Source organism: Monodelphis domestica, chromosome 2 (genome assembly GCF_027887165.1).
Source record: "Monodelphis domestica isolate mMonDom1 chromosome 2, mMonDom1.pri, whole genome shotgun sequence".
Lineage (NCBI taxonomy): Eukaryota > Metazoa > Chordata > Mammalia > Didelphimorphia > Didelphidae > Monodelphis > Monodelphis domestica.
Window position 1 is genome coordinate 213,601,271 of NC_077228.1, and position 144,179 is coordinate 213,745,449.

At 42.0% G+C, this 144,179-nt stretch overlaps 3 protein-coding genes and 1 pseudogene across 12 annotated transcripts in view; 3 read left to right on the forward strand and 1 right to left on the reverse strand.

The window, feature by feature from the left end:
- Positions 1–22,586: 22,586 nt before the first annotated feature.
- On the forward strand, positions 22,587–48,497 carry FADS6 (fatty acid desaturase 6). Its single transcript, XM_007482677.3, has 6 exons — positions 22,587–26,966; positions 28,719–28,885; positions 38,128–38,308; positions 40,844–41,031; positions 41,762–41,941; positions 44,782–48,497. Exons 1-6 carry the CDS (start codon positions 26,708–26,710, stop codon positions 44,929–44,931), a joined length of 1,125 nt encoding a protein of 374 aa, XP_007482739.1. The 5' UTR covers positions 22,587–26,707; the 3' UTR covers positions 44,932–48,497.
- Positions 48,498–79,590: 31,093 nt separating this feature from the next.
- LOC100617268 (E3 ubiquitin-protein ligase RING2-like) lies at positions 79,591–81,107 on the reverse strand (annotated as a pseudogene).
- A 37,850-nt stretch (positions 81,108–118,957) lies between these two features.
- FDXR (ferredoxin reductase) lies at positions 118,958–130,870 on the forward strand. The gene is made up of 12 exons (XM_007482678.3): positions 118,958–119,267; positions 120,162–120,259; positions 124,390–124,485; positions 124,734–124,856; positions 125,209–125,322; positions 125,911–126,012; positions 126,907–127,014; positions 127,190–127,274; positions 127,436–127,635; positions 127,895–128,066; positions 129,232–129,402; positions 130,283–130,870. Exons 1-12 carry the CDS (start codon positions 119,186–119,188, stop codon positions 130,411–130,413), a joined length of 1,482 nt encoding a protein of 493 aa, XP_007482740.3. The 5' UTR covers positions 118,958–119,185; the 3' UTR covers positions 130,414–130,870.
- Positions 130,871–130,896: 26 nt separating this feature from the next.
- The window catches only part of GRIN2C (glutamate ionotropic receptor NMDA type subunit 2C), a 35,337-nt gene continuing 22,054 nt past the window's right edge, over positions 130,897–144,179 (forward strand). For 2 of the 10 annotated variants that reach the window (XM_056817185.1, XM_056817189.1), the window contains exons 1-5: positions 130,897–132,178; positions 135,498–136,437; positions 138,271–138,869; positions 141,226–141,340; positions 141,991–142,211. In XM_056817185.1, the coding sequence (XP_056673163.1) occupies positions 136,024–136,437; positions 138,271–138,869; positions 141,226–141,340; positions 141,991–142,211 (1,349 nt within the window). In that variant the 5' untranslated portion in view covers positions 130,897–132,178; positions 135,498–136,023. Of the gene's footprint in view, positions 132,428–135,497; positions 136,438–138,270; positions 138,870–141,225; positions 141,341–141,990; positions 142,212–144,179 lie in introns of all 10 variants that reach the window. The other 8 variants (XM_056817192.1, XM_056817193.1, XM_056817195.1 and 5 more) reach the window with 7 other exon arrangements.

The following is a 144,179-nucleotide window of genomic DNA, read 5'->3' on the forward strand; positions in this document are numbered from 1 at the left end:
CAACTCAACATCATATGGTTCTATTCTAGGAGTCTTTTCCAGTGTTGTATTTCTTAAATCCTAGTATTCTAGAGATGGAAGGAACCTTGAAAGATCATCAGATTGGAGCTCCCATTTATTTAGCACTTTACAAATTGTTTTCTTTATGACTTTTTGAGGAAGGTAGTACTAGTGTTATTATCCTCATTTTCGACTCGAAGAAACTTAGGTTTAGGTAAAATGACTTGTCCAAGGATACATGGTCCTAGCAGGCAGGACCACAATTCAGATTTCTCAACTCCTGGCTCGTTGTTAATCACATTACCCAAATCCCTTTGCATGAGTCCATGTACTCTCCTATTGTGCTGGCCTCCTCCCTCGGCTCAGAGGCAGATGGGATGAAATCCTTCTGGTCATTCTTGCTCTCCAGGCCCTCCCAGAAGACTAGATTGCAGGTCCTCTCCTTCCCTCTCTCCATCTCATGTTCATGCTTACCCCACACTCACACCTTCTTCTTGGGAAATGTTCACCACAATGACCAGATTCTGACCAGCAGGGGGAGATGGAGAATCACAGCTGGCATCAGACCTCCATCTAAAGCTATGGATGGGGAGGGTGATGGTACCAGACAATTTTCCCACTGACAAATACTATAGACCAGAGGATAAGGTGAAGTAGAAGCGCCGAATGCTGGAGCAAAGAAACAGGTATAAGACTCTCATCGAACAGGAGGAAACTAGCCATTCTGAGAAGGAGGCACCTGTCTGACCTCAGTGGAACCATGCTGGGGATCTTTGGGGGCTTCCCACATGGCCTGAGGTAGGGAAGGTCAGAGATAGAGACTGGCTCAGCCCTGAAAAGGTCACATGACATCACAGCAAATTAGAGGAGTGAGAAATTCCCCTATGCCTAGGGAAAGAATTCTTGGCCAAACAAGGAATAAAAAGCATCCTAGAGATAAAATGATCAATTTGTGTTACATAAAATTAGAACATTTTTGCAAACAAAATCAAAGCAACTAAGATTAGAAAGGGAACAGTTCATTGGAAAAAATCTTCAAATCAAGTTTCTTAAGTAAAAGTCTTATATCTAAGAAAATTTAAAAGAAAGTAAACTATATCAAAATAAGCAAATTCACAATAGATAAATTTTTAAAGGCTATGTTTTAAACTCTTACCTTCTGTCCTTGAATTGATATTAAGTATCCATTCCAAGGCAGAAAAGTGGTAAGGGATAGGCAATTGAGGTTAAGTGACTTGCCCAAGGTCATACAGCTAGGAAGTGTCAGGCCACATTTGAATCCAGGTCCATTCCAACTTCAGGTCTGGCTCTCTATCCACTAAGCTACATAGTTGTCCCAGGGAAGTATTTCTCAAAAGAAGAAACACAAGCCCTGAATTTGGCAACTAAGAGATCAAGATAACATTATAGAAAACTATTTCAATGGAATGATGAGGTCCGAAAACAGATTGCAAGGGATTAAGAAGAGAGTAAGTGGAGAAAAAGTAAGGACATTTATTGTATCGCCTTTTCAAGTAGTTTAGCCACAAAGAACAAAAGAGCTATAAGAGTAGATTTTAGGGCAACAAGGTGGCATAGTGGATAAGGAGTCAGGTTTGGAGGTGAAGAATTGGGTTCAGATGTGACCTCAGATACTTCCTAGCTTTGTGACCCCAAGCAAACCGCTTAATCCTATTTAAAAAAAAGATTATAGTTAGTGGGAGATGATGGAAGGATCATGTGAGAGTTTTTGAAGACGGGGAGGCATAGGCATGTTTGTAGGCAGTAGGTAAAGAGCCAATAGATGGAGAGATTGAAGATATGCGAAAGGGTAGGGAGGACAGAGCGGGTAATATGTTGGAGGAGATGGGATGGAATGGGATCACTTGAGCTGGGAGAGGAATTTGCCTCAGCAAAGTCTCCTCTTCATGTGAGACAGGGGTAAAGGAGGAGAGGATGGAAGGAGGCAACTGAGGATATGAAATGAAGAAGAGGGGCAAAAAGAGAACTCATAGCAAATAGCCTTGACTTTTTCCAAAAAATAAGAGGCAAGTTGGGGGTGGGGTGGTGGAGGGTGGTGATGAAAACCATTGGAAGTTTGAGGAAAGGTGAGAAGCGTTGGAATAGATGCTGTGAAGAGGGGGACAATGGGTTGTTAAGGAAAGTGTAGGAGGACTGCCTAGCAGCAGTGAGGACCTACTTAAGGTTTGGTGAACCCATTCAGAAAAGGCACATGGTTTTCTTTGCCCTCATTCAGCAGAATGTATGTAGGAGTAAAGGCAATAAATGGGAGTGATCCAAGGTCAAGGTTTGACAAGGTACAATTGGCAAAGGGGCTAGGGACTCAAGAGAAGAGTACAGTATACAATTGAACTGGTTCACCAAGGGGTCAAGATTGAAGAAAGAGAAGACTAGCCTGGAAAAGAGCTGAGGGTTGAGAGATTAGAGATCACAGTGAGGATGGAGTAGGGTTTGGTAAAGGAAGGAGAGGGAGAAGTGGAAATTAAATAACTTATGGTCAGATAAGAGGATTTTAGAATTCTTGACAATGGAAGTGGTACATTTATGGGTAATAGAAAAATCATGCATGTGATTGTCTTTGCATGCAGCTGAGGTGGGCTAAAGGAATAAATCACATGATGTGAGCAGGTTGAGGAACCCTGTAGTTAAGATGTTTGAGGGAGAGTCAGGAAGTATATTGAAGCCACCAAGAGGAAAGAAAAATGGTGCTCCAAATATCAAGTTCATTGAGGAAAGAGGGAGTGATCTGGAGGTTTGTAGACAACAGTCACAAGGATTTTGATTGGGTAATAAATATGAATTGCATGAACCTGAAGGGAGAAGTTACTGAGTCATAAAAGCAGGGAGAGAGCCTGGAAGCTACAGCAGGGAGCAAGAGTATTCCAACCCCTCATCTCCACCAGTAAGTCCAGGGCTTGGGAAGGTATTGCTACATTATGACTATCGATGCAGATTCTGCCACATCTTACAATAGGCTAGAAGTAAGAAGGATAGATAACCATCACAGAAGCGCTAACTTCAAATTCTAGATTGGATTCTGAGATATTTGACTTTGGTATATGTCTAGTACAAGAAGAATGGAGGAGCAGCTAGGTGGCTTTATGTATAAAGAGCCAGGCCTAGACTTGGGAGGCCCAGGGTTCAAATGTGACCTCAGATGCTTCATAGCTAGGTAATCCTGGGCAAGTCACTTAACCTCTATTGCCTAGCCCATACAGGTCTTCTGCCTTGAAAATATACTTAGTACCAATTCTAAGACAGAAAGCAAGGGGAGGAAGAAGAAGAAGAAGAAGAAGAAGAAGAAGAAGAAGAAGAAGAAGAAGAAGAAGAAGAAGAAGAAGAAGAAGAAGAAGAAGAAGAAGAAGAAGAAGAAGAAGAAGAAGAAGAAGAAGAAGAAGAAGAAGAAGAAGAAGAAGAAGAAGAAGAAGGAGAAGGAGAAGGAGAAGGAGAAGGAGAAGGAGAAGGAGAAGGAGAAGGAGAAGGAGAAGGAGAAGGAGAAGGAGAAGGAGAAGGAGAAGGAGAAGGAGGAGAAGGAGAAGGAGAAGGAGAAGGAGAAGGAGAAGGAGAAGGAGAAGGAGAAGGAGAAGAAGAAGAAGAAGAAGAAGAAGAAGAAGAAGAAGAAGAAGAAGAAGAAGAAGAAGAAGGAGAAGAAGTGTTTGTTAGCATTAGCATAGGATGCTAATAAAATCCTGCATTCCTTATGCTTCCTCAAAGGTGGTAATGCCAAAGAAGACTACAAAGATACAGATGTGCATAGACAACTGGACTTTAAACAAAAGGACCAGAATGGGTAAGTATGCTATGCAACAGCTCCTCTAGGCAGTCAGTTCTGGTTTGGATCTACAAGATGGATATATCATATTCCTATGGAAAGATAAAGACTAAGGGAGAGAAGGAAGAGACTATTCATCTGTCTAATGGATTTTATTTTTATTTTTATCTATGTGTTCTTTACCAATGTGAGTGTATGCCCTGAAGAGTGATCTGCTAAATAGTACAGCAGATGGGTTTATGCCCCCAAAGAGATAATAAGTAAAAAGACTTGTACAAAAATATTTATAGCTGTGCTCTTCATGGTTGCAAAAAATTGGAAAATGAGGGGATGCTCTTTGATTGGGGAATGGCTGAACAAATTGTAGTATCTGTTGGTGATGGAATACTATTGTGCTAAAAGGAATAATGAACTAGAGCAATGCCATGTGAACTGGAATGACCTCCAGGAATTGATGCAGAACCAGGAGAACATCCTACACAGAGATGGATACACTGTGGCACAATCAAATGTAATGGACTTCTTTACTAGCAGCAATGCAATGATTCAGGACAATTCTGATGGACTTATGAGAAAGAAGTCTATCCACATCCAGAGAAAGAACTGTGGGAAAAGAAATGCAGAAGAAAACCAACTGCTTGATCACATGGTTCTATGGGGATATGATTGGGGATGTAGACTCTAAACGATCATCCTAGTGCAAATATCAATGGTATGGAAATAGGTCTTGATCAATGACACATGTAAAACCCAGTGGATTTGCACATTTGGCTACAGGAGGTAGGTAGGAGGAGAGGAGGGAAAGAACATGAATCATGTAACCATGGAAAATTGTTCTTAATTAATCAATTAAATGAAAATTTAAAAAAGGCAATAAATAAATGAATGAATGATTAAATAAATAAAGAGTGCAGCAGAAAATCAACCCAGTAGCTGAGACATTGAGTCCTCTTGGCAAGAGAGTAGCTCCATCCAATATTGTACATATAGAGGTAAACTTGGGGTAAAAGCTTTGTAGCAATTGCTTTAAGTTAGAAGCCATCCTCCCCAGGGGCCAAGATGATAGAAAGGGAAAAGAATTAGGATAAAGGCTTTTATTTTTAAAATTAAAAAAAATTGAAACCCTTACCTTCTGTCTTAGAATTGATATTAAGTATGCTTTGTAACTTCTGTTCTAGCTGTGTCTTCTCAGTAAATATCCTTTTGTAAAATCTAATTGGTTTCAATTGATTAAATTATATTGAAACACTAGTCAATCAATGACATAGGAAATATAATAACTAAAATTAGTGATTGATATCAGGAGGAATATACTAGAATTGGGGCTCACTATGGTAGGATTCAAAAGTCACCCTCAACCTCTCAAGTGTAGTCCTAAAACCTGGAGAAGGAAATGGAGCTTGCTTCCCATTTGAGGACCTGATTCTTCAGTGCGAGTAGGAGTTAAAATAAGGTGAGTCTTAGGGGCAGCTAGGAAGTTCAGTGAATTGAGAGCCAGGCCTAGAGATGGGAGGTCTTGGGCTAAAATCTGGGCTCAGACACTTCCTAGCTGTGTGACCCTGGGTAGGTCACTTGACCCTCATTGCCTAGCCCTTACCACTCTTCTGTCTTAGAACCAATACACAATACACAATATTGGTTCTAAGACAGAAGGTAAGGGTTTAAAAAAAAGTAAGAGTCATCTGTATTACAGGAGCAACTACTAATGGGGAAGGAGATTTTTCCAATTTATTAAGCAAATGGGGTCTAAGGGCTTAATTGATTGAGTTATGTTGAAATTTTATGAATTGAAGAAATGTATAAACATTCACCTTGATTATCCTAGAGCTCAGAAAGATAAGATTAAATAAAGGAATGGATCAAATAGCAGGTAAAGCAGTAGCATAAATGGGACCGGTCAACACCTGTAACATGTTGGGATCAGACCCCATGACCTTGATATGTACAGGGACTTATGTTCCAGATTTTCAGAATGTTTTTCCCTTTCCCACAGGTATTTTCTCCTGTAGTCATAAATGCAAAGTGACAGTTAGTACTACTACTACTAATTATCATTATTTTTAAACCCTTACCTTCTGCCTTAGAATCAATACTTAGAATTGGTTCCAAGGCAGAAGAGCACTCAAGGCTAGGCAATTGGGTTAAGTGACTTGCCCAGGTCACATAGCTAAGAAGTATCTGAGACAAGATCCGAACCCAGGACCTCCAATCTCCAGACCTGGCTCTCTATTCATTGAGCTACCTAGATGCTCCCTATTTCAAAAGCACTTTGCAGATGCTTATCTCATTTTATCCTCACGACTATGAGAGGTAGATGCTATTATTATTCCCAAATGAGGAAATTAAAGCAGACAGAAGTTAAGTGACTTGCCCAGAGTCCTACAGATGATAAGTATCTGAGGCAGAATTTGAACTCTGGACCTCCTGATTAGAAATCTAGTCTTTTATCTAGTACCCCATCTAGCTGTTTCAAGGAGCTCATCTCTTGGGCCTTCTATGACTCTTTAAGCTGCTGCCCATAGCACAGTATGGCCCTTCAAAACAAAATCCTCTTCTCATTTACAGTTCATTGATCAGGGGTTCACCCACTTGGGCTCTCTGGACTGACCTGTTTATAATCCCCTGCCAGCTCTCTGTCAGTTAGGAAGCTTTCTAATGGCTGATGGATTTTCAGGGTTCTGCCATCCTTTTAGGTAAATGATATTTAGGAGGGAGGGAGGGAGGCAACTCAGTGAAGAGAGTGCTGGACCTGGAGTCAGGAAGACCAGGGTTCAAATTCAGTCTCAGACACTTTCTAACTGTGTGATCCTGGGCACGTCACCTTTGCATGCCTGGCAAAAGGATCTGCTGGAGAAGAACATGGCAAACCACTTCAGTACCCTTTCTAGGAAAAGTCCATGGATAGCCATGGTCTGTGGGGTCACAAAGAGTCAGACATAACTGAATGGCTGAACAAGACCAACAAAGTGCTATCTTTAATCTTTTCTTCCTCCTCTCAAGAGGGAATGCAGAAGGAAATGTTCCCCTAAGATATTACCACAATGCCCTTCTCTCAAGATAAAAGAACTCAACCTGACACCAATTTGACCCTCAAAGATTGTAAAACCCCATCCCTTTTATTACAGCCATGAAAGGATGCTGGGGATCAGACACACCTAGCCTCCTTGACTAGTTTCAGGTTGTAAGTTCCTAGAAAGACCAGTCTTGGGCAAGTCTTTTTTGTACCTTATTAGCCACTTAATAGAGTATATTCCTTTGATGATCACAGGATGACAGATTTAAAGCTAGAAGAGACCTCTATTTTATAGGGAGGAAACTGGTGCTCTAAAAATGGGAAATGGCTTGCCTAAGGTCAACCCATCAGGCTTCCCTTCCAGTCATCACTGCCCCCTTCCAACAAACAACCCCCACTCCACCTTCCTGCGCTCTTGTATCTCTTCCTAATATAGATCAATAACATTTAGTCTCTGACTTCTTAGATCACCTTTCTCCCTCAAGATTGTAGGGCTAGATTGGCCTAGGTGAGCTTTAAGTTGCCAGATCCCTTCTAGTCCTAAATCTTACAGTTCTATGATGAGCACTTCTGGGTGAAAGCTGGGTGGTGATCCCTGATCTCCTCTCTCTTTTTTTTAAACCCTTACTTTCTGTCTTAGTGTCAACTCTAGGACAAAAGGGCAATGGCTAGGCAATTGGGGTTAAAGTGACTTGCCCAGGGTCACACAGCTAGGAAGTATCTGGGACCAGATATGAACCCAGGTCATCCTGACTCCAGGCTTGGTGCTCTATCCACTGGCCACCTAGCTGCCCCTGATCCCTTGTCTCTTATGAAGTCTAGCAGGGAGAAAATGCCCAAACTTTTCTCACTCTTTCTGTCAGTGATGCTCCTGCCACTCGTACTGAGAGAGTAGTACTCAAGAGGGATCTTAAAGTCCAGGATTCTAACAAGTCTAACAAGGTTTTTAGCTCCTGACATTTGCTGTTTCATCTTGAAGAAAACATGCAGCCCCTGCAGATCCCCATTTCCATGCCTGCACAACGAGAAGGGAACAGAAACAGCAAATTCAGAAGCATTGATAACTTCCTTGCTTTTGAACCAGCAAGGGCTGGGAGGAAATAAGGGCCTCTCCATCTGTCAGAGATCCGAATGTATGAACCTGCCCATATATTCGTCACTAACCTTGCTCCTCAATGGGGACCCATGTCAGACAAATGAGTTTCACTGTGCCAGGAGCTGAGACCGGAGAGTTTTTGACTGCCAAGGGTCCAAAGCCTTGAGATCCAGGGGTCTGGGAAGTCCTCCAAGATGCTAAAGAAAAGTATTGAATCTTCCAGGGGAACGATGCCCATCCAGGCACAACTGGGGAGTTCAGGATTGCCAGGCACTGCCAACTCCTCAAGGGACAAGATCTGACCTGGGCACTGCCAGGCCTCTTTGATCCCCAATCTCAACCTCAGCCCCAGCCCCGCCCTTTGTGAATAACGTCAGCTGCTTACAGGGTAGCTGGGGCCTGGCTTGGTTTCTTAGTGATTTTCTTGATGGCACTGGAGTGGGGAAATGGTTAAAGAATTGACCCAGGGATGGCGACAGAAGATTTAAAAATATGTATAACAAGTCCCTATCACCCAGCAGCCATCCTATTTTATTGGTTTTAGGGGGATCTCCAAACCCCCTCTTCCTCTTCAGAAGCTTTCAAATCACTAAATTCACTAGCCATCTCCAAATCATTGTCTTCCTGGTCTTATTTGCACATCCTTATTCCTGTGTCTGCCTCAGTATCTTTTTTCTTTTAACAGCCTTCTGTAATCTCTTTGGATTTCTGTATACCTATTCTAGCTCCCTGTCTCCTTCCTCATCCCTCAGTATCCTCTTCTATCCCTTTACAGTCTCCTCCATTTCATTATATTCTCTGCCATTTCCCTGCATTCTGACCCATCTTTTTGAATCTTCCATCAGCCCCTTAATTCTCAGTCTCCCTTGTATCTCCCCTCAAGTCTCGGTCTCTGTCTGTGTCTCTGAGTCTTTCTGTCTCTCTATTTCTCTGTCTCTGTCTATTTCTGTTCTCTGTCTCTGTTTCATTCTCTTCAATATCCTGTATTCTCTTTTAGTTCCTTGGAGGCTCTTCCAGGTTTTAATATTCTATCTTAGTCCTCTGAAATCCATCAGCATCTATCCCCTTAGGTTCTCTTCTAGCCTTCTGTATCTTTCTCCAGCCTCCTATATACTCAGTTGTTTCCCCAGCCTCCTATATTCTTCCCTTAGATCCTCCCTGATGTTGTTGTCTATCTCTCTCCATTTCCTTTAGATCCTCCCTCAACTCTCTGTGTCCTGTCCCAGTCCTGTACTTTCCTTCAAAAGCCCCTCTATTTTCTTCCATTCTCTCAGATCTTCCCCCTAGATCCCTCTGTCTTTTCACCTCCCAATGTCCCCTTCCATAGCTCCGACTATCCTCCTCCAGTTCCCTCTAGTCTCCCAATACTCCTGTATCCCTTTTCATCTCTTTGAGAGGCCCTATGGAACAATAGCTAGAGAAAGCATTGGACTCAAAGCCAGAAGGATCTGGGTTCAGGTCCTGCTCCTGAATCATAATGCCTATGTGACTTTGGACTGATGACAAGTTGCTGAGAAAGTGCTAACTTCTTTGGGAGTGGGAGTTTCCTCATCTGGGAGTTTCCTATCCCAATGAAGTCACAGGCTTGTGGCCTTTGTCTCTATCCCAAGAATCTTCCCAAAGGGCTGACTGAGCTCCCGCCACTCCTTCAACATAACAACAATTAACCACAACACATGAAGATCAGAATCAGCATCAGGGAGGAGATCTCTCACTTGCTGGAAGGTAGGGGTGGGGGGACTCCAGGTGGGGGACTTTGTGATGATGCAAGGCGAAAAATACACTTGACTTTGCCCACTGTCCTGCTTGTTCTCATCCCAATCCTTCATACTCAGCTAGATGGAGAGTGGATCAGAAACTCAAATGACCTAAGGTGGGGTGGGAGCCTGGGGGCTGGGCAGAGCACCCACGGGTCAAGCTCTGCCCAAGAGAGGTTGCTTCTCCTGGACGTAGGCCTCTGAGGGTAGAAACTGTATCTTGTTCTGGCAATCCTGATGTTCCTCAACTTCTAGCCAAGTTCATGCGTTTATAAGAATGGTAAGTGTATACAACATTTAACAGTAGAGTAAGTTTGTAAGTATGAAAAGTATACATGGCATATAACAATATCAGTTTAAAAGTGTACCAAGTATAGATGACATTTAGCAGTAGAGTAAGTTTGTAAGTAAAGTATAGATGACATATAACACTATCGTAGGTTTGTAAGTATATATAATATAACCATATAATAAGTTTATAAGTGTAGTGAGTATATATGACATTTAATAATATAAGTTTGTAAGTATTATAAATATATAACATATGATAGTATATAGTAAGTTTGTAAATTTAGTAAGTATATAATATATAACAGGATAAGTTTCTAAGGGGAGTAAATATATAACATACAACAGTTTATAGTCAGTTTGTAAGAGTAGTGAGTATATATAATATATAACAGTATAATAAGTTTAAAAGTTTAAGTACATATGACATTTAATACTATAACTTTATAAGTGTAGTAAATATATATAACAGTATATAGTAGGTTTATAAGTTTAGTATATATAATATAAATTACACATATAATATATAAAATAAGCTTAAAAGTATAAGTGTATATGACATTTATCAGTTTAGTCAGTTTGTAAGTAAAGTATCTATGATATATAACATACAAAAGTATAGTGAGTAAATGTGACATAGTACTATCAGAAGATTGTATGTATTTTTAACATAACTGCATAAGTTTAAAAGTGTAGTATTTATGACATTTAATACTATAACAAGTTTATAAGTGTAGTAAGCATATATGACACATAACTGTATAAGTTTGTAAGTGTAGTAAGTATAACAGCATAGTCAGTTTGTAAGTATATTTAAGTATACATAACATATAACAACACAACATTTGTAAGTATGTAAGTATATATAAATAAGTATATGTAGTATATTACAGGATAATGAGTAAATATATAAGTAGCTAATATTAAATGGTGATAGGAGGAAGTAAGATTGCAAAGGGGAATCCAAGAGTCATTCACAAACTGTCCCAAAGATCAAAGGGACGTAATTTATAAGTTGTATCATATAGTAACCAAAAACGATATCCCGCTAATATGTGCTTAATCAAGGGAAACCATCAAGGACTTATTGTCAGGGACTTTTGGTCTTATAATACACAAATCTCAGACAAGTTCCAAAAGACCAGAGAATACCAAATGGTACTGGTAGCTGAGATCATATGGACATGCTAACTTTAAAGTTTGACTGAAAACTTTGAAATGATTTGGCTATATTAATGAATTAACTCCAAGGTGGCACAGATAAAAAATTAGTATGTTCTCCCCCCCCAAAACTTACCCCCAGCATTCTTCCAACTCTGTCAGGGTCCATATTGCCCAATGCTTCCAAAACTAATCCATCGTTATATGAGCAATTACATGCTCCTCTTCCCCATGACATCTGCCTTCTTTTACCACCTCATCCCCTGTCCCTATGCTGTCTGCCTCTGTGACCTTTTCTCCACTTGTCTCTGTATTTATGTGCCTATTCATACTTATATCCTCTGTGCCTTATTAATGTGTGATTGCCATTTCACTTCCTGCTGCTATAATGGCCTTTCCTGGCAAGTACCCAAAGAACTGGACATGTTCTTCCCCATTTCATAATCTCATACATAAACTATCAATTCACCCTTACTGGTCCATTGTTTCACTCTTACCCTCCCTAGATGTGTACTTTAGTCATAATTGTGAGCATGCCACACTGAGGAGGCCACATATGCATGGCCATATGAAGATAAATCATGGTTATACCAATGTGATTGGATTGGGGAAATCTGAGCACATGGAAGGTGCCTAGTTGGAAACAATACGTCTACATTGTGGAAAGAGGGAAGGAAGGGAGAAAGAGAGGAAGGAAGGGAGGAAAGAAAGAAGGAAGGAAGGAAGGAAGGAAGGAAGGAAGGAAGGAAGGAAGGAAGGAAGGAAGGAAGGAAGGAAGGAAGGAAGGGAGGGAGGGAGGGAGGGAGGAAGGGAGGGAGGAAAGAAGGAAGGAAGGGAGGGAGGGAGGGAGGGAGGAAGGGAGGGAGGAAAGAAGGAAGGAAGGGAGGGAGGAAGGGAGGGAGGAAGGAAGGAAAGAAGGAAAGATGTGAGGGAAGGAGGAAAGGAGGAATGGAGGAAGAGAAGAGAGAAAGAGGGAGGAAAGAAAGAAAACAGGCATTTATTTTTTTTACAAGGTAATAACATTTTTTCTTTTTTTTAAAATATATTTTATTTGATCATTTCCAAGCATTATTCGTTAAAGACATAGATCATTTTCTTTTCCTCCCCCCCACCCCCCATAGCCGATGCGTAAGTCCACTGGGCATTAGATGTTTTCTTGATTTGAACCCATTGCTTTGTTGATAGTATTTGCATTAGAGTGTTCATTTAGAGTCTATCCTCTGTCATGTCCCCTCAACCTCTGTATTCAGGCAGTTGCTTTTTCTCAGTGTTTCCACTCCCATAGTTTATCCTTTGCTTATGAATGGTGTTTTTTTTCTCCTGGATCCCTGCAAGTTGTTCAGGGACATTACACCGCCACTAATGGAGAAGTCCATTACGTTCGATTATACCACAGTGTATTAGTCTCTGTGTACAATGTTCTCCTGGTTCTGCTCTTCTCGCTCTGCATCACTTCCTGGAGGTTGTTCCAGTCTCCATGGAACTCCTCCACTTTATTATTCCTTTTAGCACAATAGTATTCCATCACCAACATATACCACAGTTTGTTCAGCCATTCCCCAATTGATGGGCATCCCCTCGTTTTCCAGTTTTTGGCCACCACAAAGAGCACAACTATGAATATTTTTGTACAAGTCTTTTTGTCCATTATCTCTTTGGGATACAGACCCAGCAGTGCTATGGCTGGGTCAAAGGGTAGATATTCTTTTGTCGCCCTTTGGGCATAAAAACAGGCATTTATTATGCACCTATTTGAGCTAGGCACTATGCTAAGTCCTTTACAGACATTATCTCCTTTGATCCTTACAACCCTGGGAGAAAGGTGCTATTATTAGCCCCATTTTATAGCTGAGAAAACTGAAATAGTCCAGAATTAAACAATTAGGAAATGTCTAGGTCTAGATTTGAATTCAGATCTTCCTGACCCTTAAGTACAGTGCAGTACCCACTGCTAAGTATTGTACTAAGTGTTAAATTACAAATAGAAAAGCAAGACAATCCCTGCCTCCATCAAGTGATGGACTTGAAAGACCCAGCATGTGGAAACTCCCTAGCCTGAATCAATATGTCAGCATGTTGAATGAATGAACAAATGAATAAAACATTTAAGTACTTACTATATACAAAGCACTAAGGTAGACTGTAAGTAGAAAATTAAGGTTGTTCTTTTTCTGTTCCTTGTTCCTTTCATGATGCACATCCTCTCTCTATTGGTGGCATCTAGTGGGTACTCCAATGACTTTCCTCAAAATTCCCAGTTGGCATCCCTGGGTAGGATCAAGGAACCTTCTTGGAAAAGGAACTCTGACATTCTCCCTTCCCCTACCAACTTCAAAGAGGCATAATATGGAGCATGTTGAGAGCCCAGATCTCTAGGTCCCATTCCCAGTTCAGGTGGCTTAAAGCCTAGACAGCTCAGGTCCTATTGGCCCTGAGGTAGGATGAGCTAAGAGTCTTTGGGATGGGTCCCATGTGTGTTAGGCTGTGTCCAAGGAGATCCTGTGTGCCTCCCATGCTGGTGTTCCTGGTACCCTTTTTTTTTTTTTTCTAAGACAGGGTAGTTAGTATGTGGTGCAATGAGTGAAATTTGTAACATGGAATGAGACCCAAGTTAAGATCCCAGATCCAGAATTTAACAGCTGAGTCTCTGTGAAAAAGTTCCTTAAGCTCTTCATACCTCAGTTTCCTCACTTGTAGAATAGGGACAAAAAATACTTGTACTTCTCTCATAGAGTTCTTATGATGAAAGTGTTTTGAAAACTTTAAAGTGCTATGAAATTATAAATTATTATTTCCTGGAGCAAGGCACTTGTCTGTAGTTCCCCACATTAACAAAAACATGTGAGATGCCCTACTCAGGTCAGAGAAAATGCCTTATCATGAAGCAGTTAGGTGGCTTATTAGATAGAACTCCAGATCTGGAGTCCAGAGGACCTCGCTTCAAATGGCCTTAGACATTTCCTAGTAGGGTGACCATAGACAAGTCACTTAACCCCAATTGCCTAGTCATTGCTACTCTTCTTACTTAGAATTGACACTTAAGTGTGGTTCAATGGATTGCGAGCCAGATAAAGAGATGGGAGGTCCTGGATTCAAATGTGACCTCAGATACTTCCTAGCCGTGTGCCCCTGGGCAAGTCACTTAACCCCTGTTGCCTAACCCTTACCACTTTTCTGTCTTGAAATCAATACTTGAAACAATACAAAGAGTTCTAAGGCAGAAGGTAAGGATTTAAAAAAAGAAACAAATTTACACTAAGATAGAAGATAAGGTTTAAACCGCCCTCCCCCTTTTTAAATCTATAATAGTAAGTCAAAGAGGGAATCAGCCAGGGGAATGGAGGCAACAGCAGTAAAACCAAACAGGATCTGAACTAGATAATGCTTTCTCCGAGGTAACTAAGCTTCCTTCATTTGTAGTCTTATTTTCCTGGGTCACTGACTGTCTTCTAAAGAGAACTCAGCAGGTGAGGAGAGAAATATGACCAGTTGGAGAAGCTGCTGGAACAATGGCGAAGGAGCTTCTTCCTGCTTTCCCCTTTTTTCTTCTGCTTCATAGAGAACCACAAGGTACTATTTACCACTTGGTGTTTATTTGCTTTTAAATTTGCTTACTGATTATTGGTATTTTAATGATGGTTTTCTAGTTAAAGATAATTTTTATTGCATTCTGAATTATTGTCTTTACTATAGAGATCATGGATAAGGGGGAGAGCCAGTGGATAATTTGCTATATTGCATTTAACTGGTTGGAACCTCATTTCCAGGTTCGTAAATCAAAGGATTGCCTGAGGCCTTGGAGCTTTAATTATCTTTTTTTAAGTACTTTGTATTCTTAAGCTTTAAAATTTTCTGAGAAAAGAAACCATGTGGAACTTGGACCTTGACCCCAGACTAAAATTCTCATAAACTAATCTCTATTTCCCAACTGACAGCTCCCCTTGAAAAAGGAGCCTTAGGCTCTTTCTTCACTGCCCACAGTGGAAAGAAGAGAGGGAGTAGGAAATGGGACTTCCCAAGAACATCACATCCTCAGTCAGCTCCAGTGGTTGGCAGGGAATCAGTTCTAGCCACTCTCCTGAAAGGAAAAGAAGGGGAAAAAGCTCATCAGCCAAACTACGTTTCAAAGTAACATCTGCTGGACAGTTGGTAGAAATCCCAGTCTTTAAGACTGGTCATAAGTGGGCAAAAGAACCCTTTGGAGCTAATATATTCTTTATTTTTTTAACCCTTGCATTTTGTCTTAAAATCAGTACTAAGTATCGGTTCCAAGGCAGACGAGGGGTAAGAGCTAGGCAATTGGGCCACTGAGTGAACTAGTTGCCCCTTGACATACCCTTTTATTATCGTGTCTTTCTATTCTGAGGTCTATGGCAAGACAAATTTCCTTTTCTTGATGGTATTATCCCTTCCAACTCTAGAGGGTTATGATCCGATCCATGATCCCATGGATTATGGCCTAGTTATTCCCCCTTCTTCACCAGGAGGCATTGAGGGGTCACCATAGTGAACAGAGAGCTGAGCCCGGAACCAGCAAGACCTACGTTCAAATATGACCTCCAGTACTTACTGGATATGTTACCCTGGACAAGTCTTTTAACTTCTATCTGCCTCAACTGTAAAATGGGAATCATAAAGCACCTAACTCACAAGATTGTTGTACAGATCAAATGAGATGGTATTATTTTTATTATTTTATTCCAAAAACAAACTTACACATAGTTTTCCAAAGTTACATGATTCATATTGACTCCCTCCCCGCTCCCGAAGTTGACAAGCAATTCCACTGGGTCGTACATGTGTTATGAGCTAGTATTTTAAAGTGTTTAGTACAATGCCTGGCATATAATAGATGTTTAATAAGTGTTTATTCCTTTCCCCTCCCCCCATTCCTATTCCTTGTTTTGAAGATTAATTACTGAATGTTTGGGGTTAAAAGGCATCAGGTGAGGCTTATTATTGGCCCTTTGGGGACTCATCACCACATTAAAGCTCAGTTGTCTTTTTTTCTAAAATTAGTTGTTGTTCATTCTTAATTTTTTGAAGAGGATCAATGACACTACAGGGTGATGTCTCGATGTGCAAGTGAATTGTACCAAAGTGAGGCAGAGTTGCCCAAAGTTGGTGGCCTCACCCCCTCTTCTAGAGTTATCAAAGTCCATTGAAAGGAAGGAAGGAAGGAAGGAAGGAAGGAAGGAAGGAAGGAAGGAAGGAAGGAAGGAAGGAAGGAAGGAAGGAAGGAAGGAAGGAAGGAAGGAAAGAAGGAAGGAAGGAAGGAAGGAAGGAGGGAGGGAGGGAGGAAGGAAGGAAGGAAGAAAGGAAGGAAGGAGGGAGGGAGGGAGGGAGGGAGGGAGGGAGGAAGGAAGGGAGGAAGGAAGGAAGGAAGGAAAGGAGGGAGGGAGGGAGGAAGGAAGGAAGAAAGGAAGGAAGGAGGGAGGGAGGGAGGGAGGGAGGGAGGAAGGAAGGAAGGGAGGGAGGGAGGGAGGGAGGGAAGGAGGCAGGGAAGGAGGGAGGGAAGGAAAGGAAGGCGGTAACATATTTAGTAAGTATCTACTCTGTGCCAGGCATTGGGCTAAGTATTTTACAGATATTATCTTATTGGCAGAGGAGGTTCCATGCCAGAAGTTCCCAGAATTGTTAGAACCAGGTTCAGACAAAAACTCCCAAATTTCCATTTCACTCTAAGGTCTGAATCACACTTTACCCATTTTATCTTATTGGATCTCAAAAACCTTCGTGAAGCATATGCTATTATTATGATATCTAATACCATAAGCAAGGTCCAAGGATTTGAGATCCATGTATTTCAGTACAAACCTTGTGACTGACACAATATACATGATGATTACTCACTGAAAGCAGGAGCATTGTGTAACAAGCACCTACTAAACTGCATTATTATATCAGTATTCATTGAAATTGTGCCAAACCTTATCATTTTCAATATAATAAAAGTTATTTCAGCTGACATGAGGAAAGGAAATAAACATTTAAGTAACACCTACCAACATTCTCATAATAACCCAAGGAGATGGGTGCTATTATTACCCTCATTTGACATTTGAGGAAATTGAAGCAGATAGAAGGTAAGTGACTTGGCCAGGGTCACACAACTGGTAAGTGTCAGATTTGAACTAATCTTTCTGACTCAAAATCCAGATCACTATCAAGAATTAGAAGGGGGGGGGGCAGCTGGGTAGCTCAGTGGATTGAGAGCCAGGCCTAGAGATGGGAGGTCCCTAGGTTCAAATCTGACCTCAGACACTTCCTAGCTGTGTAACCCTGGGCAAGTCACTTAACTCCCATTGCTTAGCCCTTACCACTCTTCTGCCTTAGAACCAATACACAACATTGATTCTAAAACGGAAGGTAAGGGTTTAAAAAAAAAAGAAAGAATTAGAAAGGAACAACAAAGATGTCACTGTTCTCAACTTACTGCAGTGACACTGATTTCATGTCATGCATGCTACAATCAGATCACTCATATCGAATTTATTACACGTTTAACTCCCATTCAGTCTAGGAATAAATGTTGTACTTGATGGAGCATAAATGTATTTTAAGAAAATGTTAATGGAAATGCATTGGAGGAGTTAGCGTATATGGATATAATGGAATACAATTGTGTCATGGAAATAATGAAAGGGATTGTTTCAGTGAAATTTGGGAAGATTTCTAAGAATGGATGCAGGGAGGAATGAGAAGAGCTAGGAGAACAGTAACAATATCACAGATACAAATTATTTGAAATAATAATTTTGATTGATGCAAAAATCAGCTACAACTTCAACAAACTAATTAAAAAATATGATGCCCACTTCCTGATAGAGAGGGGACAGACTCATGTTGCAAAAGTAGATAGTCAAAATTGACCATTGCCTGAATAGAGGCATATCATCCAGCTTCTATAAACCTACTGCACCAAAAGCATGAGATTTTCACTAGACTGAATAGTGATGAAAAAATCTGATTATAAAATAGAGTAACTTTTTCCCCTCCACCCTAGGAAGTCAGCCAGAAGGTCAAGAATAATAGGAAATGTGTCTGCCAATAAAATAGGGATTAGTGCAGACAAACAAGCCAGCAGCCTCCAAATGGCACCAGAAATGGGTCAGAAGTACATAACACCTCCAGGGCTCTGTGCTTAGCAAAGGCCTCCCTTGAGAAAGCCCAATTTGGTCATAGAGTTCAAGGGTTTTTAGTAATTCTCAGGAAGGTAAAAAAAAATGGGGACCTTGGAAATCATCAGGAGCAGCAGTGACAAATGAGGCTTGGCAGCACTCAAACTTGGAGAGCCCAGGTGGCCAAAGGTTTGGAGATTTCAATTACTCTGTTCTGAAATGTGTACATAGTAACAACTGTTTCTCCACCACTAAAATTTTAATGTTTTCTTTTTTCTTTTTACCATCTCCCTTTTTGCCCTTTATGCTTATGCCCTCATATTTCCTCCCTGGGGTACTTCCCCCATTGGTCTCTTTTTTACTAGATAATGTTAGAACCTGGCACCATGTGGTATAAAGATTATTCCCTGCTACAACTTCTGAATAATGGGGTTTTGCTCCAGAAGCTATTTCTGCTTCCATGGATTTCAGGTCTGGGGTCTCCTGTCCTCTCAGTCTGCAGTGAGAGCAACACTGCTTGCTATTAGAGTCCTGCCTCCCATAGTTTTTGTTAGTATACTCTTTTCCTTGATAATAGCATTTTGATCTTTACCATATCTCTTATTTTGGATCTGTTCATAGTGATGTTTCATTGGGCAGTTTCTTACTATGTGTCCTTGATGAGAACATAAAAAGCAAGTTCTGGTGTCTCTTTGCACCTTCTGTTGACTTTGGGGTGTCTGTCTATACTGTGTGGTTTGTGTGTTAAATGTCTTAATTGTAGCCAGGTTCTTAACCTTCTGTTATTCTTTCTGCCTTAATATTTCACTGGTCTTGTTGAACTTTTTCTTTAGATAGTACTTTCCCCTTTCCTGATCTACTTTGTTATCATGTAGATAGGTGTCAATGTTCCTAAGTTTGTTAAGTGAGATGGTGTCAAACTTAGGGCAATAGTTCCTTAAGAAATCCCTCAAGTACTTATCAAAGCCCTTGAGAAATTGTCTCCTCATGTGTGCCTCTGATTCTTTTGAATCATGGTTAAAGCCCAATAGTCCCTCAGTTTTTTCAATAAGGTGATCAATAAATGCACTTGGGTGTTCATTTTTTTCTTGGGATGACCTGTCAAATTTTCCCCATGCATTGGGTCTTTCAGACAATTGCTTCATTCCCTGCAATAGATCCTTACAACATTTTCTTAGATAAGTCATTGACGCTCAATACCCTAAGAAGGCAGCAGTAGGACCTGGTCAGACATTCCCTTCAGAAGCGCATGGGCCCTGCCCAAGTCTGAAGTCAGGAAATAGGCCTGCCACAAGGAGCTTTTACAATGTTAGGGGATATCATGACACAAACACACACAAAAAAAAGTGAATGACTACAAAATATCTAGAAATAAAGCCTCAAAGAAAAACATGGCTTTGGGCACAAATTTCTTGGAAGAGATGAAACAAGAGTTTCAAAAAAGAGACAGTGGAAAGTAGTATTGTAAATGAAACTAGAAACCCATAAGGGAAAAAAAGTGAAAAGAAATCAAAGTTATGGGGAACAAAAGAATTGGAAAGGGATTTAACAATTTGGCACATGAGGTTCAACACCTTACCTAAGCAACAAACTTCCTGAAAATAATAATGGACCAAAGAGAAAAAGACTCCATGGGACAAGAAGAAATATCAAACAAAGTCTAAAGGTTAAGAAATAGATGAAAGTCAGAAACACCTGATCTGAAAAACAAAGCAAGGAGAAAATTTTTAAGAATCACTGGACTACGTTGATTCTATAAACATTTTTTTAAAGCCTAGACATCATATTCCAAGAAATCATAAAAATAAATTGATCCAATCTCTTCAAACCTGAGGACAAATGGAAATAAAAAGATCCACTGGTCATTTCCTAAAAGTAACCTCCAAACCCTTAGGAACATTATGATCAAAACCTAGAGATTCCAGTCAAAGAAAACATATAAGCATCGAGAAAAAAATTCAGGTACTAAAGAGCTACAGTCAGGGTCACACACAACTTAGTCAGCTACCACTATAAAGAAGTGGAGAGTTTGGGATATGTTATTCCAGAAAATAAAGAAGAAAGACTTATAGCCAAGAATAACTTACTCACAAAAAATGAGTAAAATTCTATGGGCAGGGTAGGGGATGAACCTTTAATGATAAAGGATCTCCAGGTATTAATGATAAAAAGACCAGAGTTTTGTGGAAACTTTGAGATTCAGACACAGAGAAACACAAAAAGATAAATATGAATAAATATTTATAAAGGACTAAAAAGAGACAGACTGCTTACATTCTAAAATAGAGAATGATATACATGTCTCTTTTGAAGTCTATCATCATCAGGAGTCATAGAGGGAGTCTTATTAGTCACAAAGTCTAGGAGCAGTTCTTTTAAGTTTTGATCTTTTAAAAAAGAATAAAAAGTGAAGGGAAGAAGAATACATTGGGGTCATGGAGGAATGGAAAGGACAGTTAGGGAAAATTATCTCACATAATTGGGATATATGAATAGACATCTATACAGACAAGGAGAAAGAGATAAAGAAATAGTTTATACTTGAACCTCATTTTCATCTAAACTGGCCAAGAGAGAAAAGAATACAGATACATACACGTCCATACACACAGTTGAATAGAGAAATACATTTATTTCATTCAACAGAGAAACAGAGTTGAAAGAGAAGAAGGGAGGGAGAGACTCTAAATGAACACTATAATGCAAATTCCAACAACAGGGAAATGGGTTCGAGTCAAGAACACATGTGATAACCAGTGGAATCGTGCGTTGGCTATGGGAGAGGGAAAGGGGGGGGGAAGGGGAGGAAAAGAAAATGATCTTTGTTTCCAATGAATAATGTATGGAAACGACCAAATAAAATAATGTTTAAAAATTAAAAAAAAAAGAGAGAGAAGAAGGGAGAAGGATGAATAAGAAAGTGGACAGATTAAAGGAGAAATGAATCCTAAGAAAACAAATTCAACCTAAGTATGTGGCAAAAAAATAAAAGTCTAGTAGTTCTTAAAAACAAAGAATTAGAAAATGAGAGGGTGCCCATCAATCAGGGTATATTTGAATAAACTCTGATATATAAATACAATGATGCTGTAAGAAAATAATGAAGAGATTGGTTTCAGGGAAAGCTGGGAAGACTTTATGAAATTGTTCATACAAGTGGGCAGAACCAATGACTGAAAAAAATTTTTTAATAAAATATGCAAAAATGAAGAGAAGGAAGTTCAAAAGGAAGCAAAAATAAGCAGAACATTAAAAAATGTGCAGAATTGATTATGTACTTAAAAAAAAGCATATGACAGATTCTAAATTTTACATTAAATCATTTTAGCATTTTGATGTATGTGTGAAAATGCTATTTTTCTATTGTTTTACCTAAATTTTTTAAATTTAAAAATATATTATCTCAAATATACAAAATATATATATACTCACTAATTTTACAGATGAAGAACTTGTGGCCCAGAAAAGTAAAATGACTTGCCCAAAGCCATTCAACTAGTCAAGTCAATCATTACTTAATTTGGTCCCTATGATAAACCTTGAGAGATAAGCATATTTGTCCATCTCAATTAAATTGTTAAATTCCTTGAGAAAATCTTTGCATCCTCAGTGCCTAGCAGGGGACCTATACATAGCAAGGACATAGTGAATGAGGATAATATTTGAAGTGATGGTAATTATGGAGTGGTGATGGTCATAAAAATAATGGTGTTGATGGTGATGGGGATGGTAGTAATGGGGGTTAAAATGATGGTATAGGAAATAGTGATAATGGTGGACATGACATGGTAATGATAATGGTAAGTTTATGTGGGTCTTTAAAGGCAAAGGATAAGAGAACAAAGAAATAGGTAGGAGCCTGGGACACCAGAAAAGCATTTATTATTCTTGTTAAATGCTTACTATGTGAAGATTGGCTAATATTATAGAAAGACAAGGACAAATGCTAGGGGACAAAATAGGGACACTAATGCACTGTTGTTGAAATTGTGAACTGGTCCAACCATTCTAGAGAACAATTTGGAATTGTGTCCAAAGGGTATAAAACTGTACATATCCTTTGACCCAGCAAGACCACTACTAGGTCTATATCCCAAAAGGATACAAAGAAAAAGGAAAAGGACCTATATGTACAAAAATATTTATAGCAGCTCTTTTTATGGTGGCAAAGGAAATCAATTGGGGAATGGCTAGAAGATTGTGATGGAATATTATTGTGCTATAAGTAGGATGGTTTCAGAAAAATCTGCCAAGACATATATAAAATGAAATGAGCAGGAATATTATTATTGTTCACAATGACCAGCTGTGAAAATTTTAGCTATTTTAATCAGTACAATGGTCTAAGGCAATGATGATAGTCGCTTTTAGAGATCACCTTTTAGAGATTATATACCCCCCAGAGATCTTATGCCATGCCCCAACCCTGATACCAAGTGCTGGGCATGAACTCTGAGGGGAGGGAGTAGCATACATTCCCACAGAGACCACTCTATGTGCCATCTTTGGCATGTATGCTATAGGTTTGCCATCACTGGTCTAAGGCAATTCCAAAGGAGCCATGATGGAAAATGCTACTCACTTCCAGAAAGAGACCATACGAACTCTCAAGAATGGATTGAAACATACTTTTAAAACTTTATTTTTCTTGCTTTTTGTTTTGTATTGTTTTGCAACATGGCTAATATGGAAATATGTTTTGCATGCCCTCACATTAATTTTATTTAACCCTTACCTTCTGTCTTAGAATTGATAGACATATCGGTTCCAAGGAAGAAGAGCAGTAAGGGCTTGGCAATTGGGATTAAGTGACTTACCCAGGGTGGCACAGTTAGGAAGTATCAGGTCATATTTGAGCTGAGGTCCTCCTGATTCTAGGCCTGGTGCTCCTAGCTCTATGCTACCTAGCTGCCCCTATGTATTCTTGATATCATATTTCTTTCCTTCCAATGAGAGGGAGAAGGGCTAGAGGGTGAGAATCTGGAACTCAAAATGTAAGAAAAAGAATTTTAAAAATAAATAAAGTTGTTAAATGTTTATTATGTGCTAAGCACTCAGAATACAGATACAAAAGAAGAGACAATACATGCCTTCAAAGTGTTCATACTCTCACAAAGAAAGACAAGAGCACAAAATGGGGAGGCAAGGACAGTTTTGAATGATAAAATGTATTGTTATTAATATTTGGTGATATGGTAATACTTGTAAACCTTAAAATTTCTTAGACTTATGAATGATGGAAATTTCCCCATTTCCGACATTAGGTAGGGAGGGTCCTTCCCCTCCCTACCTAAGACTACTTTAGGACAGAAACCTTTTGCTAAATAATGGAAAGGGCTTTGACCTATGCTTAAGCATAGAACAGGAAGTTCTTTGAGTCATGATTGATTTTAGAATTGATACAATAGAGATACTTGGAATGACAGAACCAGGTCTTGGAACTTCCAATCTCCACCCTACTCAGGGTAACAGGATTTAGGAAGGGCTGTAGCAAAGGATCAAGATTTAATTATTTGAGAATATGACCTTCAACAGACATGTGCAAATCCACAGACCTCTGGACGGTCCTGGGTTAAGCTAGAGCCACCATTGGCACAGGGAAGACATGGACAGTGATTGGTAGATGTGAGAACTGAGGGGAGGGAACTGGGATGGTTTCCTTAAAGATAGCGGGGTCTGAGGACTAGGGTGGTTCGAGAGGTTTTGCTCTGAGAGGTGATGCTCGGAGAAGCTTGCTCTGAAGGAAGCTGGAGGTGGAGGCCCCTGAGACTGTTTCTCCATTTTGGTCACGTGAGTGATAGGGACTGATCTCTTTTCTTTGCCTCAGCTATCTAAGGGCTTGGGCCTTTTGGCCCAGCCTAAACAGAGGGGGTATTTAAGCCCTATTCCCTTCTCTCCCCTTTCTCCCTCTCTCTCTCTCTTTCTCTCTTTTTTTCTTTCTCTCTCTCTCTCTGTCTCTCTCTCTCTAATACCTTTCTTCCTCCTGTTTGTAATTAAACTCCAAAAAAAGTTGACTGCTGACTTGAGTTTTCATTTAGGAATTACATAGCTGAATTCCTTGGCGACCTTAAATTAATATATATCAGTCTTTTAAAGTGATTTCCATGTCACATACTTTCATATATATGCCAAGAATTGAACTAGGACCTGGGGATACAGATATAAGAGTAGATGCAGTAATTGCAGCTTTCATTTTAATATGTCAGATTAAGAGTGGGAAAAAAAAAGGAGTCAGGGGCCTTAGAGACCAGCTTTGAATGAAAGCATTCATTATTATTAAATAGTTACTATGTTATAGCAAGGACTGTGCCAAGAATTGGAGATATAGCTTCAGAAGCAAAGAGAGGACCTTTCCTCTAATGGAGGAGATAATGCACTTGGGGAGCGGTGGCCAGGGAGGGGTATTTTGGTTTACAAGTTAAAAGGATGATGAGTGAGTGGAGTCATGGATTGACACACCCTTCCCAGGACTGAGTTGGTTTCAAAACCGGTAAGAGAACTGGTGGGGCTAGTGGAGAGTACCTAGCTTTACTTTATATTTACCTTTACACCCACCATTAATGTGGCTATTGAGAAATCACAAGGAGAAATGTGAAGCATCACTAGACCCATGTAGATATCATGACCTACTTGAGATACTCACCCTGTTTAGGGAAGGGCTCTGGAGCTGGAGTTCTAGAATTAAAATGGTTAAATCCACCAAGAGATGGTTAGTGGTTGAAGGGAGCATGAGGGCTGGGACTTTGTTTCCAATTTTGTTGATGGCAGGTCTCAGATATCTTATTTTATTTTGCTTTTAACTAGCATTTATATAGGATTTTAAGGTTTGCAAAATACTACGCAAATATTATTACTTTTGATCCTAATAGCAACTCTGGAAGGTTGCTATCATTATGTGAATTGCTCAGGGTCATACACAACAAGTGTATGAATCAGAGTTGAACTCAAGTCTTCTTGACCTCAAGTCCAACTATTCCAACTATTAATCCACTTCACTCTCAAACTGCCTCTGTTCATTAGTATCCTACATATGTGCCACAGGGTCTCTTCTGTTACAGAGAATTATTGCCTGGTAAATTCAATTTATATGCCATAGAATTTTCTCCTCTAGACCTGTACATTGAATACATGTTGGTTAGGCAATTTACTTAGGGAGAGTGAACACAAATATTGCTAGATACAGCTATTGTTTGGGCCAGGTATTATGCATGTAAACCATTGTGTCTACCTGCAAACTGGCTTTCCAGACTTTCTGCCTCCAATTAGGGAGGAGTTGCTTTAGGCCCAGTTCCAGGGTCCAGAAGCCTCCATTCTAAGTCTGTCTACCAAATAGAGACATGGTCCACATCATAATATCATGAGAAGACTGAAACCTGAGCCTCAGGCTGAGTAATGAATGATAATGCTAGCAAATCCCTCCCTGTTCCAAATGGCAATTGACTTTAGTTAACTTTCCTCTTTCTAGTTTCTTCTACCCTTCTCCAAAATGGCCCAAATGTTTGTCTCCCCCAAAGTTTATTCCAGATGGAAACTACTTAAACATATATTCAATGCCTAGGAATAGAGGACATGTACTCCTCAGCTGGAAGTGGACTCTATATTGTTCACATTTTGGGGAAGGTAGGTTTTGGTGGGAGAAAGAAGGAGTTGCTGTGCTTTGGTCCCTTGAACTGCCTGCCCAGTGGCATTGTGGAAACGTAAGGAGACCTTCCTTGCTCATTGGAGATACTACATTTTGTCCTTAGAGTTTTTGTTGTTGTTGTCGTTTTGGTCTTTGCCTCTCAGTTTACCTTTGGTCCCTATCTCTGACCCAGACCTTGCTGCTTCTAATCTTGCCAAACTCCTGAGAAGAGGAACTTTGAAAAGTTCCCGGAAGGTGAGTCTCTTTTGCTCAGGTTCCTCATCTCTCTTCTTGAAATATGGAGAGCCTCCAGGCTCCTGCCCACCTTATGGTAATTTCCTTGGGTACAGCTCTGTCTCTGACTGTCTCCCCAGCTTCGCATGTTCCCAGACTCTTGGAGGGTGGCTCCTCCGCGGTCCCAGGTGATGGATTCGCAAGATGGTCCCTTTCCACCTGTCCCCATCTCTCCCTCGACCAAATCAGTCTCTCCTAACCCAAGACAGAGATGAGAGGTTGGAGGGGTGGGTGGGCCAGAGAGAGGTTACTGAGCCTCGCAACCTGGGTACCGGACTCCGCCCCTCTCCTCCTCACACCTCCTTCAAGCGCCAATTCCTGGGGCTCCCGAGCAGCTGCTCCGCCCCTACTCCCGCCTCCCGCCCCATTTCAGACACCTCTCACTTGCCTCTTTCCCCCGCTCCTCTGCTCTCAGCCCTAATGCCAGTATCGGTGGCTCACTGGCCAGACACTGCACCTGGACTCCTTGCTCACCCTTTCTCTATTTTCAAGCAACGTCGGGCCTTGCCTTGTCCTTCCCACGGGCACCACTGTCCCTGCCCCAACTTCTCTTCGCGCTGGTGACCGCTGTCCGCATATGGGACATGGAACCTGAGGGAAGGAGAAGAGTTGCGGAGAACCCGGATTGCAGCCAACAGTCGGCGAAGGAAACCGAGACACCCGAGTCTCCAGCCTGCAGTGGTAACTGCAGCGATACTGGACCCGCCGGGGTCAGGGAGGAGGGGATGCTGATGCGAGAGCTGGAGGCATTGGTCCAGGACGTGGTGAAGACTAGTAGTTGGTGGGAGCAGTACGGCCTGGATTGCTTCATCATTGCTCTTAACTTCCTTGCTCTACCTTTAGGTGAGAAGTCTAGGGTACTATCTGCACTGGGACCCAGCGCCAGAACCCTGGCAGTATCAGATCGATCCTCCCGGCGCCGTGTGGGCAGGGAAGGTCACTGTGTTTTGCAGAGTCAGGCCCCAAAGGGATTAACGCAACCTGGACTTTTTTTGCGGGGTAGGCTGGCAGGCGGGGTATAGGAAGAGGAAGAAGAGATACGTGTAGGTTGTGTTGGACTGTGGTGGGTGCGGGGTGGGGGTGCAGCTTTGTTAGCGAGATGCCCCTTCCCCCAGAGATTACAGCGGGGCTCGTTCTCTGAAGCTCCAATCCCCTTTGGCCTGAGCGAGGCTGCCAGGCAGAGGAGCAAATAAAGCTGCAGTCGCTGCGGTTTTCGGACTGACTTGTGTGTGCGCAAGCCTTCCTGTCCTTGCTAGGGATTGGGGAAAGAATTGTCAGCCCTCGCTGAAACCTGGCTGGGAGGGAGTGGGAAGCATGGAAAAAGGTCTGGAATCAAAAGTTGAGCGTGTAGCCTGTCTTTCATTGGTCCCCAAATCTCCAGGCTTCAAATAGGGGTCATTGAGGATTACTCCTGAGAACAGGGACTAAGACTCAGTTCCCCTTTTCTGTTAAGCCTGAACGTGGCCCCACTAGGTCAGCTGCTCTAGAGGGGAAGCTGGTGGGTATGTTAGTAGGGCTGGCAGGCTTGGAATAAATCAGAGAGAAAGAGAGTGCATACTAGAGGAGGAAGGAGGTGAGTAATGGGTCGGGGAACCTTGTAGGATACAAAGGCATGGATGAAATTCAGAGGAAAGGGTGGAAAGGAAGGAGTTTTACCTGAGGACCTAGGTTGCTGCTAAGATCAGAGAAGCTAAAGGGCCCAGGGCCCAGTAGAATTATCTCTGGGTTTTTATCCCTCTCTGACATTCAGGATAGGAACTTATTTGTCTCCTTGGTAGAGATCCTTCAGAAGGATTTCCATCTCCACCTATGCTTACCTTTAGCCTCACTATGATCCTGGATGCATTTGGGGAGGGAGGAGGAGGGAAGGGAGCCAGAATACATATCCAAAGCTGGGAGGAGGAAGAGAAACCCAGGTTCTAATTCTGACAATGACACTATTGTGTTATATGACCATGGGCAATTCACTTTAGCTTTTTTGTGCCTCAGTTTCCTTTTATGTAAAATGAATGAGGTAGTTGGGCTAGGTGATAACTAAGATCTCTTCCAGTTCTAATGTAGGAGTCCTGGAAATGTATATCACTGCTCTTGGGTAAATCTGTTTCAAGACACCTCTCCCCACAAGAAGGTCTGTTCTTGAGAGGATGGTTGGAAAGTACACAGAAGTTAGAGTGAGGTTAGGGCTGGGAATTATTTAAAACAAACAAACAACTCTTGCCTTCTGTCTGACAATAAATACTAAATATCTGTTCCAAGGCAGAAGAACATTAAGGGCCAGGGGCAATTGGGGTTAAATGACTTGCCCAGAGTCACACAGCTAGGAAGTATCTGAGGTCATATTTGAACCTAAAACTTCCCATCTCTAGGTCTGGCTTTCTATCCTCCAAGTCACCCACCTACCCCTGTGAAACATTTTCCCCTCAGAAGTAGAGAACCCAATGGTTGGAAGAAGAGAGATTGCTTGAGTAGACATTGATAGCTGTGGTAGAATTTGAACCCTTCACTTCTAGGTGGCTGTTCTTGGGTCTTGAAGCCTCAAACTGATCATGGTCTCATGTTTTCTTCTCCACATTCATCTTTCATACTCTCATGCAGGATTCCTGTGTCTTCGATCTCAGAGTATCCTGGTCTTTGCCCTGGGGATCATCATCCTGGGAGTGGTGCACCATACATTCACAGTCAAGGGTAGCCACCTGGCCAGCCACGGTGCCCTCAGCAAATCCAAACCCTGGAGCAGATTTTGGGTGCTCTTCTTTGTGGAAGTAAGGAAGGGAGTGGGTTTCTGGGACTATGCACAGGACAGCTGATATAAATCCAAGAATGCAAGCAAATGTTTTTTATGGGCAATGCCAGTTGTATGTACATGGAACTAAGCATAGGATGAATATATAAGATGTGTATGTATTAATTGTGGTGTGTGGTGTGGATATACTCTGTCATGACTTGTATATGGAGATTCTTTGACCTTCTTTAACTCTGTGTGTGGTTAGTATTCTTGCTGTGACAATGGGTTGATAGCTACTTGGAGCTTCTTCCTCCCACCAGAGGTCCCAACTGGCATGTACAGGCCTATCACTGGTGCCATGGGGAAAGATGGGGAAGATTCAACTTGGTAGACTTCCTATTGTCCTTTGATGCCAACATCTGAAGATCTGAGATTCTTTCCAGGGACTTTAGCTTGGGTAGCATGGCATTCTCATCCCTTCTTTGTGGTGGCAAGGAAATCTTCTCAAGAGAGTTGTCTTAAATGAAGCAAAAAGCTACTTCTTCTTGGAACTGATGATTTTGGAAGTTATGAACCTTGTCCAGGGTGGAAATTACAACCACTGAAAAGAGATATCACCTGATTTCCAAGACCATATACACCTAGCTCACTTCTGGCTAAGATTCCAATTCTCTTAAATAAGTTCTTTCTGTGTTTTCAAGTTCTACTAAACTGACAATCTGTTCTCTTTATCTATCTCTTGTGGATAGTAAAAAAAGAATCATAGCTAACATTTATGTGCATTTTAAGGTATGCAAAGTACCTTACAAATATTATATCATTTGATCTTCAAAATACCCATGGGGCTTGGCTGCTATTGTTATTTCAATTTTACAGATGAGGAAACAAAGGGAGGCAAAGGTGAAGTAACCCAATTTTAACTCATGTCTTCCTGACTCCAGATCTAGCATCTACCTACTGTTCTCTTCCTTCCTTGTCAAATAAATATGAACTATTGATTATTTAAGTCAAAACCTAGAGACATACCATCTTTCTAAGAGGCCAGAGGAAGTATGGCATGAATCATGTTCAGAGTAGCAGACTAGGAATACATTAACCTAGATTCTAGTCAGGGCTCTATTATTTCCTAAGACCACAGGTAAGTGATATATCTTTGAGCCTTCCTTTCCTTATCTGTAAAATGGGACAGCTTGTCCACCTCAGGGAAAGGGTTATGCTGGTGCCAGATCAGACTAACTATTGTTGGGTTTTCAGTGTGATTATTGACACCCCAGAAATCAGAAATACTACAAATTAGAGCTTGATTTTTCATTAAAAAACAAAGAATGCCTTGATTTGAGAAAGAGATGGAGAAAATGTCTGTAATGCAGATTAAACTTAAACATGTGTTATAAAAAACTTTCCCCTCCCCTGGAGAGCAGATTGCTAAAGATTTATCAGTACATCACTGCTCAGAGAGTTGTTAGGTACAAGGACTAGATCTGCAAAATTCCATATAGGTATATGTATTTTTATATAGTCTGTATGTTGAAGAAATATCATATATATCTCTATATCTACACACATATGTTGTTATTTAGTTTTTTCAATCATATCTGACTTTTTGTGATCCCATCTGGGGTTTTCTTGGCAAAGAAACTCGAGTGGCTTGACATTTTCTTCTCTAACTCATTTTACAGTTGAGGAAAATAAAGCAAACAGGGTCAAGTGACTTGCCCAGGGTCACACAGCTGGAAAGTGTCTGAGGCCAGATTTGAACTCAGGAAGATGTCTTCCTGACTCCAGGCCACTGCACACCTAGTTGACTGTACACACACACACACACTCTCTCTCTCTCTCTCTCTCTCTCCCCCTCTCTCTCTCCACACACACTTTCCCCTTCTAAATATGTATGTATAGCATTATATCTATCTATCTATCTATCTATCTATCTATCTATCTATCTATCTATCTATCTATCCATCCATCTATCCATCATTTAGCACCTTATAGCTTTTAGAGTTACTTTGAGCATTGAGTGACTTGCCTAGTCACAAAGCTCACCTGTGTGAAAGGTAGGACTTGAATCTGAGTCTCCCTGGATCAAAGGCTACCTTTCTATCCACTATTCCATGCTACCTTTTAGAGTGTTGCAAATAAGATAATCTATAAAGCTGCAAAGTGTTATATAGACGTTTACCCATTACAGGTGAATTCTCAGCAGTGAACAATAATTGCAGACACAGCTTGAGTTGTTATTTTTCTAAAACCTGCAGTTGGATAAACTAGTGCAGACACATTCAATAGGAAAGAGGAGGTCCTCATATGCAGTTGTCTCTGTCCTCTCTTGTTTTGCCTTCCTCCCTGTATTTTTTGAGGCCAACCTCAGGGAGACAGGAGAGGTCCTTGGATCTTTGGGCCTCATAATCAATTTTAGTAAGTTTCCCATCTCTGGGACCCACGGGTGGGGGACTAAGTCTCTCACTCAATAGGCTAGAGACCAGCTACCACTCCAGAATGCCAGATTGGGCTTCTATTGTTAAATGATACAAGAGAATAAGCATTTATTAAGCATCCACTATGTTCCAAGCACTGGGATAAGTACTTTACAAATATTATCTCACTTGATCCTTTGGTCAGGGCTATTATTATCCCCATTTTACAACTAAGGAAACTGAGGTAGAGGTGAAATGACTTGCCCAAGAAGTCACACAATTTGTAAATGTCTGAGATTATTTGAGCTCAGATCTTCCTCACCACTGCTCTATACACCCTGGTGCCACCTAGCTGCCAATTGAAGAATGAGATATAAAATGATACACAGCTGGAAGTCTGCACATTATGGCTCTAGATTTTATCTTTCCAGACTTATTTCCTACCCCCTCTTCTTCACATATTCTGTGTTCCAGCTTAACTGGCCTATCTGCTGTCCCCAGAACTCAGCATCCTATCACTCCATCTCTCTGTCTTTGTACTAACTGTTCCCCATGCCTGGAATGCATTCCTCAGCCTCCTCTTCTTAACATTTCAGCTTCTTTAAAGACTCATGTACTACTGAAGCCTTTTCCTAATCCCTTAGTTCTTAGAGCTTTCTCCCTTCTCCTATTACCTTGTAATTGCTTATCTGTTTATCCATTGCATCCCCTAGAAGGGAATATAAATTCTGTGCAGGCTGGGACTATTTTTAGTTTAGTTTTTCGACAATTGTAGTGTCATGGACATAATAATTACTCAGTAGATTTGTCTTAAACCCTTACCTTGCATCTTCGAATCAATACTAAGTATTTGTTCCAAGGCAGAAGAACAAGGGTTAGGGAATTGGTGTTAAATGACTTGCCCAGGGTCACACAGCTAGGAAGTATTTGAGACCACATTTGAACCCAGGACCTCCTATCTCTAGACCAGAATCTCTATCCACTGTGCTACCCTGACCAATTAATTTTTAAAAATGTATTCAGCCCCTATTATGTTCCTGGGAAAGAAAGCCTCTAACCTGAAGTCCTTTGAGAACAATCCTAACTTGATATATATTCTCCACTTGCAAAATGAGATGGGAATAGAGGAATACTAAACAGTAAGAATCCTTTTAAGCTCCTTCCTATTAATTTTTAATCTATGTTTTCACAGCCCTTCATTGAATGTAAATTTTATTGCACTGTGAACTGAAAAGGATAAGCTCCTTTCTGATAGCAAGGTTCATCTTGTCCAAATCTCTCCTAGAGACTAGTTGACCCAAATGAGATTCTGGTAATATAAACAATACTCCTCTACAATATCTTGCTCTTCGAAATTTGAGATCATCTGAGAAATTTAAAATGAAGTTTAAGGAAAGAGTCCTTTCTTGACCTTCATGCCCTGGAGGATCTGAGGAAATTAGAAATCATTTATAAAATTATAAAATCTATGTAAGAACTGAAAAATGTGTTCTAGTGACTCTTTGGAACTATCTTTGTGCCTGGACTTAAGCAATCAAATCCAACAAATATTTATTAAGTATCTATCATTCTGCACCTACAAAAATGGTACCGTTCCTACCCTCATGGAGTTTACATTCTACTGGGGGACGTCACTATGACGTGTATACAGCTAACGATAATGCAGGGTTGGGAATGAAAAGGGCCAAGGAAAGATCCCAAAGCGTCTAGGAACATTTAAGGAAGAGAATGTTTTCATTTGGGTAGGAATCCATGGAAGAAGAGGAACTTGAGCTGAACCTTTAAGGCAATGAATCTTTAAGGGGAGTTTCAGGCATAGTCATTATAATTTGTTGTTGTTGTTCAGTCACATTCAACTTAGTGACCCCATTTGAGTTTTTCTTATCAAAGATCCTGGACTAGTTTGTCATTTCCTTCTCTAACTCATTTTACAGATGAGGGAACAGAGGCAAACAGGGTTAAGTGACTTGCCCAGGGTCATAACATAGCTAGTGAGTGTCTAAAGCTAGTTTTGAACTCAGAAAGATGAATCTTCCTGACTCCAGGCTTGGCACTCTACCCACTGCGTATTTATGTAATACCACCTAGCTTATAAAATAAGTTCACAAACTCCAGGTTAGGAACCCTTGTTCTAAAGCAGAACCAAGGCCAAGAGCCGCCTGAACCATATTAACTGGGAAATATTTAACAAAAGAAATCAATAACATTACATTTTAAAACTATGTCCATATGCAGCCTAGAGAGATCCACCCCTTTTAAAAAATAAACTTTTACCTCCTGTCTTAGAATCGATATTGAATATGGATCCTGAGGCAGATGAGTGGTAAGGGCCAGGCAACTGAGGTTAAGTGACTTGCCCAGAGTCATGCAGCTAGGAGGTGTCTGAGACCACATTTGAACCCAGAGCCTGCCAATTCCAGACATGGCACTCTTATCCACTGTGCCAACTAGTTGCCCCAGAGATCTTTACATACAGATTAGTGGCCTCCATTTCTAGTTGATTTTGGCACCACTAGTCTAAAGCAAACAGGCTGAGTCAGAGAGCTAGAACCCTTGGCATACTGAACTGCCCCCACCAAACTGCCTCGGATAAAAGGGCTGTGGGAGAAGGTTGTCAGCAGCATAGTGATTCCAGAGACTAGTTGGTAGTCCATTTCGATTCGATTCATGTAAGGTAAAACAACTGGTTACCCTGGGGGCAGCTGGGTAGCTCAGTGGATTGAGAACCAGTCCTAGAGACGGGAGGTCCTGGGTTCAAATCTGGCTTCAGCCACTTCCCAGCTGTGTGACCCTGGGCAAGTCACTTGACCCCCATTGCCTAGCCCTTACCACTCTTCTGCCTTGGAGCCAATACACAGTATTGACTCCAAGACGGAAGGTAAGGGTTTAAAAAAAAAAACAACTGAAACCAAATGAGGAGGAGTCTGGAATACCAACTTGGCAAAAGTCATTTATCTTAGGGATAATAGGAATCCAGAGATGTTTTTAAGCAAAGGACAGGACCAGACCCATACTTTGGGAAGATGTTTTTGGGAAGGCTGGATTAAGGAGAGAAACGGGAGGCAGAAATAGGAAGGTAACCCTATATGGAGAGAGAAAGGGATAGATACAAGAAATAGCTGAAGTCAGAGAGCAGAGCAACTTCCACTGGTTGAAGGGATTCCCCAAACCCTGAAGATCACAAGTCCAATCCCTATCTCAAGGTATAGGATCATCATTTTAATCATCCACATAAGCTGATATGTATTCCAGATATGTATTCTATTACAGTTTATAGACTGCCACAGAATAATTTTTTTAAGCCCTCAACTTCTGTCCTAGTCACAATTCTAAGACAGATGGGCAAGGGCTAGGCAAACAGGGTTAAGTGACTTGCCCAGGGTCATACAGCTAGAAAGTGTCTAAGGCCAGTTTTGAACCCAGAACCTCCTGTCTCCAAGTCTGACAGTCTATCCACAGTGCTCCCTAGCTGCTTTCCTAAAGTCATCTTCTGAAGTCTCTTGCTACAAGATCCTGAATTGACTTGGACCCAACACCCAAGAGGAGTATAATGATGTACCTGAAGCCAGGAAGATATGGGTTCCAAGAGAATTCTTGCTAGCTATGTGACCCTTGGTAAATTGCTAAAACTTTCTTATTCTCAGGGTCCCTTATCCTTAAGTGGAGGAGGGAATGATATCTGGACTACTGACTTAATAGAGCTGTTTTGAGGAGCAAATGTATACAAACTTTAAGGCACAATAAAAATGTCATGGGCAAAAATTTCAGAGGCAAAGTCAGTGGTCATTTAGGATGCAATATTAGGCACAGGGGGCACAATAAAAGATGCTTCTGAATATTATTTTTTATATTCAGAAAATTTCACATGTCAGAAAATTCCATTCTGCAGGTCCCAATCTCCAGCTTTTGTGCTAACACGTTCCTCTTAGGTGCAAGGTCAAAGTCAGGTACAAAGATGATAACTTTTATTGATTTTGTGATAAGCCTGGTCACATGTTCTGGGGAAGGTTTGAGGCCTCCTATGGACTGTCACCCCCAGGGGTCACAATTTTCAGGCCTCATCTGGGGACACAGACACGGTTTGTCTCTTCAGACTTTGGATCCCTTCAGAAATTCCACCTTTTAGAAAATTGATAAAAAGAATTACTGGTCTTATCAGAGTATCTGTCTCCGCTGTAAAACCAGACTTTATAATACTGTCTGTTTTGTTACAGATACTTTTGTACAAAACAAAAGTTTTTTTCTTGGGTTTAGTTCAAGGACAAGTTTTATCCCTGAAGATTAATCTGAATGTTTTCTCTTATCAGGAAATACAGTGAAATGAGAAAATGTTAAAACTATGTAACCTAACTTGTTCCTCTTTGATTTAGCCTTTGTTGCCAGAAAATTTAGAGGTAAATTCAGTGCTCAACCACAGCATGTCAATCATCTCAAGTAGTTGTTATTACTAAAGGGATTTTATTCTGTTTTATACAAAATATATTCTTTTCCATTTTAAAATATATTTTATTGATGACTTTTACCTTTAAAAAAAAACATTAGGGGCAGCTGGGTGGCTCAGTGGATTGAGAGCCAGGCGCAGAGATGGGAAGTCCTGGGTTCAAACCTGGCCTCAGATACTTCCCAGCTGTGTCACAGGGTCCAGGGTCACACAGCTAGGAAGTATCTGAGGCCAGATTTGAACCTAGGACCTCCCATCTCTAGGCCTGGCTCTCAATCCTTTGAACTACCCAGGTGCTCCCCAGTGTTATTCTTCATATACTATTTGCATTATTCTATGTAGTGTTCTCTTGATTTTGCTCATTTCACTCTTCATAATTTCATGTAGCATTCTATCACAATCCCACATCTCAACCTATTTAGCCATTCCCTAGATGGGTGTCCCCTCATTTCCAGTTCTTTGCTACCACAAAAAGAGCTGCTATATTTTAGTAAATGTAGGTTCTTTTCCTTTTCCCTGTTCATCTTAGGAAACAGACCTAATAGTGATATTGCTGAGTCAAAGGGTCTATACAGTTTTATGACTTTGGGGGCATAATTCCAGATTTCTATGAAAAATGGTTGGTTCAATTCACAGTTTCACTAACCATATATTAGTGTTCTCATTTTTCCACTTCTAACATTTTCCATGTTTGTCATTTTGCCCTTTTTTCATTTTAGCCAATCTGATAGGTGTAAGCTGATATTCCAGAGTTATTTTGATTTGTATTTCTCTAATCAATAATGATTTAGAGCATTTTTTCATACAGCTATAGAAAGCTTTGATTTCTTCATCCAAAAACCTTTCTATTCATATTCTTTTATCATTTATCAATTGGGGAATAGCTCATATTCTTGTAAATGACTTTTATCTTTAATCATTTCCAGCCACTCTTCCAGATTTAGCCTTCCCTTAGGTGACAAAGAAAAACTATTAAGCAAAAATTTGCAAGACAGATTGCCTGACAATGTACATATACTAGGTTGGTCTAATGGTCCTCTGCCTTTCTGCCAGAGGGAGAAGATATGACAAATTATCTCTTCTCCAAGACTTACATTAGTTTTATCGTTACTCAGATTTCACTTTCCTTTAAGGAATCTGTTCATGCTGTAGAAATTATTTATATAGTTCTTTTGGCTCAACTTATTTTACTCTAAGACTGTTCATATAAGTATTCCCAGATTTCCCAGAATCCTTCTTGGTATACAATAGTATTCTATTATAATCCTATAACTTGATTTTTCAGACAGTCCCAAAAGTGTATCCCTATTTTCTTTCTGGCTCTTTGTTACCAAAAAAAGTGCTGCTATGAGCATTTTGATCTATATTAGATTTTTATTTTTGTCTTTGGCCTCCTTAGAGTATGTGACCAGATCAGTGAGACACAACATATAAAGAGTTTAGCCAATTTTCTTGAATAATTACAAATTGAAGTCTAGAATAATAGGAGCACTTTATGGCTCCACCAAGAATACATCAATGTGTCTGTCTTCTTCCCACATTTCTAGTTCCCATCTTTGCCACATTACTTGGTGGGAAGTAAAATCTCAGAATTCTTTAATCTGCAGTAGTGATTTGGGACATGTATTCTGTATTAAGGGATAAACCTTCTCAATTCCTCTTTAATTGAGGCAAGGGTAGAAATCTGAAATAAATAAAAATTATTGACCTAGATAAAAGCTTATAGGAAAAATGATGCTCTGTAACTTTTGCAAATATTTGTGTATAAGGAAAGCATTAGCTTCCTATTCATGCATTTGGACCTCTTCCTCTATTTAAAGAGTCCTCTGGAGTCTCTCTCTCCATGCTTCTGTCCTTTTCTGTTCCTTACTGACTGCAGAGAATTCCACCAAATTTCCATCTCTATTGCTATGTGATTTATGCAAATAATTATCCAGTGGTTTATTCACTTCTTAGAAAATCCAATGCACATCTTCAACCCCAGATTGGCTGTCTTTAGCCACCTAGAATCCTCAGGGTTGACCCTGCCTTTTTAATTTTCACTTTTTAAAACCCTTACCTTCTGTCTTAGAATGGATGCTAACTAATAGGTGGCTCTCTATCCACTGATCCCACTATCTCCCCCATCCCACTCTGCCTTTTAATTGCTATGGATCCAGAAAGTTCAAAGCGGAATCGGGACAGTGACGATGCTGTAGAGAAATCACAAATACTTTGAAAAGCCAGGAGAAAAACACAAAATCCTCTTTGTTTATATGTGATGGATAATGGAAGCCATTATAAATGGCAAGAGTTCTTTAGTAGACTTGGGGACCTAGAAGCAGAGCACATATGTGTTACTCTTTGCCCAAGAGGGTCTTCTGTTCCCATGCCAATGCCCCTGGCATCCTCATTGTTCTATTTCTCTGTTCTAACGCTCCTCAGGTATGCACTTCATTCACGGCTGAACAAGGCACACATGGCCATGTGAAACTACATCATGGTTATACCAATGTTGTGGGCTTGGGCGATTCGAGTACGTGGAAGTTGCCAATCCTGAATCGATATGTCTACATGTTCTTGGCTCCGTTCATGATACCCATAATCACCCCTCTGGTGGCACTTGGTAAGTACCCCCCAGGGCCAGTTCTAAAATCACCAAGGGGCATCCTTAAGTAGAATTAAGGAACCTCCCTGGAAAAGGAATACCACATTCCTCCCTTACCCTACCATTCCAAGTTGGCATCTTAGGGAAAAGGTTGGAAGCGCAGGCTTCTGAGTCTCATTGCCAGATCAAGTAGGATAGATAAAACTTTATAAACAGCTTAGGCACTGCTGGCCTGATATTAAGAGGCAGGGTGAGGAGTGGCCAGGTGGTACAGTGGATAGAGCACCAGATCTAGAGTTATGGAGGACCTGGATTCAAATCCAGTTTCAGATACTTCCTAGCTGTATGACCCTGGGCAAGTCACTTAACTCCAATCACCTAGCCCTTACCTCTCTTCTGCCTTGGAATCAATACTTGATATAAATTCTAAGACAGAAAGTATGGACTAAGAGCTCTTGAATACTGGGATAGAATACTGAGGGAATGGTATGATAGGAAGAACATTGGCCTTGGACTCAGGAGCCCAAGTAAGAATCCCAGGCCCACAGTGTACTGGTAATGTGCCCCTCAGCATGTAATTTAAACTATCTGAACATCAGTTTCCCCATGTGTAGCATTTATACTGCTTATGTCATAAAGATCATATGCTGAAAGTTCTTTGTAAACCTTAAAGTGTTGTAGAAATGTAAGTTATTATTATTATTATTACCTGGAGAACAGTATTTATTTGTGGGTCCTCACAATAATAAATATGCTTGGATTTAGATGACAGGCTTAGGGCACAGAAATGTCTTGTGATACTTAATAGCAAATAAATAATAGCTAACATTTATGTAGCACTTTCAGGCTTACAAAGTGTTTTTTATAAATATTACATTTGACACTGATAATAATCCAGTGAGATATTCCCATTTTATAGCTAAGAAAACAGATATAAACAGGTGAAATGGCCTGCCCAAGCATGTATCTGAGACAGGATTTGAACTCGGGTCTTCTTGACTTCAAGTCCAGCATTTGATCCAGTGTACACCTAACTGCTTTTGCATATCTACAAATGAACTAAAACCATCTGTGAAAACACTCTCTTGGCTCTAAAGCTATATTTTGGACTGTAGGACAGAAATGGAGAAAAGAACCCTCAAGAGCCTCTAGATTCTTCTAATAATGTACCTATCTATTCTGTGTTATTTGGCAGAGCTGTTGTTTTTTTTAAACCTTTATCTTCTGTCTTAGAATCAATACTATTCTAAAGCAGAAGAATGGTAAGACCTAGGCAATTGGGGTTAAGTGACTTGCCCAGGGTCACACAGTTAGAATTGAATTTCTTCTCTTTCCCCAGCTCCACTAAATACCACTTAATCTACTAAACGAATATGGGGTAATCCTTAGCTTCATGTGTATTACCTATGGGACACTGGGAAAATCATTTGGTTTCTCTGGACTTTCTTACCTGAAAAATAATGGGATTGAACTGTATGGTCCTTAAGTCCCTTCTAGTTCTAAATCTTACAACTGAAATCCAAAGCACTCCAGCCTGGGATGAAACCATAGAATGTTCAAACTGGAAGGGTCCTTAACGATGGTGGATTCAAACCCTTTCATTAGAAATTTCAGGAAACCGAGACCCAGTGAATTTGAATTGTTCAAGATTATACAACCAGTCAGTGGTAGAGCTGAGATTAGAATTTTAGCCTTTTGATTCCTTGTCTTGTCTTAGTCATTAGTGGGGGATGGTGTCGAGGGGGATGGATTTGGCACAAGACCTGAATTTGAACTCAAGCTCTGTCACTTTCTCTTTTTTTTTTTTAAACTCTTACCTTCCATCTTGGAGTCAATACTGTGTATTGGCTCCAAGGCAGAAGAGTGGTAAGGGCTAGGCAATGGGGGTCAAGTGACTTGCCCAGGGTCACACAGCTAGGAAGTGGCTAAGGTCAGATTTGAACCTAGGATCTCCCATCTCTAGGCCTGGTTCTCAATCCACTGAGCTACCCAGCTGCCCCCTGTCACTTTCTCTTTCTTAAGCAAGTCACTTCTCTGAATTCTCTCATTTTTTAAAATGAATTTTGTTGTTATTCAATCTTTTCAGTTGTGTCTGATTCTTTGTGATCCCATTTGGGGTTTTCTTGGCAAAGGTGTTGGAGTGGTTTGCCATTTCCTTCTTCAGGTCATTTTACAGATGATGAAACTGAGGCAAACAAGGTTAAGTGACTTGCCCAAAGTCATACAAATAGTAAGTGTCTGAGGCCAGATTTGAACTCAGGAAGATGTATCTTCTTGACTCCAGGCCAGGAACTCTGTCCACTGTACCACCTAGCTGCCCTAAACAATTTAACTCCAAAGGGACTTGAACCCTCAACCTTCTGACCTGAAGTCAATTGCCTTATCCATCAATCTCCATTAAAAAATTAATAGAATGGAAGAAAAAAATCACCCAAGTTCCTTTCTAGATTTCTAAATCTACTATCTTAGTCCTCACTTGCTATTATAGTCTTTCGGTGACTTAGAAAGGGCTTAGAAGATGCCACCCTTGCCTCACATACCTCTTTCCCAAAGGACTACTGAGGAAGGAAGAGCCCAGGGTAGTTCTTCGGACTTTGTGCCTCATGTCCCTGGGTCTCTTCTCTCACTACTGGCTGCTGATCAAAGTCTCTGGCTTCCAGTCATCTGGGTTTGCTCTTCTCTGCATGTTTGTGAGCCGGGGCTTGCTGGCTCATCCCTACCTCCACGTCAACATCTTCCAGGTAGGGCTTTCCCCCACAACTTTCTGAGGGGGTGGAGGGTAGGGGGAAATTGTTCCCTAGGGCAGAGACTACAAATACCCTGCCCATGTGGCTGGCAACACTTGCAAGTGCAGCTGAACCAGATTAAAATATAACTAAGAGGGGGAAGCTAGGTAATTTAGTAGATTGAGAGCCAGGCCTAGAGATGGGAGATCCTGAGTTCAAGTGTGGACTCATACTTCTTGACTGTGTGACCCTGGGCAAGTCACTTAACCCCTGTTAAGAGCCCTTACTATTCTGTCTTGGAACCAATACACAGAATTGATTCCAAGATGGAAAGTAACTTTTTTTAATGTAACTGGGAAATATTTAACAAAATGAAAGTAAGAATAGATATTTCATTTAAAAACAAATTCAATATTTAGTTAGCAAGGATCTTTATGAATGGATAAGTGGCTCTATTTTTATTTGAGTTTGACATTATTTCTCTAGGGCAGTCTGGAAAGCAAAGACTAGGCAGGAATAGGAGTCTTCTGGGTGAGAATGGATGTTTGGTATGGAGAGAGAATTACTAGGGGACTTGGAACAACTAAATAATACTCTCAAACTCAGGACCAGCTTGAGAGATCTCAGTTGATGGTGGCCCCAAGAAGGGAATCCTCCTCAATGTGGGCATTATTTTCCCTCAGGCTGGCAAAGAGCTACAATCTCAGGGTTTGGTTGCATGTGTCTTTTTCTGTGTGCATTTTAGCACATTGGGCTCCCTATGTTCTCCTTGGATAAGAAACCCCAGAGGATTCACATGATGAGTCTTGGGGTTCTCAACCTGCCTCGAAACCCCATCCTGGACTGGACCTTCGGCCATTCCATTATCAGCTGCCATGTGGAGCATCACCTCTTTCCCAGGCTCTCTGACAACATGTGTCTAAAGGTAGAAAAGGGGTTGGGGCAGAAAAAGGCTGAGAACTGGAGAAAAAATGGTGAAGAGAAGGGAAAAAAGAATTAAGGGCAGGGAAAAGTTAGAGGCACATAAGAAACTGGCACAGCAGAAATAGCTTCAAGGTAAAGGTGTCTAGAGCTGATCCTAACCACTGCCTCATAAGCAGGACAGCACCTAAACCACCTTGGGTAGAAAAATGCCAACCTTACTCTATTTCTTTTCCCTCAATGGAAAATCAACTACTTACATTCTACTTTAAAAATTATTGATATCTTTGTTTAGGTTTCTAATATCAATCAACTAACCAATCAATAAGCATTAATTAACAACTTACTATATGCCAAATGTTGTGCTATGTGCCAAGGATATAAAGAGTAGCCAAAAAAAGGAAAACATTCTTCCCTCTCCCTCCCAAAGAACCATTCTTAAAATTGATAATAAGTATTGATTCCAAGGCAGAGGAGCAGTAAGGGCTATGCATTTATAGTGGTCGATTGACTTACTCAGGGTCATACAGCTAGGAAGTGTCTGCAATCACATTTGAACTCAGACATTCTATCTCCAGGCCTGGGACTCCATCTGCTTAGTCATGTAGCTGCCCTGGAACCATTTCTTGTAATAAATAATTTTTTAAAAGAAAGGGGAAAAAAAAAACAGTTCAGCAAAACCAAACATTGCATTGACCAATTTATTGCCTTTCTGTGCTATATCCATATTATCTCACTTCTGCAAAGACAGGAGAGAATTGCTTTTTCTTCTTTGGGACAAAGTTTGGTCATTATAACTTCACAGCACTTAGTTTCTATTGCTATTATTTTATTCTACATTGTTGTAGTTACTGGATATAGTGTTTTTTCTAGTTCTGCTTAGTTCATTTTGCATCAGTTCATATAAGTCTTCCCATGCTTCTTTTCATTCCTCTTCTTAAATATCTTCGAATGAACAGCCATGAAGGTGCAGGGGATAGACTGCTCCATCTGAATTCAAGAAGATTTGAATTTATATCTGGCCTCAGATACTTAACTGTATGACCCTAGGCAAGTCATTTAACCTCTGCCTTATTATTCCCATTTTACTGTTTTGGAAACTAAAAGCACTTACTTTCCAAGGTAGTGTGAGAATCAAATTAGATAATTGTAAAGCATTTCGCACAGTGTCTGGTATCTAGTAAGAACTTAATAAATTCCTATTTTCCTCATTCTAATACTTAATAAGCAACAAGCATTTATTAAGCTTCTTCTGTGTGCCAGAGACTATGATAAATTCTAGGAATACAGTCCCTGCTCTCAAGTGGCTGATAGTCTAATGAGACTATACACAACAATTAAGTATAAATAAATACAGCATAAACTGAAGATAATCTCAGAAAGAAGGCATTAATATTAAGAGGGAGGCAGGAGGGCTTCTTACAGATAGGATATAACTGGGATTTGAAGGAATACAAGAAATCCTAATGACATCGATGAGAAGAGAGGGAGAACTCCAGGAATAGGGAACAGCTAGTGAAAAAGCAGAGTCTAGAGATGGAGTAAGAATGGAATGAGTCCATGACTGCAGGGCCTATTAATAACTCTCTTTCTTCTCAGTGCCTGGCCCATAGAAAATATTTGAATTTCCTGTTGAGGATTCCATGGTCCCACAATGGAGGAGTTAATCACGTTTGAACCAAATCTAACCCAAGACTCTCCTTTTGCAACTGATGGGAAATTCTTTTCCTTTGAACACTGATGTAAGAGAGAACAAGTAGTTAGCATTTCCTTCCTAATAATAACACTTCATGTACTAAAGGAGAGTTCTGACAATACTATTTGCCCATCTCCTACCCCACTATATCCCCATACTTCAAACCCTCTAATCCATTTTCCTTTGGGCCAAACAGCCACAACAATCTTCAATCTCAACTTCAGTTTGTATAAATCTCTCTTAGTTGCCTACTATTTGCAAGACAGTATTTTTTAAATTGCTTTGGTGATTCTATATACCATTTCCAGTTTCTCCAAGGGAGATGAGAAAGGGCATAAAAAAGGAGATTTGGAATAGTTCATTTAACGGGCATAAAAGATGATCTTCCTTTGTCTTAGACTCCTATAAAGGTCAAGGAGGCCCAGAGGGTGACCTGTCCTGTTTGGCTTTAGAAGAAGAAAGGAAGGCAGCAATTACCTTGCCTAGTAGCTATGGGATGTGCTTCTAATATTTGGGACAAGTAGTGTCCTCTTATAAATCTCTCCTAGAACCTTCATTTGAGGGAAATGATTCCTCAGTTCACTGAAGAGTTTTGGGTTTATAGCCCTGATACCTGGGTTCTAATCTCTGTTTTATTACCTATCTTTTTAGTTGTGTGACCTTGAACAACTTATGTAACTTCTCCAGGCTTCAATTGCTTCATCTATAAAATGAGGAATTGTACTATATGTTCTCCAAGGGCCCTTCTGACCTAAACTTATGCTCCAATGATGCTTTCTTTGCCTGCTGGGACTAAACATTCTCATTTCCTGGGTTCTGAATTAGAGCTGGTTGCTATAGAAAAAAGAATGTAAGAGGCAGCTGGGTAGCTCAGTGGATTGAGAGCCAGACCTAGAGATGGGAAGGTCCTAAGTTCAAATATGACCTCAGACACTTCCCAGATATGTGACCCTGGGCAAATCATTAACCCCCATTGCCCAACTCTTAATATTCTTCTGCCTTAGAACCAATACATAATATTGATTCTAAGACAGAAGGAAAGGGTCAAAAAAAGAATATGAAAAAAGGGGTGAGTGTAGGGGGAGTTGCTCTTTGGAGGAAAGACCACGTCTCTAGCTTATTAGTCTTGTTCACTTCCCTTCTGCCAGGTGAAACCAGTAGTGTCTCAATTTCTTCGAAGAAACCAGCTGCCATACAATGAAGACTCATACCTGTCACGATTTGGGCTTTTCTTGAGCCGATATGAGGAACTCATGGTGCAAGCCCCTCCAATCACTGACATTGTGGGGCTCCAGTGAGGATTCTCCCTCACTGAAAAATCTCCCCAGGCCCCTTATCCTTCACCAGGGTTCTGACAAAGATTCTCCTGCTTTGGTTGGGAACATCCCCAGAGACATCACCCTAGTGCTAGAACCTAAGCCTGCCTCACTCTGCTCCATGGAGCTCTAAGTAGACCAAGGGGCTTCACTAGGATGTGTACTATGTCTACTTTTTTGCCCTTCCATCTTGGGGTGGGAGGGGTGGGTACTGGGTAAGGAGGTACATCCAGACTGTACTTCTCCCAGAGGACAATTGGATATATACAGTGGAGGACCCATGGAACATTTCAATCTTTTTGGATTTTCCTGAATTGGGGATAGAGTAGGCACCAAGAGGAGTGGTGGCCCATCCTCCTTTGGGGTTGGTGTACTCTTCTCTATGGTACTTTAGACAGTCTTCATCTTAGGACAAATCAGCTTGATCCTTTGCCCCCTCTCCTTTTTCTTCCCTTCTACCTCTGAATGTGAAGCTCTAGTGCTTTTCTGAGATATAAGAAGGAAAACAAAGGATGGTTCAGCAAAGTGGGCTCCCAAGGATTCCTACATACAGTAATCACAGGGGGCCATTTCAGAGTTGTAATTGTCAATGCACTATGGGAACCCTAATTTAAGTAAGACAGAATCAGTTCAAGGTGTTGATCTAGTATTTCATGTGGTTCAGAGTATCTCTCTAAAATCTGGGTGGGATTTGAAGGCAAAGAGGAATCTGATTAAGAGCACTTCTTCCAGGGTGGAAAATAGAGGTAGGAACTCATAGACAACTTTGAGCAATTTTGTCTGCTGGGACCAAACACCCTTATTGACTGGGTTCTAAAATAGAGCTGACTGCTATAGAAATCAGAAAATGAAAAAGAGTGGAGGAGGAAGTTCCCCTTTGGGGAAAAGACCAGGTCTCTAGCTTGTTGGTCTTTGTTCACCCCTCTTTGTCCAGGTAAAACCAGGGGTATCTTAGTTTCTTCAAAGAAACCATCTGCCATCACCAGAAGAAAATCTGCCTTTGAATTGGGACTGTATAAACAAAAGTTGGGAGGCTGTAATCTGTTGGGGAGAGAAGGATTATGGTAGAAAGAAGTAGCTGGAGATGGAAGAAAGATAAGAAAAAGGTTTGGAATAAGAGAGCTGGATGGGTAGGAAAGGATGGATACTAGCTGCATGACCCTGGGCAAGTCACTTAACCCTGTTTGCCTCAGTTTTCTCATATATAAAAATGAGTTCAAAAAGGAAATGGCAAACTGCTCCAATATCTCTGCTAAGAGAACTCCAAATGGGGTCATAAAGAATCAGAAATTATTGAAAACCTCCAACTGAAAGAATTAAAAATAAGTCATAGAACAGAGAAAGAGATCCTAAAGATATATTCAAATTAAATTGGGGCTAAGATTTTTGGGGAAAAAAAACCCTTAAAGAATTGAGCCTCAGATTTAGGGAAATTCTCTCAGCCTTGGAAGAGGAGAATATCACTCTCCAAGGTGATCTTCTCTGGCATCTTTGATCTCAGAAATTTATCTACAAGAGATATTCCACTCCTCTCTTATGGATGTAGGAAAGGAGTCAGCCTTTTCAGTCTAAAATGAAGATGGGGAAAAATAAAATAAAATAAAATAAAATGAAGATGGGGGAGATATTATTATTGGGCCAGCAAGTTGGTAAGATAGAGCCTTAAAGGGGGATAGGTATGAGTTCAAACCCTGCCTCTGATACTAGTCGTGTGATTCTGGACAAGATGTTTTGGAGACAATAATAGCAACCTGCCTCACTGGGTTGTTATGAGGATCAAATGAAATAACATTTGCTAAGCATTTTACAAATCTTAAAGCACTATATTCTTGTTAATGGTTACTCAGCTTAGGTTTGTAAATGCATCAGCAACCCAGTAAGAGACCTTGAGAATTGGGAGGTAGGTTAATTAAACAGTTAATCCTCCAAATAAATAATGGACAAAATGATAGTGGATAATAAATAATAGAGAAAAGGTCTCATTTGGATGGTCCTGAATAACGATTAAAACCACCTCGAGATGTGACCAATGATTCCTGGTTATTGATTTGGCTCTTTAGAGAAGGGAGGAGGAGGTGGGTGGGTAACATACCAAAATCCTTGGTTCCTTATCTGTTTATCAATTCCATGGGTTTCCCCGTTGGCACCTGGGTGGCTCAATGGATAGAGTGCTGGGTCTTAAGTGAGGGAAAACTTGGCTTCAAATCCCACCTTCAGACACTTTACTAGTATTGTGTGAACCTGGGCTACACTTCACATCTCTCTGACTCAGTTTCCTCAAATGTAAAGTGGGGATAACAGACATCTCCAAGAGTTGTTACAAAGATCAAAGGAAAAATTTGTAAAATGCAGGTGCTTAATAAATGGGGAATGGGGAAAGACTGGGATAAAAATAACCCCCATCCAAAATTACAATTACAAACCTGGAGTCAGAAAATGACTAGAAAAAAATCAAAAGTCAGGAAAAGGGGCACTCTCACCTTCAGTGAGGCATAGAAGTGCAAACATCTGGGTGGGAATACAAACAATATATAGGTTCCTAACCCAAAGTTCCCCACCCTGGCAACCCCCTCCCTTGCCTGGGAGCCAGGACTCACAATCTAGGCAAGAGGTCTACCCCCCATCCAGGAAACTGCAAGGTACAGTGAGTGAAAGTGTCATTTTAACATTTTTCAAGAGATAAAGAAGCATTTGGTCTGTCTGGGTGACTTGAATTGTCCTTGAATAAGGGTCTTTCATCTTTTATCAGCCTTTCACTTTCCCAGACCTGTCCCTAAATCTTATGGGTAAACAGTCAACAAAAAGTCCTTGAAATTTGAAAGACTACTCTTCCACATTCCTTTCTCAATTGGGGGTGTTAACCGAGTGCTCTTGCCTTGCGGATATTGGGGGATGTAAGCCAAAGGTTTTGCTTTGAGAATCACACACTTTTATTTCACTCAATCCCCCATTTTATTTTATTGAGTTGTGTGATTTCTCATTCCACTGCTGGAAAATTGCTTTCCCTTCTTTTCTCAAATCAAAGCACCCTTCAGTTACCTTCTCTGAGTCACAGACTTTTTGTTTCCTTGGGATCATATGTCTGAGTAGGGGAGTTTTGGAAGATACTACATACATATTCTCTGTGGTTCTCTGAATGAGAGTTATAAGGCTGGGAATTAAGGGGAGTATTAAAATAAAACCTGACTCCAACTATCATGGATATAAACTTGTCCAGGGGCTCAAGAAAACTGAGTCCAACCAACTGGTCCAGGAGGCAGTATCTATCCCTGAGTTTCAGGTTAATTCTTCTGAAAGGACAGTTAATCCTTGGAGAGCCTTGGTCACAAACTCAGCCAGGGAGAGGTTATTGGGAATGTAAGTGCAACCAGTCCCTCCTAGCATGACCCAAATACCACCCTCCTTGGCTAACATCATGTCTAAAACGAATATATTTTCCCATGCCATTCTACTGGTAGCATCTAGTTGTTTAGACAAGCCCTTGACTGTGTCCTGAGTGTAATTTATGAATCTCTGTTGGTTATAATAAATGTAATTTATCCAGTCCACATTCTTGTTTATGGTGACCCACCAAAAGAGGGATTCGAACTGGCAGCTATCTGGTTCTTGGCTTTAAACTCCACTGGGCCTCCTCTAAGCACTCCTGTTGCATCTATGTATACTGATTGATCAAAGGAGCCTTGAGAAGTGAGAGTACTCCTCTTTTGCCTTGACTGGCCTAGATGAGTGGTTTGGTTCAGGTATATCATCATGAATGGGAATGCCAATTGTACCAAGGCACAAGTCCCAGCCCAGTTATTCAAGACTTGTCTGAGTGTGGTTCTCCTGCATGACCACCAGAGATCTGCTCAAGAAACGCTTAGAATAGCAAACTGAGGCAGGTCAGTCATATTCCAGGTTCAGGCACACTCCAACCTTGGACTGGGTCTCCCACTTATGTACAGAGTGATGCATGGAGTGTGATTCCAGAATCCTCCTCTAGCCAGAGGCACTCCTTTTGTGCCACTTGTCTTAGTGAGTACAAGGAGGCCTGTGTGCTTCAGTTCTCTGGATTTAACTCTCAAGAGAAGGTAACCACACATTTGAATTCAACCTCGTATTTGTCCTACCCCAAAGGAAAGAGGACAACCCCGGCTCTAGGCCTAACTGAAATACAGGCATAGCAACTGCTTTTTCCCAGATATAGAACAGTATGCCTGACCCGCTCCCACCAGGCGTTAGTCTCCTTATATCCTGTCTCTTTCTCAATGGTTTATCTCAGATCCTTAGCCATTGTTACTCAGGACTCTGACTGGAGTGCCCCCCAGAAGAGTTGACGGGAGTAACCTAGAATTCGGAGATCCTAGCCTTACCTGGCTTATCTGTTCCTTCAACTTGGACAATCATAACATTTCCCAGGGGGGAATGTCAAGGCAATGGCAAGTCCCTTGCCTGTTTTTTCTAGTCCAATCCATACCAACCAGCTCATTTTTCCTTACAAGTTCCTGACAAATAGGAAGAGGAGTCCATTGTTAGTTGTTAGTGGGCTGATAAATTGTAAAGGTGTCCTTCTGCTCTGGGTCTGATAGGGGGGCAGTCGACCCCTAGTATTCAGCAGTCCACCAGACACCCAACCAGTGGACACACAGATCCCCATTTGGAAGGGGTGGGGGTGCAGAGATACTTCCTGTGATGCTATAGCAGAGCCCAATCAGCTGAGCCTATACAGAGTGGGTCCACTAGATAAGGGCATGGGTCTATTTTTACTGTTTAGAACTCAACTCTGACATGGAGTTGGATTATTTCATCTGTTCATCTGACTTTCTCCATAACCCATCCTTAGGGCTGATATCACTAATGTCTTGTGTCTATAGCTATCACTATACCTGGAGCTATACTTGTCCATCCTAACTCTAGTCTTTGCATCTTGGGAATTCAAGCCAAACCGAGATCAGTAAGGGATCCCTGCTACAGCCATATACCACCAATGGGCCTAGTGCAAAGTGAAAAGAAAATAGACAGAGTTATACAGACGACTCATTATGAGGATCAGTTCTAGGATTAGTATTCCTTGGTGGTTGAGCACCAAACAGGAAGGGGAATCTAAAAGGAGCTGCTCCACCCCCCCTCACCAGTGGTAACCATAACTCCCGTCACACATAGCAAGATATCAAAATCAGAATCAGCAAGACAACTCCCAAGATTCCCAAACCAATTACTACATATAGAAATAGTTCATAACCATCAAGTGGCATGAGGTTTCTTTAAGATTACTTTCAGGGGTTGGTCAGCGACAATCTCAGCCATATAGATGACAGGTGGCTCTACTAGTCCCTTTACCTGAGTATAGTAAGCCCAGCCTTGTCCAGCAGTACTGACAACTATATTGGTTGTTAGCAGGACTTGGAAGAGCTTCTCCCAGACTGGAGTTAATTTATCATCTTTCCAGGTTTGGATCAGGACCCAATACTCTGGCTAGAACTTGTATACCTGGAACCCTAAAGATGGGGCCTGGGCAATCAGTTTCACCCAGTCAATTTCTAAGGTCCTCACTAACCCCTGTAACACCTTGGATGTAAAATGGGTCCCATTATCAGAATCAATATTTTAGATAAGCCCATATCTTGGAACAAGGGGCTCAAGCAAAACTTTGGTTACTTGTCTGAGCTGTGGCTTGGCTGACAGGAAAGGCCTCCCCATAACATCCATGATGTTAAATAATCTACAACCACTAAAAGGTGTCTTATTCTTCCAATTGCTAACATTTCAGTAGTCTGCTTGAATACTCTGAAATGGTCTTAGCCCCAGAAGTCGTCCCCCTTCTGGATAGCTCCTCAAACTCTGCTGATTTACCTTTTTACAAATTAAACAAGTGTCTACTAGCAATGAGCCAAAGTATACAGTCTGACATAGGCATAATGAATTAGCACCATATCACAAAGAGAGCCAGTGGCTCTCTAGATGCAAGTGATTCAGGATGCTTCTAGCTAAGGCCTGATTGACTCTCTCTCATCTGGAAAAAAACATTTGCGATCCACTGACTGAGTTCCTCCCAATGATTGTAATCTCTGTATCTCCTTTTCAGTAAATTTGAGTCTTCCTACCTCCTTAGGCAGGGATGGGATCATCAAAGGGGTTTCAACCTGCTCTTTGATCCTGGCCTTCTCCTCTTCAACTGCCAATCTATTTCCACAAGCTTCAGAAGAATTTCCTTTCTGGTGTTTGTTTACATGGACTACTGCTAGCTGCTCTGGCCTCAGCAAAATGTTAAACCCTTGACTCAATAGTTCAGTATGAGCCAGCTCTCCCTTTGCTAGAGATCATGCCCCTCTTTTCACAAATTTTCCCAAATATGTGCACTACTTCCCATGCATACTTAGAGTTAGTAAAAACATTTCCCCCTCTGTCTCCCAGCATCTTCAGAGTCCCACTAAAGACATATAGTTCACAAGTCTGACCTGACCATGAATTTTGAAGGTGGCCTCTAGCCACCAAAGCAATCTTGTCTCCATCAGTTATAGTATACTTATTCCTCCTTTCCCCATCCAATACTGGAGAGGATCCATCTATAAATAGATTTGTTTCCCCAGGTAAGTGAGACTCTTGCAAATCCTTCCTCATTCTAATCAGGTAATGTATAATTTCCATATGTTCTGTTCCCTCAATGTTCTCCTTCTTAGTTCCCCATAGAAACAAATGAAGGATTCAAATTGGAATCTGATGTCCGGACTAGGTCATCCTTTTTCCAACAAAATAGCTTCATACTTTAGTATCCTTGAGTTGGTGAGCCACCAGCCAGCCCGTCCCTGTAAAATGGTATGGACTTGACGGGGAGTGCTTACTACTAGACTTCCCCCAAAGGTCAATTTTCTGCGTTTCTCCACCAGGGTGGCAGTGGCACCCACAGCTTGAATGCATGTAGGCCAACCTCTAGCTACTATGTCAAGGATTTTGGACCGGAAAGCCACTGGTTTCTTTTGTCCTCCACAGACTGTGAAAGAATTCCCAAGGTCACACCTTTATCCACATTAGCAAACAAGTGGAAAGATTTGTTTAAAGAAGGTAAGGCCAGCACAAGTGCTGCTTGTAGAGTTCTTTTTAGCTCTGAAAATTTCTCCTTTCCCTCTGGATCCCATCTTATAGGGTCTGGAGATTCCTCCAATAAGTATGAGGATAGGGTTTAGTAATCCAAACTCTACAGTACCCAATTAACCCTAGAACCCCAGAAAAGTATTTTACTTCCTTTTCTGCAAACTGTAATTTCCCCTTTGAAACCCTTAACCCATACCCATTTCCCCCCCCAAAGAAATTCAGGATCTCAATTGAAGTGGTCAATACCAACGGGGGGGGGGGGGGGTGGGTGGTGGGGGTGGGTGGGTGGGTGGGGTGTCATTTGTCCCCAGCCAGTAATAAATATCCACTTACTAAAGGAGAGTGATTTGGGGAGAGTATGGAAATCCTTCTAACAGATACTCCAAAACTTGTCCAAATAGGTTCAGTATGCCCAGAAAGCATCCTTTAGATCTATCACAGTAAAACACATACTGCTGTGAGGAATCTTGCTCATTAAGGTGTCAGGAACCGCTGGGTGTGAGGGCAAGACTATTTTGTTAATTTCCCTAAGACTCTGGACTAATCTGTAGCTCCCATCATTCTTCCTTAAGTGTAAGATAGGACTGTTCCACAGGCCTCCAAGAGCTCATCCTCCAGCTGTTATCATTGGTTTAAGTCCTCTCTGTCCCTCTAGTGAAATGGGATAATGCCTGACTCATACTATCTGGCTTGGTTGCTTTAATTGAATTTGCAATAAGGGCATTTCTACTCTGCCCTTATTATGGGATCCCATCTGTACTTTGGAGTCAATTTGAATTTCTTCCTCTTTTCTGAGAAGGAGCTGCCTACAGGGTTGAGATGGCACTATTTTAAACCCAGTCACAGTGAGTTGTAATTTTAGTTTTGTTATCATATCCCTTCCTAGGAGGTTTGTGCATGCCTTGGGAATCAGGAGGAATTGTCTCAGTAATTTCTCTTGCTCATATTCACAATTATTGGCTGGGTGAAAGAAACAGGGAAATGCTCTTCACTCTAGCCACAATAAGTTTTCTATTACTCAGTTTAGCTCCTGGAGGCAGCACAATAAGGGAGGAGGTGATCTCTGCTCCCTGATCCCCCACCTTCAATGTTATCAAGGGCTGTAAGTGGGAGGTCAACAGAAAGCCCTTGACCCCTTCAGTATTCACATTCAGTGAGAGAGAAGACCTTCTATTCTTTTATTTTCTTGGGGCAATTTCTCTTCAACCACCAGACTTTCTCTCAGCAGTAACAAAGAACTTGGAGCATTGCCTTAGTCTGCTCCCTCTTTTCATCGACCTTCCTCACATATACTAGTTGGACTTGTTGCAGAAACTCCTCTAAAGGCCTGTTTGCCTGTCTTTATGTCTTTTGGAGTTTTTTGTTGATTTCTGGTCAAGAACTGGCTGTAAAATAGGTCTTTAGGAGACACTGTCCTATGGGATCATTCACAGCTAGACCAGCATATCTGCTCATTAAATCCTTTAACCAATTCAAGAAATCAGTGGGGGTCTCATTTCTCTTGTGTTTAGCCTCAGAGACCTTATTTAGGTTCTGATTTCAGGGAACAGCTATTTTTATGCCCCAGATGATAATATTCCTAAGGTCTCTCATGTTCTCCCTGTGGGCTTAATTGTTATGATCCCAATTAGAGTCTTGAACTGGGAATTTCTGATTCCCTCTAGGTCCTCCCTGAGCTAAGGAGTACTTATGGTAGCTCTTCTTATCTGATCCTGTTCTTCTCATGAGAAAAAGTGGTCTAGTATGGACACCATCTCAGACCAAGTATATATGTTAAGGCCAAGGAATCAGTTGAATTAATCTGCCAATCCCATTGGGTCTTCCTATAAATTTTTCATTTCCTTTTACAATTTCTAACTTCAGAGTTAGTCAGGGGAATACTGACAAATCTAGTCCCTTATCTTAATAGGACTTCTCAGTGGGCCCTGCTTTATTTTCCCATCAAGGGGAAGATCCTTCTGATCATCTAACAGCTGCTTAAATTCCCTAAGGAGGGGGTCCATGGTGTTCCAAAGAAAGAGTCAGGCTCCCCTCAGGCAGAGGGTGTGGGGTGGTACATGTTAGTACATGGAGCATGTAGGGAGAAGCTCTGTGAAGTGATTCCAGGAACCCCTTCCTTCACTATCCTTACAAGCCTTTGAAACTTTCTGATCCTCCCCCCCCCTTTTTTTTTTTGCAGAAAAGTACCTGATTCAAGCCGCCAGAGGGCAGCCTAAGCACACCCTTCCTTGTTTCAGGACTGTTTCCTATTCACATGTTTAGGAACTGACATACCCAATCTTCCAAAGAGCCCTACTTTGGCCAGAGAACGGCTTTTCCAGCAAGTAGAGCTCCTGCTCAGATTAAACAACAATATTTTATAATGATTCTTTTAGCTTTATTTCTATATTTTGGTAAATCATCCCAATTCCCTAATATGATCCGTACAGAGCTAACTTCAGGCACCTTTGGAAGGCTATTATTATCCTGCCTGAAACTTATGGCTTCTCTCATCCTAAGAATCTCCTTCCTGAATCTTGTTCAGAATGTCTTACAGACTAGAATATTAGCCTACTCAATCCTGCAAAACTCAACCAGCCCTAGGATGTCCGAGGGCTACGGGTCCTAATCCAATCCGGCCAGGTATTCACTCTTTGCTCCGTTCAATCTCCCTTCTCTTACATACACACAATCGCTTAGCCCGGTTCTAGGTGGAAACCTCAGATATACTTGGGGCTCCACACTCGGACTGCCATGCCTCTCACACTCAGATCCTGAGAGACTTCTCAAAGATCTGGGTCCCCCCGCCCTTTTCTCCGAGGTCACACAGGTCCCGAGTTTAGCACCTCCTACCAGAATGTTCACAAATTTGTGACCCTGATCCTTGACGACTTTCTCGGTCAGGCCTTCATCTGGATTTCCCCTGCTTTCTACTGTCACTTTCCTATCCCTTCCAGCTTGGAGATAGATAGCCGCACACTAGGTGATTCCCTCCCCCAGGGGCAGCGAAAATAATGGCGGGACTCCCAGGAAGGAAGTCAACGGCCTCCATTTCTGTTCCAGAATTCCAGACCAACGCATCAACGGTGCAGGATAAAAATGACTACCCACCACAAATTACAATTACAAATCTGGAGTCAGAAAATGACTAGAAAAATCAGAAGTCAAGAAAAGGTGCACTCCCACCTTCAGTTAGGCATAGAAGTGCAAATGTTTGGGAGGGGAATACAAACCAGAGAGAGAAGGCGGGAAAAAATCTTTAGGTTGCGCCCAATCCCCAAGAGAAAACGAGGGGAAGTTATTTCTCCCTTCGAGCTTGTTGATTGGTTGTACTGAGCTTTAAGGCGGGTCTTTGTATGGTTTTTCCCGGAAGCTGGAGGTGGGGTTGTGCATGATAGAAAATGGAGCCTGAGGGAGGACTGGGCTCCTCCCCAAAGGGGGCGTGACCAGGATAGTTACCGGGAGAGACTGCGGAGAGAGGGATCAAGGCTTAACCTCAGGGTTGAAAAAAAGATGAAGAAGTCCCCGGCCGGAGCAGAGTCCACAGGATACTCTTCCTCCTTGGCCCTCCATGGATACCCAGAACTAGGGGCTGCTGGCTCTTGGCAGCGAGGCTGAGAGCTCGGCTGCCTTCTGCTACCTCCTCTCTCGGTACAGAAAGGGCATCAACCGAGGGAGGAATAGAGGGCAGAGGTCTCCTAGGAGGGATAAAGGATGTTTCACCTCCAGAAAGTACCCTTCCCCTCTTCTGCAGATGGGGAAACTGAGTCCCAGAGAGATACAGGGACCTGCCTTCCCAACGTCACCCTCGAAGAGTCGGGTGCCTGGTGGGGAAGGAGCCCAGCCCCGCCGACCCTCGGGATTAAGGCTCTTTGGAGATGGAGAGGCTATCAGAGGTTCGGACCTTCTAGGGGAGGGGGATAGAAAATTTCTGGGAGTTGTGTGTAGTAGCTTATGGAAGTGACACAGTAACAGTATGGAGCAGCTGCCATAGTATGTGGGCACAGAAGCAATGAGAGTGAGGGCCCCGTGTGTGTAAATAAAAGAATATGTGTGGAGGCAGAGTAATTAATAATAATAGCTAACATTTATGTAGCCTACTATATGGCAGACACTGTGCTAAACACTTGACAATTATTACCTCATTTGATCCTCACAACAGCCCTGGGAAGTAGGTACTATTATTATCATTTTACATATGAGGAAACTGAGGCAAACAAGTGATTTGCCCAGGGTCAACCAGATAGGAAGTGCTAAGGTCATATTTGAATTCAGGTTTTCCAGTCTTGGAGCCTAGCACTCAATTTCCTTCACTACTAAGTTAAGGACCGTGTGGGAGAAAGAGTGAGAGATTGAAATACTATGGAGGGAGAGAATGTGTGGAACAACTGGGAGAGAAAGATAGAAAATAAGATATAGGAATGAATGAATATAAGGGGAGAGGGAGACTGGGCATGAAGAGATATGAATGAATGTGTGTACGTAAAATATAAGAGTGGGAGGGAGAGAAACAGAGGCACAGGGAAAGAGATAAGAATCAATATGTGGTAATGACACAGGACCTTTGGTAGGGAAAGAGGAAGAAATAGAGAAAAGATGGAATCAATATGTGGCTGAGAGACATAAGGCCTCTTTGAGATAGGGAGGGAAGAGGGGAAGGACTAATAACCCTATTTCTATAGATTCCTCTCATATACTCCCCATTTTCTCCAACCATCTTGGACCACTACAGATTGCCCCCTGGGTCTTTAGGACCTAGGTATTCCAACCTATCCCCTGCTTCTGGCCAACATAAGAGGTCTCCTAATTTAGCCTATCATCTTTTCAACCATCCCAGTTCTTCCTGCAATCAATTCCAGTTCCAAGCCTTCTCTACCTCCTCTTCATCTCAGAACTGCCCCTAACCATCCATCATTCCAATCCTATTTCTCTATCTTTTCACTATAGTCCCTGTTTTTAGGATCATAGACTGCTAAAACCTCAAGAGACCACAGAGACTACCTAATCTGGCACCTTCATTTTATAGATAAACCTAGAGAAGTGAAAGGAATAACTAAATGTCACAAAATTAGCTGAAAACAGAACCCAGGTCTCCTTATTCCCAAGCCATTGCTCTTTCTATTAAAATCATGTTGCTTTCTCCTCCACACCCTCTCCTCAGGATGTTTTTCTGGTTCATCTTTGTAGGTGAAGGCTGAGATTTTCATGCTGAAGTCATTGGCCTTGGTGAGCAGAGCCCCAAGGCTTCCTGTTCCCCTTGAGCTTCAGGGCCAGCTCCCTGCTAGAAGAAGGGAGGGAGGTGGGGAAATAGAATCAGTAAAGATATATCTAATATGGCATAATTAAAGGTCTAGAAAGAAGCGAGCATATATGGATGAAACAGCTGACACAATCTCTGTCCTTAAGAGCCTTAAAGTATATTTGGGGAAATGGGAATAAATACACATACCTTAGGACCCCTTACCAAAGAACCCAGGGGGGGGAATAAACAACAACAAATTAATGGTTGAAACAGAATGTGCTGAGGAGAGCCAGTCGCTTAGGTGAGGGTTCATCAGACCTGGAGAAAATGAATTATGGGCTATATTTTGGTTCCAAGGTTTATTTGTTTGTTTTTTGCTTGTTTGTTTTTTGCACAAGCAAGCAGAATTTATTACTATATTCACATAAACTTAGGGAAAAAAACAAAAACATATCTAATAGCATGCATAACAACTGGAAGTGATATAGTAATTAGCTACAAAGGACAAGCAGCTCTTAGAAGTCATTGGGATTAATATTTTACATTTTCTAGTTTTCACTTCTATCATAGTCATCAGTGTTTACAGATTTCCCTGGTGTAAATTGTGTGACTTGACTGTCTGAGAAGAGGCAGACAATGAAAGCAGCCACAAGAAAAAGGTCAGAGTTTGGGGGAATTAGGATGAATCAGTCAGACACCAAATCTGCCCCTTGCATTTGGGCTTTTTAATCAAGTATGGATTTTTTTGGCTCTAAGCCCTTATGAAATCCAGTTTGGAGGAGAAAATCATAAACTCTGAGTTGTGGCAGAGGATGGAGAAAGCTTGGTTTGGGGAATCATAACTGCTTTGTAGGGCACAGTGTTAATTGCTGAGCAACACAGAGATACAAGATAGGATCCCTGTCCTTATGGAGCTCAGACTCCAGTTAGGGAGATAGGACATGAGACGGAGTCAGAAATTAAGACAAACTTAAGCTTAGGCCCAGTCTAGTGAAATGCTTGGAGAGGAGGCTTCTGAGTCAGGAGGACCTGCATTTGAGTCTTGCTTCTGATCCATACTGAGGATCTTAACTTGTCCAGAGGCAGTTCTCTAAGCCTATAAATTGCAGGAAGTTTTTACACGGGGACAAATAACAATGGAATCATAAGGTTTGTAAAAAAAAAAATTATCCAAAGTGCCTTATTTTAAGTGCTTTAACAAATACAGAAGGGAATCGGGGTGGCTCAATGGATAGAAAACCAGGCCTAGAGGCAGGAGGTTCTGAGTTCAAAACTGGCCTCATTCATTTCCTATGACCCTGGGTAAGTCACTTTACCCACATTACCTAGCCCTTGCCATTCTTCTGCCTTGCAACCAATACACAATATTGATTCTAAGACAGAAGGTAAAGGTTTTAAAAACAAAATACAAATTCAGAGGTCACCAGCTTGGCATTATAGTCTATGAGAGTTCAATCACTATAATGAAAAAAGAGACAGGCCAGGCCTTGTAGAGCTCAGTTTAATAGAAAATACAGTATATGTTGTTATTGTTAATTAAAAAAAAATCCTTACTTAGAATCAATACTAAGCATTGGTTCCAAGGCAGAAGAGTTGTAAGGGCTTCAGCAATGAGAGTCAAGTGACTTGCCCAAGGTCACACAGCTTGGAAGTGCCTAAGGCTCAATTTTGAACCCAGGACCTCCCATCTCCAGACCCAGCTCTCTATCCATTGAGCCACCTAGCAGCCCCCCAGGCTATGTTATAAATGAAAATCATGGATGAAAAGTAAAAATTAATTTTATATATTGGTCCTCCCTAATAATTAAAAAAGATAATGATAGCTCAAAGCAGAATGTATTGTGTCAGATGAATGGTGCAGAGAGTAAATGGAATAAAGAGAAAGGAGAGAGAAATTACTGGGGGATGGGATGGACTGAACAGAGAAAGTAGAGTTTCATGTGGACCTTGAAAGATAGACAGGACTTAGATAAATGAAAAAGTTGGGGAAGGCATTCTTACATGGAGGAACATCAAAAGCAGTTATGAATGGTATCCATGACTTAGGGTCATAGGAAGTCAGAGCTGGAAGAGACTTCAGATAATATCATCCATTCCAGCAAATAGGGATGGGCGTGTGTCTTCTCCACATGTAGATTAGTGCTCTTGAGCCTATTTCATATTGTGTGTTTTGTGAGATCTCTTGAATAGGCCAGTTTGCTAGAAGGAAATTCACATGGAGGTACAGTGGAAGAGAAGGTTGGAGAGGCAGGCAGGAGCCCCATGGTGGAAGGTCATAAATGCTAGAATCAGGGATTTGGGACTCAATTCTGTAGGCAGTAATGAAGCCATTGAAGCTTTTCATCAGATCTGTGCATTGGAAACACTAATCTGGCAACAGTGTATAGAGTAGTTGGGGAATAGCAATTGAGAGGAGGGGAAATCATGGACAGCCTTTACCAGACTACTGCAATCATCTCAGTAGTTAATGGACAGAGTCTAAACTAGGATTGTGACAAGTGAGAAAGGAAAGGGGGAGGGTATATTAGAGAGATAAAGCCAAGGAAGGATCAAGGGATCTTGGTGATGGGTATAAAGTCAGGGGAAGGAGAATGATGACTCTGACTCAGACCTGGACATTTAAATGCCTTTTAAAGGGCCAGCATGCTTTGCTAAAAGTCATGTGTTAACCCTCTATACCCCTGTATATTACTGCTCTGTGGTGGGCAGAAGTATTAGTGTGGCTCCTGGTGAGGTCATCAGAGTTGAGTGTCTAATTCAAAATGATGTTCTCAGTTATTCAGGGTGCCTGAACCATCATCCAAGCCTTTCCCTGTGGGAAACATCTAAATCAAAGGAGAAGTCCCCATGATTTCTAAAACTCCGATGAAGGAGAAAACCTTCCTTGCATGCCCATAAGAAGATCTCAGAACATCTCAAAGAATCTGGGGCTTCTGCTTTTTATACAGTTCTTAGATGGTCCCACCCTCTCTATATGGGATGCACTTGGCTACCATGAGACTGGAGGTGAGTATAGAGAGAGGGAACTCAGCCATCCCCTTCTCTCCCTATTTATAGAAGCTCCTTACTTTTTCTGGGGCCTCTGGGGAGTCCTCAGTGGGGAGGGTGAGGTATGAAACACTGACATCCAGGTCCTTTTACTGATTCTGGTTGTGAGGTTTAAGTCTGCACCTAGCTCTTAGGTGAGGTGTATTGTGGTTATCTCATTTGCCTGCACACTCCACTCAGTCCTTTTCATTCTGTGTCCCCCTTATTTCTCTCAGGCCTTGGGGAAAAATGCTCAAGCAGTGCCCACAGGGGCAATGGAGGATGTGCCAGGTGGGCTGGTGCTGAGCAGTATTAGTTAAAAGAGCCATCAGTTGATTCTACCATCCCCTTTGATCCCAAGCTTGGAGTTAGCCCCGGAAGTGTGGGTCATGTGTTGGGGGCACCAGGTGTGTGTGAAGGTGGTGGTTTAAAAGTGGGAGAGAGACATGAGAGGGTACTTCTTTTCCATCTGATCTAGGAGTGTGATAATGTATTGCTTATTTTTCCTGAGCTTTTTTTCCCTTTCTTTTCTTTGATATAAGATTTGGCTCTCTGGTAGGAGGAGGGAGATGGATACCTTAGGAAATATAGGGGATATAGAAACAAATATTTAAATAATGCTATTTTTCATAAGGAAGGAGGAGAGAAAGATTGCTTGATTTTTTTTTACCAGGTGAGGAAGGCCCAAGCAGGGAACTGCTCAGTCACTGCAACACATATCACTGCAAAACATCTGACAAACAGACCCCCTGCAGAAAACATAAATGTGTCAATGCCCTAGTCGTAGATTCCAGTAGGAACTTATGGGCCACGTATGCTGGCTAGTGATATGCTGGGGGGCGATGAGTATAAAAACCTCTGCACTTAATGAGCTACAGGCAGAACTCTTGTGCTGAGCTTCCCTGGTGCACACCAGATCAATAAATGACCCTTTTGCTTGATTGCATTGTCTACTGGCCTTCCTTGGTGGTGGGCGACGACTTGGACCCTAACATCTGGGGGCTCGTCCCGGGATCCTCGTCCCCACCTCGGAACCCCTTGACAGAAGGGCCGAGGGCACTGCCTTGGACCGGACCTTCAGGTGAGCCGAGTGGAATGTATGTGTGGTGATCGAAAGTGTGTATGGGGGAGAGGAGGATTCTCGCCGAACATATGGCTTAGTGGATGGGAGATTCCGTGCCCCACAGGTGGTCATATGGGGATATCCTATGCTAAGTTCAGAGGCCCATCCCATTCTGGGGTGAGGGGTTCACCTCGCAGCATCTGTCCAAACCTCCTACCTGTTTCTGAGAGTGGACCCTGCAGTATTGTAGTTTTTTTCACCCACAAAGGAGCCAGTTGGGAACCAGGGGAAGTGCTTGAGATCTATCTGAGGGGTGGTGAAGGATTACGGTCCAGGGTACATATCGACCTTGGAACTTTCAGGGGTTTGAGGCCCCCGAGGCGGAGTTCTAGTCTCCTTCAGGTTGGGATTATTCTCAATTAAATTGAAGGGCAGGGGGTTCGAGTCCAGACCAGGGGATGCCCCTCGATCTCTAGGTGACTCTTATAACCCTAGGTGACCCTTATAGACACACTGGGTCTTTTTGGCCACAAGGGAGGGACTGGGCGACCAGCCTCTGACAGGCAGTTGCCGACACTAGGATTCTTTGAATTCTTCAGTATCAACCCCCTCCTCATCCTACTCTCTCTGATTTATCTCCTCATCCTCTCCTTAACCTCTGGACCCAATATGGGTCAAGGCCAGTCCACCCCCCTAGATTTGGTCCTCCAACATTATGCTGACTTTAAGTCAAGAGTCGCAAACCTGGGCCTGGCGGTTCATAAGGGAAAGTTGCAGACTTTCTGTAACATGGAATGGCCCACCTTTGGGTGCAGGTGGCCCCGAGGAGGTACTTGGCAGAACAGTGTCATCTCTGCCATCTGGGGGCGGGTCCTCCTCCCTGGACCAGAAGGGCACCCAGACCAAGTCCCCTACATCCTGACCTGGCAAGACTTAGCCTTAGACCCCTCACACTGGTTGAAATCTTATACGGAGGCTGTCCACGTCCTAGTGGCTTCACTAGACAATAGAACCAAGTCCAGGGGTCCATCTGAGAAGCCTAACCTTGAAGAGCCCCTTCTGCGTCTGGTCCTCCAACCACCTGAGGAACCCCTCCCTGACCCTCCTCTACCACTCCTGCCATCAGCCTCAACTCCTCTACTGCTCTCTCCCTCTGCTCCTCAGATATACCCTCCCCTTCCTCTTGATGGAAACGAGGCAGCAGCAGCACAGGGAGCTGACTTACCCAGCCCTCCTCTGGCTTATTGCACCAGAGGCTGAGCACTTTCGATGCAGCTGCCACTTCCCGATCCAGCAGAAGTCCCCTCCTCTACCACTGTCTTACCGGTCTGCACTGTCGGACCCATGGTGGCTGGGGGTCCCCTCATTTTCCAATACTGGCCTTTCACTTCCTCCAACCTGTATAATTGGAAACATCAAAATCCCCCTTTCTCTGAGCAGCCTCAGAAGCTAATAGACCTGGTCGAGTCCATTTTTCTCACCCATAGTCCCATTTGGGATGATTGTCAGCAATTACTCCGCATACTCTTCACCAGTGAGGAGTGTGATCGGATCATTGCTGAAAGTAAAAAGTTGGTTCTAGGGGACGATGTGAGACCCACCACCGACCCTGCATGCCTTGCCATGGCATTCCCCACCGAGCAGCCTGACTGGAACTTTGCCACTGATCAAGGTAGGGAGTGTCTTCAATCCTACCACCAGACTCTCCTTGCTGGGCTTCAGGCAGCAGCCCGCAAACCAGCTAATTTGGCTAAAATTGATTCTGTTAGACAGGGCCCCAAAGAGACCCCTGCTGCGTTCCTTGAGCGGCTGCAGGAAGCTTTCCGCATCTACTCCCTGGTGGACCCAATAGCACCCAATAGCCAGACAGCTGTTCTTCTTGCTTTCGTCAACCAGTCGGCCTCTGATATTCACAGGAAGCTCCAGAGGGCTGATGCATTTATGCCAATCTCTGACCAAGTTATTTATGGTGGCAGAGAAAGTTTTTAACTCCCGCAAAACCCCTGAGGAATGGGCTGACCAACTAAGGCAGGAGGACATTGCTAGGCAGTAACAGAAACAGAAGGAGGCTGAAGAACAAGAATTCAAGTGTTTGCTGGACCTCCAGTCCAGGGAAGAGAAGGCTAGGAAGCAATTGATCTGGACCCAACAGCAGACAACCCGGGTCCTCGTGGCATCCTTGACCCAGCCCCCTCCCTCTGGTGGGCAACCCTTGGATCAGAGCCCACGGGGCCCCTGTTTCCTTTGTGGTAAATTTGGCCACTGGCAGCGTCACTGCCCCCAGAAAATACAAGGTGAAGTGAGGCAAGGCCAACAGGGCCCCCCAAGGCACTGGAATAGCACCTCCAACACTGACTGGGGATAGCCCAACAGGAATGTTATTGCCCTAGCTGAGGATGACTGAGGGGGATGGGTATCAGGCCCCTTCCCTGAGTCCTGGTTAACAACTTACATTGAGGGGAAACCCCTTCCCATGCTTGTGGACACCAGGGCCTAACACTCGGTCCTCCTGTCACCCTTGGGGAAGACCAGTTCCAAAACCTCATCGGTCCAAGGGGTGACGGGGTCCAACCGGTACCCCTGGACCACAGCATGAACTGTCAACCTGGGAACCTGCCAGGTCTCTCATTCTTTCATCATGTTAGATTTAAAATGGTTGATGGCCTTAAACTGTAACAGTTAAAAGAGTGATGTTGTAAACTGTAGTGAGTTAAAATGGTAGAAGATATAAATTGTGATAGATATAAGAGAGTGTGAGTAAATTTGACCACAGAAAATATGTTTCACTACAGTGTCTTGGTTTTAAATCAAATATAAGGTGGTCGCCAGGGAAATAGTCCCAATTATTCAAATACCCAAGTCAACTGGGTTTTATAGAGATTTTAATTAATACAAATGTGGAATTAAAGAAAAGAGAGAAAGAGAGAAAAAGGAAATAAGTATGAAGGGCCTTAAGCCAACATGGCCTAGACCTGAGTCTTAAGAGAGAGAGATCAGTCAGTCAGTCTTTTAACACTCACCACAAGGTCTGTCTAAGCAAGGATTCTAGTGACACCAGGCCAGCTCCATCTCAGCTGACTTCACCAGAGAGAGTTCCAGCCAGAGTCCTCCTTAAAGAGCCTTCCAGCCAGAGACTGTTCCAAAGGGCCTCTCTCCAGAGCCTCCAGAAGGACAGAGTCCCCTCAAAGGAGCTCCAGCGAGACCTCCTTAGAGATTGTCCACCAAGAGTTTCCCTTCTCCAGAGCCTCTCTCAAGAGATTCTTCCCAAGCGATCCTCATCAGAGATCCTCCAAAAGGATTTTTTTCTCAAGAGATTCTGCTTTTTCTTATATAGGGGTTTTTCTCCTATGTCACCTCTCCTAAGTCCTTACATCTACCAATCACTGTAGACGTTTTCCAAAGGACTGCCCATCTGAATTCCTGCTGTGTCGACTAATCTCCTCAGGAAGTCTGAACCAGTGAAAACACAGCTAAGTCAACTAATCTCATTAAGAGAAAACTTGCCCGACCCTTTTAGGTACCTAGCATCTCATTGTATCAATTCTAAAAAACAGGCATAGCTCAAAGAACTCCTTGCCTTATTATAAGCATGGGTCCAAGTACTTTCATTGTTTAGCAAGGAGTTTTCTCCCCTAAAGCAGTCTTAAGTACGGGTGGAGTAGAGGTCCTCCCATTTCTGATCCTGGCGAGTTCTCACATCAAAATGGGGAATGTTTCCCAGTAGGGAATTTGTTCCAATGGAGGATTCCTCAATGTGGAAATTTTTAACATTCACAAATCTGAGAAATTTCAAGATTTACAATCATCATCCCTGAGAGCTCCACTCTCCTTATCAGGCGGGACCTCCTTCATAAGATTGGAGCCCATATCCATTTCTCCTGTGGAACCGTGTCCCTTACAGACGATTCGGGTGCCCCTCTCACAGTCCTTACCCTAGCCCTCCAAGATGAACACTGTCTATATTCTGATCCACCCCCTCTGAACATTCTCCCCTCCCCCCCCCCATGTGGGGCCATGGGTGGACTTTATTCCTAAGGTCTGGGCTGAACTTTATGGATTCAGGCTGGCCATACCCACTACCAATCACTCCTCCTGAACAAGGCTTGGTTATCCTTCCAGGTGGTGTCCACCCTTAACCCCACCACACTTCTCCCCACCGGGGACGACAGCACTGAACCACATTCCTGCCAAGAGATCTTTGTGGAATCGATATCTGCATGGCCTGACCTTAAGGACGTTCCTCTAGCCAATCTGGACCTCCTTTTCTTCACCAATGGCAGCAGCTTCGTATCCCCACAAGGTAGGAGAGCCAGAGCCGCAGTAGTAGATCATACTGGCCAAATCATCTGGGACACCTCCCTCCCTGAAGGGATGTCGGTGCAGAAGGCCAAACTGATTGCTTTGGCGGCAGCCTTGCGGGCAGCGAAGGACAAGTGGGTCACCATTTATACTGATAGCCGCTTTGCCTTCGTGACCCTACATGTACATGCACCAATATACAGGGAATGGAGGTTGTCACTTCAATTGGGAAGCTGGTGGCCCACCTCGAGGACATCTAGGATCTCCTCGCAGCAGTATGGGAACCCCGTGCAGTAGCTGTTGTACACACTCCTGGACACCAAAGTGGCTCATCACTCCCCACCTTGGGAAACCGCTGGGCAGATGAGGCCGCTAAAGCAGCCGCAACATGAAACCGGGCCCGTACTCTAGTGTTACCCTCCCAGGCCGGCCTAGAGCCACCCGGCTCCTTACCTCCCATCCAGAACCCCCCACCGGACCCTCCACAATATTCAGACAATGACCACCAATGGATAAAAAGGAAGGAAGGATGACCTGTTGGGTCCTTTTTTCCAGGACCCTGTTGGTAACTCGCTTTTGCCTAAAATCGCTGGCAAACTTTTGACCACCCACATCCACCATCTCATGCACTTGGGTGCTAACAAACTCCATGAACTTCTCCGGAAAGGACGGATTCACTTTCAAGGCTCTCGGGCCTTCCTGAAAGAGTTGGTTGACAAATGTACCTCCTACTAGCTGACCCGGCTGGCAAACCCAAACTCACACCCTAGGACCCGCCTTCGCGGCACCCAACCCTGTGAGCAGTGGGAACTTGATTTTACTGAAGTGTGGCCTGGCAAATTTGGGTTCCAGTACCTCCTAGTTCTTGTAGACACTTTCACAGGGTGGCCTGAGGTTTTTGCGACAAAGACTGAAACTGCCCATGCAGTTGCTAAAATCTTGCTGGAAGAGATAATTCCCCGGTTCAGGGTACCTTCCTCCCTAGGCTCAGATAAGGGCCCTGCATTTGTGGCCAAGACTCTACAGGCACTGGCAGAGGGTCTCGGGGTCAAATGGAAATTACACTGTGAATATAACCCCCAGAGTTTGGAGCAGGTAGAACGAATGAATCGGACCTTAAAAGAAATTCTTACTCAACTCTCTTTGGAGACTGGCTGGGACTGGGTGACGCTCCTTCCCCTAGCCCTTTTTAAGTCCTGCAATACCCCTGGGCCCCTCTCCTTTACCCCTTATGAGATTCTTTATGGTTCAATCCCTCCTGTTCTCTCCGCCTTCCCAACTGCAACCCCCGGTAGCACCTTGTTGCAGGACTTTGTTCTCTCCCTCTCCCAGATCTAGTCTGACCTCTGGCCAAGGCTCCAGGCATGGTTCCAACCTCCTCCCCATAACCCTCATCCTTTTAAACCTGGGGATTGGGTTTGGGTGAAGCGACACCACAAGGCAAACCTTCAGCTATGGTGGAAGGGACCCTATGTAACCCTCTTTGTTACCCCTTCAGCTCTTAAGGTCGAAGGAATTGGCCCTTGGACCCACCACTCCCATGTGAGAGCATCGGACCCGTCAAAGGCTACCGAAATCTGGACAGCTACCTCTCATCCCAACACTCCTCTGAAGCTCAAACTTCACCGAACAGCATGACTCTCCCATTGCCCTGCCTTTCTCTCGCTTGTTTCCTCTCCATTCTACAGGCAAGGTCCTCCCACCAGCCATGGAAGTGGTCCCTCATCAGCCTCGAACACTCCACCATACTTGCCACAGTCGTAACCTCAGGGACTCCTAGCCTTCAAACCGAGACTTGTGACCTTATATGGGGACCTAAGGACATACGTGGCCCCCCTGGTAATACCCCCGAATCCATCTGTAAGAACACAGGAGTATTTTACCTTTGTCCTGCCTCTAACCCAGGGAAATCTTACTGCAACCAGCCAAACCAATACTGTTGTGCCAGTTGGGGGTGCGAGACTATAGTCACCGGAGGGAATACCCAGCACAGCTGCAACCCATGGACCCCATCGAACCCTGACTCCTGGTTGACAGTAAAATGGGGTTCCCGAGCCTGTGGTCATCACTGTCGCAGATGTGACCCATACCCGAAAACCGAGTGCAACCAGCTCGTCCTGGAGCCCCTCCAGACCACCGACCAATCTTGGATGCTGGGTAGGACCTGGGGAATCCACTGGTACAGATCCTATGGTGACGGGCCGCATTTGGGAGGCCTACTCACACTTTGGAAAGAGCTCGCTTTGCCCCCGCCCATACCAATAGGACCCAATCTGGTACTTAACCCCAGTTTGGTCAGGCCCCTCAAGCCCCCTCCCTCTACAAGTCTCCCCTCCCTGCGGGAGACCACCATTTCCCCCTCCCTGCAAGGGACCCACCCCTACCACCCAAGTTCCCCCTTACCACCACCCCGTACATGACAACCCCCTTTTCCCCCTACTATGAGCCTCCTTTTCAGCCCTCAACCATTCCTCCCCCAACCTCACTGAATGATGTTGGCTTTGCCTAGTCGCATCCCCGCCCTATTATGAGGCCTTCAGCCTGAATGCCTCCTATACCACCTCTCAGGAGGAAAGCCCGTCCCAGTGCCAATGGGGTGACTCGGCCCCTGGTGACTCGGTCCTTGGCCTAATCTTCTCCTCAGTCATTGGGAATGGCACCCGTGTGGCAGGCAATTCTAGCCGCCCAGATCCTCGTCTCTGCTCGGCTACTGTCTACCTCTTGAGAGGTGAATATCTTATCCCCCCTCGAGGGGTGCAATGGCTGTGTTCCCACTCTGGTCTCCAGCCTTGCTTCTCTCCCACCTCCCTTAATGACCGCCTTGAATTCTGCATTCTCATGACAATAGTCCCCCGGGTGACCTATTATGCTGATCAGGACCTCCTTCAAACATGGGATCGCATATCGTCTAGGTGGTGGAGGAGAGAACCTGTTACTATTGCCATCACCATAGCCACCCTCTTGGCAGCAACAGGGGCAGGGGTGGGCATCACCGCCCTCACCTCGCAGACACAGGGGTACCATCACCTCCACAAGGCAGTCGAGCATATAGCTAGGCTAGAATCCTCTGTTGCCTTCCTTGAGAAGTCCCATGCCTCCTTAGGTTAGTGGATGGGAGATTCCGTTAGGTTGCCCTTCAAAACCACAAGGCTTGGACCTCCTCTTCCTTAAGGAAGGGGACCTCTGTGCAGCCTTGGGTGAAGAATTCTGCTTCTATGTTAACCATTCGGGGATTATTAGGGACTCCCTGAGCAAGTTGCGAGAAGGTCTAGAAGCCCGGCTGTGAAACATCTGGCAAACAGACTCCCGGCAGAAAACATAAATGTGTCAATGCCCTAGCTGTAGATTCCAGAAGGAACTTGTGGGCCATGTATGCTGGCAGGTGATATGCTGGTGGGCAACAGTTATAAAAACCTCTGCACTTACGAGTTACAGGCGGAACTCTTGTGCTGAGCTCCCCTGGTGCACACCAGATCAATAAACGACCCTTTTGTTTGATTGCATTTGTCTACTGGTCTTCCTTGGTGGTGGGCAATGACTCGGACCCTAACACAGGAAGGCATTCTGGAATGAAATGGAGGTAGACACAAGTGAAGGCAAAGGTAAATATAAAGTAGAGAAAGAAAAACAGCTGGATGTAAGAAGAGAAAGGGATGGAAATACCTTAAGGTAGACTGAAATAACCAGTGAAATTTAATAAATATTTGAGCACCTACTGTGTGCAGAATGCTTCTAGGGAGCAACTGGTAAGATGGAAGGTTTAGAGAACATATACTTCCTTCTTTGTGTCATCTTCCCCCATTAGAATGTAACCTCTTTGAGGACTGGGGATGTCTTTCTGCTTGTGTTTGTGTTAGCATAGTGGCTGTACATAGTAGGCATTTAAAATGCATGTTGACTAATCCATCTCCCATGAACCTTGGGTTAAGTAGTAGAATGGGGGGATTTGAGTAGAATTGGGAGACACAAATAGCGCAACAGTACATAAGAAGTTTAAAGCAAAGGCAGCTCTTGACTAAGAGAGGTGGGACAGGAGTAGAGAATAGGGCTGGAGCTGGAAGAAGCAGAAATGGAGATGGGGCAGGTGGGTGGGAGATTCTGTTCTGCACAGGCTGGGATGAGGGAGAAGAGGCAGAAAGGAAATGTGGAAGTGTATCATTGGGGCAGTTCTGGCAGGCTTGACCTGAGTCCTCCTCTTTTTTTCCTACTCCAGGAGTCCAGCCTGTCTCCTTTGAGGACTGGGAGAAGCTGGATGCAGAAGAGGTGGCTCAGGGCCAGGCAGCTGGGAAGCCTCGGGAAAAACTGGTGGATCCTCAACAGATACTGCAGCTGATAGGACACTGACTCTTCAGCTCTGGCCCAGGCCCCAAAATGTGGCCTGAGTGATGCAAGAATGTGACCTGACCTGGGCTGGGCCAGAGAAGGGGCAAGGAAGGACAAAGGACAGTCTGCCCTTGAGCCCTGTCCTTGCTGCCTCCCTCCTTCCACTCCCTTTTCTCAGGGGTCCCCATTGCCTCCAGTCCCCATCCTCCAACTGCCTTCTTTTTTTAGCAGCTTTTATTTCAGCCTCTAGTATTTGGATCACTTGGGTAGGGGTGTGGGGAGGGGCAGCTCTGAGCCTGTCTGCATCCCTAGAAGCCTTGGCTTTGTGATATTAAAAATTAATAAATACTCAAAGTATTTATTATATATGATTTAATAAGAATAAAGTGAGTAAGAAAGGTATTAATTCATCCAAGTAAGCAACACACAGAGTCAGAGAGACCCACACCTGGCATGCTTTACCAAAAACCCAAGCTTAAAAAGAGTCCTGCAGTGTGGGTCTCAGCCAAATTTATCTCCCAAGCCTCTGACATAAAATGAGGACGTAACTTAAAAGGATGCTGGGTAAATGTAGTTCAGGTGTGGCAAATTTCTATTTGCACAGCTTCCATCTGGGCTCTACTCCAGACATTCTTCTCCATGGGCTCCGGTGTCAGGATCCAAAGTGGAAGAAATGTAATAAAAGGTGGAAATTGAGAATTCTGTGAGATGTTCTTTGAAGCCCTGTCCACATCCTCTCAATAGCCCTTGTGGAGTCCTAGAGAGGAGATTACTGGGAGTACTTGCTACCCTGTGGAGGAGGAAGGGCAGCAGACTGGAGGTGAATCCCCTTCTTTCCCTCCAAGGTTTCCCAGGAAATGTGGGACTCTAGTACATTGAAGGAGAGAATTAGGGGCCCCAGCACATTCCTGGGCATAGAGAACATTGGTCTCCTTAGATTTCAGAGCTGGAAAGGCAGGGAAAGGACTTGGTAATTAAGTATTTTTTTAAACCATGTCCAAGTTGAGTCTCTTCCAGAGGGTTTGTGGAGTACATGATTCTCTGTGAACTGTCTGTGGACCTTGAGAAACAGAAAGATTAACAAGAATGGGTCAAGACCCACTCTTCTTTCCATAAGATGAAATCAAGCCTGAAACTCAATCTCCTCAGATAATTTTTCAGGCCAAAGACTTGTGATCCTGTGCTAGGGAAACCTCTCCCCACTTCCACCATCTTTCAGCATCTTTTATACATTGTCTTCCCCCTTTAGATTGTGAGCTACTTGGGAGCAGGGACTGGCATGCCTTTCTCTGTATTTCTGGCACTTTTAAGTGTCTAGGGCACTTAATAAAGTTAATTAATTCTAACTCGGCCACAAGACCCTCATCCTAATAGTTAAGAGATAGGCTCAGCCTGTACAGAGGGAAGAGACCTTCAGAGGCCTATGATAAAAGTTAACACCTTCAGAGGTGAGAAGTGGATCCCACAGACACTGCCCTTCTGGCAATGCTAGGAAACTTGGAAGCTGTGATTGACCCCTTTGAAGAGGGGAAGGGACAAGAAGTCACTATAAAAGCCCTGAACTTCTTCAGCTGAGGGGTCTCTTCTGCAAGCAGTCTTCTGGTCATCTTTGGTAGTTATCTTTGTCCTGAATTTTTGGGTTGAAGGATCTTGGACTTGGACTGCAGCTTGGAGCTACAACTTTGGACTTGGATTTCTGCTTCAACTTGGGACCTTGGTTCTTAGACTGGCTCTTGGGTGAGTGAATAGCTGGCCTTCCTTTCCTAGTGTTTGGAGAGAGATTAGTTTCAGAGAGGCCTTCCCAAGAAGTGGATGGAACTCCGAGTCCTTTGGTCAAGGGTTAACAAGCCCAGCCAGGCTGAGCACTGGAGCAATATTTAGTGTGATAGGGTAGACATCTTCTCTATCATCTTTTTGTATTTCTCTACTTTCACTCTTTCCACCCTTTTGTAAATAAAAGTGATTAAAAGTCATTTTGAGGGAGCAGTTGGGTAGCTCAGTGAATTGAGAGCCAGGTCCAGAGATGGGTAGTCTTGGGTTCAAATCCTCTCTCAGACATTGCCTGGCTGTATGACCCTGGGCAAGTCATTTGACCCCCATTTCCTAGCCCTTACCACTCTTCTGCCTTGGAACCAATACACAGTATTGATTCTAAGACAGAAGGTAAGAGTTAAAAAAAATTTTTTTAAATAAATAAAAGTAATTTTGACTTGAGCTATAATATTTTAAATTGGTGACCACAAGATTATTTTAGAATCCTCACATATTTAGTCAAGTCCTTAAATTTAATTCCTTACAATATCACATAGAGCTACATCTTATAACAATGAATTTTTTTATTTTAAAAATATTTTCCCATATTTTTCATTTTCTTTCCCTCCACTTCCCCTTTCCAATAAGCATTTCCACTGGGTTATAGAAATGTTATCACTTATACCTATTTCCATACTATTCATTTTTGCAATAGAGTAATCTTTTAAAACCAAAACCCAAATCATATAAACAAATAATAAGTCTTTTGTTTTTCTTCTGTGTTTCTACTTCTGCCATTTTTTCTCTCGATGTGGAAGCTCAAAAGCTCTCTTGAAAGCATTCTTTCTCATAAGTCCCTTGGGATTGTCTTATATTATTAGCAAAGTCCATTACATTGTATTGTTCCACAATGTTTAACTTTCTGTGTATAATGTTCTCTTGGTTCTACTCATTTCACTCTGCATCAATTCCTGGAGGTAATTCCAATTCATATAGAAATCTTCCAGTTCATCATTCCTTATAGCTCTGTCTGATAATATTAAGAAAACAGAGAGGCTCATTTTATGAATCAGGCCCTCCTGGATCCTTTTTTAAGATTCTTCCTTCAGCCTATTGATGGCATTACCCATATCAGATACAGGGTTCAAGCAAAGATAGAAAGAGCAAGCAGTGTGTAAAAATGGAAATTCTCAGATGTTTTGGATGAATTATGGATATCTAATTTGATGTTCTTCTTAAAGCCTTGTTGGAAACAGAAAGATAGATCTCCTAGGTTCACTTCAAAATTCTCTCCTTCCCCTCCACTCCTCTCCCACCCATTGAGAAGGCAAGAAATGCAATACTCATATGTATGAAGTCATGCAAAATATTTCCACATTAGTCATGTTGAGAAAAAAAAACAAGAAAAAATGCTTCAATCTGTCTGCAGTCAATCAATTCTCTCTCTGAAGTGCAAGAAGTTTTCATCAAGATAAAACTTTCTACCCACTTCTTGTTGAAGAGGTGAAGAATTTAGTGTAGAGTGAGACATATCTGTTTTGAACAAGGCTAAATGCTGGAATTTGTTTTGTTTAAATATACCTGTGTGTAACAGGAATTTATTTTTCTTTTCTCACCTAGGTAGCTGGTAAGAGAAAGAAGGCAGATTTTTGCTTTTTGAAAAAAAAATTGTATATGATTATACATGTATAACTTGTCATCTCAGGAAGGGGAGAAGGGAGGAAGAGAATTTGAAATGCAAAACATCAGAAAATGAGTGTTAAAAATTGTTTCCTTATGCAATCAGGGAGAAAAATACAATAGAAGAAAATTTAAAAATCAAGGAAAATATAAACCTAAAAAAATAAAATAAAGTGAACAGGAGAGAAGAGAAAAAAAACAACAGAACAGTTTTGAAAGTAATATGTGGAATTTATTGTGAACTTTTATATTTTAAAAAGTGATAGGTAATGGGGATTCACAATTTCATGTATAATCTTTTTTGTGTTCCACTATGTTCACGGAAATATTCTTTATTTCTGATATTTACATTCAAAATTTTTTAAAATGTAAAAAAGAAATCACCTAGTCAACTCCCTAATTATATAGATGAATAGACTGAGTTCCAGAGTTCTAAAGTGACTTGCTCAAGGTAGATAGTGAACCATCATTCCCCTTAGTGTTCACCATACCCTTGAAAGGTAGACATATCTTGTGGTTTCAACTTTGAGGACCTCATTGCATCCTCAGAATCCAACCTGGTGACCTATATATAGCAAGGACATAGTGAAGCACAAGATGTGAGTAATTCTGGTTGCAGTGTGACGATGGTGTCAGCTGGCTTTTGGGGAACCCCAAGTTTGCCCCTATCCCCTGGGAACTTATCTTAAGGGGAGTCCCAGACAGACCTTGCTTCAGACTGAACAATAAACCTTAAAGTACTTAATGACTTCTCATTTCCTTATAGCCATTATAAAGCTAATCAATCATACTTCTGTCTTTAGTTCCCCAAAAGGTATACAATATCCCTATGTTCTATTGTTCTTGGAAGAATTGTCTAGATTGAGGATTCTCTCAGAGACATTGTGACCAGAGTTCTAGAGCCTTCGACACTGTGTAGTTTTTAAGTGCTTGACTCCTCAAAAGGTATACAGTTCCCCCCAAAGTATACAACATGCCTGAGTTCCTCCCAAGAGATACTGTCCCCAGAGTCCCAGGGTGTTGACTCTCTGTAGTTTTTGGCCTTGGCTCTGTGATAATCGGCCTTTTATTGGACCTATCTCTTTCCTGATTAAAGGCTTGGTTTTTTCCTGACTACTTTCGTAGTTCTGTGTTTTTAAAGTTAACATTATCTTTAGTGGATTTGTGGGGGAGGGCTTTGCACTCAGAATGCAGGTTCATCTATATATTGTGGGAGAGTATTTTTCTGATTTGAGGGGAATGCCCACCTAAAGAATTACCAGGCTCCAGCCAATCTTTAGAAAAGAAAGAAATTTATTAGGAGAGAAAGTTGAATGGCTGGGAGGCAAGATGGAGGTGACCTGTGCCAGGGAGAGGAGAGTCAAGTTTATATCCTTTTACAGGCAAAGATGACTATGTGACATGTGATATATGGGGAAAAGGGGGGATGGGTTGCCTGAGTTTTGGAATGTTGTCTATCAGTGAGATAAGCAGATCTCAAAAGCATGGAACATACATGCCATCTTTTTCTACCACATTCCTGAGGTCAGAAGCTGAGGAGTCCTTTATGTGTCCCCTAGGATTTGTAGGTTTCCTGGGTGCCAATATATATTGCACACACACACACACACACACACACACACATACACATATATATGCAGTCATCCCAGAGCATAAACTTCAACAACTGGAATGTGAATGTGAATAAAAAAAACAATATAGAAAAATAAAATTTTACAGAAAGCAAAAGGAGAGGAGCAGGGTATACACATTCAGAAAGTAGAGGATAAGGACTCCTGCCAGCTGGTCGGAAAAGGTACTGTGATTTGTTTCCCAATCTTGATTGTAGAGTTCCAATAAGAAATCTGTACAAGTTTCTTTACCATCAAAGCCTTTCTCTTATTACATTGACAGGAAGAGATCTGAGTCAGAAATTCTCTGGCCATAAATATATCCAAAAATAAAATGAAACAAAAACATACACCTAATCTATATTCTGAGTCCATTACCATCTCTCCATTTGGAAGTAGGTAGAATGTTTCTTTAGGAATCTTCTAGAATTATGGTTGGTCATTGTGTTGATCAGTATTTCTAAGTCTTTCCAAGTTGTTTGTCTTTTAAATAAATAGATTCATTTATTATATTGAAGTTCCCAGGTATCTCCCTTCCTTCCTGTCATTTTTTTTAAACCCATACCTTCCATCTTGGAATCAATACTGTGTATTGGCTCCAAGGCTGAAGAGTAGTAAGGGCTAGGCAATGGGGGTTAAGTGACTTGCCCAGGGTCACACATCTGGGAAGTGTCTGAGGCCAGATTTGAACCTAGGACCTTCCGTCTCTAAGCCTGATTCTCAATCCATTGAGCCACCCAGCTTCCCCCTTTCCCTGTCATTTTGATGGGGGCCCTGAGTCAGGCACCAAATGGCATTGTACAGATTTATGGGAACTGGATTTATGGGGACCCAAATAACATTTCTGTTGTTACATACAGTGTCCTCTTGGCTCTGCTCATTTTGTTCATTATAATAGATCTTTCCATGTTTTTTGAAAATTAACCTGCTTATCATTTCTTATGGCACAGTTAATATTTCCATCTTAATCACATGCCACAGCTTGTCTAGCCATCTCCCAATTGATGGGCATCTCCTCAATTTCCAGTTCTTTGCCACCACAAAGAGAGTTACTATAAGTATTTTAGAATATATAGGTTATTTTCCTTTTCCCCTGATCATCTTTGGAAATAGACTGAATAGTTATATTGTTGGGTCAAAGAGTATACAGTTTTACAATTCGTTGGGCATATTTCTAGACTGCTCTCCAAAATGTTTGGTTCAATTCACAGTTCTACCAACAGTGTATTAGTGTCCTTATTTTTCCATATTCCTTGTCAACATTTGTCATTTCCTCCTTTCATCATTTTAACCAATCTGATAGGTATAAGATGAAAGTTGTTTTGATTTGCATTTCTCTGATCAGTAATGATTCAGAGTATTTTTTCATATTGTGATAGTTAAAAGGGACACCAAATTGTAATAATTAAAATTAAATTATGAGGCTGCTAGTAGCTTTATTACATAAAAATAGTGATAGTAAAGAAATGTAGGAAAGAGGTAGGGAGCAGTTTAGCTAAATACCCTAATAATGTTCTGATGAAATGAAGTTCACCTTCAACAAAGGCTCCTTTAGATCCAATCTCCAGCAAGAAGTCTGCGAGAGTCTCTTCAGCAAGAGTAAATATCTCCCTTCAGCAAGAGTCACCAGTGCAGTAGTGTCTCCAGTAAGAGGGTCACCAACACAAGAATGTGTCCAGCAAGAATGGCACCAATACAAGAATGTGAATCCAAATCTGAATGCCCATCTGAATGGGAATTCCAATGGGAATCCAAGTATCCTTTCAGCAAGAGCCACCAGTGCCAGAGCCAGAGAGAGCATCTCCCTTCAGAATCCAAATGGGAATCAGAATGAGCTCTAGCCCCTTGGTCTTGCCTTTATAAGCCATTTTCTCCACCCAATAGCTCTCCCACGTCACACCTCAGGAACCAATCATAGTTTTTTAATTTGCTTGGTACCACAGGGGGGAAGTGCCTATTGGTTTTAACTTCCTTTCACTGTTGGTATGTATATCCTTGCACATCTCAAAGGACCTCAGGTCCATGATTGATTAAATTAAAAGGGAGGGGAATTCCAAGTCCCTGATTGATTCAAATTAAAACAAGGGAGATGAATTCCTTTCTCACAATATGACTATATATAGCTTTGATTCCTTTATCCCAAAACCATCTATTCAGGTCCTTTGACCATTTATCAATTGGGGAATAACTTATATTCTCATAAATTTTATAAAGTTCTCTACATATTTGAGATAGAAGATGTCTGAGAACCTGTCTATAAAAATTTACCCCATTTTTCTGCTTTCTTTCTATTCTTTGTTATATTATTTTTATTTGTGTATAATTGGAATCTGAAATCCAAAACTACAGTTCCCAGCATCCCATGTTCCTTCTCATATTACATGCTGATGTAGGCAGGATCTAAATTTTGTGTAGTCCCACCTCTCACTCTCTCTTCCTGTGATCCCATTTGGAGAAGACACCATGGAGATACCTGCAGAAACTTCACACTGCACCAAAACATCCATAAAGAACTTTGGGATGTATTGAAATTGAATTGTGGGGAGTTGGACACATTTATTTTGAATGTACACTCTTATGCCAAAGGTCACTGCCCCCAATTGGCTTTTTGTCAATACGCCTAGCAATCATCAGTTTTGTTCTCTTTCTCTTTTATTTCCCTTTTATCCCCAAATTATTGTAATCTCCTCTTAGAAAGTACAATATTGTATGTACCTCTAATTGAATATCTTTAGAGATGTAAGTTGGTTATATGTACTGATTCCATGGGAAACTAGGCATATAAATCTGGGAGATTTCTATATGCTTGTTTTCCATGGGAATCACAGGGGGGATTGTGTAATTGGAATCTGAAACCCAGAACTACAATTCCGAGGGTCCCATGGTCCTTCTCACATTATGTGGTGACATAGGCAGGATATAAATTTTGTGTAGTCCCGCCTCTCACTCTCTCTTCCTTGTGATCCCATTTGGTGGAGGTGGTATGAGGTGAGTGGCAGGAGAATCTACTCACATGGCCTTATATTATGTTAGATAATTACCTTTTATTCCTTTACTTCAAGTGATTATTAATAAACTTTATAAAATATAATACTTAAAATATTAGAGATTAATTTAAATCTTACATTTGTACTAAACTTTTTAAATTTAATGTAATTTAAATGAACCATTTTACATCTCACAATCCTCGCTATCCCTTGTTTATTCATAAATTCTTCTCCTATTCACAAATCTATTAAGTAATGTGCTCCATATTCTTCTAATATGCTTGGGATATCTCCTTTTTTGTTAGACCAAGTTGTTTGTCTTTACATTATTGTCATTACTGTATAAATTATTCTGGTTCTGCTAACTTCACTTTGCAAATCATATAGGTCTTCTGAGGTCTCTGAAAAATTTCCTCCTTTATTTCTTACAGGACAGTCCTATCACATGCATATATTTTTAAATACATTTTAAAAAAATTAATTACTTTTATTTCATAAAATACCAATTATATCCTTTAAAAATATTTACTGCTCATTTAAAAAAGTTTTCTGTTCCAAATTTGCTTTCTCCTTTCTTGCCCTTCCCCTCTCTTTGAAAAGACAATTTGATGTCAATTATACATATGAAGTCATACCAAACATATCTCCATATTAGCCATATTGATAAGAAAATATGGACAAAATAAACTATAAAAATAAAGAAAGTAAAAAAAGTATCATTCATTCTGCTTTCAGTGTTCATCAGTTCTCTCTGGAGGTCTAAAGAATCTTTCATCATGGGTACTTTGGAATTGTCTTAGATTGTTGTCTTGATCTGAGTAGCTAAGTTTTTCACAGTTGATCATCCTTAAAATATTGCTGTTACTGTGTTCAATGTATTGTTCACCACACCCTGAAAGTTAGGCATATCATGAAGTTTCAACTTTGAGGTCACCTTTGCATCCTCAGAATCCAGTCCAGTGACCTATATATAGCGAGGACACAGTAAATGTGATGTGAGTGATTACAATGATGGTAATGACATTAATGGACTCATATAAGTCTTCCCAGGTTTTTCCAAAACCACCCTCCTTATTGTTTCTTATGGCGCAATAGTATTCCATCACAATCATCTCTCAAAATTTGTTCAGTCATTTCCCAGTTGTTGGCCATGTTCTCAAATTCCAGTTCTTTGCCACCACAAAAAGAGCTGCTATAACAATTTTTGTACAAATAAATTCTTTCCCTTTTTCTTTGATCTCTTTGGGATATAGACCTAGTAATAACATTGCCAAGAGAAAGGATACGCACAGTTTTATAGCCTGTGTAGTTCCAAATTGTTTTCCAGAATGGTTGGATTAGTTCACAACTCTATCAGCAGTGAATTAGTGTCCTATTTTTTTCCATATCCCCTCCACCATTTATCACTTTCCTTTTCTTTCATGTTAGCCAACCTGATAGATATGAGTTAATACCTCAGAGTTGTTTTCATTTTAATTTCTCAAATCAATAGGGATTTATAGCATTTTTCATGTAATTATTGATAGCTTTGATTTCTTCTTTTTAAAACTACCTATTCATATCCTTTAACCATTTATCTCCTGGGGAATGGCTCTTATTTTTATAAATTTGACTTAGTTCTCTATATATCTGAGAAATGAGACCATTATCAAAGAAACTTGCCACAAAATTTTTGCCCAATTTCCTGTATTACTTCTAATTTGGGGTGCATTCGTTTTGTTCATGCAAAAGCATTTTATTTTTCACCATGAAAACAATGATAATGCATCTTTAATATTAAAGAAATCAGAGGTATAAAAAAAAGTTCCTTTTCCAAGTCATCTTTCCAAAGCTTCTTTGTGCTTCTTTGTTGGCACATAGTAAAGTTCTATGCGTTTGTTCACTTTCCAATATTTCTCTCTTACCAGTTCCAAGGAAAAGGAATCATTTAATACATTGAACTGTCCATTGTCTTTACCAATGTAAACTGCATACTGCTTCTTACTTGCTGCTGTATCATGGTTCAACTGTTTTGATGCTCCCTTGCTCTGAAGCTCTTCTAAAGCAAATCTCATAGCTAGGTACCTGGATAAGTCCTTAATAGCAGCATTGCCTTAAGTCTTTCTATTTCTTGTCTGTGCCTTGTCATCTTTCTCCATAAGAGTGGGATAAGGCCTGAGAACTAATTCAATTTCACTAGCACCATCCATTACTGGATCTGTTGCTACAGTGATATTGATGTAATCAAACTCTAATCCAGAATCATCAGATGTTTTAGTCCTTTTGTTACTAGGTCCTGCTTCTTGATTACTGAGTGTTGCTACAATTTGGACTGTCCCCTTTATCTTCTCTTCCACTGTCATTTTCAATCTGTTGATTCTTGTCTTGTGGAAACTTGTTCATAACTTATATCTTCAGTCCCTCTTCAATATTGTAACTGAAAATTTATGATTAGTGTGTTTGCTGATATTTGTAATGACTCGGATAAATTTTACTAAAGAGAGCATCAAAGTTTGGATCTAGCCTTAGTGATCTTTCAAAAAAGAACTTTTCCTAGTGAATAGGATATTCTTTTTTTTTTAAACCCTTACCTTCTGTCTTAGAATGAATATTGCTTTTGGTTCCAAGGCAGAAGAGTGGCAAGGGATAGGCATTGGGATTTAAGTGACTTGTGCAAGGTCATATAGCTAAGAAGTAACTGAGAACAGTTTTGAATCCTACTTCTCCCATCTCTGGGCCTGGCTCTCAACCCACTGAGCCACCGAGCTGCCTCCAAGTAAGACATTCTTTATTTCCACTTCTGAGGGCTATGATGATAGAGTCTGCATAGAAGTGCTGCAAACACTCTTTTGTGATCATATTATTCTTCAACATATCCATACATATTGGGCACATTAAATCACTATATAGATTTCTAGGTGGTACTACAATTTCAGGTCATCAGTTATTACCTCCTGAGGTGTTTGTTATAATTCATCTAAACTTTGTTCCCATGTTTTGCTTAAAAGTTGAGTTCTATTTGTCTGCACAGTCTGGAACATTATAGTGCCTGCCCTAAGACTCCGTGGTCTCCACTTAAAGCAGCAATCAAAGGAAGATTTAGGGCAGGGGTCCCCAAATGTTTTACACAGAGGGCCAGTTCACTGTCCCTCAGACCGTTGGAGGGCCAGACTATAAAAAAAAAAAAAAAAACCTATGAACAAATCCCTATGCATACCGCACATATCTTAAAGTAAAAAAAAAAATGAGAACAAATACAATATTTAAAATAAAGAACAAGTAAATTTAAATCAACAAACTGACCAGTGTTTCAATGGGAACTATGGGCCTGCTTTGGGTTAAAGAGATGATCATTGTCTGGTTCCATATTTGTCACTGCTAGCCATAACAAGTGATGCAAGTGTGCATCAGTTAGTCTAGATCTGGTTGTAGATTTCAGATGTTTCATTCTGGAAAAAGTCTGTTCACAGACATAAGTGCTGCCAAAGATGGTTGCCATTTTGAGTGCATGGTTCCTGAGATTGGGATATGTCTCAGAGGGGAGAGATGCATAGAAATTAGGCAAGTTGCTTGACTTGACTGTGTCTTTCAGAGAGTCACAATTCTGCAGTTCAGCCAGTTCCATTTGGTAAATTGTATCCACATTTTCTATGTCAATAGAAAATGGATTATGGAAAAGCTGTATGTCTTGTTCATGGAGATGAAACTCTTTAAATCTGAACTGGAACTCCTTTTGCAGCTTTTCCAGCGAAACCACACATGTTTCTTTTGGGAATGCAATCAAGGGGTTTTCCGCTAACAGATTTTGAGTTAAGGGGAGATGGCAGAACATCTTCATAGGCAACATTTAGCTCAGACAGAAATTCCTGAAATTGTCTGTGGTTTAGTGCATCAGCTCTAATGTAGTTAACACAAGATACCACAATTTTCATAACAGGGTCCCACTTCAGTGATTTACTACATAGCAGCACTTGTTGGTGGATGAGTCAGTGTATGGCTATTGGATAAGAATGGTTATGTTTGTCCATCTCTTGGTTAATGCGAGCAATTACTCCTTTCTTAGACTCCACCATGATAGGAACACCATCAGTTGTCACACTGCTAGTTTAGCCCAGTCCAGCTCCAAATCCTTCACAGTTTGGGAAACCTTTTCATAAATATCCTCTCCTGTAGTTGTTCCTTTGATGCTTTGCAGTGCAGCAAGTTCTTCTGTGATTTCAAAATTGCCATTCATCCCACGAATAAAAATGAGAAGTTGTGCAGAATCACAAACATCATTGCTCTCATCAAGTGCCAAGAAAAAATAGGAAAGTTTTCTTGCAGAGTTTTGCAAATGCTGATGCAAATTGTCTCCCATTTCTTCAATCCTTCGTGTAATTGTAGATCCTGAAAGACTAACTGTACTAAATAAGTCTCCCTTTTCTGGACACATCTCTTTGGCAACAAAAAGAAGGCACTCTTTAACAAATTCTTCCTCCACAAATGGTCTGCCAGTGCACGCTTGGCACTGGCAAAATCCCTATTATAGGGATGCCCCCCTAAAAAATCCCTATTATAGGGGCCATTATGTTGTGCCTCTAGGGGAGTATGGGGGGCATTTTACTATGTGAGGGAAGTGACGCATGTGCTTTTTGTATTACAATGCGGATGCAGATGCATCCTGTGCTCCTCTCACTGACCACTAATGAAAGAGGTGCCCCTTCCAGAAAAGTGGTGGGGGTTGGATAAATGGCCTCAGAGGACCACATGTGGCCCACAGGCTGTAGTTTGGGGACCCCTGATTTAGGGCAACTGAGGGCTCCGGCCTCTGAACAAAATGGCATGGCTCTGTGCAAAAACTTTTTAACCTCATGTAATAAAAATTATCTATTTTACTTCCAGTAATCTTTATCTCTTTTTTGGTCATAAATTCTTCATTTATCCATAATTCTCACAGGTACATTTTTCCATGTTCCCCTCCTAATTTACTTCTGATATTCCTCTTTCGATTTAAATCATTTATTAATTTTGACCATATCTTAATGAACAGTGTGAGATGTTGGTCTCTGCCTAGTTTGTGCCAATCTATTCTCCAATTTTTTCCTAGTAATTTTTATCAGATGATGAATTCTTATTCTCAAAGTTTAGATCTTTGGTTTTACCAAACATTAGATTACTATGGCTATTTATTACTGTGCATTATGTACCTAATCTATTCCACTCATCCATTACTCTATTTCTTAGCCAGTACCTCATTGTTTTGATGATTACCACTAATATAGTTTGAAATCTGAATCTGCTAGGCTACTTTCCTTAACTTTTTTTTCTCATGAATTTCCTTCATATTCTTGACCTTTTATTCTTCCAGATAGATTTTGTTACTTTTTCTTTGAGCTCTAAAAAGTAATTCTTTGGGAATTTGATTGTTATGGCATTAAAGTATTAATTAATTTAGATAGAAATGTAATTTTTATTATTTGGTTTAGCCCACCCACGAGCAATTAATATTTCTCCAGTTGTTTGATCTATATTTGTGTGAAGTATTTTGTAATTGTGTTCATATAATCCCCGAGTTTAATTTCCAACTTTTTACCACCACAAAACTAGATTCGGTAAATAATGTACCTATTTTCTTATCGCCTCTCCAGTATTTTTCAAATCTCCTTTTAACTGCACGAGAACAGAGAAGTAGGAAGCTAGCCTGAAGTTATAGATAGCAAGCAGGTTTTCCAGGGAGCAATCCTACAGAATAGGTTCAATCATAGAATGGAATGAATTACTAAATAATACAGAACAGATTTAATTTCCTCAGATTTAACTATTTTGGAGAACAATTTGAAATTATGCCCAAAGAGTTATAAAATTATATATGCCTTTTGACCTAGCAGTACTACTACTCTTAGGTCTTTCCCCCAAGATAATTAGGGGAAAAGGAAAAGAACCAATATGTTCTAAAATATTTATAGCAGCTCTCTTTGTGGTGGCAAAAAAAAAATGGAAATTGAGGGGATGTCCATAAATTGAAGAATGGCTAAACAAGTTGGACTTATTTGAGTCAGAGACAAGATGGCAGAGTAGAGAAAGTATTCATGAGTTCTCTTGATATTTCCCGCCAAACAACTTAAAAACAAAACAAAACACCTTACCTTCTGTTTTAAAATCAATATTGTGTATTGGTTCTAAGGCAGAAGAGAAGTAAGGGCTAAGCAATGGGGGTTAGGTGGCTTGCCCAGGGTCACACAGCTAGGAAGTATCTGAGGTAAGATTTGAACCCAGGACCTCCTGTCTTTAAACCTAGCTTTCAATTCACTGAGACACCCAGCTGCCTCTTCCAATTAACTTTAAAATAATTCTTCAAATCAAATTCTGGGATGGCAGAGCCAACAAATGTCCAGAGTGAGACATTCTTTCAGACCAAGACAACTTAGGAGTTTGGAAAGAGAAATCTGGGAGGAGACTGGTCTGGAGCCCATATGGATGAAACATCAGCTGGGGGGACTACTTGGTAGCAACAGAAGCAGCAACAGCTTTAGGAGCTCCGAAGCCAGAAACAAAGAGCCTGGCAACTGGACAGAAAATGTCTATGGGGGGCCCCTGTGCTGCTACTAAACATAGAACTAGATACTGTTTGGCAACTCCATTGCCTATATACACTTCTGGGTCATATTTCAAAATCATGGATACAGTCATGGAAGCCCTGATGGATAACTGTTTGCCCATCCATTGTCAATACTCGCCTCTGAGGACTGTGACTTGCCCAGGGTCACAAAGCTGGGAAGTGTCTGAGGCCAGATTTGAACTGAGGCAGAGTGAAATGAGCAGAACCAGGAGAATGTTGTACACAGTAACAACAATTCTGTGGAATGATCAACTGTAAAAGACTTAGTTACTTTCAGCAATGTAGTGATCTGGGACCATTCTGAGGGATGCGTAAATTAGACTAGGCAAATGATTTCAAATTGTATCAAATGAACTGTATAGAGTAAAAGGATAGTAATCCTATCCAAATGAAGTAGATACTACCCCCACATAGACCACTACTCTCCAATCTTCTTTAAGCCATTGTGTAATTTATTTGCATTTCAGAGTTTACTCTCTTTATAAGTGTTAATCCCACACCAAATAGGAAATAGAAATAAGATTGATATCTCTTTGAGACAACATAATATAGAACATAAACCCTACCAATTAATAGATAACTAGCTGCTCTGAAATTCTTTTTTTAAAAACCCTCATCTTCTGTCTTAGAATCAATACTGTGTACTGGTTCCAAGGCAGAAGAGCAGTAAGGGCTGGGCTGTGGGGGTTAAGTGACTTGCCCAGGTCACATAGCTAGGAAGAGTCTGAGGCCAGCTTTGAACCCAGGACCTCCTGTCTTCTGAAATTCTTTACCAAATTCTGATTTGACATCACTAAGTAATAGATTTGTATCCTATTTTCATAAATTGTTACATCTTTGTGTAATTATACCTATATTTCAAAGATCTAATCTTATCCATGAATATACAGTATAATTCATAATAGGTATATGACAAGCCAAAGTACTCATCTACTTGGTTGTTTAAGATATAGAAAGGATTATAATTTCAGGTTGAATATCTCATATCTTATACACCTACATATTATTCATTTAAATGTATTCTAGCTCTGGTTTATGAGATAAAGATTTAATATTGAGTTGAAAGGAAATCACCATTATTGATTTTATATTATTGATCATAAACCAAGTGATCATATATAATCCTTTAGGTAGGTAACTGCAACAATGGTTTTTAGAAAGTTAGACCTGGTAATTAAACTAATTGTGTATAAGACATCAATTATAACAAAATAACATTAACCATTTTAGTAGAAAGGATACCGTTTAGTGTATTTTAACGACTAACTAGACTAAGAGCTTCTTTTGGAGGAATAAAAACTTCAGGTCTGTATAGTTATCTGGGAAAGCTGAAACTCATGCAGCAGGAAATAAACTGTGCTCATTTGGAAGGCTGACACACAGCTGGCCTAATGAGCTAATAGGAAAACAACCTTGGCTTGTCCAGGTGAGATTTGATCTTATGAAGAGTTATACCCACTAAAGGCTCCTCGGAGGCTTGTGACCAAAGACAGGCTCCTCTGACTTATCTCCTCCCAGAGTTAATAAGATTGTTGTGGTCTAGAAGCTATAAGATGAATTAAATTTCTTTATAATAATGTATCTTGTCTTGACTCTGTCCTAGAATTTATGAAATATTACCAAAATATTATAACACGTTTTGACATACTCTGAACATTTTGTCTTGTTAATCACTTATGCTAATTAGCCATCAAAAATCTACAAAACAAACTGTTGGTTATCCAAATGGGGTCTTCTGCCACAGGCTGATCATGGTGAGACCTCCAACTTTATTCTCCCTCAATAACAATTGGAATCTTTGGCTCTGGATGATGGCCCAGATATGTTTTTGGAGTCTAATAGTTCATATCTTCTACTAAATACCTGCCATGATTTTAGAAATTTTGGGGGAAAAAAAGGGACAGAGCTATACTAAGGGGAGAATGGTTTCCTAGCTTGTTATCACTTCCAAGCAGGAGACATATAGGTTTAACTGGATGTATTGACAGAATGTTACAGTCAGGATTAAAATTAGTCAGGTCGTAGGGGGCAGCTAGGTGGCTCAGTGGATTGAAAGCCAGGCCCAGAGATGGGAGATCCTGGGTTCAAATTTGACCTCAGATACTTCCTAGGTGTGTGACCCTGGGCAAGTCACTTCACCCCCATTGCCTAGCCCTTTTACTGCTCTTCTGCCTTAGAGCCAGTACTAAGACAGAAGGTAAGGGTTTTTAAAAAAAATAAATAAAATAAAATTAGTCAGGTGGGAAAATTTTCTATTCAAGAGGAAATGTCAGGGGCAGAGTGGATAGAGTGCCAGACCTGGAGTCAGGAGGACCTGGGTTCAAAGCCAGTCTCAGATACTTCCTAGCTGTGTGACTGGGCAAGTCACTTAACCTCAGTTTCCTAGCTCTTCCCATTCTTGGAACCAATCCTAAGACAGAAAGTAAGGATTTGAGAGAGAGAGAGTCATATTGGGGACTGGGGAAACTGAGTCCTAGGAGAGTCCTACCTTAGCCCATGATAGATGTCACTTCTATAGGATTGCTGGCTTCATGGATCATTGGCTTAATAGCATCTCTTGATCATCCCTAGAATCAGACTCAAACTAATATCATTTACATTCCCATAAGATTTACCTTTAAATAGCAAGTTTCACTAATGCTTCTTAGGGCTAGATATAAATGATTTTCATGTTGTATAATAAATTAGTTTATCAATAAAAAAGTACCAGGTCTTCAAAATTTACTCAGTATCCTTTTCTTTGATTCCTTCTGGAGTCTAAGCTCATCCTAGTATATACATCTGCCATTAGAAATTGAGATAATAATTATGTTTGCTCAAAAACCTATAAAACTACTGGCTAATTGCTTAGCTTCCAGACTAACAGATATCGGTCTCTCATACCTTAAAGGAAAAAAGGAAATCCTTAAGACTGGAGTTTAAGACTAAATTGATACAAGATATAACTTCAATATGTACTATTCCATATATAACTTTGTAACTTTCCCAAGTGACAAACAATAAGAAGGGAGATGAGAAAAACAGAATGGAGTAAATTATTGCAAATAAAAGATGCATGAAAGAGCTTTTACAATGGAGAGGAAGATGAAAGAGTTGGGGAGGATAGTGTGTGACCTTACTCTCATTGGAATTGTCTTAGTGACAATCAATTGGGTATAGAAATTGATCATAACCCCCAAGAAAGTAGTATGAGAAATAATATGACCCCTCCTCAATTTTTGGTAGATTCCTGCTCATTTTCAATCAATAATTTTATCCCTATGATTAGTTCTAATCAATATTATTCATTTTAATGTGATTTCATAGGGAGAATGATTAATTACTTATTAGTATCCTCTAACCTAATGCAATCCTATAGGAATAATGATCAGTTACTAATTAACAAACAGTAATCAGAAGTAGCTAGCCATAATTTTAGTAATAGTTCATGGTTTGATGATTATTAGGAACAAGACTCTATCCCTCTCTCCCCCTGAAGTTCTATATCAGACTTTTGCTTAGCCCAATATGATTTTAAGGTAACTGACATTTGTAGATGGGGAGTCTCCACCTGGATGTCACAAGCCTCAATGGAAAGTCCCTTTTAACCAGTATTGCTTCCCTTTGGACCCTAATGAAGCAAGCTGGACCACTTGAAAAAGAAACTAAAGTGGATCTGTTGATAAAGTAGACCTGATGAAAGTGGGTGGCATAAAGTGGGGTTGTAATGTAGGGAAAAAGAGATCCTGCCTGGTGGGGACAGCTGACTGAGGAGCAGTGAAGAGTCAGCTGAGGATTCTGGGAAAGAAAACTGACAGCTGAGAGAATTCTGAGCAATGGTCGGGACTTCCATCTTTGGAAGGATATTGAGAGAGGCATTTCCTGAGGGTCAGAGAGAAATATCTGAAGTCAGGGGAACAAAGAACCTGATTTTCATCTTCCTGTATACACATCTCCAGCTAGAAAATCCTCCACAACCTCCCTCCACTAGTCTCCTACTATTCAAGAATGACCAAGAGTCAGTTGGACTCTGAGGCAGAGCCAATCTGCCCTCTCCTTTAGATCTCTCCTTTTCTTACCTTTCCCTAGTTAAATAATAGAGATATTAGTATAAATTACTGTAGTGTTAAGTGATAAGGAACAGGGTGCTGGAGAAAAGGCTTGAAGCACATGGCCTCTGCAGGCAAGAATCTTTTATTTCCAACAACTGTTGAAGATACATATTAGGGCATTTATTAGGGCATTTCTAATCCCTCCATACTGCTGCCTTAACCCTCCAAACCTTCCATTCCCCAGCTCTCCAAATAAATTTCAGTTTATGTCTATTAGAGGTTGGTTAGAGTTTTCTTGAGAAGATAGAGGTTGGGGGTGTGGAGAACAAGACCAAAGGTGAAATCTTGTTTCATCTGTGACAAGCAGAGATTGTCTCTGGGGTTATAGGGAAGGGTCCAACAACAAAGACCCTCCTTACCCTTGCAAGGGACTGTCAGGGATATTACATCCTCCCAGGAGTTTGAGCCCACATTCAAGACCCGAGGATATAATTTGTGGTGTATCCTTGGGAAGAGAGGTAGACAGATTCTTTCTGTCTCTCTCTGTGTAATCCATAGTTCTAAGGTCAGCTTTCCTCACATCCCTTTGCCTCCATATCTCCCTTCAACCCCTCACTGGAGAAATTCAACCATCCATTGGATTAAATTCTGTTCACCCCTCTCCATTAGTAAGAGGTGAAAGTTCTCTCTTCCATTTTCCTCCTCTTTTATAGGGTGGATGAATTAATTGCTAATATGTCCACCCATTGTTTGGTAGCAATGAGATCAGGGGACATACCAAGAGTTTGGAGCCCACCAATTAGATTCCTTATTGATGCCTGGACTGTCCAAAGGACAGGATTTGGCACTGAAGGGAATAAAAGCTGGACTCTGGAGAAGGTAGGGGGCTCAGGCTGTGAGGAAGGTCTAGGATCCTATTTGTTAGAGGAAGCCAGGTCCTTCTAATAAATAGTTATTGGCTCACAGCTCTACTTCAGTGGTTTTATTACAGATTGAACACATTTGTGGTGTTAGGGTAGGAAGGGAAAGGGATAAGAGAAGTGGGGTGAGGCTAATAGAAAAGAAGGAAAATTGGGGGATTTGATTATGCAATGATTGTTTGCACGCTTATGAGACCAATAATTCAACATTCAAGGGGGATGCCATGTGCAGAGAGAGTGCAGTACTGGTAACAGTCTAGATATGATGCCTATGTCTGGGAAAGGTGGGAAGAGTGACTGGCATGGCTAAAGGTAGGATTCTCTTGACTTGATTTCCTTATTATGATGTTTCCATTTGAACAGTAATGTTTCCTACCTGGTTAAATTCTGAGTCTGGTTTTGGATCCTGGAATTGGAAGTGGTATTTTGTATAAAGTTTAACTGACTCTTAACCTGAATTCAAATACAGTTAAGGATGCTTTAACCTGGTATACCTATATTGAGTCATTCTGTGGCCTTAGACATGGGCCTGGAGAAACAGTTTTGATACTAATCATTCTCCTGCTGTTTCTTCTTATAGCAAATTCCTATTTTCAGGGCAGGAGAACAGTCTGGGTTTTTCATAGAAATACTGAATATATAACTTATTAGATTAATACTAGTACATCTGGTTTACTGTGATAAACTGCAAGTAAAAAAGATCTTGCTGTTTTGATCTGATTTGCAGTCATTCCATAGCCTAAGCAAAAATTAAATTAGTACTTAAACTATCATATATATAAGATTAAGTCCCTGAAGAATCTCATTTTTCAGAAGACTATAAAGGAGCTTGTGAAACAAGAATGTAAATCTGTTCATTTGTGAGCTTAAAGTTCTCTTATGTTTCACAGGATAGAAGTTTCAGTATAATCAATTATCTTAGTGAAGAGTAACATAAACTTTCTTGTATTAAATTAATGGGAAATATGATTTTACTTAAGGTTATTATTTAAAACTGGGATGAGAATCTGAGTGTAAAATGTGTCCTGAAATACAAACTACTAAAGAGCAATCTTAAAGATGTTCCCATTATTTAAAAGGGTTTCTGAGTGCAGTCATCTATGCTTGTGTAATGTCTATGTCCATTTGAACATGGTTAATGATTGAACATGTTTTACTATAGACAACTTGTTTCATATAAGCTATTGTCTGTATACAATTTGGATCTTATCCCAGGTCTTTGTGACTTAAAGTTGAATAAACATCTTTTATACTAATTTATTTGTATAACCCATCGATGAAAAGCATCTTCTTAAAATGAGTACTGCTAGCTATGTATTTATAATCAAGATTAGGTTTCTAAAGTATCCTCTCTGAAAGGATAATTTAGTTGGAAGGAAAAAATATTATGTAAGCAATGAAGTGAAAGAAACATATGCCAAATAATAAGTTCTAGAAATTGGGTTGAGGATTTTACATATCAAATTGCATTGTTTTACAAATTGATAATTGTAAAAAAATAAGATAGAGACAGCAAGTGATAACTGAAATTCTCTGAAGTTTCCATGTGAACTAGGGATTCCTAAATTGATGTCTTCTAACAATTCTATTGTCTATAGGCTTAGAACAAGATCTGAACTAGTTTTCATCATATGATATAGTTGTTGGGAAAAGCTCATGTAGGAGTGTGTATTAAATTGTATTGACAGATTTGGTAGAATTACCAGATGACTTGACACCAGAGAAGAAAATCCCCCTGAAAAAAGACCACTTCAGAGTCACCGGAAGAGAAAGATTAGGAAGGATGTCCAAGGGAAGATATTTCCAGTGACTAGAGAGAATATGGAACATCTGGGACTTGAGATGAAATGTGCTGGTTAACTGAACATTGATGTGGGTTACCAGTTTGCAGGGAGATTTAATGTTATTTGATACTGGTGAATATTATTGTATATTTTGGTTTTCTATTTCAAGGTATTGATGTTTATTAAGCTTCTTATTGACCAGGATGATATGTATGTCGCCCCTCTGAAATTGATACACGATGTATCCTCTAAACATCTTGATCTGTAGCATGCCTTAGTTTACATATAAAGCCTATTTAAGAAGACTTCTCCTTGGGGAAAACATATATGACTCACTCTAGGTCTGTTTAACTTTATGACTTTGATGGAAACATGGGATTATGATTGATTCACAGTACACTTATTTCCTGTTGTGAGTTTTAAGTCCTAGTTTATAGCTACTAGTGCTTACTCAAATTGATTAGAACAATGCAAGTTGGGGATAAGGGTAGATATAAAATTGAATGTGGTACTGAGCCATATATATTTTATTTTGTTGTTCAGTTGTTTCCATTTGTAGACTTAGTACCAAAATGGGGGATTATTATTTTTCTTTATTTTATTCCAGTAACAAATTTGTGCAAAGTTTCCCAAGGTTATATGACTCATATTGTCTCCTTCCCCTCTTCCCTTCCCACTATGGTAGTTGACAAGCAATTCCACTGGGGTTTACATGTAAAATGGGGGAATTATGAAAAAGTAAATTGACTCAGTGACCCATTATATTCCCAGCCCTGAGGATCTATCAGTCTTGAAAGACAGAAGAAGCTTCATTTAGGTTGCCAAGTAAGCAAGTGTTATTAATAAGCATTAATCTGGAGGTTTATTACTAGATTTATAAGCATTTATTAGTAAAGAGAAAGAGAAAAATAGGTTTCAGCCTTTCTAATTTTAGGTAAAAATCTGATCCCCCATTGTGGTCAGTGCTCTGAGTCAAGACCTGCAGAGATGCCTCAATGAGATAAAGGAGTAACACCAGAGAAAGTTAGTTCAAGTCTGATCTTGCTGCTCAAACTGGCTTTTCAACCCTAAGTTCCTTCTATAGATCAGTGGCTTTCAACCATCATGCTCTCTGCCCCCCTGGTAACTTTGGGCCAGAAAGCAGGCTCTGATGTTGGCTGCACCTGGACGCTGGCTCTGTGACTCCTATGTTGAGTCTTTCCAAGATGGACTGAGTTAGAGGTCCCCTAAATATTTATGTCATACACAAGTCACGTTCCCCCCTAAATGCCAAATCACATATTTGAGGAGGAACTGAGCTGCATGGGCATACTTCTTTCACTGATGGGAACCATTAAAATTTATCTATCTCATTATGAAAATTTGTTACAAAATAATGGCCTATCCCGAAATCCAGGCTGATCTCCAGCAATCAGCCTGTCAATATGTGAATTTTTAATAAAATCCTTTAATTTTTCTTGGTCCTGAGTTTTGTCTCATTAATTAGGACAAAAGCCCAAAAGGAAATAATTTTCAATAAATTTCTTTCAACACCATTCTAGCTAGGTGCAAAACTAGCTCTTCCACCTTTGAATCTGGTAACTCTCAGGTTGAAGCATTACAGGACCTTCTATAATATCACTAGCAGAGCTGAAACAATTTTATAACCATGTCAAATAGCAAGTCTTAAACATTTTATCAGATAAAACAAAGGAGAGAATTTTTTGAAGCTGTATTATAGTCTTGTGTGGAGAGAAAATAATTAATTTGTTCTTCACCTTAGACCCTATTTGGGAATGGAAAATTGCTTAGGGTTTCAAAATAAGACCTCAAGGATATTTTGTTATTGCCACAGACCCAGTGAGTTGAGAAGCCTCTTATCTCAGGAAAGCAAACCATTGGGATATCCTGCCTCCTTGTCTCCTCTGACCTTAGGAGTCAGAGGAGTCTCTCCTGAAGACATGACTATCCTTTCATAACCTCCCCTACCTCTGGTGAAAGATCTGATGAAGCTTATGCTATGTAACTTGTTGCTTTCTAATTAGGTAGATTTTATGCCTAGATTGTGTAATGAAAGTAAAATATTAAATGGAATATTATTTTTTAAAAAGATTGTGGTCGCCATCTATAAAATTAATTCTCAAGTCATGGGTCTTTTAGTAGCTCTTAACAATTAAGTTTTAATCAAAATGAAGATAAAGTAAAAACAGGGAAATGTAGGAAGGAGACCAAAAATATCACCAAGGTAAATTATCCTGAGTTGAATCACAAAGCCTAAACCCACCTAGCCACCAAAGCCTGCCCTCAAGCACACAGGAGGCACCAGAGCTCCCACTCCTGCCCGTGTTCCACCAAAGCGCCAACCCAGAGAGAGCCTCCAAGTCCGACATCATACCTTTTTCTTTCTCTCCTCCTCCATCATGCAACGCATACAAAATGGGATGCAGGGTAGGATGAGATTGGGGAGGACAAGCCTGGGGAGTGGATTTTATCTACACAATTGTAATTCCAGTCCCCAGACCATGGGATATTGGACAGAGCAGGGTGGGGCTCTTGCTTGAGGAATCTATAAAATGCTTAGATCTGCACCCATGCACTGGGCATTGCCATTACATTTGTGTCCCCTTACTCATGAGTAAGAGTAAAGTCTGCATCTTCTACTATCCACTCTCTGACTCCAGGTTTATAATTATAATTTGGGTGGGTCGTTGTTTTATTTCATCCCACAGTCTTAATTAAATAAGAAACACTTAAAAATAGTTAACAGCTTTTAGACAACTCTTTAACAACTGAGTTTATAATCTAATAATATACAAATTATAAGAGATTATTTCCTAATTTTATTGGTGTTACCAAGATTCCCAATATACTTAAATTTAATTAACTTAATTTAATTCACACATATTTAATTTAACATTAACAGTATTAGGAAATACACATAAAGTTTCATCAATTTAAATTCACAGCTGTTATTGAAAGAATGATGGGCTAAATATTACAAACCACTGTTTTAAAAATCTCTTACTCAGGGGCCACCAGCTGCCCCTTTCCTGAATATTGTTGGTGGAGGAACTGAGTGGTTCTATTGAAAAACAGTGGGAAGGAGAAGTTAGGTGGCACCATGGATTGAGAGCCAGTCCTGGAGATGGGAGGTTCTGGGTTTAAATCTGGCCTCAGATGCTTCCTAGCTGTGTGGCCCTGGGCAAGTCACTTAACCCCCATTGCTTAGCTCTTACTGCTCTTCTGCCTTAAAACCAATATATAATATTGAGTCTAAGACAGGTAAAAAAAAATTTTTTAAACCCTTACCCTCCGTCTTGGAGTCAATACTGTGTATTGGCTCCAAGGCAGAAGAGTGGTAAGGGCTAGGCAATGGGGGTTAAGTGACTTGCCCAGGGTCACACAGCTGGGAAGTGTCTGAGGCCAGATTTGAACCTAGGACCTCCCATCTCTAGGCCTGGCTCTCAATCCACTGAGTTACCCAGCTGCCCCCAAATTTTTAAATAAATAAAATCTCTTACTCTAAGATTTTTTTTGTGGAAAACTGATTTTGGGTTCAGGTGGAAAGCTCTAAGGAGTTCCATCAATTGCTGATGGGACATGGCCCCTTATTAGTCTTTGGACACCCTACCAACTTTTATTTCTCTTTTCATTTCTGGGGCCCCTTTTTTTCTTTCTACAATTTTGGGCCACATGACCATTTTTCCCACAGGAAAAGCACTTACTTGGATCTTGAAAAGTAGATCTTGCCTGACATATTACCTGTATCAGGGCATCTGTGACAACGGGTAAGAAGGCTATTATGATTAAAATCATTTTAAAAGATTTAATTTTTGAGTAAGAATATCAATTTATTGTTTATGCCAGCATCACTCAAAAAAACAAAGGTCTGTGTAATTAGAAATAGATTACCCTAAAAACTATGATTCCCAGGAGTCCACTGTCTTCCTGTTGTTACATGCTGACATAGACAGGAGATAAATTGGGTGGTGTTCCTGGTCTCACTCTCTTTCCTTCCTATAGGGGCTTGCAGCTCTGAACACAGGCCTTTTGAACAGGTAGATTATTTTGGGGCATATGATTTTATTTTGTTACCTTTATATTCCTTTACTTCTAGTGATTATTAATAAATTTTATAAAATATATTTGAAGTTATTGTATATTAATTTTAATTTTTACATTGATGACAACTACTGAAGTTGGAGAAAAAACTCAATTTTTTAAAGATAGCCTAGATAAATTTTGCAAAGCTGTGTTTCTCTCCTGTCATTTCTGGTGCCCTGCTCCTGCTGGGTTCCCCCCCCCACACCATTTTTCCCAGCTTTAGTTTGAGTGACTTAGCCAGGGGCTCTTGGCGGAGAAGGGATAAGCTGATTCTCCAGCCAATCCTTTTTGCTGCTGATCCAGACTCTGCTACTAACTCCCAGCCACCTGCTTGCTGCTTCTGTTCCTGATCCTTCTGCTGCTGCTGTTGCTGTTGCCACATATTTAGAAACACCTTTTTTTTTCCCTGTGGAAGGTGAAGTATAAATCCCTTCTCCCCTCCCCTCAGTGGGTTTTCAAGCCAGCCCAAGATGTTTTTTCAGCAGGGGAATGCACCCACCCCTACCCCAGTTTGGCTAACCCAGATAGGCTTCCATTCTCTGCCTGTGGAGGAAGAGGACTGAAGTAGCATGTAGCCCCTGGCATTTTGCCCCTAAGGGGAAGGGGAAGGAAGTTTACTCTTCTAAACAGGAAGTAGAATTGCAAGCATGGCTCACTCTATAAAAGAGCAGTACATTACCTATTTCAAACAGATCCCAATTTTAGCATGTTTTTTCTTCCAACCATTCCTGAGTGCACGAATCCTTACAATTCACTTGCCTGAGAGATTCAGGGGAGAAATTCATCTTCCTACAACCCCTTGCCATTTGGGCCTGCCCAGTCTCTAAAATATATCCAATTTGGGATTCCTCCACACTATGTTCAGCAAGGAATTCTCTCTCACTATGGGAGATCCCAGAGATGTAACAAAAGAAATCTAAATGGATAGGGAAATAACTTTAAAGAGTCTGGAGGTGAAATCTTTAAGCCTTTTCAGAATCCATTGTTTTATGGAAGTCTCTGTATTGGAACTGGAAAAAGGACTTTTGAATTCAGTGCTTGTATCCTGCCATGCTTATTGTATTCTGCTGATTATTTGCTTTAAGATTTAATTTTATTTTTAAGTTCATACATTAATCTTACTAATATTCTGTTATATGGAATTATTTTAATCTACTGTGTTTTGGCTATTAGAGATATTCTGTTACATTATCTTTATTTGTACCTTTCCCCTATAACTGTATTTTAACAAAATATCAAAAAATAAGCCCCATAGTCATCTTGCAAAAACCCTCTTTTGTGGCAAAAACCATAGGTCCTTAGGGATACTGAGGTTGTCACCAAATCCATCGAAGCCACATGTTGCTTATATAGCCTTTTCTTCCATTTTGCCTTTGTTAATTGTCACATAGACGATGGATGAACTCCATCAACCTTGTATATAACCTTTGGAGAATTTAATGAGCTAAATATCTCAAATTGATTTTTAAGGAGTTTCAGACATGATTTTTAAATATTTTTCAATAGCTCTGACTAATCATTTGCCTGCCTCTGAGTTATTTGTAACAAGAAATAATGGGTCCATTTAGTAGCTGAAGTGAAGTGCAATTATAATCCCTACCTCCACATTTATAAAAATGGAATGGGTGAAACATATAACAGTCTCATACCAGAGGAGCTGGAAAGTTGTTCCTAGGGTGTGGTACCCCTGGATAATTCCCAAGAGGGAGCATCTCCCATTTGTAGCTCTTTAGCTTACTCTACCCTTCCACCAGAATGAACTAGATTCTTGGTGACCTTTTAGACCCAAAAAGGTTTTCATCAATAGTACAGAGGGGTTTTTGTTTGTTTGCTTTTTCTGGGCTCCTCTGCCACATTTTGGAATGATGGCAGTAATAGACTTTGTTAAAAGTATCTAAGCCAAGGTGGAAAGATTTGCTACACCTGAAAAACTTATGACAAGTATCCATTAGCTTCTAAGGTTTTTTTTTAATGTCACCCAGAAGACTCATGTGAATCCTATATGATAGTGAGTTTGTTTGCTATTGTCATTAACTGGGCTATTGTGAATTTTGAGATTTTGGTATTTCTTTGAAAGTGCATTCTACTGTACTACTGTTTTATAAAGCTGTTACTTTGTAAAAAAAAAAAATCATTTGCACTCATTGTGGATCATGACCAGGTTAAAAAAAGGAAATGGATCTCATTTTGAGTTGAGAAACATTTGTATCCTACCTTTCCTTGGCTGACACAGTGTGTCACTGATTATAAGCTATATATTTTTAATTTTTAAATTTTTTTATCATTGTTTTCCCTTGTATGTGCAATAGAGTATTTGATTTTTCTTTTTTCTCTCATTTTCTGTACTTTAAGCATGTTACCAATATTAATCTTTTTTGATTTTGCAGTAATATAAGTTTAAAATATATATTTACTTTAATATTAATGCATACCCAAATGCTTTAGACTATGGAAACCTGCCACTTATTGATAAATGTTATGGGACTGTGATTAATGATTGTGTCTGATTCCAGGAGAAGGGAATACAAAAAGAGCCACTGCACAATGCCAAAGAAGCACAAAGCTAACCTGTATAGTGCCAATTGAGCACAAGGTCAAAGAGACCAACCAATCCCAATGGGATTGATGAAATTTTGAGCTAAGACAAGGGGACTTTAACTTGTTTGGGGTTCAAGGTTGCAGCTGTTTTGACATATGTCAGAGGCAGGTCTTCCCCCATTCCACATTCTATCAAGTATCTTATTTTGGCTGCCATCCTGGCTCCAGTATTCCTGAGAGAAAAGGTAAAATCAGACCGTGGAATGCTGTTTCCCAATTTGCTGCTGAAATCTAGTCCCTTTTCTGTCTTTCATAGTGTGGCAAACTTTCTGTAGTCCTGGCTCCTGATTGGGTAAATTTGAAGGTGAAAGAGCTGGTCACAGGAAGTTCTTGCTATTTTTAAAGACCATTCCTTTTGTCACTTTCTGTGCCTTTCACTTTATGTGGACAAATAGCAGCTATAGCTTTGCTTAGAACTGCTTAGGGGGCAGTCAATAGATTCTGATTCATCACTCACTATAGCACATGTGGGTCATGGACCTCCCCATACTTAAGGATAAATGGGGTGATTAAATCTAAAAATGGGCAGGAGAGAGTTAATCCCAACTTCACACCATTGATAACCTGTTGAACAACAGGTTTAGGTTTAGGTATCCTGGGTATAGGACAGCAAAGGTATATTACCTACTCTGCCAAGTGAAAGCAGATTGGTACTGGTCCTTGACTCTGAGAGACACTGAAAAGAATGTTTTTACTAAGTTCACTACTACATACTGTTCTCCTTGAATTTGTGGCCATCCTCTCACTAATGGTGATCACATGGAAGATGTCAGGGGCATCCAAGGCTTTGGGTCATTCAGTTCCCTATAGTCAATAGTCTCATGCCAGCTGCATGTAATGAATGGTAGATGGTGGTTAGTAGGATCCCTACTTGCTCTAATTCTTGTATTAGGACAAGGATGTTCCCTGTCCCCTTGGTATTGTTATTCTCTGACTTGAATGATTCAATCAGATTGGGGGAATACTTAAATTATGAAACTAGTAACCGTCAGTGACCACACTGATATCAGGCCATTCTTGGAATGGGGTTGGGATGGTCAAATGTGATAGTAAATCAATCCCTACAATACTATGCCAATCCAGTGTATTTGGACCAAAAGCACTCACAGTAAGAGTGGCTACAGTTTGAGTACCTCAGATAGGGGGTTCATCAACAAACCTATGGAATGGAATCCTCTGTCCTCTCCTAGAACCCTTCTCACTTGTGCTCTTGTATCAAGAAATTCCATCACAAAGAATCACTACTCTAGGCCACTGAATTTTAATAGGATTGTAGGGGTTAATGATCTCAAGGGAATGAAGACCCTGGAGAAGCCCCCCCCCCCATCCCTCATCTAAAGTCTTGGGAAAGTATCAAGTCTTAACTTGGAAGATTCTAGGGAAGACACTAAGGGGATGACTGGATCTGGGCTCATGTCCAGCACTAGGACAGTAGTGATGCTCTCAGCTCACTTCCCAATTTGATTACCAGACAATTTGCTTTGCCTACTCACCATCTTGGGGATTGATGTCCCAGAGGTTATAAATGTATTCTCTTGCTCTTTACTTAGTTCTTGGCAGGCCATCCTATGTCCCTATGAGTCACAGAAAGTTTGGAATTCCATCTCTGTCTTGTAGAAGAACCCTTTGATCTGATAGCCCATCTTAATGGATTTGAAGGGTTGGCCAAGCCTGATTTGATTGGGGTGTTCCCCTTCTTTTATTGGGCAAGATTTTCCCTGAATTTTTCCTTCTTCCTTTCACCATTTTTTGAGGGTCAGGTCATGCCCACTTCCCTCACTGGATCCTGGTTGAGAGGACAGAGTAGCATAAAGGCCAGCACTTTGTTTTCCAATTTTGATATGAGCAGGCCACAGGGTTTTTTGTTTTGTTTTGTTTTACTTTTAGCTAATATGTATTTATTTATTTTATTTTTTAAAACCCTCACCTTCCATCTTAGAATCAATACTATGTATTGGTTCTAAAGCAGAAGAGCAGTAAGGGCTAGGCAATGGGGGTTAAGTGACTTACCCAGGCTCACATAGGTTAGAAATATCTGAGGCCAAATTTGAACCCTTATCTCTGGGCCTGGCTCTCAATATTTTCAGCCACCTAACTGGTTTTTCAGCTAACTTTTGTAGAGGGCTTTAAGGTTTGAAAAGTGCTTTATAAATATTCATTTGATCTTCATAACAACCCTGGGAGATAGATTTTATCATTATCTCCATTTTATAGAGTTCTGCCTCAGGAAACTGAGATAGAGAGGAATTTAGTGACTTTGAAGGCAGAAACTGTCTTTTGCCTCTTTTTATATGCCCAACACTTAGCTTAGTGCTTGGCATATAGTAGGCACTTTAAAAATGTTGGGTTGCCAGAAATTTAATTTATTCCAAATAGATTTATTTACAATTTATGTATGCCAACAAATCCTTCCCTGTTCCAGGTGGTATTTGGTTTAAGAATTATTGAAAGCCAAATTTCCCCTTTCTAGTTGCTGCCTCAGGTAGGTAGGTATATTTGCTTTCTCCTAGCCAGGATGCTCCTCATCCCATTTTCTACAGTTTATCCCAGAGGTAACATAAGCAAGTAACATATACTTTCACAGCTTAGAACAGAGGGCAACTAGAAGAAGACTATTCACACTTTCAAGGGGGTGAGGAGCCACAATAGCTTGGGCCTCTGAACTGTCTGCCCAGTGTCATTGTGGAAATGTGAGGAAGCCTTGCTCAGGTGATAATCCATTCTCTGGATTTATCCATCTTTGCCACTCTGTTCACTCTTGGATCTGTGAAGATTAAATTTAACTCTCCCCTGATTGTGAAAATGAATTTAACTCTCCCCTGGTTGTGAAGATTAAATTGTAACCCCTGCCTATTTTTAGATTTAATCACCAAAGGTATAAACACCCTACTTAAAAGTTGAGTGGAGAGATCTGCTGATTTGGGGATTTAATCACCAAAGGTGTAAACACCCCATTCACACTTGAGTGGGGGAGGTTTGAGACCCATGTGTGCAATAGTGGGTGACAAATCAGCATTAAACTGACTGCCCCATGGCAGTCCTAATGCAAAGCTTCTACTGTGATTAGTAGATGTAAATTTAGGGGAAGGCACAGGAAGTGATGCAAAAGAAAGTGTCTTTAAAAGGGAGTAACAACTTCCTGAGTACAGTTTTTACTTGGAGTTCTGAATTCAAGTGGCGACTGGAGAAGAATATGCTGACTGGACCTGAGACCCTGTTCCTGGTGAGGCTGTTCTTAAATCTCTTTCTTTTGGACTGACAGGTGGTAAGTGAAAAGGCTGACTCCTTTCCTGAATATTTTCTGAAGAAACTAACCTTGGGAGAGACCTGCCTCTTGAGAGAGTTTTCCCCAGGTCTTCAGCTTTGCTGAGGATGGTTGAAACTAACTCTCCCTGACCAGGTTGAGCCAGGGGCTGGGAGTAAATTACTTAGTACTTGGGCTAAATATCTTACCCTATCCTCTCTCTGGTTTTCTAACTTCACTCTTTCTATATTTTGTAAATAAATTGTAAATAAATCTATTTAGAATAAATTAAATTTCTGGCAACCCTATTTTAAATATGATCCAGTCAAATCTTTTTTTATAATAATTACCCCTTACCCCCCCCTTACAGGCCCCATCCCTGGTAGATTAACCTAACCTTGTTCCTGCTGTCTATGTATGTTTCTGCTCAGAAGTGGACCTCGTATGAAAGGGAACTTTGAGAAGTTCCCAGGAGGTGAGTCTTTTTTGCCTGAATTTCTTCTGATGTCCACTCATCTCTCTTCCTGGAATCAGGAGAGCAAGCAGGGCTTGCAGGTCCAGGCTCTCTCCTTCTTCCTGGGACTGTCTCTTTGACTCACATCCTTGGGTACCAGACTCTGCTTCTCTTTTCACCTCCTCCAAACCCCAGTGTCTGAGGCCCAAGTAGCAGTCCCTCCCTTATACCTGCCTCCTGCTCCATTTTAGATGCCTTTATCTTCCCTCTACTAGGCCCCACTCTCCCTGGAGATTTCAGTATTAGCTTGGTAATGGACCTGGGACCCCTCTTCCTGGGTAGCTCTTTCCCTGATCCTTACCTGGTGACACCCATGATTCTCTCCCCAAATCCAATTAGAGCAGATGTCCTCTTAGAAGATTTAGAGACTAAGGCAAGGAGAAGGGTCTCAAGGATCCTAGAGTCCAGCCAAGAGACAGTGAAAGAAACCAGTAATCCTGGACATGCAGGAGTCAGGGAGGAGAGAATGCTGATGTATGAGCTGGAAGAAATCTTAGACACTCTTCTTTGTGGAAGTAAGGAGGGTACTGGGCTTCTGGGACCATACAAAGGGCAACTGGTATGAATCCAAGTAGGCAAGCATATATATGAATGGGCTATTATAGCTGTAAATACATATGACTCAATGTGCTAAATATATAAAGTCTGTGTAGAAATAAATAATAGTGGCATGTGATGTGAGTATATTCTATTCCCATTACACCTATTTGGACTTCTTTAACTCCAATGTGGTTGACAGTCAAGACCTGGAGATGGGAGGTTAGGGTTCAAATCTGACCTCAGACACTTCCTAGCTGTGTGACCCTGGGCAAGTCACTTAACCCCTATTGCCTAGCCCTTACCACTCTTCTGCCTTGGAACCAATATATAGTATTGATTCTAAGGTGAAAGGTTTAAAAAGTTTAAACCTAAAGGTTTAAGAGAAAAGAAAAGGAAAGAAAAGAAAAGAAGAGAAGAGAAGAGAAGAGAAGAGAAGAGAAAAGAAAAGAAAAGAAAAGAAAAGAAAAGAAAAGAAAAGAAAAGAAAAGAAAAGAAAAGAAAAGAAAGAAGCATTCTAAACACGGAGGACAGCCAATGAAAGGAGTCAGGAGGTGGATTATCTTGTTCTAGCTGTAGCACAGAGGCCAGTGTCACTGGCAAGAGAGTAGGCAGTGGGGAAAACAGTATGTGGGTGGTTGTAAGATGTAAAAAGCCCAGAAAAGGGAAGGAGAGGAATATTTTTTGAAGGGCTTCAGATGCCAAATATAGGATTTTATACTTGATCCTGAAGTTGATAGGGAGTCAGTGGGGTCACTGAATCAGACCTGCACTTAAAGAAAATCACTTTGACAGCTGAGTGGAGCATGGACTGGAATGGGGAGAAATTTGTGGCAGGCAGACCCCACGTAAGGTCTGCACCTCCAGGGTGTTAACAGTGTCAGTGGAGAGAAGGGATCATATAAGAGAGATATTACCCATAAAAGTTGACAGGTCTTAGCAATAGCTTGGATATGGGAAGAGAGTGTGAAATGGAGACTGAAGAGTCCAGGATGTGACCTAGGGATGGAGCCTGGGTGACTTAGATGGCTAGTGGTACCCTCTGTAGTGATAGGGAGGGGGACAGCTAGGTGGCTGAATGGGTAGAGAGCCAGGTCTGGAGATGGGTTCAAAACATAATAAAACATTTGAGATGTTTTCAATCCATAGGGTGGAATGATAACACTTTAATCAAATAATTATATAGAGATGATTTATTTTGAAGATATTTATTTCCCAAAATATTTAGGTGAATTAGTTTTACAGTTCTTGAAAGGAACCTTAATGATTCCCCTGACAGGATCAATACAGGCATTGTACCATAATTAAATATAATTAAACTAATTTTCACTACAGGTATTATAAAAGTTGTGATGGAACTATAAAGATACACATATATTCACTCCAATACAGAAAATACCAGTTGTGGCCTTTTTATTATTTTTCTCCATATTATTTTATTTATTTGTTTTTAGAATATTTTTCCATGGTTACATGATTCATGTTCTCTTCCTCTCTTCTTCCCTTCCTCCTCCTGGAGGTGATAAGCAATTCAACTGGTTTATACATGTCTTATTACTTAAAACTCATTTCCATATTATTCATATTTGTTATAAAGTAATCTTTTAAAACCACAACCCCAAATCATGTACCCATAGAACCAAATGATCAATCATGTGTTTTTCTTCTGTTTCTACTCCCAAACTTCTTTCTCTCCATGTGGATAGCATTTTTTCTCATAAGTCTCTCAGAATTGTTCTTGATCATTGCATTGCTGCTAGTAGAGAAGTCTGTTACATTTGATCGTCCCACAATGTTTCAGTTTCTGTGTATAATGTTCTCCTGGTTCTGCTCTTTTCTCTCAGACTCAGTTCATGGAGGTCTTTCCAGTTCTTTTAGAAATCAAGCAGTTCCTCATTCCTTAGAGCACAATAGTATTCCATCACCATCATATGCCACAATTTGTTCAGCCATTCCTCAATCAAGGAATACCCCCTCATTTTCCAATTTTTTTGCTATGTTTTTTTTTTTAATTAAAAGATAGCTCTCAAATTCAGAACACAATATAACTAGACTATAAAAAGGATGCATCTCCCCCCAAAGTGATGGAGAATGCTTGGTACCACAGTAGACACAGTTCCCTTTCCATAGGACATTCTAGCAAAAGAACTACTTATAAATCTAAAAATACAGTATTCTCTTTGATTGCATATTGTAAATACAAAAAAAAATGAAAAGCTGGTTTAGCAAATACATAAAAGAGAAATTGTTCGAAAGGAGAGATTAGTAAACGACTATAGGAAACACATGTATCAAAACTGAAACCTCAACTGGTTAGTATGGCTTTGAAATTGAATTTGATAGCTCCCAGAGAAAGCTTTGAAATGTCCAAACTTTATTTCAGAAATAATGTGTTCTAGGTGGTTTCGCCTCAGCTCTCACTATGCCTATTATGTAGGTGTATAAAACTGATTGCTAGGTGATGGTTTTATTTCACAACTAGGCATAGTCAGAAAAGGATTTATAAAATCAGAGCCCTAGCACCAAGGATGAAACAAGACCAAGGCAGAGTATTGCTCTGGGAGACAGAAAACACGAATTCTAGTTTGAGTTCAGACACTAAATTGCCATTTTACCTTGGAGACAAGTGTTTTCCTTTCATGTGTAACCCAAGGCAAATAAGTCACTTAATCCCAAATCCCTTACCACTCTTCTGCTTTGGAACTGATACCTACTATATATTCTAAGACAGAAGGTAAGGGTTAAAAAACAATAGTGAAGTGATTGTGAAGAATTTTCACTAATTTTTCCATTACTCAGAATACAACTTCCTCTTAAGAATCTGTTCAAGTTGCATTCATCATTTGTATTTTTCTCTTGGTTTAGCATATTTTGCTTTTTGCCAGTTGCTATAAGTCTTCCTAATTGTCTCAGAAGCCTTCTCATCATGCACAATAATATTCAATTACATTCTGATACCTTGGTTTTTTCAGACATTCCCAAAGGGTACCTATCTACTTTGTTTCTAGCTCTTTACTATCACAAAAAAAAAAATGCTGCACAGAATATTTTGGTATATTTTAAACTTTTGTTTTTCTCTTTGACTTCCTTGGAGTATACAGCCAGGAAGTGAGATAAAGGAGTCAAAGAATGTGAAGAGTTTCATCACCTTTCTTGCATAATTTCAAATTGAAGTCCAGAATGGTTGGACCAATGAATAATTCTGCCAATAGTACATCAGTGTGCCCATTTTCTTCTTAGGACCCCTTGAACACTGACTGTTCCCATCTTTGCTAATTTATTTGATGTAATCTGTTTTACAGGAGAAATTCCCTCAAATGCTTTTAAAAGTAGGAAGGAGTATAAATATGAAACAAATACAAATTATTGGCCCAGATAAAAGCCTCTGAAGACTTCTTTTTTGCATATATTTTCATATAAAGAAAGCTTTAGGTTAGACTTCTTCTCTAAGAGTCTTAGGGGGGTTCTCTATGCTTCTGCCCTCCTCTGTTCCTGTCTGCAAAGAATTCCACCCAATTTCCATCAGTGGTTTATTCACTTTGTGGATAATCCCTGTACATTTTCAGGTCTAGATTAGGTGTGCTTAGCTACCCAGAACACTTAGGGTTCACCCTGCCTTTTAACTGCTCTGGATCCAGAGAGTTCAAAGCAGATTTAGGACAATAAAGATTAGGATAATAAAGTAGGGAAATCACAAATGTTTTTGCAAAGACAGGAGGAAAATACTCTTGAATTGCCCTCTATCCTGGATGATTCCCATCACAATTGTCCTAATTAATATAATAATCTGACTATAAATGCAAGTGATCTTGGGTAGGCTTGGGGAATTGGGACAAGGTTCTAGAAACTAAGCATTAAATGGGATGGGTCCCAGTTGGATTAGCTATGCATGAGGAGGTTTTGTGCCACCATGCTGATGTCCCTGGAATCCTTAATGTTCTATTTCTCTGTTCTTACCCTTCCCATGTATGTTCTTCATTCTCAGCTGAGAGCATCTGTCATCTCTATGTGAAGTTGAATCATGCTTACACCATCCTTGACTGGACCTTCAGCCACTCCACCATCAGCTGCCATATGGACATCATTTATTCCTCTGACTCTCTGAAAACACATATCTAAAGGTAGAAAAGGGATTGGGGCAGAAAAGTGCTGAGGACAGGAGAGAAAATGGCCAGAAGAAGGGAAAAAAAGTATTAGGAGTCAAGGAGAAAATAATTAGAGGCAAGGAAGAATAGTTAGGGGCAGAAGAGAGCAATTAGAGAGACCAAAGAAACTGGCACAGTAGGAATAACTTCAGGGCATACATGTCTAGAACTGATCCTACCCACTGCCTCTTGAGCAGGTCAGAACTTAAACCATCCTAAATAGATAAATGTCAACCATATTCTATTTTTTTTCTCTCAATGGAAAATTAACCACTTAACTCCATTTTAAAAAATTGACTTTTTGAGGGGCAGCTGGGTAGCTCAGTGGACTGAGAGCCAGGCCCAGAGATGGGAGGTCCTAGGTTCAAATCTGGCCTCAGATACTTCCCAGCTGTGTGACCCTGGGCAAGTCACTTAAACCCCATTGCCTAGCCTTTACTGTTCTTCTGCCTTGGAACCAAATCATAGTATTGATTCCAACATGTAAGGTAAGGGTTCTAAAAATAAAAATTGACTTTTTTTATTTCTAATATCAATCAACCAAACAACAAGTATTAATTAATCACTTATAATGTACCAAACACTGTGCTCTAAGCTAGGGATACAAAAAGTGCCCCCCCAAATTATAATTTCCTTTTTCCTGTCAAGGAACCTTTCCTTCTAATAAAAAAAAAATTATTTTTAAGGGGAAAAGGGCATCTAAATGGTTCAGTAGATAGAGAGTCAAGCCTAAAGAATAGAAGTCTGGTTCAAAATCTGACCTCAAACACTTTTTTAGCTGCATGATCCTGGGCAAGTCATTTAACTCCAATTGTCTAGTCCTTGGGAAGGGGGAGAGGAAAAAATAGTTCAATAAAATAAAGCATTACATTAATTAATTTTACCTTTATATGCTACACCTATTTCTATTTCTCTGGTCTTACCCTCTACAAAGGCAGGGAGAGGTGTTTTTTCTTCTTTGAGACCTAGTTTGATCATTATAATTTCATAGTGTTCCATTTCTATTTTTGTTGTTATTGATGTTATTTTCTTCTACATTGTAATGACTGTTTATAGTGTTTTTCTAGTTCTGCTCATTTTGCATCAGTTCATGTAAGTCTTCCCATACTTCTTGCCAGTCCTCTTCTTAGATATCTTCCAATTAGCACCTATGTGGTACAGTAGACAGGGCATGACTTGAATTTAAATAGGGTCTCCGTGTGACCCTGGGCAAGTCACTTAACCCCCATTGCCTTACCTCTTACCACTCTTCGGCCTTAGAACCAATACACAGTATCGATTATAAGACAGAAGATAAGGGTTTTAGAATAAATAAATATATGTAAATAAATAAATAGATAGATAAATAAATAGATAAATGAATGAATGAATGAATAAATATGGTCTCAGACCTAGTTGTGTGACCCTGGGGAAGTATCTTAAGCTGTCTTCCTGCATTTCCTTAAGAGTGAAATAGGAGGAGGCAGCTGGGTAGCTCAGTGGATTGAGAGCCAGGTCTAGGGAGGTCCTGGGTTCAAATTTGACCTCAGAAATATTCTATCTGGATGACCCTGGGCAAGTCACTTAACCCCCATGGCCTAGCCCTAACCACCGTTCTACCTTAGAACCAATACACAGTATTGATTCTGAGATGGAAGGTAAGGGTTAAAAAAAAAAAGGAATAAAACAGGAATGATAAGAGCACTTATCTTCCAGGATAGTATGAGAATCAAATGAAATAATAATTGTAAAGCACTTAGCACTGTGCCTGGCACATAGTAAGGAGGGACTGTATCATAATTATCACTCTTTTCTCAATGCCTGACATATAACAGGCATTTAATAATTTCCTGCAGGGGCAACTAGGTGGCTCAGTGAATTGAGAACCAAGCCTAAAGATGGGAAGTTTTGGGTCCAAATGTGGCCTCAGACACTTCCTAGTTGTGTGATCCTGGACAAGTCACTTAGCCCCAATCACCTAGCCCTTCCTGCTCTTCTGCCTTGGAACCAATACTTTGTATTGATTCGAAGACAGAAGGTGAGGGTTAAAAAAAAAATAGGGGGCAGCTGGGTGGCTCATGGATTGAGAACCAGGCCCAGAAAGTCCTGGGTTCAAATCTGACCTCAGAAACTTCCTAGCTGGGTGACCCTGGGCAAGTCACTTAATCCCCATTGCCTAGCCCTTACTACTATTTTGCCTTGAAACCAACACACAACATTCATTCTAAGACAGAAGGAAGAATTTTTAAAATAATAATAATAACAGTAATAATAATTTCCAAATGAATGAATACATCTCTAGAATTAGGGACTCCACTATCAGTCCCTTTATTAATGTAGGGGTTGAGCCAGGTCTAACCCAAAACTCTCCTGTTGCAACTGATGGGAAATTCTTTTTATTTGAGCTCTGATGTGATACAGAGCATAAATAGTCAGCATTTCCTTTCTAATAATAAACCCTTCTATACTAAAGGACAGTTCTGAAGATGTTGCTTGCCCATCCAGCACCTCACTATATCTCCACTTCTCAAATCAAATTCTCTAATTTATTTTTCCTTGGGGCCAAACAAATACAACAACTTTTTATTATTATTAAATTTTTTTAAATTTTATTTTTTCCCCATTACACGTAAAAACAGTTTCCAACATTTTTCAAAGAACATTGATTCTCCGCCTGTCAGCTAGGGGAGGGTTGGCGGGAGGGGGGGAGGAAAAGAAAATGATCTCTGTTTCCAATGAATAATGTATGAAAATGACCAAATAAAATGTTTAAAAACTTAAAAAAAAAGAGCATTGATTCTCGAATTCTCTCCCTCCTTTCTTCCCTTCTGGTTGGGGGGTTTCCTGCCTACCTTGAGATGAGAAGCAATCTCACACAGATTTTACATGAGGCACAACTTTGTCTCAGCTTCAATTTGCATGAACATCTCTCAGTTGCCCACTATGTGCAAGATGCTATTTTCTGTTCCTTTGATGGTTTCAGTGGTTCTCTTTAATCTCTTTGGTGGAAACTGCATTTCCAGTTTCTCCAAGGGAGCTAAGAAAGGTTATAAACTAGGGGAATTAGATTGGTTCATTTAGTGGGCATAAAAGATGACCTGCCTTTGTCTTAGACTCCTCTAAAGGTCAAGGAGGCCCAGAGGGTGACCTGTTCTGCTTGTAGAATAAGGGAAGGGAGCAATAGAGGATAAAGTTCTAGACATTTACCCTGCTTTGTGGCCTTGTAGCTATGGGATGTGTTTCTAGTATTTGGGCCAAGTAGTGCCACCCCATCAGTGACCTCTTCTAAACCTCTCCTAGAACTGTCATTGGGGTGTTAAAGGAAATATCTCTTCAGTTCACTGAAGTGTTAGGTTTATAGCCCTGATCCTCAGGTTCCAGTCCTGGATTTGTTACTTAATCCCTGTCCTACTAGTTTTGTGATCCTGGACAAGTCATGGGCAGTGACACCTGGCATCATCGATCCTTTAGCTTAAAGCTTGTAAGTATAATGATGGTAGTGGGTCAGGGAGAAGGAGGGGAGGCTAAGTGACTAATGAGCTGTCCTACATGTGAAAGAGAATTCTTGATTGTCTATCCAGAGTTAACACATTACCTCACTAGATTGTGAAGACAGGATTAACTCTCCTTTGTCTACCTTTTGATTAAATCAACACAAGCTTGAACTAGGTGGAGGAGCTCGAAAAACCACTTAGTGAATTCACACCCTACTTAGTGCTAGGTGAGAAGCCAGCAAGATACTTGGAGAGCTCCATCCTTTTTTTTAACTCAGTCAGAAACTTTTGAATTCTTTTAAGAGTTCACAGCTTCAGAAACTGAACCCTTTCAATGAGTTCACCCCTATAGAAGGTGCAAACTTTTCCCCACAAACACTGCTGCCTGGGCAATGCTAGACTATGGAAACTGTGATTGGCCCCTGTGAATAGGGGCAGGGACAGGAAACCACCATAAAAGCCACTAAATCTTTTGGCTGAGGGAGGCTGATGAAGTTGAGTCTCATGGAGAGTGTCTACTGGAGATAGTCTTCGGTGAAGTTCCCTAGTAGATTCCTGGAGAACTAGAAACAGGTTAATTAAGTAGCTGAATAAATAATGGACAGTCAGAAAAGGTTCAGTTGGATGGTCCTGGCTTAAAACTTAAAACTACCTTAAGATTTGAACAGTAATTCCTGGTTATTGATTTGACCCCTGAGGAATAGAAAAGAGATAGGTCGGTGGGTTGCCAGAATTCTTGATTTCATAACTTTATTTCACAGTCATATCCAGTTCCCTGTGTTTCCTCAGGGAATGGGACACAAAAGGATATGGTTGTCTGTGAGGTTCTGAAGGTTCCAAGAGACTCAGATTAACAAAGTAGCTGAAGAAGAGATCCATGTCTACCAGGGATCTGTAATGGGGAATAGGAAAGGAAAATTGGATGAGACTTCAGGGGATGGGAAATCTCTGAAAGGTTTGCAAAGATTTTCTGAAGATTGCTAGGGAATCAATGACCACCATCTTTTTTTTTTAATTTATATTTATTATCATACAAAATACACTTCCATATTGGCCATCGTTGTAAGAGCAAATGCCTATATAAACAAAACCACAAAATAAAGCCATAAATACACTGATGTGAAAAATGACTCTGACACTTCTCCGGAAGTGGAGAGCATTCCTATTGTCAACATGAAATATGGACACCTCAATTTTACCCCTGCCCTTTGAGAAACCCCAGTACCAGGCACACCTATTTTGGATTGAACAATAGGCCTTGGACCATTTGGGGACCCTAGTGCTGGTGGGATTAGTGGTCATAGTCAAAATGTTGAGTGGCTTTATTTGTTTTACAAGCTTCTCCCATTGTATTAAAGTCCTATCAGGAAGCCCAGTTCTTAGTTTGACCCTTTCCTTTGTAATTATTATAGTTGACCACTCCCTGATATTACCTAAGGCTGGCTGCAACTTCTTTGCAGTCTGTGTGCAGTTTGTCCAATCATGCTTGCCTTCCCCAGAGGGTATAAAAGATCCCTAAGTTCTGCCCCTCTTCAGAGCTGGCATCTAGCCCACTGCTTTCTCCCAGGTATACATCCCCAAAGTCCCCAGGGTGCAAGCTCTGTGTGCTGGCCAAATATTGGACTTATCCCGATCCTGATTAAAGACTTGATTTTTCTGACTATCTAATAGTTATGTGTTTTTTCTAAGTTAACACTGTCATAAGTCTTTCTGGATTGTCCCAAGTGTCAACGTGGAATCTAGAAACCCCAAACTTGTAGCCTAGTAAGATCTGATGAACCCCAAGTTTTAAGACTAGCTGGAGACTCCAGAGCTTGTGCTGCTTCCCTGTTCCCACAAGAATCCACCCTGAAGGGAATCTCAGGCTAGCAGTTTCAGACTGAATAATGGACCCTAAGGTAAAAGATAATCCCCAAATCAAGTGATTCTTCTTGTCTCCAGAAGCCTCCCACACTGTATCACACCCTCCTTTCCAGGATTGAACTCAGGACCTTCAGTTTACAAAACTGAATTGCTGCCTACTGCACTAACGATGTTGACACAGGTTACTGCCTTGCTGAGAGTAACCAAGTTTTCACCGATCATTATCGTACAACATTGCTGTTACTGTATCCAATGTTCTCCTGGTTCTGCTTATTTCACTCTACATCAGTTCTCACAGATCTTTCCAGCTTATCATTTCTTTCTTTTTTTTAATATTAAATATTGTAATAATAGCCTAGATTTTTTTTCACTTTAGACATTATTTTATTTGGTCATTTCCAAACATTCATTGGAAACAAAGATCATTTTCTCTCCCCCCCCCCCACCTCTCCCATAGCCGACGCACGATTCCACTGGGTATCACATGTGTTCTTGGTTCGAACCCATTTCCATGTTGTTGGTATTTGCATTAGAGTGTTCATTTAGAGTCTCTCCTCAGTCGTATCCCCTTCTCCCCTTTAGTCAAGCAGTTGCTTTTCCTCGGTGTTTTTACTCCCATAGTTTATCCTCTGCTTGTGGATAGTGTTTTTTAGATCCTTGCAGATTGTTCAGGGACATTGCATTGACCCTAATGGAGAAGTCCATTACCTTCAATTGTACCACAGTGTATCCGTCTCTGTGTACAATGTTCTCCTGGTTCTGCTCCTCTCACTCTGCATCAATTTCTGCAGGTTGTTCCAATCTCCATGGAATTCCTCTACTTTATTATTCCTTTTAGCACACTAGTATTCCATCACCAACATATACCACAATTTATTCAGTCATTCCCCAATTGAAGGGCATCCCCTCATTTTCCAAATTTTGGCCACCACAAAGAGTGCAGCTATGAATATTCTTGTACAAGTTTTTTTACTTATTGTCTCTTTGGGGTACAAACCCAGCAGTGCTATGGCTGGATCAAAGGGCAGACAGTCTTTTAGCACCCTTTGGGCATAGTTCCAAATTGCCCTCCAGAATGGTTGGATCAATTCACAACTCCACCAGCAATGAATTAATGTCCCTACTTTGCCACATCCCCTCCAGCATTCATTACTTTCCTTTGCTGTCATGTTAGCCATTCTGCTAGGTGTGAGGTGATACCTCAGGGTTGTTTTGATTTGCATCTCCCTGATTATAAGAGATGTAGAACACTTTTTCATGTGCTTATTAATAGCTTTGATTTCTTTGGCTGAGAACTGCCTGTTCATGTCCCTTGCCCATTTATCAATTAGAGAATGGCTTGATTTTTTGTACAATTGATGTAGCTCTTTGTAAATTTGAGTAATTAAACCTTTGTCAGAGGTTTTTATGAAGTTTGTTTCCCAATTTGTTGCTTCCTTTCTGGTTTTAGTTACATTGGTTTTGTTTGTACAAAAACTTTTTAATTTGATGTATTCCAGATTATTTATTTTGCATTTTGTGAATCTTTCTAAGTCTTGCTTGGTTTTAAAGCCTCTCCCTCCCCAAAGGTCTGACATGTATACTATTCTGTGTTGGCCTAATTTTCTTATAGTTTCCTTCTTTATGTTCAAGTCATTCACCCATTTTGAATTTATCTTGGTGTAGGGTGTGAGGTGTTGATCTAAACCTAATCTTTCCCACACTGTCCTCCAATTTTCCCAGCAGTTTTTATGAAGTAGTGGGTTTTTGTCCCAAACGCTGGGATCTTTGGGTTTGTCATATACTGTCTTGCTGAGGTCACTTACCCCAAGTCTATTCCACTGATCCTCCTTTCTGTCTCTTAGCCAGTACCAAATTGTTTTGATGACCTCTGCTTTATAATATAGTCTGAGATCTGGGAATGCAAGGCCCCCTTCCTTTGTATTTTTTTTCATTATTTCCCTGGATATCCTTGATCCTTTGTTCTTACAAATGAACTTTGTTATGGTTTTTTCTAGATCAGTAAAAAAGTTTTTTGGAAGTTCCATGGGTATGGCACTAAATAGATAGATGAGTTTGGGTAGGATGGTCATTTTTATTATATTGGCTCGTCCTACCCATGAGCAGTTAATGTTTTTCCAATTGTTCAAGTCTAGTTTTAGTTGTGTGGAGAGTGTTTTGTAGTTGTGTTCATAAAGTTCCTGTGTTTGTCTCGGGAGATAGATTCCTAAGTATTTTATTTTGTCTAAGGTAATTTTGAATGGGATTTCTCTTTCTAGTTCTTGCTGTTGAGCTGTGTTGGAAATATATAGAAATGCTGATGACTTATGTGGGTTTATTTTGTATCCTGCAACTTTACTAAAGTTGTTGATTATTTCGATTAGCTTTTTGGTTGAATCTCTAGGATTCTTTAAGTAGACCATCATGTCATCTGCAAAGAGTGATAACTTGGTCTCCTCATTGCTGATTTTAATGCCTTCAATTTCTTTTTCTTCTCTAATTGCTACTGCTAGTGTTTCTAGTACAATGTCAAATAATAGAGGTGATAATGGGCATCCTTGTTTCACTCCTGAGCTTAATGGGAATGCATCTAGTTTATCCCCATTGCAGATGATGTTTGCTGATGGTTTTAGATATATACTGCTTATTATTTTTAGGAACAACCCTTCTATTGCTATGCTTTCTAGTGTTTTTAATAGGAATGGGTGTTGTATTTTATCAAAGGCTTTTTCTGCGTCTATTGAAATAATCATGTGATTTTTGTTGGTTTGCTTGTTGATGTGGTCAAGTATGTGGATGGTTTTCCTAATATTGAACCAGCCCTGCATCCCTGGTATAAATCCTACTTGATCATGGTGAATGACTCTTCTGATCACTTGCTGGAGTCTTTTTGCTAGTATCCTATTTAAGATTTTTGCATCTATATTTATTAGGGAGATTGGTCTATAATTTTCTTTCTCTGTTTTTGGCCTGCCTGGCTTTGGAATTAGTACCATGTTTGTGTCATAAAAGGAATTTGGTAGAACTCCCTCTTTGCTTATTATGTCAAGTAGTTTGTATAGTATTGGGGTTAGTTGTTCTTTGAATGTTTGATAGAATTCACTGGTGAATCCATCAGGCCATGGGGATTTTTTCTTAGGAAGTTCTTTGATGTCCTGTTGGATTTCTGTTTCTGATATGGGATTATTTAAGAAATCTATTTCTTCTTCTGTTAGTCTAGGCAATTTATATTTTTTTAGATATTCATCCATATCACCTAGGTTGGTGTATTTATTGCAGAGCTTGTGGATAGTTTCCATTTGGGGAGGCATGTTTTGATTTTGTTTGGATTTCATCCTCATTCTCTTCTTTTCCTTGGGTACTCCCTCCATAAAAGTTTTCAATAGTCACTTTTTCCCCCCTTTCTTCTTGAAGGCTTGATTTTGGGACATGTGAGCCATCCCTTTGGTGGTTTTATTCCCCTTTCCTTTTTGGTCTGGGGCCTGGGTGATATGGGCGGGTTTTCTGTGAATTTAGGTTTCCTCAGACTAGTTCTTCCCAGCCTCCGAGGTTTCTTAGAGCGCTGGGCCCCTGTGTTCAGCCCAACCACCCAGGGGATCAGCGTAGCCCGCCCAGGTGTTCAGCTCCGCCCAGGTGCTCAGTGCAACTGCCCCGGAGTTCCGCAGCCCACTGTGTTCAGCTCAGGATTCTCCTGTGAAACCACCCTGAGAGGTCGTTTCCTTGCAGTCTTTAGATCCCAAGGACCCTGGTGTGCCCCCCCAGACAGAGACGCTTCTCACTCACTAGCTGTCCCAGTGAGCGCTCTGATAGCTTACTCTGGTTTGGTGGGGGAGAGGGGCGGATCAGTTCACATTTTTGTGTGAGCTTTTCCTCCTCCTTATAGTATGGAAATGTTCAAACCCCACGTACCTTCGTTCCTGTGGGATACTGGAGAGTCCCTCCGTTCTTCCAAAGGTGATTTTTATGCTCTTTTGAGGTAGTCTATTTCCTTCGGTGCTGGGGAGAGGAAGAAAGTTGCGTCTAGATTGCAGCCATGTTTACCCCGAAGTCCTTATCATTTCTTATAGCACAATAGTAGTCCATTACCAACATGTACTATAATTTATTCGGTCATTCCCCTATTGATGGACAACCTCTCAGTTTCATATTCTTTGCTGCTACAAAAAGAGCATCTATACATATTTTTGTACAAGTCAGTTCTTTGCCCTTTTTTAATTACCTCTTTGGAATACAGACCCAGTAGTGGTTTCACAGGATCAAAGGGTATGCACAGTTTTATAGCCCCTTGGGCATAGTTTTGAATTGTCCTCTAGAATGGTTGGATCAGTTCACAAGATTTTCATCTTTTAAAGAAATCAAAACTATTAATAAGCACATGAAAAAGTGTCCTAAATCTCTTATAATCAGAGAAATGCAAATAACAACAACTCTGAGGTATCACCTCACACCTAGCAGATTGGCTAACGTGACAGCAAAGGAAAGTAATGAATATGGGAGGGGGTGTGGCAAAGTTGGGACATTAATTCATTGCTGGTGGGCTTGTGAATTGATCCAACCATTCTGGAGGGCAATTTGGGACTATGCCCAAAGGGCGCTAAAAGACTGTCTGCCCTTTGATCCAGCCATAGCACTGCTGGGTTTGTACCCTGTAGCATTCCAGGCATATTCACATCTAAGAAATATGAATGATGTATGGATATTGCATTATCAGACACATGGTTGAACTCTGATATTTGTGAGCGGACTCTTGACCTAGCCATGCTGCCTTTGTTCAGGGCAAACTCATTAACATTCAGCTGCTGAGCAAAACTCATTTGCAAAAGCTGTGGGTTGAAGTCAGCACTCCCAGAAGGTGTTCTCATTACCATTGCATCCAATGTGAATCAACTATGCTTTGTTACTTATTCATTGAGCACCTCCCAATCCACACTGGAATAAATATGGGAAGTGGTCCCCTGATCTTTCTGTTGGATTTCCATTCTCACGCTTGATACTCTTTTCCTCTTTTCTATCTAGGAACTCTTGCTTCCACAAGTTCTATTATTTCTTACATTTTCCTTTAATTATTTTTCTAAGGAAAATGTCATCAGGGACCAGTGCCGCTCCCTACTTAAATTAACTTGTCCGTGTCTCTTTATTTATCACCCATTTTCTCAGACTCCTTGCTCCTTCTTGAGCCCAAACCCACTAAGGAAAATTTTTATGTAATAGCCGCTGGCCAGTCTGTTATATACCCCAAAGAGATAATAAGGAAAAAGACTTGTACAAGAATATTCATAGTTGCACTCTTTGTGGTGGTAAAAAATTGGAAAATGAGGAGATGCCCTCCAATTGGGGAATGGCTGAACAAATTGTGGTATCTGTTGGTGATGGAATACTATTGTGCAAAAAGGAATAATAAAGTGGAGGAATTCCATGTGAACTGGAACGACCTCCAGGAATCGATACAGAGTGAGAGGAGCAGAACCAGGAGAACATTATATACAGAGACTGATACACTGTGGTACATTCGAATGTAATGGACTTCTCCATTAGTCTCAATGCAGTGATCCTGAACAACTTGAAGGGATTTATGAGAAAGAACACTATCCACATTCAAAGGGAAAACTGTGGGAGTAGAAACACAGAAGAAAAACAACTGCTTGATCACATGGATCGAGGGGGATATGATTGGGGATGTAGACTGTAAATGATCACCCTAGTACAAACATCAACAACATGGAAATAGGTTTTGATCAAGGACACATGTAAAACCCAGAGGAATTGCACATCTGTTACAGGAGCGGTTAGGTGGAGGGGAGGGAAGGAACATGATTCTTGTAACCAGGGGGAAATGTTCTAAATTGACTAATTAAATAAAAATTTCAAAACACTAACAACACCCCCCCCCCAACAAGACTTCCATCTTTAATGAAGAACAGGAAATCCCTGAGCTTCAGTTTCTTCATCTATAGAATGGATGTACATCTCCAGTACCTATCTTTCCGGTTTATTGTGAGGTTCAAATAAGATAGTGTAATTACTTTGCAAATCTTAAAAACAAACAAACAATAAAAATCTTGATACTTTGATACTGGATAGCTTCCCCTCATTCCCTTGGCTCCTGATGATTGAATATTAAGCAGAGTCCAGTAAAAATCTTGCTCAGAAATTTACTAGCTTTATCTCCAGAGTTTTTTGGTCAATAAAGTTATTGATTGATTGTGTGACCTTGGGTAAATTGCTTCATTCTGTTTCCTTATTTGTAAAAGTTACTAGCACATTTGTTACTTGTCTCCAGGATTGTTAAAAGAAAAGCATTTTAGGAGGTTGCTGGGTAGCTCATTGAGAGCCAGGCTTAGAGATGGGAGGTCCTAGGTTCAAATTTGACCTCAGACACTGCCTAGCTGTGTGACCCTGGGCAAGTCACTTAACCTCCATTGCCTAGTCCTTACCACTCCTCTGTCTTAGAATCCATAGTATTGATTATAAGGTGGAAAGGTTTTAAAAATAAATAAAAGAGGAAAGCATTTTGTAAACCAGATGCTATAGAAATGGCAGTAGTTATTTTTATTATCTGAAACCAAAAGGCCCCAGGGTTACACTAAAATGGGAACAGACGAGGTGCTGCAGATAGAGCCCCAAGGGTTTAGTGTTAGTTCTGCCACAGTGACAAAATATATGTGACTTTGAATTCCACTCCGTGCCTCAATTTTCTCATCTGTAAAAAGGGTAACTTTAAGTACTCTTCCAGCTCTGAGAAGTCATATACTTCAGAGACAGGGCATACACAATTCCCTACTTTGGAAAGAAGTAATATGCGATTGAACCTGAGGTGAGGAGAATAGAGAGGAGGGGAGAGATGCCGGAGGGATGGTAAAGTCGACCCAGTCCGGTATAGTAGCCCAGGAAAAAGTGGTAAGGAAAGTCATCCCCGACCTTCTAGGATTAATCACCCAACTATGGTACTAAGAATCCTTTTAAGGATTGGCTGGGACTAGGCTCAGTCTGATCTTTGGAACGAATCATAGAAAGACAAGGCGGGGAAAATCTTTATCTTGGGCCCAATCTCGACTCCCTTAGTGAAGGGGGCGGGGCAAATCAGAACGCTCGTTCTCATTGGCTGAGGTCTGTGCCCAGCATAGTTTTGGAGGCAGGAAAGTTATCCTTCCCCCTTATTCCCTTAGCTACTGATGATTGGCTCAAATGAGCATTAAGGCCGCCCATGTAACGTCAGATTCCTGTCTTCTCCCGGAAGCTGGGGTGGGGGTGGGACTGTGCAAGACGGAAGGTGGAGCTCTAGGACGGGGCACCACCCAGAAGGGGGTGGGGCCATGATGGTTACCAGTAGTGTCCGCTGCGGGAAGGGCGGGGTCTCGGTGTTGACGAGAGAGTGGGCGGGATGGGCCGGGGCTTCTGGAAGCCCTAAGGTCTCGGTCTAGTTTCCCACAGGTACTCCTTTCTCCCTGGCCCTCCATGGCTCCCCGGGGCTGGGGCTGTTGGCGCTGGGCAGCGCAGCCGCGGGCCCGCCTGCTTTCTCCTGCTGCTGCCCCTCTCGGTACGGAATGGGCATCAATGGGGAGCGAATGGCGGGGGAGGGGAGGCTTCATCCCCAGAGGGCCCCGTTCCCCTCATCTGCAAGTCGGGAAACTGAGCCCTAGAGGTGCAGGGATCTTCCTGTCCGACGTCACCCCTGGAGAGTTAGTGGCTAGGTCGGGGCTGGAGCCCAGCCCCACTGACCCTCAGATCCGGACCCTTTGGAGATGGAGGGAGGGAACCCTTCAACATTTAGAGGGGGAGGGGGAATATTCAATAGGTGGGTGAGGGGCAAAGAGAGTTTCTGGGGCTTGTGGAAGTGATAACGTGACAGTTTAGGGCGTCTGCCATAGAGAAGGTAAGGGAGCAGAGAGAGAGAGAGAGAGAGAGAGAGAGTGTGTGTGTGTGTGAATAATAGAATATGTGTGGAAGTGCAGTGTAAAGACCTTGTGGAGGAGGGAATGGAAGTGAAATAGAAGAATGGGTGAATGAATGAACATAGAAGGAAAGAGAATGGAACAGAAGAAAGATGGGTGAATGCATTGGAGCTGAGATATTATAGGAGGGGAGAGGGAGGGAAGATGGGTACACAAGAGAAAAAGATGAATGAATGTGTTGGAGGTGAGATACTCAGGCCTTATATGTATTTGTGTGTGATAGAGAGAAAGAGAGAAAAATGAAGTATAATGGTTCTCCCATGAGCTGCTGATTTTTCATGGGCTTTGAGGTTCAGGACTGGCTGGGGATTGTAGAGGGAAAGTGACAGGACAAAGGATAGGCTGCAAAGGAAGGGTGAGGAGAAGAAAACTGTGGGATCTATAGAAGGTTGGTGCTGAAGATGACTTCTGCATGTGAGGAGATAGATATCTGTGGCATAAGATGAGATGTGTCTAACCTTACACCTTCCCATACACAGGTTTCCGCCAACTGCTCTCTACAGTAGAGCTGGTCCCTCACATCTGTGTGGTGGGCAGTGGTCCAGCTGGTTTTTATACTGCCCAACACCTACTAAAGGTATGTGACTCTTCCTTGTCTGTCATCTTCCCTTGTCTAGCTCCTTCAAGAGGTCAAGAGACAGAGAATTCTAGCATTCTATTCATGGAAAGACTTCAACAAATTTCCCAGATTCTGGATGGTAAAGTTCACTTTTTCTCCACAAGTTTCTCATATGTAAAAGGAGAATGTTGTAATATATGAGCTCTCAGAATTCTTATAGGCCTAATAATCCTGTTTCTATGGATTCCTCTCACATACTCCTTATCTTTTCCAACCATCTTGGGCCACCACAGAATGCCCCTGGGGTCTCTTGGAATGCATCTTGCCTGGCTAATGCTGATTTGGTAGGGTATTCCCACCTATCCCCTGATGCTGGCCAATGTGAGGGAGAGGTTACCTAATTTAGGTTATCATCATTTCAACCATCCTAGTTCTTCTTGCAGTTAGTTCCAGTTCCAAGCCTTCTCTATCTCTTTCCTTTCATCTCAGAACTGCCCCTAACCATCTACCATTCCAATCCTGTTTCTCTGTCCTTTCACCATAGTCCGTCCCTAAACTTAGGATCATAAACTATTAAAATTTTAAGAGATCACACAGACCATCTAATCTATCCCCTTTATTTTACATTACATTACATTACAGATGAACCTAGAGAAGTGAAAGGAGTAACTCAATGTCACAAAGTTTGGTGGTGGTAGTAAAATTGAGAAGAGAACCCAGGTCTCCCTATTCCCAAACCATTGCTCTTTCTACTAAAACTATGCTGCTCCATAACTCCTCAACACCCCCTCCTCAGGATGTTTTTCTGGTTCATCTTTGTAGGTGAAGGCTGAGATTTTCATGCTGAAGTCATTGGCCTTGGTGAGCAGAGCCCCAAGGCTGCCTGTTCCCCTTGAGTTTCAGGGCCAGCTCCCTGCTTAGAAGAAGGGAGGGAGGTGGAGAAATAGAAATTAATAAAGATGTGTCTAATATGACACAATTAAAGGTCTAAAAAGAAGCCCTGTACTGTGCTCTGAGCATATATGGATGAAACATCTGACATAATCCCTGCCCTTAAGGGCCTTAAAGTATATTTGGGGAAACAGTGGAATAAATAGTCAGGGACACTTACACAGGATAAAAAAAGGTAAATTAATGGTTGAAATAGAATGTGTGAGTGCTGAAGAGAACCAGAATGTCAGGTGAGGGATATGTAGTCCTGGAGAAAGTGAATTATGGGCTATGCTTTGGTTCAGATTTTTTTTTTAACACAAATAAGCAGTTTATTACTGATATTTATGTAAAGTTGCTAAAAAGTAAGCCAAAACCTCTAATGCCATACATAAGGATTGGGATATTGTAATTAGACACAAAGGACAAGCAGCTCCTAGAACTCATTGGAATTAGTATTTTTACCATGACTATAATACATCTTTATAGTTTTCCCTTCTCATAGTCATTGTCAGTGTTTACAGATTTCCCTTATATGGTAGGGGAGTCTTGACTGTGTGAGAAGGGGCAAACAATGAAAGCAGCTACAAGAAAAAGGCCAAAATTGGAGGGGGGGGGATCAAGTTGAGTGAGACACCAAATCTGCCCCTTGCATTTGGGCTTCTTAATTAAGTATGAATTTTCAGGTTCTGAGCCCTTATAAGCCTTATTTTGAGGAGAAAATTATAAATCTGAATCTTGGTAAGAGATAGAGAAAGAAGGTTTGGTTTGGGAAATTGTGAATATATTATGTAGGGCACAGTGTTAACTACTAAACAAACAGAGAGATACAAGACAGGATCCCTGTCCTGAAGGAGTTTAGAATCTAGTCAGAGACAGGACATATAAAAGTGGATTTAGCAATTAAGTAATTAAATGCTCAGCCACAGTAGTGAAGAAAGAAGAGATAGACCAGACTTCATGAGGCTCAGTCTAATAAGAGTCTAATAAGATATGTTATAAAAGAAAAACATGCATGAAAAATTAAAATTAATTTTATATATTGACTTTAATCACTGAAAAAATAATGATGGATCAAGGCAGAATGTATTGAAGTCATATAAATGTTGCAGAGAGTAAATGGAATAAAGAGAAAGGAGAGAGAAATTACTGGGGGGCTGGGATGGACTGAACAGAGAAGGTGGAGCTTCATGTGGACCTTGAAAGATAGACAGGACTTAGATAAGTGAAGAGGAAGTTGGGAAGGGCATTCTTAGCTGGGGAATGTCAAAAATCAGTTATGGGGGGCAGCTGGGTAGCTTGGGGGATTGAGAGCCAGGCCTAGAGATGGGAGGTCCTAGGTTCAAATCTGGCCTCTGACACTTCCCAGCTGTGTGACCCTGGGCAAGTCACTTAACCCCCATTGCCTAGCCCTTACCACTATTTTGCCTTGGAACCAACACACAGTATTTATTCCAAGACAGAAGGTAGGGGTTTTTAGTTAATAAATTTTTTTTTAAAGCAGTTATGAATGGTATCCATGATTTACGGGCATAGGAAGTCAAGAGCTGGAAGAGACAGATAATATCCATTCCAGCAGATAGGGAAACAGAGGCCCTGAGAGTTCAGTGAAGTGATTTGCCTAAAAGTTGCTCAGCTGGGTATGTGTCTTCTCTACAGGTAGATTAGTGCTTTTGAGCCTATTTTATGTCATGTGTTTTGTGAGATCTCTTGAACAGGCCAGTTTGCTAGAAGGAAATTCACATGGAGGTACAGTGGAAGAGAAGGTTGGAGAGGCAGGTAGGAGCCTGATGGTGGAAGGTCATAAATGCCAGAATCAGGGATTTGGGACTCAATTCTGTAGTAATGTAGTAATGAAGCCATTGAAGCTTTTGATCAGATCTGTGCATTGGAAACACTAATCTGGAAACAGTGTATAGAGTAGTTGGGGAATAGCAATTGAGAGGAGGGGAAATCATGGACAGCCTTTACCAGACTACTGCAATCATCTTAGTAGTTAATGGACAGAGTCTAAACTAGGATTGTGACAAGTGAGAAAGGAAAGGGAGAGGGTATATTAGAGAGGTAATGCCAAAGAAGGATCAAGGGATCTTGGTAACAATTTGGGTATAAAGTCAGAAGGGAAGAAGGGTGATGGCTGACATTTTTGCCTGGACAAATAGTATTACTAAAAGCCATGATTTAGCATACTGTATATTGCTGCTCTGTGATAGGCAGAAGCATTAGAGAATGGCTCCTGGTGGAGTCATCAGAGCTGAGTTTCCAATTCAAAGTGACCTTCTGTTACTCGGTATGCCTGAGCCATCATCCAAGCCTTCTCTGTGCTTCAGAACAGGAAAATACTTAGATCACAGGGGATGTCTCCGTGATTCCCAAAACTCCAACAAAGAAAAAAAAAGTTTTCCTGACATGTGCAAGAAGATATCTCAGTTTCTCTTGCTGTGTATGCTACCCCTTTTCTCTTGTGTAGCCCTCAGGGCAAATAAAGATTCACTGGACTCCCTAGCCTTTCCAGTAGGCTTTAAGGGCATTATAGAGTAGAGCAGAGATGTCAAACAACACCAAAGTGCTGCCCAAACCAGATTAAAATGTGATTGGGAAATGTTTAACAAAATAAATGAAACCTAGCATTAATGTTAATTTATAGTTTTCTCAATCAGTATACAGCCTGCAATTGCAGAGAACCTTTCACAACCTCGTGGAATAGAGTTCCTCTTCCCAGGTGTTTGTAGCATACCATTCCTGCTGAGTACGCCAAAACACCTGGGAAGAGGAACTCTATTCCATGAGGTCATGAAAGGTTCACTGCATGCAAGGATCCATTTCTATTTGAATTTGACACCATTGGTATAGGGAATATAATACTTGACTCAGAGCGGTGAAGATCTTGGTTTTAATCACACTTCAGATAGTTCCTAGCTGTGTGACCCTGGACAGGTCTCTTAACTTTTCTGAGCTATAGTTTCCTCATCTGTAGAATGATGATAATGACATCTGTTTCCTAGAGTTCTCATGAGGATCAAATAAAATAATGTATTGAAGTGCTTTGCAAACCTGGTCTTTGAATCTTCTACTAATTTGTTGAACTCAATTCTCTTGGGAGACAGATATAGTGACTCTTTACTTCCAGTTCTGCTGCTGATGGGGAAAGGGGGAAGGAGTCTCTGGTCAAAGATCTCCAATCACCATGCACCATGTGGGCTTCCATCTCTCCCTAGCACCATCCTCAAGCTCGAGTGGACATCTATGAGAAGCAGGTGGTGCCCTTTGGTTTAGTCCGCTTTGGAGTGGCTCCTGATCATCCAGAAGTGAAGGTGGGTTCCCTAGGGCTGGGAGTCCCCAAGGATTCAAGCCATGATGAGAAAGAGGCAAGAGCTCTGGCTGGGCACTGACTCTTTCCCTGGTCAGACATGCTCTAGGGCACCTCCCCCAGAGGAAGCAACCAAAGATTTCATAGTGGTTTCCTGATTCTAGAGACTGACATGTGTCCATAGGATATAGAACTGAGGGTGGCATAAGGATGGTTGGTCACATGGCACTCACTCCTCCTGCCCTCTGGCAGAATGTTATCAACACGTTTACCCAGACTGCCCACTCCACTCGATGTGCCTTCAGAGGCAATGTGACTGTGGGCAGAGATGTATCCGTGTCAGAGCTTCGGGATGCCTACCATGCTGTTGTGTTGGTAAGTAGATGGGGTGGATGGCTTGTGAGAGTTCAGAGGGGATCATAATAGGGAAGGGGACAGAGATTTGGAGAGATGGGACACTGGGATTCAGTATGGTTGTAGGGGGATAAGTCATAGATATGAAGGAAAGTAGGAGTAAATAGGAGATGCAAACAGTCTAAGGTATATTTGGATGTGAGGAGATATTGCCAAGGGCTGGAGAGATAGATTAATATACAAAGGGTTAAGTTGTTCCTGGGAACAATAGGAGATATCAGTGGGGTGAGGAGAATAGGACCATCAGTTGATCTGACTTTCTTAGTGAGTAATGTGGGCCCTTCATGGATCTGGGACACATTTCCTTCTACAGAGCTATGGGGCAGAGGATCACCGGACCCTGGGCATTCCAGGTGAGGAACTTCCCGGTGTACTCTCTGCCAGGGCTTTTGTGGGCTGGTACAACGGGTTACCTGAGAACCATAAGGTGAGTGTTGGAGGGAAAAGACATGTCTGCAGACTTCTTGGGGATGTAGTTCTTAGGCAAAGGCCAGATGTAGCCAGTGACCATCTCTACTTTGTTCGGACTGGGGAAGAAGTGCGGAAAGAGAAGAAAGAGAAATGGGGATGCTGGGGGGGGGGGGGGGAGGAGAAGGTGAGTCTCTCAATCTAAAGGGAAAATTAGCCAGCCACATAAGAAAGACAGAGAAAACTTTGAGTGCCTAAAGTACAGAGAGGACATTGAGGGAAGGGGCTTGATCAGAGGGGTGTGGTTTTCACAAGGAAGGCCTCTTAGAGGATGGGACAGGCTCTGAAGAAGGATATAAATTGGCATTGAGGATTGGGTTGATACACTAGTCAGTAAGTGCAGAGTCACAGGGGGAAATAGGCAAATAATTTGTGGGGGACAAGGAATAAAACTAGCTTAATCAGGGCATAGCACCTAAAGAAGGATGCCTGTGCCAGGCATAGAAAGGGGAATCCAGGACCTTCAAGGAGAGAGGGCTGGAGTGGACATGGAGGCACCTGCTTTGGCCTGGCCAAAGTTCCTCTCTCTGAATCATTTCCTCCTCAGCTGACACCTAACCTGAACTGTGATACGGCATTGATTCTGGGACAAGGGAATGTGGCTCTGGATGTGGCCCGGATTCTGCTGACCCCAATAGAGCTCCTAGAGGTGACTAGTGTTAGGGGAACAGGGAATGTGGAGGATGTATAGAGGGAATACTGCCTGGAGAGCTCACGTCTTACACCTCCTCCTCTACTCCTTCAGCCCCTCCCTGGGTCTCAGCCTTCCCTTTGTATTATGAAGGGCTCCACCTTTGATAGAAAGAAGAGAAGTTTGAGAACTAACCTCTATTCTAAGGAACTTTTTCTGTCCTGGGTTTGAATTGGACATAATATGGGTCATGACCACCAGGGGGAAGTGGTGCAATTTCTGACCAACCTGTTGTATCTAAGGTTCTGGAAGCTAAATGGAGGGAATTTTTAATTTTAGGTTTTATTTTTTATTTTATTTAGTCAATTTAGAACATTATTCCTTGGTTACAAGAATCATATTCTCCCCCCCCCCCCATAGCCGATGCACAATTCCACTTGGTATTACATGCGTTTTTGATCAGAACCTATTTCCATGTTGTTGATTTTTGCACTAGGATGTTCCTTTAGAGTCTACATCCACAGGCATATCCCCTTATGCAATCAAGCAGTTGTTTTTCCTCTGAATGTGGATTCTTTCTCATAGATCCGTCTGAGTTGTTCAGGATCACTGCATTGAGACTAATGGAGAAGTCCGTTACATTCAATTGTACCACAGTGTATCCATCTCTGTGTACAATGTTCTCCTGGTTCTGCTCCTTTCGCTCTGCATCACTTCCTGGAGGTTGTTCCAGTTCCCATGGAATTCCTCCAGTTCATTATTCGTTTGAACACAGTAGTATTCCATCACCAACATATACCACAATTTGTTCAGCCATTCCTCAATTGAAGGGCATACCTTCATTTTAATGGAAGGCATTTCTAACCCTTATTCCCAGTACCAGAAACCTTCAAGGGTCTTCTTGTCCTTCAGAAAACAGACATCACTGCAGACGCGCTGAGGGTGCTGAGACAGAGCCAAGTAAAAAGAGTGTGGATCGTGGGACGCAGGGGACCCCTGCAGGTGGCCTTTACCATCAAGGTTAGAAGGACTGGGGCTTGGTAAATAGTGTTCTAAGGAATTGAAATGTTACCTCCCTCCCACCCCCCCAAAGAATGGGATTGTGCTGGTGTCAGGGAATTGAGACCTTGGTCTTTCTTTTCCCTTGATACCCAACACATTCCTAATGACCCTTTGTGTTTCTAATGACTTCCAGGAACTCCGAGAAATGATTCACCTACCTAGAAGCCAGGCCCTTTTGGATCCTGCAGATTTCGAAGGCCTGGAAGACTTGATCAAAGGTAAGAGGCATTGGTTCTGGGTTCCTTGGTGATTGGAGCGGGAAGAGTTCAAGAGAGAAGCTGAGCTCCAAGATGGAAGTTGCCTCTCCCAGTTGGAATGAAGTTGAGGATTTGACCCTGCAGAAGTGGAGCAATCTCAGAACTTTTGTTGTTATTGGCAGAGGCCCCCCGTCCAAGGAAGCGGCTAACAGAGCTTCTGGTACAAACAGCTCTAAAGCCACCAAAGGGTGAGAAGGCTGATGGGAAAGCTGAGGCCCCTCGAGCCTGGGGCCTCCGATTCTTACGAAGTCCCCTGAAAGTGCTGCCCTCTCCAGATGGAGGTCGAGTTGCTGGGATCCGTCTGGCTGTCATGAAACTGGAGGTGAGTATAGAGAGGGGCCTCAGCTTTCCCCTTCCCTCCCTACTTATAGGAACTCTTTACTTTTCCTGGGGCCTTGAGGGAGTCCCTAATGGGGAGGATAAGGTATGAAACACTGACAGTGAGCTCTTTGTACTATTTCTGATTGTGAGGCGTAAGTCTGCACCTAGTTCTTAGGTGAGGTATGCTGTGGGCATCTCATTTATTTGCCTGCACACTCCACTCAGCCCTTGTCATGCCATATCCCTCTTATTTCCTGTAGGGCTCGGGTGAAAATGCTCAAGCAGTGCCCACAGGGGCAGTAGAGGATGTACCCTGTGGACTGGTGCTGAGCAGTGTTGGTTACAAAAGCCTTCCAATTGACCCCACTGTGCCCTTTGATCCCAAGCTTGGAATTATCCCCAACAGGAATGGTCGAGTGTCGGGGGCACCAGGTATGTATGTGTAAAGGTGGTGGTTTAAAAGTGGGAGAGAAGAAGAGATATGAGAAGGTACTGAGCAGGGTGACAATGAGTATGGAGCACTCTAAGGCCAAACTTCTTCAACCTTTCACTTGGTTTTGCCAAACTTTTTTTTTTTAATAAATTCCTTGTTACAAGGGATGGCTTTTTGGAAAGGGAATGGAGAAGGGATATTTTGGGAAATGTAAATGGAATAAAAACAAATATCTGTGAAAAGTTATTTGCAAGGAGATGGAGGAGAGAGAGGTTGTATGAGTATTTCCTAGGGAGAGTTACTGTGGAATGAAGCATGTAGACACATGAAGAGGAGGGAGAACAGTTGTATGTAGGAAGAGAGAAGAGCCACAAGACAGGGCTAAAAACACCTGGAGATAGACTGGGCCAGACAAAATTAAATCCAGCAAATATTTAAGCAGAATACTGCTAGATAGCCACTGGTGAGATAGACTTCCTTTTATATATTTTGTGTTTTAATTTTATTATAAATGTTATGTAACATTTCCCTTTTATGTAATATTTATATTTGAATGTAACCTTTTTGAGGATCAGGACTGTGTTTTTGCTTATATTTGTATGCTGATTGACTGACCCACCATTCTCTCACGAATCTCTTAGAGAGAAATGGTAGATTGGAGTATGTGACACACAGATAACACAGGAGGGAGCAGCTAGGTGGCTCGGTAGATAGAGAGCCAGGCCTGGAGCTGAGTATGAGTAGACCTGGCCTCAGACACTTCATAGCTGTGAGTCTCTGAGCAAGTCACTTAACTCCCACCGCCTAGTGCTGGCAGCTTTCCTGTCTTGGAATTGATACTTAGTATGGATTCTAAGACAGAAGGTAAGGATTTATTTTTTAAAGAGAGTGAGGAGAGAGTGAGAGTCCAACAGGTGGTGGAGGCAGCATAGGAAAGGCAGAAAAATGGGAAGACAGTATGTACAAAGTGGAGGCAGTCATCCTTTGATCGGAGTACAGAGTAGGAGCCAGGAAGTATGAGATAAGGTAGGGTGGCACCAGATTGCATAGGGCTTTGAATGCCAGAGTGAGCCCGGCTATTGCAGATGTGTCTGTGTGGAGGCAAGACATGTGCCCAGACCCCTAGCCTCAGCTTTGCTTGCTCCCTTTCTTCCTTATCCCTAGGGCTGTACTGCAGTGGCTGGGTTAAGAGAGGTCCCTCAGGTGTCATCGCCACCACCATGAATGACGGATTCCTCACTGGCCAGGTCCTGCTCCAAGACCTTGAGGAGGGAGTGCTACCCATTGGCCCCAAGCCGGGCTACTCCAGCATAGAGCCCCTACTCAAAAATCGAGGTACTGCCCCTGGCAGTAGACATAAGGAGCCTGCCGAATTGATGTAGAGGCTGGAGTCAGTGGATTTCGAGGATGGGAAAAAACTATGGGAAGTAAAGGAGCATGGGAGAGAGGAGGAACCAAAAGCAGAATTAGGGGTAGTGAGCAAGGCTCAGTCCAGTGGGTTTATTAAGAGCCTACCTGACTTCAGATACTTCCTAGCTGTGTGACCCTAAGGCAAGTCACAATCCCAATTTCTACTCTTCTGCCTTGAAATCGATAGTTAGTGTTGATTAAAAGATAGCAGGTAAATGTTAAAAAAAAAAGAGAGGAGGGACAGGTAGATAGCTCAATGAGTAGAGAATCCAGGCTTGAAGATGGGAGGCCCTGGATTCAATTCAAAACCTCAGATTTTGAATTGAAAACTTCCTAGCTATGAGATTGTGAGCAAGTCACTTAACCTTGGTTGGCCAGCCCTTACCATTCTTCTGCCATGGAACTATACTTGGTATGAATTTTAAGACAGAGGATAAGGGTTAGGTCAAGTTTTTTTTGTTGTTGTTTTTTAAGAGCCTACTGTGTGCTAGTTTTTGGTGCTACAAAGACAAGTTTGAGAGACCAATTAGGAGGCCATTGCAGTAGATTGGGCAAGAAGTCAGATGTTGTAGAGAATACATGGCAAGATTTGGCAACTCTTGGCTAAGAGGGGTAGGAGAGGAGTAGAGGACAGGGCTGGAGCTGGGAGAAGCAGAAATAGAGATGTTTGGGGCAGATGAATAGGAGATTCTGTTCTGCACAGGCTGGGATGAGGGAGAAGAGGCAGAAAGGAAATGTGGAAGTGTATCATTGGGGCAATTCTGGCAGGCTTGACCTGAGTCCTCCTCTTTTTTTCCTACTCCAGGAGTCCAGCCTGTCTCCTTTGAGGACTGGGAGAAGCTGGATGCAGAAGAGGTGGCTCAGGGCCAGGCAGCTGGGAAGCCTCGGGAAAAACTGGTGGATCCTCAACAGATGCTGCAGCTGATAGGACACTGACTCTTCAGCTCTGGCCCAGGCCCCAAAATGTGGCCTGAGTGATGCAAGAATGTGACCTGACCTGGGCTGGGCCAGAGAAGGGGCAAGGAAGGACAAAGGACAGTCTGCCCTTGAGCCCTGTCCTTGCTGCCTCCCTCCTTCCACTCCTTTTTCTCAGGGGTCCCCATTGCCTCCAGTCCCCACCCCCCAACTGCTTTTTGTTTTTAGCATCTTCTGTTTCAGTCTCTAGCATTTGGATCACTTGGGAAGGAGTGTGGGGAGGGACAGTTCCGGGTCTGTCTGCATCCCCAGCAGCCTCAGCTTCCATCTGGGTTCTACCCCAGACATTCTTCTGCCCACTTTCATCCCAACCCATCCTTCATCTGACTGGCCTGGGCAGTGGGAGGAGGCTCAGGTGTCAGGAACCAAGGTGGAAGAAGAGGAATAAAGGTGGAAATAAAGAACTTTGTGAGATGTTCTTTGGATTCCTGTCCACATTATCCTCTCAATAGCCCTTGGCCTTGCATGGCCACCAGGTGGTGCTCTGTCTCCCCTGTAGAGGCCCCCTCCTTACTGTTTTTGGGTCTAGGGTCAATGGGGGACCCAGGCCCCTTCCCCGAAATTCTTTGCCACTCCCAATCTTCTGTCTTTGCCTCCAAAAAGGATGACTTCTTTTTGTGGTACGGGCCTGTGGCAGCCCTTGTGAAGTGCAGGGACTTCCAAGGGGAAGAATGTTTATTTTAAAGAATGGAAAGCCGTGCTAGATCTCAGAGCATAGTGAAAATAGTTCTCAGGGTCTCCAAGTGAATCCTTCAATAGTGGAGGCTGAGTAGCCCCAGTCAGCCTCATCTCCCTCAGGCTTTCATTGGCTTCTCCTAGGCTGTTCACATTGGGTTCCGGAGGAGGGGGAGGAAGAGGAAAGGCAGAGCCGGGTGGGAGCTGTCCTTCATCTCTCCCTGGTCACAAGGACTTGCCGTCCAGCCTTTCCATCTGTGTGGGGTACCCCTCCTCCCGCCTGGAGCGCCTTCAGCTCTTGCCGTCATTGATCCCGCCTTCCACTCGACAGTTCAAGCCCCTTTTTGAAGTTGGGGGGGGGGGGTCACTCCTAGAGCTCAGGAAACGGTGTGTTTTCTAGAAAAGAAGAGATCCAAAGCGCAGAAAAGAAGCCAGGAGTCCTGGCCCCCCACGGCCTCTTTTTTCTGACTCCCCCTCCTGGTAGCTTCCCTTCCCCAAATGGATTGACGAGGAGGTGGGCCGAAAGGATCGAAGCACCCGCCTTAAGGCCGAATCAAAGTGGTTTGAGGAGCCCAAGCGGTCCAGCCCTGTCTTCCGGCTGATTCCGGGCTGGCTCAGGGAGCAGAAGGGGGGCTGCGCTCCGAGGGACTGGCGGGCGGGGGGGTGAGGGGGCGTGGAGGCGGAGAGAACCGATGCCCCAGCAGGACTTGCCAGGGACTAGGCAACCTCGGCAGTCGACTCGGTCACATTTAAACTGGCGAGCGAAGCGCAGCTGGAAGGACCAGCCTAGTCCCTGGAGCCAGGGAGCGAGGGGGACGAGGGCCGGGGGCATGAAGTCCCGGGGAGGGCCCAGCCCAGCTCGTCTGATAGGGGCGCCAGAGTGCCTGGGCTTGGTTCCCAACTGAACGCTCGCAGTGCCCCTCTGGAGTCACAGGGAGCCCTTGGCTGGGCGGCCGAAGGCTAAGTATCAGAGTCGCGGGTCTCTGTGAAGTGTAGGAGGCGAAGGCGCAAGAAGACGGGCGGACGGGTGCAGCGCCCCTTCTTTTCTAGGGTGAGTGCACCGCAGGAGGCGGGGCGGGCCAGCAACCCCAGGTTGGGGGGCGGCGGCAACTTCACCACCAACTTAGGGTTCCTGGGGCTGGGGATCCAGTCGGAGATGGGGCAAAGGACTGCGGAGACCTAGGCAAAAGGATACCCGGAGAACTCTGGAGCGCGCACGGTCCTGCTCTGTTCCTGGAAGAAGGACAGCAAGCTGGAAGGGAGCACTCGGACCAAAGACCTGGGGGATCTACTGGAGACTGTGAGCCCGGGAGAGGGGAGCGCGGTGCAGAGCAGCAGAGAGCAAGGGGACATACAGGAGAAAAACGAGCTGGGAGGGGACGCCCTGGGGACGCGAGGAAGGACGTGAGCAGAGGCCCTGAACAGCGCTCGGCGCTGGGTCTAGTCGGCCTGCGGGGGCGAGAAGGAATACGAGAGGTCCCTTCGCTGGCTTAGCCTGGGGCAGGTGGGACTGGGAGGAGGTGACCGGGTACCCAAGTGGTCAAACTGCCTGCATGAGTCTCCAGCCCCCGCCTCACATCCCACCCAGCCAACTGTTGCCAACAGTGGGGTCCCACGCTACAAACCTTGACTACATCTGGTTCGAGCCCAGGGAACCGGATCGGGTGGGAGGTGACGAGAAGTCCGCCTGTCCCCACCTAGGAACAGTCTCCTTGGGATAGTGTCGGAACCTCTATCATCCCGCCAGTTCGCTCTCTGTCCTTCCCCGCCAGTCCCCGCTTTTTCCCTCTCTCCTTTCCCTCGTCCCTCCACGTATTGTCTGCTCTCAGAAACCAGAGACTCCACGACTTGTTGGGGTTGGGGGGATGGCATCGCAGATGTGTAAGATCTTCCCCTCCCAACCCTAAAGACCGACCCGAGGACAAGAAAGGAAGAAGGGGGGGGGGGGGCAGTGTGTGCTAGGCGAGCGCTGGGCACCAGGCTGACTTGGAAGCTGCTGGGAGCTGTGGGTCCCTCTATTTCCTTCTGGCTTTCCCCCATTCCTGGTTTTTGCCAAGAGCCCCAAAGGTCCGTGACTTTGGGATCTAGTAGTGCTCAGCCCCTATCAGACGGGGTCTGGAGAACTATGGCTGGTGTTTTCTGCTTTGTAATCTCCAAGCTCTAAACTGTTACTAAACAATTTGCGGAGCAAGGAAGAGAACCTAGGGTCTCTGGTTCCCGAAAGTAAGCTCCTGCCAGGACGGCTCATTCTCACTTGGGTTCCAAATCTGTCTAGATCGGACTTCCACCCTCTATTCCCATCCCACCCCCTCCACTCCACTCTTCGTTTTCATACCAGGTAGCCCAGGGCGACTGATGGCTCACGGAAGGAAGAATTCTAATAAGGGGAAGGGGTGAAATGTAGCCCCCAACAACTCGACCCTTCTCCTTTCAGTTGGCCCTCCAATGTCCAACAGGACTTGTTCGGCCTTTAGACTCCTAGCCCTCATCCTCGCCTTTTGCCTGGATGTGTGATTCAGTGCCTGGGAGGACTGAGAGCAAGATGAAAAGGAGCTAGGAGCGGGGAGGGAGCTGGGCTCCGTCTGGGTTTCCTTCCTAACACATCCCATCTCTCTGGGAAAAAGAAAAAAAACAAACAAACAAACAAACCCAACGCTTGGAGATCCTTGTTTGGAGAAGTAACCTCCCTGGAAATGAGGGTGGATTAGGGAACAAGGGTGTATAAATGTGTGTGTGTGCGCGCGTGTGTGTGTGTGTTCGCGCGCGCCCTGGGAGAGGGTCGAGTCCGCAGGTAGCTGTGACGCTAGAGCTTGGGCGGTCTCCGGTTGACCGCCAGGAGGGGCTCAAAGCCACCGCAGCATCGCTTGTGTCCTTGAGCTGCCGGGTGGTTGTGCCCCTCCTCGCCTGCGCCCCTTCCTTCTAAGTGTGGGGTGGGGGTGGGAGCAGTCTGATGTCTTGTTCCCTATGAATTATTTATCACTGGCCTAAAAATACTCCGAACTTCACAGCCTGAGTGTCAAAGATCCCTGCTAGGGGAGTGGGAGGGGGGAGACAAGGGCTGTTGGGAGAGGGACTCGGTGCGGGGATGTATGTAGAAGAATCAGCCCCTAATGGGCTGCTCCCCAAGATATCGAGGCCTTCTTAAGGTCCAAGAATATCGGGGATGGGATGGTGAGAGAGGGAGGGAGAAGGGAAGGATCGTTTGCAAGAAGCTAGTTGTGAAACCTCTGGGTGGGTATTGCAGATGGTACCCGGAGACCCTCCAGGGTGGGCATCTTATGGTGGGCAAGTGAGTGTGACTTGGGTTCTGCCCATTTTCTCTGGGATCTCCTCCCAGCAGTGGGGCCCTTAATTCACTTTTGGGGGGCAGTCATAAAATGGGGGAGAAGCACTTGGAGGCTACAAAGGGTTTTTTTGGGGGGTGTCTATATTAGAATATTGGTTCCCTACTCACTGTGTCACCTAGGCAATAACCACCGGAGTCCTCAATTCCCTCCTATGTGAATGAAGGGAGGGTGTGTAGGCTAGGTTACCTGTAAGGTCCTTAGATTTTAAATCTATGGTTTTATAAAGGGAAGAGAAGGATGAGTAATGGGGGAAGGAGGAAGAATGAGGGGAAAGTCTTGGAGAGCTCTTATAGTTTGGCAAATCTGAGAAAAAAAATGCTTACTAATGAGAAAGAGAGACAGAGGAGGGAGACATTCTAATAGAGACACAGACAAAAGAACAGAGAGACAGTCAGAATTCATGGAAAGACAGAAACAGACCAAGAGAGAATTCTACCTGTTCCTTCTGTTAGATTTACTGTCCCAAAAAAACAATTTTCCCCTTACTCAGCTTACTGGTGCCTGAAACTTTCCTGAAAACAAGACTTGGGGGAAAGAATTGCAAGGAATTGAAGGTATGGAGAAGAGTCACGATTAGATGTCTTACAGTTTGGATACCAGTGAACAGGTTGTCTGAGGGGAGTCTTCCATTATTTGAAAGGTTGTCACATAGAAGCTATATGGCTCTCAAGAGAAGACATAGGACCAAAAATGAATTTCCACTAACTAAAAGTAAGATCTTTGTGGCAATTACAACCATCCAAAAAATAAAAGATCCACTCTTTGTGAGGTAATGAGTTTCCTGTCACTGGAAGTAGTCAAGCAGAGGCTAGATGATAAATCTAGAAATGGATTTGTGCCCTGCATAAGACATTAACTAGAATGACCTCTAAGATTTTTTATTCTTTTCAATCAATATTCTGTGTATAAATGGTAGGTAAACTTCATGGTGTATTAGTATTCACCAGAGTGAATCAACAGCTAAGGGGGTTTTCCTTGTGTTTTGTGGCTCTTTGATCCTACCTAAATCTTTCTTCTCCTCAGGTTCTACTGGTTGTTCCTGTGTTCCTTGCTCCACAAAACCCCTACCTTGATACGAGAATCTCTTCAGGACCCATACCTGACATTTTGTGTCCTTGTCTGTCTTTGCACCATCTCTGTCTGTTTCTTTTGGTCACTGTGTCTTCTTGAGGTATATATATGTGTGTGTTTTCCTCTCCTCTTCTCTCCTTTCTCTCTCTGCTTCTCTCTTTGTCTTCTCTGTATCTGTCTCTCTGTCTCTCTCTGAGACTCTGTATCTATTTCATTGTTTCTGTTTCTCACTGTACACCTCTCTGTGTCTTGTCCCTGTCTGTTTTTCCTCTGCCTCTTTTTCATCTCTGTCTGTTTCCTCTTTGGCTCTCTGTTTCCTTTATCTCTTTCTTTCTGTCGGTCTGTCTTTCCATTCTTTTCAGTGTTTCTCTATCTGTTTGGATGTATCTTTGTTTCTCTTCATCTTTCTCTCTCCATCCATGCTCCTCTGTTTGTCTCTGTCTCTGTTTTATATTTCTACAGGACCTCTCCAGTGGACATGGGTAGAGCCTTGGAACTGGCCCTGCTGCTGACCACCCTCCTAAGCACCTGGGCAGGGGTGGGGCCTGGCCGGGGGAAACAGGCAGTGACAGTAGCAGTGGTGTTTGCCAGCTCTGCACCCCCATTGCAGGCCCAGGCCCAGACCCTGGCCCGTGCCCGCCTCACCCCTCAGAACTTCCTGGACCTGCCCCTGGAGATCCAGCCAATCACTGTGGTGGTCAATGACACCAACCCCAGCACCCTTCTCACCCAGATCTGTGGGCTCCTGGGCTCTGCCCGTGTCCATGGCATTGTTTTTGAGGACAACGTAGGCACTGAGGCTGTGGCACAGATTCTTGACTTCATCTCCTCCCAGACTCACGTACCCATCATCAGCATCAGTGGAGGCTCAGCTGTGGTCCTTACTCCAAAGGTGTTTTGGCATCCCCTTCTGCCCTTGTCACCTTTGCTTGCTAATATCATAGACGCTTGGGCAGGGAATAGGATCTCCAGGAATGGGAAATTTGGAGGGGCAGCAGATTGGGAATCTGGGGTAAGGTGAGGCTGGGAAGGAGTCACAGACATGGAAGTTGGGAAGGTAAAGTTATATTTTGGGGGAGATGGGAATAAAATGCTAGAGGAGGGGTTTGGGGTCCTTTGGGCTGGTTAGAAGATATTTGGAGGAGAGGAAATTGGAGCTGGGAAAAGTGAAGGTTTTGAAGATCAACAGGAAGGCAGAATGGAGGAGATTAGAGTTCACATAGACAAGGATAGAAAAAGTCCAATGACTTCCCCCTTCCATAAGGAGAAATAAGAATGGGTACCAGTCTAAGCTAGAAACAAACTAAATTTATTTCACTACATTCTTATTTTTCTAAAAAAAGTTTTATTGATGTCTTTTTTATATTCCTCCCATATAACAAATAATATTTTAAAGACATGCAATAAAAAGAAAAAAAGGAAAAATATTAGTAAAACCAGTCAATACACTGAAAGCATCTGAAAACATGTGGAATGTATAAAACCACCTCTGCAAAGGCATGTTTGGGAGTGCCCTTTCATAGCCCTTCTTTTGAGCCATCTTTATCTGTTTTTCAATAATTTTCCAACATTAATTTTGTGTGTGTGTGTGGTTGTTCTTTCCATTTATATTGTTCTTGTATATATGGTTCTTCTTGATTCTGCTTACTTCACTGCATCAGTTGCATTCATCACAGTTTTCATTTCTTACTTCACTGTGTTTGGATAAATCAGCATCTCTTTCTACCTACTGAGTTCTCATATTGCACAGAACTAGCCCAATGTCCTTTGCTGGGCCTTGGATACAATTTTTATTCTAAACCTTTCCATTCAATACATTTCCCCAAACCTCCCTTTAATATATATAATCTAGGTCATGTGTTCAAATCTGATCTCATATTCTTCTTAGCTGTGTGATCCTGGGCAAGTCACTTAATCCTCAATGCCCAATTCTTACCACAATTCTGCCTTGGAACCAATATATAGTATTGATTCTAAGATGGAAGGTAAGGGTTTAAAAACATATATATATATATCCTAAATGTTGTTCAGTCACGTTGGTTGTGCCCAAGGAGTTTTCTTGGCAAAGGTATTGAAGTGGTTTGCCATTTCCTTCTCCAACTCATTATAGGTAAGGAAACTGAGGCAAACAGAATCAAGTGACTTGTTCAAGGTCACACACCTAGTAAATGTCAAAAGCTGGAACATATCCTAAATATCCTTAATGACTGTTGTCTGGAACCAGGCTGGGATAGTCTTGTGTCCACTAATATTTACACTATAGAAGGCAGTGAGAATTGGAGAGGAAGAGACAAAGTGGTCGAGGGGCAAGGAAGGATAGAACCTCAGGCAGAGTGTAAATAGGGAAGAAGAGCTGAGTTTCCCCAGGAACTAATGTCCAGGGGGTACACTTCCTCCCATGGGGTCCGCCATGCCTCATGCCTCACAGCCCTATGCTGACTGTGTCTCTTCAGGGGAGACAAACCCTGGGAGAGGATGATGAAGTCATATTGTGGGGTCATAGACAAGTTGAATTTGGTTTATGTGTGTCGGGGAGACTGAAGAAGACAGGCTGCCCCTTCCAATTCTCTGGATTTCTTTCTGGACAGTAGTTCCCCTTTAACTCTTTTTGTTATACCTAGTTACACCTCCGACCTCAGGGCTAGAAAGAGAAAAAGAGTGGCTCTGGGTTCTGGAAGCAGAGAGGGTCTCAGCTCCTTCCCAACTTCCTCTCCCTTCCTGGCAGGAACCAGGCTCATCCTTCTTGCAGCTGGGGGTGTCCATTGAGCAGCAGATACAGGTGATCTTCAAGGTCTTAGAGGAGTATGACTGGAGCTCCTTTGCGGTCATTACCAGCTTCCATCCTGGCTATGCTGTCTTCCTGGAGGGCATCCGCTCATTCACTGAGGCCAGCTACCTGGGCTGGGAATTGCAGGACATCCTCACCCTGGAACTGAGCCCTGGCAGCCCCAGCTCACGAGTCCAGCGCCTTCTACGCCAACTGGATGCTCAAGTGCTGGTGGCATACTGCTCTCGGGAAGAGGCTGAATACCTTTTTGCTGTGGCTGAGGAAGAAGGGCTGGTGGGGCCAGGCTATGTCTGGGTGGTGCCTAGCTTGGCACTGGGCAGCACCGAGGCCCCACCCTCTGTCTTTCCTGTGGGCCTTATCAGTGTAGTGACCGAGAGTTGGCGCCTGAGCCTGCGCCAGAAAGTCCGAGATGGTGTGGCCATAGTGGCCCTGGGAGCCCATGGCTACTTACGGTACCATGGAGACCTGCCAGCCCCTGCTCGTGACTGCCACGCTCCCACTGAACCTGTCAGCCCTGCTGGAGAAGCCTTCTACAGGTAAGCATCCTGTGCCATGTAGGTACCAAAAAGAGAAAAAAAAATGGGGGTGGAGAAGGGTTAATGAGATATATATCAGAATTAGGACTCATTTCCATTTTGATTTGTATCTCATTTGCATCTATTATCCCCTAAATACTCAGGAACCCTTTTTGCCCCGCATCCCACCTTTCTAAGCTCCACTTTGGAGCCCTCTAGTATCTTCTTGTGGGAGAGACTCGTCCTTAATTCCTATCTTGTCTGGGACCTGAGGCAGGCTGGGATAGCCTTGTGTTCACCAATTCTTACACTACAGAAGACTGTGAGAATTGGAGAGAGAGGGGCAGGTGAATTGGTCCAGCTTCAAAAAAAGACTAACAGAGCCCTCATCTGAATTGGCATCACAGGATCTAAGGTTGGAAGGAACATCGTAAATCATCTAGCATACCCTTGAACATGTGCAGGGAGAAGCAGCCCTCTCTCCTGAGTCAGCCTGTTCTGCTTTTGAATAGATGTAATTCCTAAGAAGTTTTTCTTTGCATTAGGCCAAAATCTACTTCTGAAGTTTCTACCTACTTCTGCCCTCTGAAGCCAAGTAGAACAAGTCAATCACTCTTTTGCATCCGCCTTTCAAATACTTGAAGACAGCTGTCTTACCCTATTGGGCAATTAGGTGGCACAGTGGATATAGATTACCAGGCCTGGAGTTAGGAAGACCTGAGTTTAAACGCAGCCTCAGTCATTTACTAGCTGTGTGACCCTGGACAAGTCACTAAATACTATTTGCCTCAGTTTCCTCATCTGTAAAAATGAGCTGGAGAAGGACACAGCAAATCAATCCAGTATCTTTGTTGAGAAAATCTCAAATAGGGTCATAAAAAAACCTGTTATGACTGAACAACAACAATTTTATCCTGTTTGGGTCTTCTCTTTGCCATGCCATTCATCCCAATTAATTCACTTTCAGCATGACATGTTTCCAGTTCTCTCACCAACCTTGGTCACCATTGAAAAGCTGAAGAATAGACAGAAAAGCCTGACGATGTCTCTTTGTTAATGTTTGGTCATTTTAGTCATGTCCAGCACTTCATGACCCCATTTGGAATTTTTTTGGCAAAGATACAGGCATGGTTTGGCGTTTCCTTCTCCAGTTCATTTTACAGATGAGAAAACTGAGGCAAACAGTATTCAGTAACTTCCTCAAGGTCACACACGCACTCAGTAAGTGTCTGAGGCCAGGTTTGAACTCGATCTCCTGACTTCAGGCCTGGGGCTCTATTCATTGTGCCACCTACCTGCCCTTGTCTCTTTGAGACCTTGCCTTTTGAAGTTTAATGACCAGAGACTGAGGATGCTGAGCCTTAAAGAGAGAAGCAATAGAAGGGACATTTCAGTTTTTCAAAAGACTATATATCATGTGGAATGCTGACTAGATTTGCCTCTATTTGGCCCTACTGGGAAGAAGTGGGTAGGAGAAGCGAATAGGAACTGCTGAGAGATTTAAGGCTCTGTGTAACAGAAAATTCCTATTTAGAGTTGTCCAAAATTAGAATGGATAGTATATTAGACTTCCATGGACATCTTCAAGCATGCACTGCATGATCATTTGTTGATAATATAATAGAGAGGATTCTTAGTCAAATATAGTTAGGCTAGTTTGCTTCTGAGGTCCTTTCAAGATATTCTCTTATTTCTTTCTAACCATTTTTCCAACCTCTGTCCTTCTGCAATTGATTTTTTGAACCCAAAGGTAGGGCTTTACATTTAAGCAAGAAATTGACTTCATTTAGCAAAATACAAAGGACTACTTAATGTTTTTCCTTTGAATCTCGGGTGCCTTGCCCAGAGAACCTATAATTAATTAATACTTCTTGAATTGAATATGATTCCTAATAGACTTTATTTTATTAGATTTCACTCACTATTCTAGCTTGGGGTTCTTAGATATTGAATCAGGGACTCAAGTTCACTATAAGTACTGTGTGATGAAGAGATGGAGCTCCCAAGCTAGGGCTCCTATCATTTTAAGGGGATAGGAGGGGAAGTGTTTCCACCTATGAAAAAGGACCCATCACAGACAGATCCATAGGTAGAATGGATAGATGGTCTTTCGAAAAGACCAGGAACAAAAAGTGGCTCAGGAAATAAATACATCACTAAGCCAGACGAAGGGAGATCCTAGATTCAAATCTAGCCTGAGACACATCCTAGCTGGGTGTCCCTGGGCAAGTTATTTAACCCCAATTGCCTAGCCCTTGCCATTCTCCTACTTTGGAACCACTACTTAGTAGTGATTCTAAAAAAGAAGATAAGAATTAAAAATATAAAGAAGCAGCAAAAGATCACCTTCTGTATTGATCCTTCCCTCCTTTGTCAGGCACCTGCTGAACGTGACCTGGGAGCAACGGGATTTCTCCTTCAGTGCTGGAGGGTACTTGGTGAGGCCCACCATGGTGGTGATATCACTCAACCGGCATCGGCTCTGGGAAATGGTGAGAAAGGGAAGGGGAGAGGTTGGGACCTTGAGTTATTCTTTTGCCCACCCCTACTCCTCAGCCTCTGGTTTCTTCAGCCTGGGATATCCGTCTAGTTCTAGTTCACTGAGTCTTAGCTATAAAGTCTCTCATCATTTTCTCTACTCTACCACCCCCTAATTTAAGTTTTATATGTCCCATAACTCTTCCTGAGGTCCTATTAGTGTAGAAATTCTGCATATTACCATCACTAAGCCATAGTTGAGGCCTTTCTTAAAATCCTCTCCCACAAGGCTACTTTTCTTCTCCTACCTGACCTCATCTGAAGGGATACCATCTTTTTCTCAGCTTCCCCAGTCTGTGGATCTCACTGTTTTCATTTTCTCTGGGGTAGATGTAAAGGCAGGGTCAGAGTTCTACTAGGAGCCAATGTGGGCTGTTCCTTGGGCCCAGAGGGAGCTTATCCTGTCTGTGCTTTTCTGGAAGGGGATGATCCAGGTATGCTCCATCCTTGGGACAGCTAGCCCAGTGCCATGATCTCCTGGGGAAATGCCTCTCCCCTTCTTTTGGGAGAAAGTTGTACCATGCTGGCATAAGTACCTTCCAGAGTCCGGAGTGTTAGTGTAGGAAAGAGAAGAGGACCTGGATTGACTCTTATCCCGTCACAGGTGGGGCGCTGGGAGCAGGGCATCATTCACATGAAGTACCCTGTATGGCCCAGATACGGTGCCTACCTGCAGCCAGTAGTTGATAACCGGCACCTGACAGTGGCCACCCTAGAGGAACGACCCTTTGTCATTGTGGAAAGTCCTGATTCCAGTACAGGCGGCTGCATCCCCAACACTGTGCCCTGCCGGAAACAAAGCAACCGCACCGACAGGTTTGGCAGGTGTGTGTGTGTGTGTGTGTGTGTGTGTGTGTGTGCGCGCGCGCCCGCGCAATAAGGGAATTCTTCCTCTCTTCCAAAGGGCCATGAAATACATGCCAAGGTCCTCTGGTGATTTTTCAAAAGCCCAAGTTAGTGTGAATCCAGATGCTTGAACTCCATCCCTCCTGAAGTTATACCCACATTACTCTGGGAAGGGTGGCATTGCCTGGTCTTCTTCTAGTTAGATGGTAAGACCACCAAAACAGCAAGAAGGAGGTTAAGGTTCTAGTTATGGCTCTGCTATATTAATTACTTTGGACAAATCGCTTCTCTGGGTCTCAGTTTTCCCATTTATAAAATGAAGTTTGGGGGGAGGGAGAGAGGAATAATGAGAACTAGATGACCTCCAAGGTCTTTCCAGTCTTAGCATTCTAAATCATAAGAATCATAAGGCTTATGATTTTGAGTTGAAGGCATCTCTTGTGATGTCACTAGAAGGTAAAAATTAGGGATGGAGGCACATTTTTTCCTCCCTTGTCCTTCCCCTCTCCCCAGTGGTCCTTGAAACAAGGTCTTTCACCCTCACACTGGCAGGACTGTTTATACTTGAGCCTATGGCAGGGTCTCATTTCCTCCTGGCTCCACCAGCCCTTAGACTCCCTTCTCCCAACTCCTGCCTTCATCCCCTTCCATTCCCCATCCCCTGGCAGCATCTTAAACAACAGAAAAGGAGGATGTTAGTTCAGAAGACAGCCTTGAGCTCCTGAGATAACGTCAAAGGCCAGACCTTTTCTTATCCCCCAGGCTTACGAGTTTAGCAGTGACCACACTAGCTACACCAGCATAGGCTCTGTGGGTATGGAGGAGTGACCACACCATGCTCCTTCCCCAGGGGCGAGAGAGAGAGACAGAGAGAGAGAGAGAGAGAGAGAGAGAGAGAGACAGAGAGACAGAGAGAGAGACAGAGAGAGAGACAGAGAGAGAGAGAAAGAGAGAAAGGGAGAGAGAGAGAGAGAGAGAGAGAGAGAGAGAGAGAGAGAGAGAGAGAGAGAGAGAGAGAGAGAGAGAGAGAGAAAGAGAGAGTAATCAAAGAATCTGAAACAGGAAGGTACCTTAGAGCTTGTGCAGTTTAATACCTTAATTTTATTTTTTCCAAAATTCTGTTATATAGAAATAAATTTTGCCAGTTGATTTTTGAATTTTTTTAGATTGCTTTTTTGAAATTTTTTTAGAATTCAGGGTTTTTTTCCTTCTCCTCTGTGAGGCAGTGAATAATCTGATATAGGTGATATCAGTACATTCATTTCCATATTATTCATGTCACAATAGAAGACATATGCCACACATCTAATAGAAATCTCCTGAAGGAAATGTAGAAGATGATGTTTTGATCTGCACTCTAACTCCAACAGATCCTTCTTTGGCTGTGGATAGCATGTCCATCATGAGTTTCTTGTGTTAAACTTTAATTTTATTTTTAAATTATTTTATTGGGGCAGCTAGGTAACACAGTAAATAGAGAACCACGCCTGGAGAGGGGAGATCCTGGGTTCAAATCTGGCCTCAGACACTTCCTAGCTGTGTAACCCAGGCAAGTCATTTAACCCTAATGGCCTAGTCCTTTGCCACTCTTCTATCTAAAAATTGATACTAAGACAGAAAGTAAGCGTTTTTTTTTTTAATGTCTTATTGCCACCTCTTTTTAACATTTCTGTCATTTTCAAATAATTGCAGACCTCCTTTCATGCTGACCACGTTTGACAGTATATGTCTCATTCTGTACCAGTAGGTCGCCACCTTTCTGCCTCATGGGAAGCATCCTTGGTCTCTGAAGTCATAATTGGTCACTTCATTGATCAGTTTGCTGATGTTTTCTGCTGCTGTTTTTCTTACACTGTTAGGGTCCTTGTCTAGATTATTCTCCTGGATCAGTTTATTTTCAACATTGATTATTTTAACTCTTTCCAAGTTTCTTATGGCTCAATAATC

Excerpts from the sequence above, each read along its gene's own strand:
- FADS6 (XM_007482677.3), top strand. The coding sequence starts at position 26,708 with ATGGAACCTGAGGGAAGGAGAAGAGTTGCGGAGAACCCGGATTGCAGC. Across the intron at positions 41,032-41,761 it reads TCCACGTCAACATCTTCCAG|CACATTGGGCTCCCTATGTT; the intron begins GTAGGGCTTTCC and ends TGTGCATTTTAG. Across the intron at positions 41,942-44,781 it reads CTGACAACATGTGTCTAAAG|GTGAAACCAGTAGTGTCTCA; the intron begins GTAGAAAAGGGG and ends CCCTTCTGCCAG.
- FDXR (XM_007482678.3), top strand. The coding sequence starts at position 119,186 with ATGGCTCCCCGGGGCTGGGGCTGTTGGCGCTGGGCAGCGCAGCCGCGG. Across the intron at positions 126,013-126,906 it reads CCCCAATAGAGCTCCTAGAG|AAAACAGACATCACTGCAGA; the intron begins GTGACTAGTGTT and ends CTTGTCCTTCAG. Across the intron at positions 129,403-130,282 it reads GCCCCTACTCAAAAATCGAG|GAGTCCAGCCTGTCTCCTTT; the intron begins GTACTGCCCCTG and ends TTCCTACTCCAG.